At 50.6% G+C, this 137,947-nt stretch overlaps 1 protein-coding gene across 17 annotated transcripts; it reads right to left on the minus strand.

The window, feature by feature from the left end:
- Window positions 1–229: 229 nt before the first annotated feature.
- Window positions 230–98,517, minus strand: Myo18a (myosin XVIIIA). 17 transcript variants are annotated; one of them, XM_041665851.1, is made up of 45 exons: window positions 98,406–98,517; window positions 85,390–86,469; window positions 47,832–47,867; window positions 46,021–46,108; window positions 45,722–45,828; window positions 45,448–45,624; window positions 44,939–45,152; window positions 44,572–44,714; window positions 43,652–43,752; window positions 42,912–42,975; window positions 42,591–42,735; window positions 42,242–42,262; window positions 41,092–41,103; window positions 40,332–40,508; window positions 40,034–40,124; window positions 39,628–39,820; window positions 38,641–38,727; window positions 36,153–36,294; window positions 35,874–36,033; window positions 34,735–34,921; window positions 34,211–34,454; window positions 31,658–31,767; window positions 28,472–28,537; window positions 24,209–24,337; window positions 23,449–23,592; window positions 23,065–23,154; window positions 22,822–22,941; window positions 22,530–22,641; window positions 21,883–22,010; window positions 21,476–21,630; window positions 19,751–19,874; window positions 19,465–19,665; window positions 18,794–18,904; window positions 18,235–18,339; window positions 17,794–17,940; window positions 17,251–17,364; window positions 15,870–15,986; window positions 15,514–15,597; window positions 14,905–15,042; window positions 12,892–13,077; window positions 12,430–12,569; window positions 11,709–11,753; window positions 8,201–8,323; window positions 5,563–6,873; window positions 1,399–1,496 (listed from the first exon to the last, which is right to left on the minus strand). In XM_041665851.1, the coding sequence occupies exons 2-44, from the start codon at window positions 86,386–86,388 to the stop codon at window positions 5,571–5,573; spliced, it is 7,380 nt and encodes a 2,459-aa protein (XP_041521785.1). In that variant the 5' UTR covers window positions 86,389–86,469; window positions 98,406–98,517; the 3' UTR covers window positions 1,399–1,496; window positions 5,563–5,570. The 17 variants fall into 17 exon arrangements, with proteins under 17 accessions (XP_041521790.1, XP_041521793.1, XP_041521791.1 ...); XM_041665847.1 differs by having other exon boundaries at window positions 5,567–6,873; window positions 47,724–47,867; XM_041665846.1 differs by having other exon boundaries at window positions 47,724–47,867.
- Between the last annotated feature and the right edge of the window lie 39,430 nt (window positions 98,518–137,947).

The following is a 137,947-nucleotide window of genomic DNA, read 5'->3' on the forward strand; positions in this document are numbered from 1 at the left end:
GCAAACCCCACTAGCCTCAATATAAAAGGGGGGCAGGGGCTCTATCTTCCTTATCTCCTCACCTAGCTCAACTGCCAAGGCTCCCCGAGTGGCACTGGTCTGGCTTAGGAGTAGGCCACCAGAGACCAAGGTGGCTCCATGTCACCACCAGAATCCCACCTCTGCCCCTGCCCTGGGGTCACCCTGGATTACTCCTGAGCCTGCAAGGAGAGGCAGTGACACGCGTGGCCAGGAGGGAAGGGGCCTTTTATTTCCTTAATCAAGTCCACAGGGCGAGCACAGCCCGATAAGTACAAACCAATTGCAGGAGGGAAGGGGGATGGCAGACAGGTCCAGCACCAGGCACTGCTCTTGGGCCCCTAAGTCTGGTAGAGTGGGTGCAATGACTTTTATGGGAAGCAGCTGGGATGCCCAGACCACCTGTTGTTGTGTCTGGGGTATGTGTCGGAACAGGGACACGGGCAGAAGAAAGATGATAAAGGGTTAGGACTCTGGTCTGGTAAACAGACCAAACATCTACCTCCCACTGTGCCCACCGCAAGTCCTCAGCACCAAATGAGCTGGCTACACTGTGGACAGAAGGAAGGCAGTGCTGGAAGCCATGGGCTGGTGCAGGTGGACGAGATCAGCTCTTAAATAATTGCTCATTGCACTTAATACTCAACAAGGTTTGCTAGGCCCAAGCTAGAAGCACCAGGCTGCCAAGCCTCCCTACACTTCCTCTTAAGAGCCAGGGCCCCAGCTCTGCTCACCAGTGCACCTGGCTGCAGGGTACATGAGAAAGGACCTCTGGGGGAGTGAGGATGGAGAGGAGATTCCCAAGACATCCCACAGGGCCCAGCTGCGGCAGCAGCCCCTCCCACTCTCAAGGATGCAGCTGCGTGGAGGTCTGGGTATTTAAATTAAACAGTAAAAAGACAGCAGGCACTGAGAAGAGAAAGCCCTCACCCCAGCAGAGGGGAGGCATTGCTGCTCCCTCCTGACTCTTTCCCGAGGGCCTAGCAACTTGGAGTGGCCCAGCAGGTAACCTAGCCACCATCCCTGAGCAGCAGGCTGACACGGAGGTCCACCGCTGGCTCCATGAAGTGCCAGGCCACCTGACATGGTCCACAGGGTCCAGGGTAGGAGCCAAGAGTGTGGCATTTCTGAGGCGGGAGTGGGAGTTCTCGCAGAGACTCCTCTTCCCCCATCTCTTCCACGTGGAGCTACCAGACACCCACAGCCTGGAAAGTCCCCCTTACAGAGCGCTGCGGTGTTTTTCATGCAGATCGGCAGTTGAGCGGGGGGCAGAGGTACCCCTCCATTTCCTGGGAGAGGCTGTGGGGTGGGAGGGCCGTGAGCCATTCCCGGGCTATGCATTGGTCTCTGTTGGCTTGGCCTCTGTGTCGCTGTCACTCAAACCGTTGTGGGAGAATCGGTGTCTGGAGGTGCTGTCCACAGGATCGTGCTCATCATCTGATGGGTCAGGGGCTAGGGACTTCCAGTGGCTGGTTGGGCTGCAGAGAGAGGAACAAGGTCAAGGCCAAATAATACTCCTACTCTGGGCCACCAAGGCTCTGTTTGAGTACTTCCAAACCTAAATGGCGCTGGGTCAACACCAACGGTGTGGGTCAAGGCCCCCGGGCTCACCCAGAAGATGCTTAACGCAGAGAAAGGAGCAGCGGGCTCACACTCAGAAAGCTTTGGAGAATATCAGGGCAGGGAGGCTGGTGGCAGCAGGGACCAGGGTTCCGTGAGCCTAAGAAAGAGCTGCATGTTCCTCGCTCCTTCCCCTGAGAAGCTGGGACTGAGTCATGGGGAGGAACCCAGGCATTCTGAGTTTCCAGCTCCCTTCCTCCAATGCAAGTAGACCACAGACCACACAGATGACGACTCGAGATTGATTGCAACTTGTCCAAGGAGGAAACACTCAAACAAGTTACTGTTACTCCTGACAGGATCCCCTGGGCCTGGAAGACTCTGTCCTTGATCATGGCATCCTCTACTGAAAAAAGGATGGAGATTCAGAGGCTGGCAAGACCTGTTTAGGACGGACCAATGGGAAAAGCCCTTAGCTCCTGGGCGTCTTCAGCAGGCCCCCAGCTCTGGAGGACGATGATATGAAGAAGCATTATCCCACAGAGAGAGGAGGATTGTGACATCTAACAGCCAACAAGACCTCACCTCAGAGCCCCCTCCTGTCCCCACTGCCCTGATCACAAACACTGCAGTCTAACACCCCTGCAGAAGGTACTGTCCAATACAGCTTCACCTCTGCTGGTGCTCTGTCCTCATCTGGGTCCCTGGAGCTGCTGCCATGGCCTGAGTTGAGTCACGAAGGGACGCGGCTCTGCCTCCAGGCCCTTGTAACTGTTCTACAGTTTCTACACTCGCTAGGCCTGCTATATTCCAAACTAGGAGCCCAAGGACGGCCCTCGATTTACTGCTCTTTTTAAAACAAACAGCATTTTAGGTTTCCCTGGAGGTAGCAGCAGGTGCAGAGGAAAAGGTTCCACAACTGAGTCCTCCTATAGGAAGCCGTGCCCCCTGGACCAGTGATTCTCAACTTACGGGTCACGACCCCTTTGGGGTTGCATATCAGATCTCCTGCATATCAGATATTTACATTGTGGTTCACAGCAGCAGCAAAGCTGCAGTTATGAAGTAGCAATGGAAATAATTTTATGGCTGGGGTCACCACAATGTGAGGAACTGTTAAGGCTCACGGCGCACTAGGAAGGTCAAGAACTGCTGATTGGGACTTACTATTTTGTCTTGTTCTCCCAGCAACCTACGAGGGGGGGGAGGGAGGGAGAGGCCAGCTGGTTCAAAGGGAAGAAGTCACAACCAAGATCTGAACCTGAACCTCAGCCTTGGGGCACTCTGCCACTAGAGCAGACAAGAAGAAAACAAGACCAAACCAGAAGTCTCCTGCCTGCTGGGGTGGGGATGGGGGCGGGAAGAGGATATGTAAAGACAGGTCTCTGGGTCCCTGGCGGAAAGGAAGAGCCTGGGAAAATATATGTTCAATTATGCAAAATGGCTCAGCAACAGGGCAGTCTGGTTAATAGTTATCGTATTTCTCATGAATGAATTACCATTTTTAAAGGAATAAGAATAGCACAAAACACACTTAATACAAACTAGACTGAACATAAATGAGTCTTATTCTGATGGGCCAGAAGCACTTAGGGCCTTGCAGCATCTCCAGGACAAAACTATAAAGCTCAACAATAACTATGCAGCACAGGAAAAATGGGGGTCAGTGTAGCCCTGGGGTTGTTTGAATCCTGAATTAGTGGGAGCCAGTTATTGTCTTCTTTAACACAGAATTTCCACACACCCTGTGCTAAAGGTTTGCTTTCCGGCTAAGGAATGCCTCACTGTGAAGAAAGACAGTGGTGTTATTCTGTGAGCAGAGGGCATGAGGCAGATGCCAGGGCTGGGGTCCAGATGTAAATGAGGCATAGCCCTGCGTGGCCTGTTCCTTCCATCCTTCATCTCTTTTCACAGGTGAGTCTCCAGCCTCTGCTCCCAAACCCCAGACACCAGGTACACACAGTCGCTCTAAAGACACTGAAGAGGCAGGGGCAGCCAAGGACAAGGCCACAAGATCCTTTGCCATCTTTCTTGAGCTCTCCTCTGGCCAGTCTCCCTCCATTGCTGCATCTGTTGCCACTACCACCAGTAAGCCAATGGCAGGCAGCTCCCTGTCCCCAGACCAAGAGTCAGGGCTGGCAATTGGAACGTTTTAACTAAATTGTTTAAAAAGCTTTCCTCCCCACAAGCCAGTGTCTCCTGCTCCATCCTGTCACAAACAATTTGGGGCACAAGCTAATTCCTGCTGGGAAAGCCCAGGGTGATGCTGAGCTAGGTTTTGGAATTCTTCACTGGTCCTTATCCCCAGGGGAGACTCCAGCCCCCACCTTCTGCCTTTGCAGGCATATCCAGTTCAAAGGCAGCAGGTAACAGCAAAGCCCTCCCAGCTCTCTGCCCCCCACTTCACGGAAGCTCTACCAACATTGACTGTAATTCGCATAGTGGCCCAGTGTAGGTTTTCAGGACCAGGTGACTCCCCCTGTAGACTGTGGGGGAGAGGAGGCTGTGGAAACAGGCTTTCTGTCTTATTCACTGTAGATGGTGACTGGGAGCTGGAGGGATTCAAGTATGACATCTGCTAGTGACCAATCAGTCTGGCATGGTCCAGAAAGACACTGGCTTCCTTCTGGAAGGCCTACAGAAAGGCCTGGCCTTTTTGTTTCTAGATCTCCCCTTCCACCCTCCAACTGACTCCTCACCCTGGGGTGCATGGTCCCTCGCAAGCCTGCTAAAAGGAGGTGGAAATTGTAGGCCAAATATTTTGACTCCTGTCTTTTCTCCAGATGGAGCTAACAAAGGCCACTCATGCTCCCTGCTCTCCCTTGAGCACTGTGAAACCAGCTGCCGTGGCAGAAGCCACAGAGCAGCGCTGAGACCAAGGCATGTTTTCATAGCTCAGGCCTGAGCTGCTCTAAAGCCTGGTCTGGAGTCAAGCTCCATTGCCTTACTCCCACTTCCCAATCACTGCCTCCCTTCCTTCCCCTCCCCATTTCCAAACGACCACAGGCAACTTCCTCTTGTTCTATTCCTCGAAGGGACCATAAACGGAGGGACCCCTTTCGGTAGAGCCCAATTCCCCAGATGCCCCTCGCACAAGCATGCTACAGGTGTGTTAGTTCATGCGTCTGGGAAACAACTGTCGTACCCCAGGGGGCTCCAGCCTAGGGTGGTGCCTCCTGGGAAGCAGCAAGCATGCCCCGTGAGGGTGCCAGGCTGAAAATGCTTCTTGCAACAGGGGTGATTCAAAATGTCACCACCCACCAGGGAAGCTGGCAACAATGGGATCCCAATGATTCAGGCTCTGCCTCTCTCGGCTCAAGGTGTGGGCACCAGGGAGAAGAGCTGGGGGAGGCAGGAGAGCAGAGCGGGGGTTGTCACTCAGCACCTGCTAATTTCTATTCATTAGAACTTCACTTGAAGAGCAGAGCTGAGGTGACGCCCATGTGTGGGCTAAGTGTGGGCAGGAGGGCTAGGGAGGCGGCAGGCATGTCCTGGGTCTACTGGAGGGTGTGGTGCAGTGTAGGCTGAGATCCGTGCTTGGGAGGAAGGCAGCAGAGCAGAGAGCCAGTGACTCTCAGAGCTCACAGCCAGTGTGTCATGTCAGCTAGGACCCTTTCCTGGGTCCCTCTTGTTGGAGGAGGGCTCTGAAATGGGTGCTGGTGACACCCATTGCTCTGCATATGGCCATATGGAGAAGCAGTTAAGGTTAAGGGTGTTAAACAGACCCCATCAGCTCCTGGTAACCTCATTTCCCAGTTGTGGAGCCTGGGCAGGTAACTTAACCTCTCTGGGCCCTACCTTTTATGAAAGAGCTGATCAAACCTTTGTTAGGAAGTCAAATTACAGATTAGTTTCCAAAACAGCTCCAGAGGCTCTCTGAGGCCCAAGAGGGGAGCCCAAGGTTGTGGTTGGAGGGGTAGGGAGGAGTTAGTTCACTAAGGGTGGGACACGCCATGCTGCACTCCACGCCAGGCTAGGTGTCACCTACTGCGCTAGTCACTCTCAGGCCGATACAGGTACCGCATCATCAGACTGTCCACCTCTTTCTTTCGCTGCTTCTCTTCCTTCTTTGACCTTCTTGGCGCTTGCCCTGTTTCCTCGATATCTGTGGTAGGGCCCCTTTTCACACTGGAGCGGCTATGGCCGGAGACCGTGGAGCCACTGGATGAGGACGAGGAGGATTCAGACTCAGACTCTGTCTTCTTTCTTCTTGATTTGGATTTCTTCTTGCTCTTCCGAGAGCGCCCTTTCCTCCGCCGCTTGTGCCCTGAGGAACCTTCCGAGCTGGAGGAGCTGGAGCTGGAGCTGGAGCGGGGGCTGCTCCGTCTGCTCCTCCGCTTGCTCCGGCTTTTGCGGCCACTGCGCGACCCAGAGACATCCACGGCCGAGGCAGAGCGGCGGATGCTGGTGCCCCTTTCTGGGCAATCCAGCTGTGCACTCCGGGCACTCTGGATGCTCTTCCGGTCATCCTCCTCAGAGTCAGGCTCCAGGCTGCTCCGGTGGAAAGGCACAGGTTTGTAGCTCAAGACCTCGTTAATGGCAGCCTCCAGGTCTGGATCCAGGTAGGAGTGGCGGCTGACTGGTCGGATGCTGGAGCCCTCAGTGACAGAGGCTGAGGATGGTGCAGAGCCCCGTGGCTGGGGTGGCACAGACAGACTCCGGGCCAGTGACGGGTGGCTGAACTGTGAGTGCGCCTCACTGAGGGCCACGCTGACTCCATCATCCCACTCATCCAGGCAGCTCTGGCCAAGGGACAGCCTGGAGTCAGGGCTCTCCCGGTCAATACCCGAGGCCCTGTTCCAGGAGGGGCTTAGGGTCCTCGACAGGCTGTCGAGCCTGGATGTGCTGCGGCGGGAGCTGGGTGAGCCTGACAGTGAGAAGCTCAACGAGGAGCGAGCCCTGTCCTCCCCAGAGCCACGCGTGGCTGAGGAGGCCCGGCTGACTGGCGCGGAGACGGTCGAGGCTCGGTCAAAGTCTGAGCCCCACCGCTTCTCCAGACCACGGCCAGTACGGCTCGTTGTCCCTGACAAGATGGAGCTACAGTCATCCTGCTCCTCACACCTCCTGCCCTGGGCCTGGTTGGGTTCCTCCCTGGGGCCCATACGGGCCTTCCTGGGGGGCCTTTCAGGGGAGGTGGCACGCTCACTCAGGGTGGTGAAGAGTGAGTCCTGGTCCCCAGTGCCCCCGATGGAATCCTTCAGGGTGAGCCTCTTGCGGTAGCTGAGGGAGCTGAGGGCAGAGGTGGGTCTCTCCTCTGGCCCCTTGCCCTCCTTAGGGAGGCTGTTGAGAGCCGTCCTGAGTGGGATGGAAGGCCCAAGAGGAGAGACCCAGAGTGGATGAATGAGAAAGAGAGAGAGGGAGAGAGAGAGAGGGAGGGGGGAGAGAGAGAGAGAGAGAGAGAGAGAGAGAGGCACATTAACAAAAATAAGGACACAGGGGGAGGGAGAAAGGAGGAGAAAACCGCACAGCCCCGGCAAAGCGGTGGCAAGAGCATCCGAGGAAATGAAGCAAAATAATTTGCGTCAGTGAAAATAGCTTCATGGAGAATGTCATGTAAATTAGACTATTGTTCTATTTCATCACTTTTCCCCCTCTAAAACGTTTAGTTCAATTTATTTCATTGTCAACTACCTGGAGCCTTGTGCCACACTGTGGTGAACGGCAGCGGGGCGGGGAAGGCGGCATTATCTGCAATAACAAAATGTTGTTTGGCCGAATAAATTAAACCAATTACAGGGGGCCGCTGGGTGCTAGTGGTGAGGGGCTGGACTTGGGGAAGGAGCTTGGGGGAGTTGGAAAAGAAGGAGAGAGATTACTTTTTCTATTCAGTCTGCCTACTGTCTCTGGAGAGGTGGGAAGGGAGCAGGAAACTCTGTGTGGGAAGGGGTGCAGGGAGCAGGCCGTATCTGGTCAGGGATGGATGGGAGGTTGGAGCTCTGGCCTCTAGAAGTGGCTGGCTGTCTGATCAGAAGATTATGATTGGCTAGGAAGTAGGATGAACGAGCCCCCCTCCAAGACTGGCAGGCAAGCCTGGAGGGGTGGGCAATGAAAAGCATAGGGGAGGGGCCTAGAGAGATGGATCAGCGGGTAAGAGCACAGGCTGCTCTATCCAGAGGTCCTGGGTTCAATTCACCCACATGACAGCTCACCACTGCCTGTAACTCCAGGTCCTCACACCAGTGCACATATAATAAATAATAAAAAAGAAAAGAAAAGCCCAGAGGAAGCGGAGAGGAGAGGAGGAGGGCAGAAGCGCGCGGCACGGCTCGGGGACCTGGTGCTTTTGCATTGCTGCTCTGCAAAGGACAGAGTCCAGAGCCACTGGGGCTGCCCTGAGCAGGGCTTAGGATCCAGAGTCCCCAGTGCCCCACCCAAGTCTTGATTTCAAAGGCACCAACAATTAGATGCTTGCTGCCCGGGTAGGTGTAATGAAACTAAACCTATACAAACACACCCAAACAGGGAAGCATTACCTGGCTAAGCAGCTGGCCTTCTGTGTTCTTTCCACAGACCAGAACAGTGTACAGGTAGCCTGAGGGTGGCACCTTTGGCGCCAAGATACTGCCCACCCATGACTGGTGGCTGAGATGGCTTCTCCTCCCTGCTTGGGGCCAAGGCTCACCTGGAACTCTTCAAGCTGCCATCGTCAGAAGCTGCCTTTGAAGGTCCCTTGTTCTTTGACAACCAAGACTTGACCCCGTCGACCCGGTCCTCCAGCTCTGAGTCCACATCGGAGTCTCCCTCACTGTGGGGGCGAGGAGCAAAAAGGTAGGCAAGGCCAGGCAGCTGAGGGTTGCTTGCTGGCCAGGACAGAAAGCAAGAAGGGAAGAGGGTGCACCTTGGGTGGGGCTGGAATGCAGGTGGCATGCGCATCAGAGAGTCAGGGAGAACAGAAAGGTTAGAGAGAGAGCACAGCACCCTGCGAGGTGCCCACCCCTTCCCTCAGCAGACCACACTGTGTGACAGCCACTAACAGGACCCTGGGAAGCATGGAGGCACCACCTGTTCCTCCAGGCATGAGTGACAGGCTATTCAGCTGGCCAACCAGATGAGAATGGGCCACCCACTTAGCAATTCTAGCCTAATGGCGCTTGGTTAAAGGAAAGTCTTCAGGCTGAGAAGATGATTCAGTGAGTAATAGCACTTGCCACCAAGCCTGAGTTCAATCCCTGGAAGCCATCTGGGGTTCTCTAACTTCCACACCTATGCTGTAGCACACCCATATCCTTGTACATATGTATTGCTAGGTAGTGGTGGTGCGTACCTTTAATCCCAGCACTTAGAGGCAGAGGCAGGGGGATCTCTGTGAGTTCAAGACTAACCTGGTCTACAGAGTGAGTTCCAGGACAGCCAGAGTTACATGGAGAAATAAAATAAACAAATAGATGTGTGTGTGTGTGTGTGTGTGTGTGTGTGTGTGTGTGTGTGTGTTCCTGGGCACATCAGCTCCCCCTTGAGGCCTATGTTGACATGTCTCAGGCTGTAGTGGCTACCACTGTTTTCTATGTCTTCATTATAAAAGCATGGGGCAGAAGACCAGACCTTCACATGACTTCAGGTTAACTTGAACCTGAAGGTCTCTTTAGCTGGTAGCAACACACACCTAAGCTAATGAAACACCAGCCAAATCCTAGACCCTGGCTTTTAGTAACAGGAAACAAAAGATGAGGGGAGCAACAGCCGCTTTTCCTGAGCGCCTGGCAGTGCCTTCAGGATCCAGATAGCCCCAGGAAGTCCAGTGGACACAGAAAGCAGGGTTCTAACTCTGCAGCCCCCCCCCCCCCCCCAAACACACACCAGGTAGCCCTCCAGCCCCTGCTCTCCACTGCTACTGCTGGACAGGCCGACCCCAGAACCTGCAAGCAAGCCTCAGGGAGTCTAATTCTGGGGCTGGAGTCATGGTGACCCCCTCATGAAGCAGTAGGGGCATAGAGATGGTTTCTGAGTGCAAATGCTTTGCAAATTCTGCAAGATGTCTGCTCCCTAAGTTCCTCTGCTATTGACGGACGGAGATTTCTCCTTGATATAAATTCCCTTTCATCTGTGTCAACAGGAGTAGCCTGGTCCTGAATTATGTTCTTGAATAAATAGCCACACAGGCACATACATATATACCCAGGCATGTACATGCAGCTACACACACACACACACACACACAAACACACACACACACACACCAGAGGAAACCACAGTAGTTCTAGGGACCATGAGAGAGCCCTGTACATGGGAAGGGGAACAAAGAGGCATATTTTATGGGCTTCCATCAAATACAGAATTATAACAGAGACAAGGCCTGCCAATGCCCCGGGTAAACAGGAGTTTAGCAGGCAGCCCCCAAACCACTAATGCAAGCTCTGTGCCCGTCCGAGCCTGGCAGATTTACTGTGGTGCACAGGTCCCATGGAACGCCAATACCACCTGATTTATACACCCGTGCAAAAAACCTCCCTCTATAGCTTCAGAGCCTGTAATTTATCACCGCCGTTCATAACCATATTGATTGCCTTTAGAAAGGAGGTGCTGTGTGCATCGCAAAATCTATGTCTACATGTTAAAAGTGTTTCTGTATAAATCTCCCTTAATACTGCACTGTTTACTGCTTTCATTAAGGTTATGGCAATAACAACTGTATCTCTAAGTAAATCGAAACATTATTTTTCTGCCCGCCTTAGCATGTTCGTTCGATAACGTGGAGCTGCTGAGGAAGGAGCCCCTCTGCCATCAGTGGAGTCTGCTTAGAATTGCACGTTTTCCTGCACCTGCTTTGAGTGCACGCTGGTGTGTATGTGTGTGTGTGTGCTGAGTCTCTGTGTGCCCAACTGTGGTTTAGAATATGATCTTCAATGCACATTTTATCAGCCCTCAGAGCTCCTTCTGCCCAAGGAGGGTAAGGTGGAACACACCGGGGACAGACTGAGGCCCAGAATATGAATTTCCTTCCCCACATTCAGAGCAGTCCGTGGGCTGAGAAGCTGGCTTGCCTACCCTCACCTGCTTTTTAGTTGCAAGAATCCAGACCATGTTCGGGTTCTCTTCCTTAAATAATCAGGCCCGTAAACAAACTCCAGGGGCAGGCAGGCTCAGGGGGCAGTTGAAATTTTAAATGGTCGGAATTAAACCTCGCGTCAAATACAATTTATGTCCAGGCTCATGTGCTATTAGTTAACTGGGAGCTGAATCACGGGGGAACAAACAAACGGAGACAGAACGGCAGGGGATATTAATTGTGTGTGACAACCGGGCTCCAGCGGCCCTCTATCACTGTTACACACTATTACATTTATCATTAGCTCTCCCGGACTCCTGTGCACGGCCACCAGCCCATCCTGGCCAGGGGAGGAGGTCTGCCAGGCAGGAATGCAGTCCTATGCTGAGAAAACAACCTCCAAAGCAAGCCTGTCGAACTTGACAGAGGATCAGCAAATCTGCCTGGAGGCCTTGCACATCCGCACCACTTTCCAGCTCCTGCACCCCCACCCCGGCAGAAAGAGGGAACAGAGAAGGACAGATGTCCTAGGCCTCCTGCCTCCTGACAGACATACCACCACAGATATATTCCTCCTACCACCACCAAGACCACCACCACTGCCTGAGATGCCCCCTGGGAGCAAAGCAAACACAACCGGCTGTTTCCTTTCCCTGCCACAGCAGAGCTGCCCAAGGTCAGCTGCCTGGATGCTTTCTCCAAACCGGCAGCTGTGAGATGCCCCTCACCCTCAACCCTCATCCGCCTAAGGAAGGTGGCAGACCTTAAACACAAAACAGACCCTTTCCTTGCGGGCAGCTTGGGTTCCAAGAGCCCAAGAATGCAGACAGATTTACCCTGGAACACTAGACCTCCATACAGTGCCAGGGTGGTGGCCACACTTGGTTCCTAGAGAGGGGAGGCTGGGACTTTTAGCTAGACAGGAGGGTCAGTCTCGCCTTTTAGGAAGACACTTCACAGCCAGACAATTCTTCCATTCCAGCCTAAGGACAGTCAGTGGTGTTAGCATTAGAGACCAGCCAGAGAGAGTGTGAGGCTGTGTCTGCGTGCAGCATGCAGCAGGGGCCCCTAGCAGGAAGCCCTGTGTTAGGGGGGGTTAGACACCCAAGGGAAGAGGCAAAGAGCACATGGCTCTGGTCCTCACAGTTTATTCTTTCTTTTCTGATATTTTGTCACCATGTCCTGTAAACTGGAAACAGAAAGAAAATGGTGGGCAAAGGGACCAGAGGCGGGGGAGTCGATGGACAAACAGGAGGACCCTCATCCACACCTCGTTCTTCACCAAATGACAGCTCTGGCTGGTTGCGATCAGGCAGAAGTGAGTAATAGTATCCTCAGAACTAGGCTTGATCCACTGCCAGTGCTCACCCCAAGGGAGCAAGCTTCCTGGGCCACCCTGCCCTGCCGATACAGTGGGACCTGACCCTGAGGCAAGAAGTGGGGAGCTCTGGGATCTACCCAGGGCCCAGCCCCACCCCCACACTGCTGATCCTCTGGATCTGACTTTCTCCTCGCCTAGGACTACAAATCTCTCTCATTCTCCAAAACCATTCCCTGGGTGGGTTTTATGCGAGAAAATCTCAAGCACGGTAACAAGACGCCACAGCCCCTAAATCTCTGCTCTCCCTAGAGTGGAGCAGGCGCCATCGGAAATGCAGCTAAACGGGGGAATAACTCATGGGGAGCAGGCAGCACCAGAGCCCGGATTTTGGAAGGCCTGGGAAGGAGAGCACGGGAGGAGAGGAGAGCGCCTAACCCCCAGCACCCTCAGCCGCTTCCATCTGGGTCCAGTTCTGGGAGGGTGATGACTGGTAGCTTAGCTACAGATGTCACCTCTGCCCCACCGGAAACGCTCCATCTCTTACCTGTTGATAAGGTCCTCATTCTCATCGCTCTCCATCTCATCCTCAATGGCGGCTTGCAAGTCCCCAATGCGCTTGAATGCCAGCTTGAGGTCAGCCTGCAGGCTTTGGTTAGCAGCTTCCAGACTCTCCAGGTCCATCTCCTAGGAGGGGGGTCTAGTGTACAGGAGGGCCACACTGTCCCCTAGCATCTCTGCAGGAGCCTGCAGCAAGTTACTCGTTGCCAGGCAGGAGCTACCCTGGTTGCTACTCAAGGTCTCCAAAGGCTTCTCTATTCAAGGGCTACGAGGCTGGCTGGGTAGTGGGCCTCACCTGATGGAGACTTCTGAGGCCGCCCTTGACCCTCTTGCCTATCCTCAGGACTGAACTCTCCCTCACCAAAACCCAGGGTGAGGTGGGCATGTACTTAGCAGCACCTGGGGAAGGGGGTCTCCAGCTTGGGACCCACGAGGAGCAGGACATTACCAGCTCATGCTTCTTGCGGCTGGCCTCTGCTTCCTTCCTGGCAAGTTCACCCATCTCCTCCTTTGTGTCCCGGAGCTGCCGCTGGAGCCTCTTGTTCTGCTCCTTCTCGCGGTTCTCAGCTGCAGCGCGCTGGTCCCGTTCCTCGGTCAGCTTCTCCATGTTCTCCTTGAGCCGATTGGCCAGGCCCTGGGTGAGCAGGTTGAGAAGAAACAGCAGGTATGCTATCAGCCAGGCAGAGAGTATTGGCAGGAAGCCTGGCCGAGCTCTTGTCCCACTACTCAGCCATGGCTGAGAGATACGCATGTGAGTTTACTTTTAACTTCTTCCCACCTTTACCCCATCCCTTTTGTCTTCCTGTGTGTGGGAGCACACGTGTATAGGCCGGAAGTCAGCCTGGACTATTCCTTAGGTAATCCATCTTGTCCTTTGAGATGTGGTCCCTTATTGTGACCTAGAGTTCACCAATTAGGCTGCCTGGCCAGCAAACCCTGGTGAGCCTCCTGTGTTTGCTCCCCAGTGCGAGGATTACAGCATCAGGGATTTTTCGAAGATGCTGAGCTCGGGGGCGACAGCCAGTGTTCAGAGGTGACTGGTTCCATTGTGAGTGCCTGAATAGGAGATGCAGGCAGAGTGATTGATCTCTCTCGGCCTCGTGAATCTGTCTCCCTCAGAAACATGGACAAGGACATGTTTCCCCTGCCAGGTAGGAGTATCCTACCAGGAAATGATTGGAGTGGAGGCCAGGGATGAGGGAGGACTGAGCCAGTGTCCAGGATGAGGGAAGACTGAGCCAGTGTCCAGTGTTGTCCTCCCATTGACTACCCCAGCCTGGTGTGCAAAGTGACAGGCCCAGGCTACAGGGTCACTCAGGGTGAGCCTAAACCACAACATTGCCCTTCTGAGTCGAAAGGAGTCTGAGACAAGAGTGAGGTGACAAGCGCAGGAGGCAGAGCCTTCATCCACCACCAGGGGCTTCTCCGGCCCCAGCAGCCACACGAACCCTTTCCCGTGTGTGATAGCGGGGCTGAAATGTCACCCACTGCCCTGGAGTCCTGGGGGCAGAACATAAGCTGTCAAGCTCTGTCTGGCTCTCCATGCTGGGAGTTTTATCCATACACTTTTCCTGTGTCCAGGCTAGTAATGCCCTTGGCTGCTCACCCGCTTCTACCTCTCTCCTACAGCCTGCTCTGCTGACAGAGGGACTGATGGGGAAGGGGCGACAGAGAAGTTCCCCATGCGCCACAATGAGCATGTTCCCAGGCAGGCCTGAGGATGTTTGGACAGATGTCCATACACTCAGGAGAACAAGAGTCAAGACAAGGCTACAAGGGAACACTCCAACACCTCTCACACAGGGAGGCTGAAGCGCACGGGCTACAGGAGACCAGAGGTGGAGTATGGAGAGACCATTGTGGAGAAGGGGGAAACAAAGCAAGAAGAGACGAGACTAACCGATAGGGGGAAGGGGAAAAAAAAGGAAAAAGGGGGTGAGGAAAGAAAGAAATGAAGACATAGGAAGAGAGTAAGAAAGGGGCAGGACGGTGTTGGGGGGGAGAAGGAGGGAGGGCAGAGCTGGAAAGGGTGGCAAGCCGTGGGGGGAGGGGTGTAAAAAGCAAGGGAGAAGAAGAAAGAGCCACGAGACGAGAACAGACTTCAGCCTTAGAGCAGTGGTGCCATCCGCTGCATATTTATGACCCTACCAGAGAGTGAGTGAGGGGGACAGGAGGGGGAGCTCGTGGCAGAGGAAAATATGAAGACGAAAAGCTAAGCTGCTCTGGTCCCTTGGCAGAAAGCAGGCACGGATACAGAATGTAAAATAGGCAGGCTCTGCGGGGCCCAGAGAGCAGGCCAGGCAGGCGGGAGGGGAGCTCCCACCCTGTCAGCTGGCCTGGCAGCTTGGCAGAGGACTCTGAGGAGTGTCCCTGGCTTGCACAGCCCTTCAGAGCATGCGTGGCTACAGCCACCAGGGCAGCTTTGCTTGGCTTGCAGCGACGTACACGTAGCTGAACCCACCTCCAGACGCTTCGCTTGGGTCTTTTCGAACTCCAGGCGTGTTTCCAGCTCCCTGATCTTCGCTTCCTGCCTGCTGACGAGAGACTTGTCCACCATGGACTGCTCCAGGAACTCCACCTGGCTCTGCAGGGCTTGTAGCTAGGGGTGGAGGGAGCAAGGGAAGAATGAACTGAATCCAAAACGGGGAGGGCGGTGGCAAGTCTGGGATAGGCAACATCACCACGGTGACTAGGAGGCCAAGGGAGGGAGCAAGGCACAGAGGAGCCACCCCCAGCCAAGGTCTCCCCCACTTGCCCCTGCACTTGGCACTGATATTGCCCTGCTGAGAGGCAGGACCGTGGTAAGGACCAGAGAGGGAAGAGAAATGTGAGGTGAGGCAGCTGGAGCCAAAACATCTACCATGGTGATGAGGCCCCAAGCCTAGCTCTTCCTGCTTGTTCACACTGCTCCCAGTTCACATGCTCTGTGGCTAATGAATGGCTGAGAGAAACACCCTCTGTACTAGATGAAGGCTTCATCCCCAAGGACCTGAACGCTTACTCCCAGGGGAGCCCATGGTGCCCACATGGTACCCACATGGTACCCACATGGTACCCACATGGTGCCCACCTTCTCTTGTAGCTCTTGCTTCTCCTTGTTGGATTCTTCCAGCTGAGCTTGAAGATCATTCATCTGTGCCATGTCCCGAGAGGACTGGGAAGGGAGAAGAACAATGGGGAAAGGGTCCCCCAAACAGAAATTCAGCCCCTATCCATTGAGGGCCAGGGGAGCCAGGTGTGGTGGCGTACACCTTTAGCCCAGCACTTGGGAGGCAGAGGCAGGCGGATCTCTGTGAGTTCAAAGGCAGCCTGGTCTACAGAGTGAGTTCCAGGACAGCCGGGGTACACATCTCAGGGGGACAAAAAGTGTCTATCTGGAGATCTACGAGGGGGCGGAGGATGGTAACGATGACGTCATCGGGGTACCTGGGCCACAGCTGCCTTGTGCTTCTTCATCAGCTCATTCATGTCCTCCTGATCCTCTTCCAGCCGGTTCTGGATCTCATTTTTCTCACGCTGAAGGCGACTCAGTTGCTCCTCCAACTGGACAAAGGCAGAGGCAGATCGGAGGGGATCAGGCCTGTGTCTTCAGGCCCTGGGGTGGCAAGTCCAAACCTGGCCCACCCCATGCCACCTCTCCTAGGTGGGGGTGACAGTAGGGTAGGGACACGATGAAATGTCGGAGGGATCCGATGGCTTCTGGGCAGGGAGATGGGGGACAGGCAGACCCTGGGTTTTAGATGCTAAATGGCAGCTGCTTTCTGGCAGCTCTCAAGGCTAATAAGAAAGTAGAAATTCTGCCCTTAACAAACGACCCATCGTCCTGGTACATCAGCCTGACTGGCATGCACTCTGACCACAGCAGGCCTCAGGGAAGAACCTTTCAGGCTGGTGACATCCCCTGGCTTGGATTTTGTTTGCCCTGGGGATGGCCCACTCTTGGGGCACCCAGCTCTCCCAGCCTTGGGGGAGGGGAAGAGACAGGTACCGGCAGCTTCAGGAAATGAATGAATCTATTAGCCTGTAATTCTGAACCAAAATGACTGCGCTGGTGCCTTCTCTGCCCCATCCATCTTGTTACTGGGCTGTGGGGAGCTGGGGGAAGCCTCCGCCAAGAAATTTATTAACTCAGATTTAAATAAAACGGTAATTTTATAACAGCCTTTTTTAACACAATTAAGGAATTGGAATTACTCACCTGGAACCTGCTGAAGAGCACAAATGTCACAAGATAAATCAAGCCTGTGAGACTGGCGTCTCTCAGCAGCAGGGTGACCAACTAGGGGCCATGAAGCCAACAGCCAAACCCAGCCTCCTCCCCCTGCCCCACTCCTGGCTTGAGGAGGTACGGGTGCTGGCCACATCCCAGGAGTGAATACTGAGCCAGTGGCTGGGCCGTGGGAGAGGTGGGGAATTAAAAGGGAGGCATTAAATAAAAGCTCTAATTAGCTGCCGCTTGGGTTCGTCAGTGGGCTGGGCAGGGGAGGGAAAGGAAGCCCGGTGTCCTATCCTCTTATCGGTGCTTCTGCTAATCTCGAGGCACCTGTTTACATCCCTCAGCCACATTAGCTGCCTTTATTTATGGTTCCAGGGCCTGCGGCCAAGCTCCCAGAGGCAGGTGGTTAAACAGGGAAATGTGCACCCGAGCTGCCAGCCCTCCCTCCTCTCAAAACTACTCTGAGTGGGGGGGGGAAGCAGAGGACGTGGGTAGGGGGTACTGTGTCCTGCAGGCGTGAGAGGACCTGTGTGGGTCACGGTTCAGCTCTCCCTCAGTCCCCAGCCCTGCCCTGTGCGCCCTGCCCCTCACCGCTGTCTTGGCTTTGGTGATGTCATCAATCTGCAGGTGCAGATCCTCCATCTCCACCTCCATCGCCTTCCGTGCTTTTACAGCTGCTGCACAGGTGAACTCCGACTCTTCCAGCTGGACAGAGAGACACCCCCAGCCAGGAGATAAACATCAGCCACGCTCTGGGGCACAAGGACCTTGCAAGGCGCTGGCTTACAGAGGAGAAGGGGTCCAGACACTCTCCCTGTCCTCCTCTGCCACCTCCTCCCCCTTCTTGCTCCTCCTCTTTCTTCATGAATGGCATTCTTAGAGCCATAGCTGTGCTGCGGTGCACACATTGTTCTCTCCTCCAGGATGCACAGCCTATCCACATCACCCTCGGGCCTGGCAGTCACAGACCCTGGGGAATCTGACTGCTAGGGGCGGCTTCCTCCCCACATTCCAGCCATCTTCCTTCTCAAGGACTTAAGAGCCAGCAAGACGAACAAGCCGCAGAGAAGAAAAAGGAACAAATGAGCTTCTTGGCCGCCCCTGGAGCCAGTGGATTCATCAGAGCACGGGTACCTGGTTCTTTAGCTGGGCAATCTCCCTCTTGCTGGGGGCGTTGTTCTTTAAATGGTCCAGCATGATCTGAGCATCTGCCAGCAGCGCCTTGGTACGCTTCAGGTCTTTCCGCAACCGCTTCTCTGATTCAAAGTCCCGCTGGTTCACCTGGGAGGACACCATCCGGGAAGGCACTGAGCTCCACCATGGGGCTTCCTTGAGTCCTTCCCAAGCTGACTGCTAATCTTGCCTATCTTCACATTCTCCAAAATGAGCAAGGATGCTCTCCTGGGCATGCCAGGATCATGATGGCTAGTGAGAAAGGCCTGGGTGATGGATGATACCCTCATCAACCCCTGTGATGTGGTACCTGCTGCAGAGTACCACGGCATGCCCAGTTTTCTGTCCAAGATCCCCAGTCTTAGGCTGGTGGAGCAGATGGCTGTGGGGGTCCCCACGCACCTGGTCACTGAGTGTGGACAGCTTGCCCTCCAGCTCCCGCTTCTCCCGCAGTGCCTTCTGCTTGTCTTCGTACTCCTCCTCAAGCTGCACTTCCATCTGCTTTAGCTGCGGGGTCGTGGGGACAGAGGCTGTTGTCCTTTTGTCCGTCGTGGGCAGGGACAATAGTCCCTTCCCATGCTGAGTGTCCCCTCCCAGAACAATGGAGCAGGACTGAGTGTGGATGACCCAAGGAGGTACAAGTGCAGGAGGGGGACAGCAGGCCACAAGCAGCTACTACAGCCACAGTAGACTTCGCACAGTGTGTGTGTGGGGGCGGAGATCATCCAGCTAGGCTGGCTGACCACAGGCGGCCCCAGGGAAGCACAGGACCAAGCTTTCCCACAGACTGAAATGCTCATCCCAGGCCAGGCCTGAGTCCTAAGAGGGGAAATCCTGGTCCAGAATAGCAGTAGAATACAGGGGGATAGTGTGGAAAAAGAAAAGCCCCTACTTTAAAGCAGTGATAAAGAACATATCCTTACACCAGCATAGAAGAGCCCAGACGGCCCAGATGCCATACCTTCTTCTGACATGACTGCCGGGCCTCCTCCACCTCCTCATCCCGACTCTCCATCTCCTTGGAATGGGTCTGTCGCATCCGCTCCATCTCCATCTCCAGACGCAGCTTGGCCTGTGGGTTGGAAGTCAGGATTGGGTTCCTTTCCCGGAAGTGCAGCTCTCCCATGTTCAGGAGCGCAGGCTCTCTTTCCACCACGGTTCTCTTTGCCCGCTCAGTCTTTGCCCTGGCAGCCAGCTTCTGCAGGGAAGCTGTAGCGTGCCTCCCTACTAGACACTTGGCCAAGGCTCAGGAAGAGGCTGGTTGCTGGAGATGGTCTTGCAGCTTTCCGTCCCTGGGTAGGACCCCTGAACTGACCTGGCTGTTTAGTGGCATGCTTGGTTGGCTTCTGGCCCTCTGTCTGCATTATCTTCCCATTCTTTCCTCACTAGATCCAACCCAGATCTGCTTTCGGGAAAGGCTGTATGGCAACTTAACTATCTGTACATTGTGGCTGGCACCGGGCAAGTACTCTCATGACACTTTATGAGTAGATGAATGAGTGATTGAGAGAATGAATGAATGAATGGATGGATGTAGACCTTGACCTTTCCTCCCCGGTGCCCTGTGTTAATGGTGAGGGTGGCAATATTTCCTGTTGCACCTTGGCCCTCTCTTGGCCAATTCTGTGGTACCTGCTCCAGCATCTGTATGCTTCCCGCCTGTTCATCCAGTTCCTCTTCCTGATCCTTGACCTTGGCCTCCAAGTCCCGGAGCTGCTTCTTGACCTTGGCCAGAGAAGCCTCATCCTTGGACTCTTGAGAAGAAATGTCCTGGAGCTCAGCCTCCAAGGAGACGACCTTCTGGGTAAACCCAGCGATGTCCATGTCTTTTTCCTAGAGGGCAAAGGAAGGTGAGGTTGGCACAGGGCTTCCCCAAGTGGTAGGGGAGCTGGAGCTGGAAGAGGGTCAGCCCCAGTACCTCCAGCTGCTGCTTCAGGCTGAAAGCCTCAGCCAGGAGCATGTCCTTCTCCCGTTGGAGCTTCTCCCTCTGCAGCTTCTCCCGCTGGGCCTCCTCCTGTGCCTGGGAAAGCTCACTGTCAAACCTGTGGGGAGCACAACGGCCTCATTAGGAAAGGACAAAGTCTAGCTCTCTAGCACACAGCAAGCGGGGTACCACAGACAGAGCAAGACACCAACAGGGCTGGGGTAGGGGGTGGGAGGGACTCATAAGTCATGACTTGGGACCCTGGTGACACTGGAATTCAGGAAATAGAGGTCAGACTACTGAGGCACCTGAGGAACAATGAATGCTTCATCAAGTGGGCCTAAGAAGGTCCCACACACCGCTTCTGGGAAAGGGGCAGGCAAGTCTCCACATTCTCCAACGGATGAAAGAAGAAGGTGTCAGGGTGACAACAGAGGGGCATCAGGGTGAGTAGAAATGATGTTCTCTTTGGACAATTCACCCTATGCTCAACTCAGCAACTACAGGCACAGCTGCTGGCTTCTAACCCCCGCTGGCATCTGCCTCCGGTATCAGTACCACCCACCCCAGAGTTACCAGCAGGGCACCCCATGCTGGGCCAGGCAGCAATGTGCTCTAAGAGGCACTCGCGGGAGCCACCTCCTTTACTCCTCTACTTCCCAGCCTTCCATTTCCCGCCCGGTGACTCTAAATCGGGGAACAAATTGCTGAAATCCCTCTTAGCCCTTCCCTGCATAGGTAATCAGGTTCCTGTGGAAACTCCATGGCACCCCTCCCTAGCCCACAGCAGAGAAAGAGGAGGAAAACCCCGAAGGCAGCCGAAACCTAATAAGTCGCCCAGCGGGGAGCACAGAGACATGGTAACTAGGCCAAGCTGGCATGATTATGGGGTGCTCATGAAGGAGGGGTTCCTGTTAACAGTGCCATCTTTAGGTTTAGACAGAGTGGGGTTAAAGGGTGGGAGAAGTGAACTGCCTGATTCTTCCCAGAGATACAAAAAAGAATCCTCTAAACCACCTTGCTCTCCTCAGAGTAACAGGAAGCAGTTAGCAAGGAAGGTGACAAGGTGATGGGGGAGCTGGGGACACGTAAGGTAATGCATACTGGGAAGAGCGGGAGCTCTGTTCCGCCCGTCTCCCTCCCAGGGTCTAGGGGTGAGGTTACCCTTCACAAAGGTAATTGGTACCTGTACTGGAAGCTGGCAGAGGGGAATCAGGCATTGTTCCTGCTCCCTGGGGCACCCCACTGTTCCCAGGGCGTGTGGGCTCCTCGCGCTGTTAATGAAGGCGTCCCATTCCCATTCCCAGCCAGGGAAATTAATTTAGATTGGATTTTCTCCTGTGAGGGCTGCCCCCCTCCTTTGCGTCATTACCATAATGAGATGGAAGTGGCACGGTAGTTTAGCGACATTAGTCAGGAGAGTGTGTTTGTGGGGTGAAAGCTACTCAGGCAGAGCCGGGGTGAGGGGGGTGAGGGACACAAGGGGCAGGGCAGGGACCTGGTGGTTCTGGACTTGGCTGAAGCCTGTCCTTTCTGGTTTGGGACAGATGACAGGTACCCTTTGAGAGGAACACATGTGAACAGAGGCTGGGATGGACTTCCCGGTAGCCGTGGCCCGAGTCCTCCTGGGAGACCAGAAGTGAGTCTGTTTCACGTGCCAGCAGGAATGGCTGGTCCTGCGGCTCAAAGGTTCTGAGGGCACAAGGCAGGGCCACCCACCTCCTCTGCTTCTTCTCCAGCTCATGGTTTCGGACCTGCTGGCCCTCCAGGTGCAGCTTGGTGTCCTGCAGCTCAGCTGTGAGTCGCTGGCACTTCTTCTTGAGCTGCTGCAGGGCCCGCTGGCTCTCGTCACTGTCTGCTTGCAGGTCCCCAAGCTAGAGGTGGAGAGACGGGTGCACGGTCAGCAGCCACCAAGGGTTTAGAAGTGGAGGACAGGATCAGTGACATCTTCAGAACCTAAGGGGTGATTCCCTGAGGGGGGGTCCCAGCTGTCCCTTCAGGACTGGCTGACACACCACTTCCCCTGTCCCTCTCCGGCTCTGCCTGCCTTTGGCTGCTTTGCCAGTAGACATGGCACTGAGCCCCAGCCCTTCGAAGACAGGCCTCAGTTCCCTGGCCAGCCTCACCCGTCTCTCTAGCTGCCTCCTGCTTTGCTGCTCCACCTCCATCTTGTCTTCCAACTCCTGCTGGAGCCGCTTCTTGGTGAAGTCCACCTCCCGAACAGCGCGCTCATACTTCAGCCGCCACTCTCCCCCTGCAGGGTAGGGGGAGACCGCTTCATTCAGAGCTGCTGAGGGTCCCCAGGAAGGGGCAGGGGACAGAAGGAGAGGGGTAGGAAGGAGGATCGGGTGGAGTCCACTACCAGGGGAGAGTCTAGAGAGGGTGACAAGGGGAACCTGGGCTAACTACTCCCTAGAGGCCGCCAGATCCATGGCCCTTGTCACTACCATAGCGGTTCAACCTGGTTATTTTCAGCACCTTGACATTGTAGTTTTTGAGGTTTTTGTTTGTTTGTTTTTTGAGACAAGATCTCAGGCTGTCCTTAAGTTTATTATGTAGTTGGTGACCTTGGGCTTCGGTCACCCGGGATTATAAGCATGAATCACCATGCCTGGTTTTAGCAACTCTACTTTCTCATCCATTCACTGTGTTTTAGTATGAAAACGGCTCACAGAAGGGAGACAAGTCCGGACAGGGTGTGTGATTACCCAGAGAAGGAAGGGCATCAGGCCTTGCCATTCAGGCCCGCCTGCCTCCTCCACTTGGGACCCACCTGCATCGTCGTCATCCACTTCCCCGTTGATCTCTGCTGCCCGAATGAGCCTGGCCTCCATCACCTCCATTTCCATGACTTCCATCTGCTTCTTTAGTGCATCATACTGGGTCTGAAGGAAACGGCTTGTTAGCCTTGCAGGTCTTTCCCTTGCCTGTCCTACCCAGTGTCCTGAACCACACAGGCCACACGCTTACCCCAAGCAGACAGAGATGTCGAGCTACTAGAGGCTTTGGGGAAGCCGAGTGTGGCGGTCACTAGCCTGCTGTCTTCACCCTGGCCCTGCTCTCACCTGTAGCTCTTTCATTTCCTTCTCGGCTCGGAGCCTCTCGGCTGTCTCTGCATCCAGCAGCTGGGAGGCGGACTCTCCTGTGTTCCGCTCATCAGTCAGCTCCGATGTCAGCTCTGAGATCTGGGGTTGGGGGGGAGGGTCACCAGTTGAAGTGACTGCCTCACTCAGCCAGAACACCAGGGCTCATGGGTCAGGGCACTTTGGGACAGTGGGCCAGTCTGTCTGGTGACTGGAGTCACCCACCCGGGACTCCAGCCGGTCACTGTTGAGCCGAAGCTCATTCCGTTCTTTCTCCACCTTCTCAAGCTTGCTGCGCAGCTGCTGGATCTCCTCCTGCGGGACACAAGGAGACAAAGTGAGGCTGAGGTGCTAAGAGGGGTGAGGACCCCCCCATCAGGACTCCTAACCCCCAGACTCCTCTCCACAAACAGCAGATGCCTACGGTTTTATCCTAAGAAGCTATGGAGGGTCCATCCTGCACTCCACAGGGATATGTGCTTGATGGGCATAGTTCAAAGACACCAGTCCTTCCAACTAATCCTAAAGCACCTTAATCCAAGACAAGCCAGCAAGACCCTTGTGTACATGAGTCCCTCCCAGGACCCAGCCTGCCGGGAAGTCACGCACGTCTTTGTTGCGAATCTGTTCTTCTGACAGCTGGACTTGGATGAGGGGCCGCACAGTGGTGAAGAGCTTCCACCAGGGCCAGTCCTTCACCCCTTTGTTCTTCTTGATGTTCTTCTGCACACAGCGGATGGCCAGGTCCTGGATCTGCAGTTGGGGTTGTCACATGATGGACCTCCCGCTCCCTTGGCCAAGTCAGTGCCCACCAGCAGCACAACCGCACCAGCTCCCCAGACCCTGCTCATGCCCACTGCCCCACCCTTGGAAGGTGGGCAGTCCCGGGAGGGAGCAGTGCAGGGGGCACTCGTGTCCCACTGTCATTAGGAATAATTTCATCTGCTTTATTTGCTGCCTGATTATTTCCAGCACCCTGGCCTAGCTGTGCTATAAAACCTAATCTTGCTGAAACACAAGAGGCGGCAGTGCTGGCTGTTTTATGGACTTGCTAATAAGAAAAGGAGTCGCTGACACAGCTCCTTAATCTTCATAGAGCAGCCCATGAACCAGAGCCCACCTTTGCCTGGGCCCTGCTTCCCGCCCCCACTCCCGCAACACAGCCCCCTGGCCAGGGCACATGCCCACGCTGCTGGGCACTCAAGCATGCTCCCCACTCTGGCCCAGGCATGGTGCTCTTGGGAGGTTCCCACCTCCTTCCCAGATGATGATAACTGCTTGGTTTCCCCGGCATGCACCCTGCATGCCCCCCCCCCCCCGCACTGGCACTCTGTGTGCCATCTAGGCTGGGGTGTCCCCAGAGCAGCACCTTTCTCTTCTTGAAATGCTGGCGGGCAAGATAGCCTCTGCATGCCGCTTGGAACAGGGTCAGGTGCCTGCTGGTTTGCTCATCTCGCTGCTCTTCCAACCGTGCCAACGTGCCTGCCCGGAAGAACACCTGTCGGAGAAGCAGCCGGGTAAAAGTCGGAGATTGAACTGGGGCGGCAAAGAGAGAGGAACAGGCAGCTGGCACAGGGAGCCAGCAGGTGAGGAAATATGGATCCTGGTTCAGGAAGAGCCTGAAAATCCACTTGCCCAAGGGTGGCGGGGAGGAGCCCTAGCATGGCCCCTGGGGATGGGCCAGGCCCAGGTAGAAGGCTTTGGGTCTAGAGGAGTGAGGTGGGAAGTCTGACTTCAAAGGAGAAATGACAGCAGCACAGTGGACAAGGAGATACCTGGGGCCAAGAGGAACAGGAAGCACTCACTGGCCAAACAAGGAGGGGAGGTCCTTCAGCTAAAGCTGTGATACTGTCACTGTGCCCGGTGCCATGGCCCACTGCAGGGCCCGAGCACAGCTCCAGCCATCTGGGCTCAGGGGGAGAGTGAGATGGTGTGTCTGGATGGGAGAGAACCTAAGAAGCTGTCTGTGGGGGAAGACTAGAGTGGGGGGCGAGGCTTCTGCCCTTCTGCCCTCCTGCTCAGCTTCATTCCAGCTACCTCCTCTTTCATGCCAGGGCCCCACCCCTACCCCCACGTTTCACACTCTCATGAAGAAGCTGGTGAGGTGGGCGTGAATCAGTCCCAGCAAGAGACCTGTCATACAGGTTTGGGGGCTGGAAGACAGATGTGTGGGAAACCTGCTGAGCACCCTACACCCAGCTGTTCCTCTCATTCTTTGCTGCCCTGTGTTGGCCTTGTAAGAGACATGGAGCAGGGTGATGATGGCTCTGGTGTCCTTGAGAAGCAGAGGAGCACAAGGTTTATAACCAACCTCACCTGATACAGGTGACACACACACACACACACACACACACACAACACACACACACACACACACATACACATGCCTCCTTCTTAGGGCCACTGAGATGGCTCAGCCGCCAAGCCTGCCACCCTGAGTTTGATCCCCAAGATGCACATGGTAGAAGGAGAGAACTCACTGCTTCAAGTTATCCTGGCCACCACACGTGTGCTGTGGCATGCACACATCCATAAAACAAGAAACAAACAGGTAAGTAAATAAATGTGATTTATCCTTGAAAAGAAAGACAGTTTGGAGAGATGGCTCTGCAGTTAAGAGAACTACCGCTCTTCAGGAAGACCTGAGCTTGGTTCGGAGCGCCCACATCATCAGCACAACTGCTGTAACTCCAGTGCCAGGGGATCTGACGCCCTCTTCTGGCCTCTGAGAGCACCTTCATACACATGGCAGACACACACAGGCATATCCACACGTAAGCAAGCAATATATCTTAAGAAAGAAAGAAAACAAAATTCCCTTTGTGGGACAGAGATGGGAAATCAAGAAGAACACAGGTAATATATATAGTCCTGATAGGGGAAGGATCCCAGAGTTCCCTTCAGGGAAGAAGTAGGGAGAGAGCCCAAACCCGATGAGAATGCTGCATCTGCTCACGGCACAGAAGCCTCATCCTCTGTGACTAGTTTTGGGAAAAAAATCCAGCTCAGTCCTTGTGATACTGCCCCAAATTCTACAAACTGGCAAAGTGGGGGTTCCCATGTATCTGAAGTCTGACTCACACCTCAGTTTCCAGTAATATATATGTGAGGCCCTAAGGGACAACCAGTTTGTTCCTAGGTCAAGCAAATATGCTTGGTTAGCAAATAGGGAAGCAGGGGAATACTGGTACAGAGAGACAGAATGGCTCGGAAGCACAATGAGAGAGAATGATCTAGGCCAGGAGGTGGGGGTGGCACACACCTTTAATTCAGCACTCAGGAGGCAGAGGCAAGAGGACCTCTGAGTTCGAGGCCAGCCTAGTCTACACAGTGAGTTCCAAGACAGCCAGAGCTACATAACAATACCCTGTCTCAAAAAAACCACACACACACACATACACACACACATACACAAGAATGGTCTACAGACACAAGCCTCAAACCTCTTGAACATATGCAGAATTGAGTCCTTTTAAGGAGACCTTAGGAGATGGCTCACCCTGCTAAATGATTGTTACACAGGCAAAAGGACCTGAGTTCAGATCTCCAGCAACCACATAAAAGCCAGGTGTGGCCATAGTTATCTGTAATCCTAGTACTGGGGACTGGTAGGGGGCAGAGAGGAGGTCCTATAGCTTGCATGCTAGCCAGTCTAGTCAGTGAGTGAGTGCCCAACTCAGTAAGAGATCCTGTCTCAAAAATAAGGTGGAGGGGTCTGATGAGGTGGCTCGGTGAGTTGGGTCACTTGCCACTAAACCTGAGGACCTGAGTTTGAGCCACAACACCCACGTGATAGAAGGGAGTAACAAACCTCTGACACAGGGTGCTCATAATACCCCACCCCACACCCCCTCTAAGTAAATAAATGTAACAAAAACAATAATAATAAATAAGGCAGAGAACAATGCAGGAAGATGCTAGATTCAATCCCTGGCCTCTATTCGACAGAGTTCACTACAAGTACATATGTGTGAATACACATTTACACACATACAGAAAAAAAATTTAGGATCCTTTTGAGTAGAGCTGAAAGACCACGGACATCTCCTTCTCAAGTTCCCATGAATACAAACTTGACAGCGTCAGGAAGCTCTCAGACCCCAGGCTCTTCGCCTGGCCCTCCAGGGCCCAGTGGCCTCCAGTGAGGCCCCTCCACTGAAGCATTATGAACACCCAGTCCTTGCCTACCAGCCAGTGCTAAGTGCAGCCTGCAAAGCTAAAGCAAGCATCCAACCTTGCCCCTTTTCCCCCTGTGTACCAGGAGGCCCTGTGGCTCACCTGCCTCAGCTTGGCACCAGGGAGGAATCAGGACAGCTGAGGGTCTAAGATGTGGCCAGAAGAAGGCCAACCTGTACAGGCCTGTTCCTGCCTGAGATGTGTCTGGGAACCTGGGAACTGGCTTAGAGCGCCACTCCCAGTACCAGCCAGCAGTGGCCCAGCCTGCTAGAGGGGTAGGAGCTCATGGAAAGGCCTGGGTGTGAACTAGCCACTGAGCAGCTGAAGGAATGGTTTTGGCTGCAGGCAGCCCAGCTGGCTGCCTCTGAGTCTCAGAAAAAGGGCATGCGCGTGCATGCGTGTGTGCATGTGCGTGTGTGTGTGTGTGTGTGTGTGTGTGTATGTGTGTGTGCTGGAGGGTGACCAGAGAGAAAGGAGAGGAGCCAGATGTCATAGACAAAGACCAGAGCAGAAAAATGACACCAAAGGGGTGGGAACAAACACAAAATAAGGAGAGAAACAGGACCAGAAACCAAAAAGGGCAGAAGGGACTTTGAGGACCCAAGGGAAAAAGAGAAAGCCAAGGACATTAGACACAGGGAGCGAGGGTCAGGAAAAATCAGGACCTGCAGACTAAGGGACAAGTAAAATGTATGTCTCTCCCTCCACCTCACACTGTGCAAGAGGCTTTGTGATCAGGGTCCCTGTCTTCTCTGCTGACAGAGGAACACATCTGTGACTCTTTGTCTGGCCGCCCGCTGCCCTTCCTCCATGCCAATTCCCAGCACACTTTTGAACACAGCCTATTCAAGCTTTTTAGCTAGGGGAGAGGTGGGCAAGGCTCCCTGCCTATGGGAAGACTGTTCCTGGACCCTTTGGTATGGACCAGGGCCTTTTCTGCTACATATTCCATTTAGATGAGGAATTTGGCCTGTGGGCAGGTTGTGGTGGCTCAGCTCATCAGTCTTCACTTGCTCTTCTGCACCCTGGGAGCACTCTGGAGTACTCTTCCTACTACCCCTGGCTTTCCTCAGCCCCTGCCTCCAAGCCCAGCCCCCTCCCTCCAAGCTCAGCCCCCTTCTCCAAGCCCAGCCCCCTCCCTCCAAACCCAGCCCCCTCCTTCCAAGCCCAGCCCTCTTCCTCCAAGCCCAGCAGCCCTTGGTTTCCTTAATTCCCTCTGTGGTTTCCTCAGTTCCCTCTGCGTCAAACTCAAGGCCATGTTTCAGCCCACTCCCTCCTGACACCACAGAGGTTTCAGAGTCCTGAACCAGTCAGCTATCCTGGCAAGAAAGTAAAGTTTGCTGACACTAGGATATCTACACCCTAGCTTCTGTCTGAGAACACGGAGGGAGAGCCAGCCACCTGACTAGGGCCTCCAGGAAGCGAACACCTGGCTGCCCACCTGTGCATAACTTACCCGACTCAGGCCCATGCAGCAGCTGCTCTTCTCCAGGTCCAGGGACTCTAGCAGCTCCTCCACAGCCTGAGGAGAGAAAGGCTGCCATCAGGTCCGATAGGCTCTCCCCATCTCCACTTCCTGGGCCCTCCCTGGCTCCCTCCTAGAAACCCCATCATTTCTTCCACGAGCCTCTCAGGTAGGTTTCCATGATGCCAGCCACTATGTCCACTCTGGGGACCAGAGGTGACCAGAAGAAGAACAGATGGTGTTGTTGGAGAGTAAGATAAGTGGGGGGCAAGACAGGTGCAGTACATAAAAAAGGCATGGGGTTCAGTCGGGGGTGGGGACCCCAGAGGAGGACTGCCTTACCCGAGAATGTAACTACCAGTTACGCCTCCAACTTGAGCAAAGGACTGGGATCACAGGCGGAGGGTACATGTTGCAAGAGTGAGGGGGTGGGGATTAGAGTGCAACCAAGGTGTGAGGAGCCTGGTGTGCCTGGGAACTCTGCACAGTCCTCTCAGGAAGGGCCAGAGACATCTCAAAAGGTCAGTCACAAAAGCAGGGAATACGTGAGAAAGAACAGGCTTGAGGGCAAGAGAATGAACGGACCGCATGAGCTCAGTCTGGGGTAAGACACAGGAAAACCCAGAAGGCAGTGAGAGGAGCATGCACTCGGAGTGTAGGAGGGAGATCTGGGTCAGTCAGTGTCTGTGTGGTAATCGAAGTGATGGGTGCGAATGAGGTTGCCCAGGAAGACAGAGAATAAAAAAAAAAAAACAGAGTCACAGAGTATTGAGGAATGAAATCTTTACTGAAGCAGGGAGCGGAGAGGAACAGCATGGTGGCAGATGAGGCAAGCAGGAAACACTTCAAAATACCAGTAAAGTCGTATGTCAAGAACTCAAGGAACAGCCAAGCAGGTGGCACACACCTTTAACTCCAGCACTTAGGAGGTAGAGGCAGATGGATCTCTGTGAGTTCTAGGCTAACCTGGTCTACAGAGTAAATTCCAGAAGACTCAGGACTATATAGTGAGACCCTGACTTTAAAAAAAATGCAACTGAAGAGATGGCTCAGTGGTTAAGAGCACTGACTGCTCTTCCAGAGGACCTGGGTTCCATTCCCAGCACCTACATGGCAGCTCACAACTGTCTGTAACTCTAGTTCCAGGGTATCTTATGCCTTCTTCTGTCCTCCATGGACATCTGGCACGCAGATTGTGCACATGCATACATGCAGGCAAAACGAACACATAAAAATAAATAAATAAATAGTTTTTAAAAAAAATTCAAGGAACAGGGCTGGAGAGATGGCTCAGAGGTTAAGGGCACTGGCTGCAGTTCCAGAGGTCATGAGTTCAATTCCCAGCAACCACATGGTGGCTCACAATCATTGGTAATGAGATCTGGCGCCCTCTTCTGGCCTGCAGGCATATGTGCAGACAGAACACTATACATAAAGGTAACAGGGAGACCAGCCCCAGAGTACCAGGGTGGAGAACAGGATGCTGAAGTGGAAGAACAAAGGGCAATAGAGCAGGAGCTGGGGGCAGGCAGATGTGGGTGGTCTCAGGCTGGAGAGCATGCGCTGGACAAAGAGCCTCTTTCAGGTGGAGGCTGCTCTCTATGGAACTGTTCTAACAGAGAAAAGAAGCAGGAGGGAATGGATTCTAAACCATGAAGGAAGGAACTGCCCCAAAATGGTTCACTTCCATCCTGTTCCCACCAAGGCAGGATGGGGGATGGGAAGAAGGAAGAAGATGAAGATGGTAGAAGAAGCTAGACCCTTGGTTTCAGTAGTTTAAAGTCAAGGTCAGCTACTGGGAAGATGACCTGGGAAGGCAGGGGAGGGGAGGGGAGGGTAAGGTAGGGTAGGAGACTGGAGGAGAAAGGTGGTGAATGGGATAGCAGGCCAGGAGCTTGGTGCTGTGGCCATACAAGGAAGGACATGCAGAAGACTTACTACGCCATACCAAGGGCCCACCTAAGGTTGAAGACCACAAACCTGTAGGAACTCAAGTCTAGAGTTGTACAGCTTCTTTCCATAGCCCTTGGGAGTCTAATATGAACAGCGCAGCCACCCAAGGGCTGGCCCTTCAGGGCAGGGGTAAGACAGGGCTGTGGGAGGTTCAGGAGAATGGAGGGATGAAGGCTAAGTGCTGAGTAGGTTGGGCCATGGTGTCAAGGCTATGAAGTAAATGATGAAACAGAGAACAGATTGGGTCTCGACTTGCAGGGTCTCACTGAGTCCAGCTGCAAACTCCCTGAGCAGGGGACACTACAGGTAGGATGTTGTGATCAGAGAGATTCACGCAGAAATGACAGTCTGGGAAGGACAGCATTTCCAGGGAGACAAGCACAGCCTGTCACTGTGAGAAGGAAGCTGGGATGGAAGTCAAGGCCAAGGAGGAGTGGGAAGGTGGGATGCTAACAGGCCCGAGACCACAGAAATCTTTGCGGCTTCCATGAAATGTATGTCTGTGAGTCAGAGAAGTAGGGGCAGACTAGGCAATGTTGTGGGCTTTCCTTCCCCAGGCCACAGAGTGCCCTCCCTCCAGGGCAGCCTCCTAAGGACTGAGGTGCTCTCAGAGTCAAGCTGAAAGCCGGAGCCAGTGCACAGCAGAGGGGGTCTCCTCTATTCAAGGAGCCTTTGGCTGCCTGGGGGTTGAGGTGGCAGTGTAAAGTGATAAAGACACTTCTACAGTCATGGGTTCATCATTCTTGATTGTAAGAGGCCCACAGACATATGCTCCGGCACCAAAGTAGACTTGCCATCTCAGCCTCCTCCTAGGAAGGAAGCTTGCCCAGCCCTAGAGAGCTTCCTGCTTCAGGAACCAGATCCCGCCATGGAAGCTGAGGCTGAAGGACCCAGATGCCATCAGCAGAATACCCAAAACATAAATCCTAGTCATCCACTTGGAAGGCTCTGCCATGTTTACTCAGTGTGACTGTCTGGCTTCCTAAAAGCACAGACACCCCAATCTTTGACCTCCAATAGGAGTGGCTCCTCCCTAGTCCCTGCAGCTCATGAGCTCATGTGGCAGCCATTGTCACACTGCCACGGTGTTGTGTCTCTGCCCTAGCCCTGGTTGGCTGGAACTCTGTGACCTTGAGCAAGAGCCAGGCTGCAAAGTCTAGGAAAGAGAGGCAGAGGGAGTGAGTGAGTGAGGGGTCTGCAGAGATCCTGGAGCCCCACACCTACCCGCTTCTCATCCACCACTATGTAGTTGCGCCCATGCTTCTTGGTCAGGTGTGGAGCAAGGACATCAAAGCGACGGCGGAACTCAGAAAACACCATGTGGTCTGGGTAACCTGGAGAGAGAACCAGAGAGATCCATCAACACCTAGCTTGATTGGGTGGGGGTGAAGGGGTGGACAGGGAGGCCCAGAAAGGACAGGCCATCAGAGCTGTTCTACAATAGGATATGAAGGCTTTAGCTCAGGATAGAGTGTGGGTATGGCCTCAGGTTCCATTCTCCACATCACACACACAAAAAATAATTTATACATAGATGATAGATTAGATAGATAGATAGATAGATAGATAGATAGATAGATAGATAATATAGGTAGATAGAAATAATATGGCTTAGAAGTGGCGTGGCCAAGCCCACATAGCTATGAAAAGTTGGGTCTGGATTCTAGGCCAGCCCCCAGCTATCAACTGACATCCTATTGTTTTTCCTTATTGAGTCTCCAAGGTTTCAGTCTCTGCATCATCACACAGTCATGACGTGGGAGGGTAGAAAGCAGAAACAGAAGTCACCCAGACTTCCCAGCTGTCCCCATATCAGCTGTCCTCCCTGATCTTCATTTGGAGACCTTACTGAGTGGGGGCTCCCTTCTCTATCATGAGCTAAAACACACCCCAGGCCCACTTCACCTTTAAACAGGGACCCTGGACCTCATGGAGACCAAGCCAGGAAATATATAGTAAGTAGAGCTTGGCTCACTTGGCAAATGCTCAGAGAAATGGGATTTACCTGTCTCCTGTCAGAGCAGGGTCAGAGAAAGGACTCCCTCCTTGCCCTATCTTGACCTTAACCTGAAGAACCCTGAAATTCTCCTTTCCTAAAGTGTGTCTGGACTTGATGCGAGACGGCTTCTGGCTCGGAACACGGTCAGAATAGTGGATAGCAGGAAGTGACCCCAATGGTACTGATCTCACCAGGGTCCACAGTGGAGGGCCAAAAGGGCCACTCCTCCAGATCACAGCACTTCCAGACAGATAGGGATCTCAAATACACCCGCTTCAGCTTCCAGCCAAGGAAACTGAGGCCTGAGGTTAGAGCCATTGGGTTGCGGTCAGAGGCAGAAGTGGAGTTCACACCTAGGCCACTGACAGCCAGCTCTGGGAAACCCTCCAGCTGGGAGATGAGGCTGATGTATGTGCCTGATAATTGCAACAGGAGGCGGGGGCTGCTGAGGGGCCAAGACAAAGTGAGCTATTGATTGTATCTGAATTGCAATTAAATTGATGGGCCAGGATAGCAGTCTGGACGCCTGGCATCTTAATTAATCATCAGCGCTATCGATGGTGGCTGGGGGCCGGGGGAGGGGGAAGCTGCTGCCGTTGGCCTCATCGATCTGCTTGTTTGAGTAAAGCACATTGATTTTGGTTCAGAGCGGTAACAATCTGGTTTTGAAATAATAAACACCAACTCCATATCAAGACGTGGGGACAGATCGATGATTTATTTAGGACTGTGTAGGGAGCCTGCTTCCTGGCTTTCGCTGCTGAGGAAAAGTGAGGGTATCCATGGGGATACCTCAAGGGGACCCTTCTGCAGGTAGGTAGGACCCGGCCTGCACTTCTCGCTGGGGGGGGGGGGGGGAGAACAGAAACCTGGTACTTTCTTACTTCAGCTCGAGAGGCCTGAGGAGCCAGCCTGCCTGGCTGGCATCCAGCTCTGCTGCTGGGTGACCCTGGGCATGCTCCTTCACTTCTACGAACCTCGCCTCCTTATTTAGGGTTGATAATAGTTACCACCTCGTGAGGCGGCTGTGAATTAATGAGTAAAAAAGCTGGGAACAGGGGCTGGAGAGATGGCTCAGTGGTTAAGAGCACTGACTGCTCTTCCAAAGGTCCTGAGTTCAATTCCCAGCAACCACATGGTGGCTCACAACCATCTGTAAAGAGGTCTGGCGCCCTCTTCTGGCCTTCAGGCATACAGACAGAATATTGTATACATAATAAATGAATAAATAAATATTAAAAAAAAAAAAAAAGCTGGGAACAGCACCTGGCGAGCCATGAATTCTGAATGGATGACAACTGCTACTACTGTCATCCTTTCCCCTCCAGGAGGATTAAAGGATCCTGCTGACATTTCTTGGGAATTTTAAGTACTTCTAAGAGATTTAGCACCTGTTTTCCCCTTGGGTAGATGGCGCTGAAAGGGCACTGAGTTAGAAGGTCTGCGGCTACTGGCAGAGCTGACCCGCCCACACTAGGGATGATGGGCAAGAAGAGCTATGGGAACAAATGATAGGGCGTTTGAGACGGAGTGTGTGCGTCCGTCTGAGTGTCTATGCACACGCGCACACACACACAAACATGCAGGAGTAGGACTTGAATGAGAAAGGGAAAAGAGGAAGAGAGGAGTCCCAAAGTAGACAGGACTAAAAGCAAAGGTTGGGCTGGGACTAGGGCGGAGAAAGATCTCCAGCCAGTCCCTAGAGAGGACGGTAGCAGGGTGGCATCTGCCAGCTCAGGAAAGGGCACCAGAGCCTGGTGAAGGGGAAGGTGCCTCACCTTGGCGGTACATGCGCATTGCGTCAAGCAGGCGGGATCCCCGAAGCTGGGCACGAAGTAGGGACACATCCAGTTGCAGCAGCCCAGCCTCACAGGGGTCTCCTGGGGGCAGGTCCAGCTCACTGCTGCTGCTAACTCGGCGGGAAGAGGCAGCTCGGGGTTCCCCGGGCAAGCCCTCAGCCACAGGCAGGAAGCAATGTACAAAGTGCATCTTGGACCTCTTGATGGTGTCAATGAGGGCATCCTGCCAAAGGGAAAGGACCACCTCAGTGCCCCCATGTCTAGGGTCCAGAAAGCTAGCATCTCTGCTCCTCACAGGGTAGTAGTTGGTCTGCCCCTGCTAGGACATTGCTAAGCCCGGACAGTGCTGCCTTCCTCAGGCATGGCTGGCCAGTCTCAGTAGCTGCACTAAAAGGGCAATCGCACCAGCAGGGATCAAAGCAGGTGGATCTGGGTGGGCACGGATGCCATGAGTGTGCCGACCTGCCAGCAGAAGGAGACCTGGGACCTTGTTGGACACTCACCACTTGCAGCTTAATCTGTATGCACAGTGACTTCTTCTTGACAGCTGCCATGCCGGTGGTAAAGGTTTTCCTCATGCTAGTCGCCCGGCGCAAGGCCAGCTGGGAGCCACCCTCCAGGCCCGCGATGGAGCCTGAGAGCACCGTGGCGCTGCCTGCCCGGCCTAGAAACAAGTTGCTGATCATCTTTCTGCAGGGAGAGGAAGACCAGAGAAGGAGTTAGAACACTGGGCAATAGAAACTGCACTCACCCAACCCCACCCACAATATGGCTGTGGCCGGGTGTCTGGGCCATCTTTGCTGGAGCAGTATGTCCTAAACCTACAACAAAACTAGAAGAGAAAACTCAAGATAGACAGAGGCCATGCAGGCAAGGATTGGGCAGTGGCGGCAATCCACTCCTCTTCCTCACCAGCGAGGGTAGAGAGGGATTCTGATATTCAGTTCAGCGTACTACATAATTAGACTATGTGTTTCATCTCTTGTTCATTACCTCTCCCACTGGAACGTAAACTCCACAGGGCAGGGGTGTCTGCTCTCTTCATGGCTAACCGCCTAGCACCTACAAGTCCCTGTCTACAGAGGGCGTAGCTCCTAATCTCTGACATAAAGGAATGGGTGCCAGGGCTTATGTGATTTCTGAGATTTAAAGTTATTCTTGGCTTTTAAAATTTTGTTGAGGGGTCTGAAGAGAGAGCTGACTCAGTTCCCAGCACCTATGTTAGAAGGCTCACAACTGTCTGTAACTCCAGCTCTGGGGGGATCTGGTGCCCTTTTCTGGCCCCCACAAGTACCTGCACTCAGGTGCCCCTCTCCTCCCCCTCATATATATAAAACTAAAAAACAAAATCTTTTAAAAATGTAGCCAAGGACGACCTGAACTTCTGACTCCCCTGCTTCTAGTTTCTGAGTGCCACCAAATTTGCCGACTGTGGTGTTTCCACTTTCTCTGAAGAGAGTGAGGAGGGAGCTGTTCCAACTGAAGACTGCAGGTCCCTCTAAGTGTGTGCCTCCCATCCCTATCTCTGCAGGTGATTCCTGTGTCTTCAAGGCCACGTGGCCTTGACTGTTGTCTCCCTCACGTCACCAGAGGAAGGGAGCCCAGACAACAGTTGTGGGGACAGGATATGAGATGGTCTTACTTCTGGGAATCCTGCAGGAGCCGGGATGCATTCTGGGTAGCTGGGTTCTGCTTGGTATAGTTCAACCAGCCAGTCGCATTGTACTCCACCCAGTTGGTACCGTGGCTGTGACCCAGGAGAAAGTGCCGTGGTTTGCTGCTGCGCAGTAGAGGACTCTGGCCTGAGGGTGCATGAAGCCAAGTTCAGGGCATCAGGGCACAGACACAGACTACAGCTACAGAGTGCCGTGCCACCCGGCTCTCCCAAAGCAGGAAGGCGGTCACTCTAGGCATCACCTACCTTTTTTGTCACCTTCCTGGGGGCCATAATAGGAGAAAAGACGGTCGAGGAGAGCATCCTCGGTGGCACCCGGCACCAGCGCCTCCTCTTCCAGCAGCCATAGTAGTCCCCTTGCCTCATCAGCATGGGCTAGTGAGCGGACCTAGGACAGGAGTAAAGATAGAGCTTTGCCATGTGGGGTTGTGCAAAGGAAACGTTCCCTCCCAACAAAACACCATGGATAGCTATAGTCAGTCACACTTGCTTGAATTTGAACAGTGTGGCGCTAGCTGCTCACCACTGACACCTTGTGGAATAGATGGGCATAGAAACCAGCTGAGAAAGAACTCTTAAGAACTCACTACAAAAGAAGATTGCTGGGGCTTGGGGTCCAAAGGTACCCAGAACTAGTTTCTTCTGATTTGTACTCATATTTAGAGCTTCCCCTCAATCGTTACCCCCTCAGAGATCGCAGGAGCGAGGCCAGCCCCAGGCCTCACTTCCCAGCAGCTTCAGCGGGACAAAATCTATGTACAGCAAAATCTCAAAGGAGGCCTTCTCTGTTTAGTTTGAAATAGGGTCTACTGTGTGGAGTAGACTGGCCTTGAACTCACAGAGATCCACCTGCCTCTGCCAGAGTGCTGGGATTAAAGGCGTGTGCCAAGATAGGCTAGCTCAAAGAAGGCTCTTAACAATGGCTGTGGAGCTAGCACTGGTCCCCATGGGGAGAACCCAGAGAGTGCCCAGATTGCTGCTGGCTATAAACTCAAGGACCAAAGCCCCGAGGCAGGTGACTCTTCATGGAGTTTGTGGACAACAGAAGCAGAATGGGGGAAAGCAAGGTGTGTCCCCATCTGAAGGGAATGACTGACTGCCACTCAAGCAAGACTACCGTCCTGGAAAAACACAACTAGTGAGTGTTAGTAAGTATTCTGTGTGTGTGTCTCTCTCTCGTGTGTGAGCACATGTGAGCATGCATGTGGAGTCCAGAGGTTAATGACGGTGTCTTCTTCAACTCGTCTCTACCTTACTTATCGAGACAGGTCTCTTGTTTCAATTTACCAATTTGGCTAGTCTGGCTAGCCAGCTTGCTCTAGGCATCTCCTGTCTTTGCCTCCTGGGTGAATTCCAATCCTCATGCTTACACTTCAAAGAACCTTACCCATGCCTCTGAGTCTTTGGTTTTTCAAGAGAAGGTGGAATTCTGCATCCTAAAACCCCATAAAGACCTAGTAAACTAGCCCTGTGGCCACATCTGGCCTGAAGGTAGGTGCGTGCGTGCGTGCGTGTGTGTGTGTGTGTGTGTGTGTGTGTATGTGTGTGTGTGTGTGTGTGTGTGTGTATCTCCCTTATCTTCTTTAGACAAGAAGAACTGCCCACACCCCATGCTTACCTGGCTTTTACGGCCTGGCAGACAAGAAAAATAAGTGCTATTTTTCCCTCTCTTTGATCTACTGCCTATATCTTTTCCCCACAGGGAGGCCAGTGGGTGGGGACAGTACTCTAATATCTAGAGATGAGTGGCTGGAAGGAGTGACTTGGTATGTGGCACTGGAGACCCCCTCTTCCCCAGAACCATCAAATAGCAGAAACCTAAGAGCGAGCGAATAGGATGACTGATTTGCAGCCTAACACAGTCTGCCCCCTGGTGCTCATGAGACACAAGGACAACTTCCTTCCATCTGAAGATGGCAAAGGCTCCGCAGGAGGACCACCCCAGGAGCTGGTGATGGGGACAGGAAATGCATCTTCCCCGGAGAGCCTCTTGGCGCTTTAAGCATTTGTGCCCATCTTGTGCTAGTCCAGCAGGACCTCACTGCAAGGCAACAAGGACCACCTAGAGGGAGCCTCAGCCAAACCAGAGCTCTGCTGCCCAGCATAAATGTCTTTCCCAAAATGCACAGGCCACAAATCCTCAAACTGAAGACAATCACCAAATGCCAAATGCTCATTGGGCCAGGCAGTGTCTCAGGCAAAAGATGCCCACGATACCAGTATAAAAGGTGACAGCGTGTTCCCAGGGGTGATGGGTGAGGGCCGACATCCTTGTCAGCCTGCCTTGGGACATTTTAAATTTGACAATGTTTCCCTGTTTAAGGGAGCTGCTGCCTCCTCTCCCGGGCTCTGGTGGACTATGGGAGGCAATGATTTTATCCTCTGGGTTTGGATTCTCGCCCCACATCCACTCCATAGCAGCAGACATCAGGGCTTGGGCAGATACACGGCTCAGTCAGGCTCAGGACAGGATCTGAGCCTCAGGTTGCAAGAGAGGAAGAACATTTTCTTGCTTGGTTGGGACTCTGGGTTATGGTCCCCACTCACTAGGCAGGAGAGTGTGCCACCTTCCCAGACAGACTGAGTGCCCACGAGTAGAGCCCTGTAGTTGTGCAGTGCATGATATGTGGGTGTGACCCTTCCTCAGCCCACAGTGGCAACTCCAGCAAGCAGCTCAGTTGCCAGATGAGTGGGAAAGAGTAGAGGCTAGCCCAGGCTTCCCTGGCATTCCTACCAGGGACTGGTGGGAAGTTTGGTCCACAGCAGCCACTGAGTCATCTGCGGCTGGCTCCAAGTCATCAAACGCCAGTTCGATGTTCTCCTAGGAAGGAAGGTGCAATAATAATAATACTCAAGGGGATACAAAGGGTATACGGCCACAGGAGCAGGCTGAGCAGGGCCTCTGGGGCAAATCCAATGCCTCATCTCCATGCAGGAGCCCCCTAAACTATCCCAAAGAACAAATTACTCACTGCCTCCCAAGGTAGTGCTCAGTATTTTTTTACAGCTAAAATTCTCATAGTCTCCTCTTATGCTAAACCGCAGTCACACGCTGATGCTGTTCGCAGCGGTTGATTTGGCAGTGCAGAATAAGCCTTCTCTCCATTTCACACAATCATCCTTAGAACTCATGGAGACAGTCACAGCCTTCCTCTGGGGGCTTCTTTCATTCAAGACAAATACCCTCCTCTACAGGAGGAAGAAATCCCAGAGACCTCTTCGGGAGGGGCTCAACAGCTAGCCACCATCTAAGCCTTGGATTCTAAGAGAGCTGGACAGGGATCTGGGAGAAGTACCCAGGAACACCTTGAGGCAGAAACTGCACTGTGGCAATTCACAGACTGAAAGGGGGGCTATAAAGAGGAAAATGAGACCTCCAAGGGACTTTGAATATGCCTTCAGCTTCCTGGAGCACAGACTGTCCACAAAATTTTTACTCTAGGGGGCTGGAGAGAAGCCTTAGAGGCTAAGCGCACTGTCTGTTCTTCCAGAGGTCCTGAGTTCAATTCCCAGCATCCACATGGTGGCTCACTACCATCTGTAGTGGGATCTGATGCCCTCTTCTAGCATAAAGTTGTACATCATACATAAATAAATAAAACAAGGGAGGCTAGAGAGCGAGGAATTAGTGTTATATGTGTCCAGATGCCCAGCCCAGGATGCCCTGGCCAGAGGTGAGCCAGCAGAAGGCTTGGGCAGGGCCCTGATGGCAGCCACCTACCTCCTTGTATCTTTCCAACTCCTGAAGGAAGGTGCGCTCATGGAATAGCCTCTGCAGCCTGTCCTGGGCATAGTTGTGGCACAGCTCCTCGAAGGAGGCTCCACGGGCTGACCCTCCCCTCTCAGGGTTCTGGAAGCCCGGCGTATCCACAATCATCATGGAACAGAGCGAGTGCTGGCTGGACTTGAGAGCCCTTAGCAGGAAGAGCCTTAGTCAGGGCTGGACGGGGCATTCCTATACAGTGGGCCCCACTTCCCTGCCCCTGCCATGTGACCAACCCCTTTCCCTACCCAGGGTTCCCTCACCTCTGTGGTGGAAGGCAGCGCTGCCTAAGCCACCATGCAAGCATCAACCCCACTTTTATTAAAGTAGAAAGTGGGGTGCCTCTGGGTTCCGTTTGACTTACCTGTTTACCAGAGAGATGAGGAGGGTAAAGAGCTCACTGTAGAGGCCAGATGCCATGCCCTCTAAGCACTCCATGGCACTCAGTTTGGGGCCTGTGGGGCAAGAGGAGCAGCCATAGCTTCAGGCCTTGGGTCCACCCACCTGCCCAGGGATGCTCTCTACCCACAGAGGTAGCTGACCTGGGGCTCTCCCCCTGGAAGCATCTATTCACTCCCCGTAGTCCTTCCCACCTCTGGGAGGGCAACAAGTCCCAGACAAGGCCTTCCAGTCCTACTCATTAGTCAAGGGGCCCCAGGTACCTGGGCCCTCTCCCAGGCCGCTCTCCTCGGGGCCCTGGCGGAAGGAGGTGGAACGTTGCAGGGTACCACCTTTAAGTTGGTGCTTAAAAATAGCCGAGGATAGCTCTTCCAGGCTGCAGCCCAGCAGGTATGCAGCTTTCTGGGCCCACTCATGGCGGGCAAACTGCTTGCGTCCAGCTGTGGGGCAACAGGGAGAAGAGATCTAGCATCTTAGGTACACCTTAGGACAACCCAAAACCACCGTGACTTCTGGCAGCCTCACCCCAAAGGATGGGGGAGCTGGCATCGTCCTGACAACACTACTTGAGCTCGACATGAGAACAGAACACCCAGCGGCTGCCAGTTTTTTCAGAGTCCCTTAGGGGAGGAAAGAAGAGAGGTCCTAAAAGAGGCACTGACTCCACAGGCTGCCACTAGAGGGCGCACAATCAGTTGCAATTTAATCCAGGGGTGTATAGCTTGAGTTGGGTGAGGACAGGGTTAGAGGAAGAGGAGGCCCACCCAGCAGGAGCACTAGAGCCATGTGTGCCTGTAGGGTTTTAGAAGCAAGAAAGAGCAACAGCACCTGTCCCTTCCCCAGATACATTAAGACACGCCCCCCCTTGCCCTAAGGGAGACCACAGACACCTTAATGGCTCAATAGTGGGGAGGCAACTGAGCCGCAGGGAAAAGGGAACAGCCCACACAGACATATGCGCCTGAGCCAACATGTGCCTAATCACAGCAATTAGGGAAAGCTAACAAGAAACAAGGTTTTTACCTTCAGCAGCTTCTGTAAGGCAAAGGACCAGCATGCAGCATGCAAAGAAAAACAGTGTGTTAGCAAACAGTCATCAACTGAGCCTGCCAGGCCCTCAGGAAGAGACTGTGGGAGGTAGGGGTTTATGAAGATGAGCAGGCAAGAAAGCACGATCGCATTTGGCCTTGAGATACAAAAGTACACAGTCTCAGAGGAATGTGTTTGTGGATGTCCTCACACTGACAGAGAAAAAGACATACAAAAGATTTCCTACAGTACATGTGGACACACACGCACACGACATGCATGCACACTTGTGCATACACCGCGCAACCCGCGCGCGCACACATACACACACACACCGGGAAACACTGGAAACTTAGGCGAGAACGAGGCTAGTCAACACTCAGCATATTCCACCTGCAGTCACAACTGAGAAGCAGAGGAAACTGGGGTCTGATTCCTCAGAACACGAGAACTTCTCTCAAGACACAATCACACGCCTTTGCTCTCTCTTGCCCTGGAGACTTAACCCAGCGTTGGTGCTTCTCGATGAGGTGTCATCTACCGGTATCATAAACCAGACACCCTGACACTTGTTCCTGCATGCGCCCACAGCCACCAATGCGTGCCAATGCCTGCTAAGCAGCACTCTCTTTCTCACATCTCCAAGAAGACAGCAAAAGCCAGAAGTGTCGTGCAGAGCCAGCACCCCCTTTCCCACAGCTGGAGAAAAAGGGGGTAAAGAGCCGCTACCATCGTGGCCCTTCAGCACAGTATCCGAGGAAGAGAACGGTTCTTCCAAGTCAGATTGTACAAGCATGGATCCCGAGTGCAAAAGCTAAAGTCCATCCATCACCGGGTGCCTGCTGCCCCCTAGTGACCTCCACCTTGACATGCAGGAGAAAGAGCAGCAACTACCAAACCAGTGAATTGGAAGATGGGGAAACTGGTCTCAGGAAGCCCCAGGTTCCAGATGTAAAATGGGAAGGAAAAACTGATATTCTGGGGGCTCAGTTCCATAGCTAGCAGGCTCTTCTTCTACCCTCAACACAGGGCTTCTCTTTAGACCAGTCCCCCCATGAGAATGAGCCCAGTGCCCAGAAGCCCAGGGAAGCACCAAGACGGTCAAGCAGGTCCCTACACCCGGAGGTCCACCAAAGTCAGTTACCAGTTTGCTCCTCAAGGGGCTCTATCAGGGAGGGAATGAGAAGGACAGTCACTCCAGGCACTGCTCTGAGGCAGGACCTTCCATCCCTCAACACCACACCCTAGCTGCCCACCCCGCTGCTCACTGTGGTCTGTCTTGACAGCTAAGGCCAAGCTCAGGCAATCATGGGCAGAGATTTTCCTCTAGCCTTCAGCTCCGATGTGGAGAACTGAGACAGGGTACAAGCCCAAGTGTGCACGGGGCAGAAGGTTGTCTGGTAACAGCTAAGTGTGCGGGACAAAAAAACGAACCACACACATGGGCAGGGACCTCAGAGGCATTCTGGATAACAGGACAGGCTGTCTGTTACCTTTGGTAGCTCCAGCCGCCCCCAGGTGGTAGATGGAAGCCAGTATGAGCCAACAGGCCTTCTGTTCCTCGGGAGAGATGGCTAGCACCTTCATGGCCGCCTGTAGCTTACTGAACTGCTGAGCAGCTTTCTGCTTCTCCTCGGGCTGAGGGAAGACAGGGATGCTGCCTCTGAACCTCTGATGCTTCCCTTCCAGCATCCCCCATACCGCTGGACCCTCTGGGATTGCAGGGCCATTCTGGAACCACCATGGGGAACCACCTGCCAATGGAAACTTCTAGCCCAGAGCCACCGACTTGGTCCCCACAGCCCAGCTCTCACCTTGGCCAGTGGCACAATTCCAAACACATTGTTCTCGGCCAAGTGGTTCAGGTGAAGCTCTGTCCTAGGGGTACAAATGAGGCATCAGCATGAGGCTTGATCCCCAGGCCAACGCCTTGTCCCTCTCAGGGGCGACAACTAACCACAGCCTCCATCACCCCAGTCACCCAGCCAGATCTGCCACCTTTCCTAACTGGACTGGATACCTCAGCAGACACCAGCCTCCCTAGGAGAAAGGGTGCAGTCAGAACCCTGGAAAGGGGCGGGGAGTCTGCCTGAAGGCACATCTAGCCAGGCCGGCCCATGCCTCTGCTGTGAAAGGAGCCAGAGGGTGCCTGGAGCCACCTGCTTGCCCTTAAGCAGGGAGCCAGTCTGAAGGCATATAGGGAAGAACATGGTAGGGCATCCGACAGGGAGCCAAGGGCCAGCTGGAGGGTACGGGAGGAGGCTTGGCTTCCAGACCAGTTCAGATTACAGCAGCTGCGAAACTGCAGGGAGCCATGCCACCTTCGTCCAGGTAAATTTCTTCCCCAGACCAGAGATCACTGAACATTGATGATCCAGCATGATCCCAAGATTTAGGGCCAAGTGAGTCCTAAATGGCAAGGCTCGAGTCTCTATCATCTCACCATCCCGAGGGCCCAGCTCGGAGCCAGCACACAGCTGGCAATGTGCACAGGGCACAGTGGGCCAGTGAGCTGGAGTCCAGAGTCCCATTGGAGCACACCTTCCCATCTCACCTGAGCGTGCTATCACCACAGGCCAGCAAGTAGTAGAAGACGTTGAAAGTGGCCTCGCTGGCCGGGCGTCGGGCCACACGCAGCTTCTCCAGGAGCATCGTCTGTGGCACAGCGAAGAGGAGGAAAATGGTCCCAGCCCTCCTACCCCTCAGCAGGAGGAACCAGGCCCTGGTCCTCCACGCCCACAGAAACATCAGAGCATCCTCTTCCTAGGTGCTCAACCACCTACCACCTCACTCCAAGATCAGAAAAAGGTAGAAACCAGAGCCCGGAAAAGAAGAAGGTCCCCAGCTCCCGGAATGGTGTAGGGTGTGCACTACTATGGCCAGCACCCAGGAACCAGCCTTCCTTGGGCGATAGATGCTTAAGGCAAAAAATTTCATTTAGGGGAAAGCAAGATGGCTTAGCAGACAAAACTGTTTGCCACCAAGTCTAACAACCTGGATTCAATCCCTAGGACCCACATGGCGGAAAAAAACAACTGACTCCAGAAAGTTGCCCTCTGACCTCCTTATATGTGGCACAGCATGCGGGTGTATGTGCATATACACACATATACACCAATAAGTGAATAATTTTTTTAAAGAAATTTTATTCAACAAAGCAATAGATTGGTGCACCTGGGCCTTTCTTTATTGCCAAGTGTATAGCACTAGCCTGAGAGAAGTCCTAAGTCCCTGGGTCTTGGAAAGTCGGCAGAGAGGGATGGGGATTCCAGCAGTAGGGTGTGGGCGGAGGAGAAGGGCAAGAGGTCTGGAGGGCAGAATGAGGGCAGAATGGAGACCAGCCCTGCCTCTGCTGTCACAAGCCTCCATTTCGCCAGAGTGGAGTCCAGTTAATGAGGCACTGGGGAGCCTGACTCCTAGGGCATGAAACCAGGGGTCCGTCTTTGCTTCCTAGGCCTGGGCAATGCCCCTTACCTGAATGGATGCTGAGGCCACCTGGCCAGCTTGGTCAAAGTCCAGGGAGAGAATCTGGGAGAAGCGGGTGGCACTGCCATTCATGATGGTAGGGCTGTTCCCGAAGGCTTCCAGGATGGTGTACAGGGCCTGCCACTTCTCCACTGCAAAGCACAGGCCCAGGGGACATCAGAACAACCAGGGGCAGCTTCCCCACAAAAAAAACAGGGCAGCTCCAGGATGCCCCGGACAACAACTGCCCGGGGATTGGGATATGTGAGTTCAGGGGTTAGGAGCCAAGGCTAAAAGAGGCAGCATTGAGGAGAGTCACCCTCCTTTCCCCACGCCCCTCCCCCACACATCTGTTTTCCCTGTTGCCCTGCCTTACCAGAAAACACCTTGCTCCCGCTGGTGCCAGCAATGGTGGCTAGATACTGCACCAGATGCTGAAAGCTGGTAGTCTTGCCACTGCCACTGCTACCCAGAAGGACAATGGACTGGTCCTGGCGGCTCATCAGCATTGCCCGATATGCAGTTTGGGCCACAGCGTAGATATGGGGTGCCATGTCCTCCCGCCGACACCCCTTGAACATGTGCATCACCTTCAGCAGGACAGGCACAGAGTGAGGGGGGCTTTTAGAGCTGGGCCCACCTCATCTCACCTCTAGGATTTGCACATTGCTGTGCCACCACTCCACAGATGCCCAGGTATTTAAGGCAAGGTCATGCATGGAAATGCAGACACCCGCCAACTCTATTAAAGATGGCAGGATAGCCTTCTGTCCCTACCCTCTTCCCAAGGTCAACTATGAGAGTGGGTGGGAACCCAGTGGACACTGGAAGAGAGAAAACCAGAAAAAGTGGGATGCAGGTGGGTGGGTCCCTAGGAAGGCACACCTTCTCTGAATACACAGCAGGGGCACCTCGGGGGCTGAGGACAAGCAAGCTAGGGCCAGCGTAGGTGTGTAGCAGGCTAGCCCCATAGCGCTGGCGCAGTGTGTGCAGGACGCTAGACTCGTTGAGATACACCAGTGAGGCTAGATCTTCTAGGCGGTCACACGAGGGAGCATTAGCCTGGGAAGAAAGACAGGGAAGATGCAGATCCCATCTCCATCACAGGGGATGGGCTTGCCCTGTCTGTGTCCTCCCTTGCCAGCAGCTTCCTTCCAACCTTCTCTATGTCGTCTTCATCCACATCCAGGATGGCTCCATCGTGGTCCAGCTTCACGCGCACCTTCCCCTCAGGTAGGCTGAGCTCCTCCGACTTGAGCTGGCTGGCTGCAGAGCAGGGATAGTTGGACTTGGGCCTGGGAAATTCGACTATTCTCCTTAGGCCTTCTTGGTCCTGCCTTCTTCCCTGCTGGTTCACCAGACCCTCCTTGCTCACTCCAGCCCTTACCAGAGGTAGAGGCATTTTCCATGCCAGCCCTAAGCCAAGCCCTGCATCCATCCCAACTGGCAGAGACTCACCCAAGGAGAAGCCATCCCTATGGACCAGCCACACCTTCTCCGTCTCATACCAGGCCTCTTCGGCTGCAATCTGCTCTTCCGTCTTGGCCTGTCAGAGGGAAGGGAGGAATACACAGACATTGTATTGAAATGTAGAGAGACAAGGACAGTGGGAATAAAGAGACAAGGGAGGAGCTATGGGCAAGTGGGAAAGTTGGTGGGAGACACAGGACAAGGGGGAGAGGGGAGAGAGATCAGGAAAGGAGGGAAGAAAGCCAGGGATGTGGAGGACAGACAGTGAGATTGGGATTTATACCAACTTTGAAGGCCCAGGGACACAGGAGCACTGTGGCCAAGAGAACTGGTTCCAGGAAAGTAAGTCACCAGGCTCCACCTCCAGCTGCTCTATCTCCTCCCTGGGAGACTGTGAGATCTGCACCCTGACTCCTGCCCCGAACTCTGGGGCCACAGTCATGGGTTCTTTCGAACCAAAAGAAAGGCCTCTTCCCCTAGGCTGGGAAGAGCCATTTTCTGCATCCTAGGATTCTGTCTTGTGGAATGACAAGAAGCCCTGGGCTCTAGCCTGAAGATGCTCTATGTGGGCAAGGCGATATTGCCCTTCTCCTCTACTTGGACAGTGCTGACTTGTCAAACACAGGGAGCATAGGAAGGGTGTGAAAGGGCTTGGACACCCCCGAGGTCCCCGGTTCTAAGCATTGTCAGTGTGGGGCTAGCAGATCTGATACCCTCAAATAAGAACACTTGAGCTTGGAAGCTGTGGCACCAGAGGAACCGGGACGAGAGACCTAGCTACCATGGTTATTATGCCCCATGGCAGCATGTGGGAAAATGTCAGCAATGTGATGACATCTTGAGGGAGGCTGGCCACCCCCAGAAGACCAGTTCTCAGGCTTGCACTGGCTGCAACTCTCCCCAGACGGCAACCCCCGCTCCAGATTCTTACCCTAGGTGTGTCCCTTTCTCATGAGACCCAGAACTGAGGCAGAGACACTGCTCTGTGATACTGAACCCTGGGTGAGGGCTCAGAAAATGGCAAGAACATATAAGCAGAGTATTCATTTTTAGATTTGAAAGGGTGAGAGATCAATAGGCTAATCATAACAAAGTGGTCAATGTTTTCATCTGTCAAAGTGAAAAAATTTTTAAATACTTGGTTTTTATCTTTTAATATTTGAAGGACTGATTTGGTAGTATTGGCACATGCCCTTGATCCCAGTACTCAGGAGGCAGAGGCAGGCCGATCTCTGAGTTCAAGGCCAGCTTGGTCGACATAGGTAGCTCTAGAACAGCCAGGAATACATAGAGAGACTCTCTGTCTCAAAAAAAAAAATCGCCAGGGTCTTGCTTTTTACAGATTACATGAACCAGCTAAAACTTTTGTCTCCAGTGACATGTTCTATGGCTAAGTGTTAGAGTGACATCAAAGGGTCACGGCCTGTCACTAGCCTCTTTAGGGATCATCTGAGAACATGTTTCTCACAATGACCATGAGGTGGAGACAGAGACCAGCTATCTCATCTTCAGGCAGGGGCTGAGGGTCTTTTGGGTTTTTTTTCTACCCAGAGCGATCTGGGCTTCAGTGGCTGAGAATCACACGTGGCAAAGCTGGGGCCATGATGCTCCCCAACGGCCACAGCTGCACCATCTCAGCTCCCCTGGGTCCCCTACTACAGAGTGGGAACCTGGAGGGAAAGAGGCCTTACACTCCAGCAGGAGGCCCGAGCACAGACGCCAGCCCAGGTGTAAGGTGGGGGTGGTGGGTTGTCACCGGAGAAAGCAGAGGGCTCCTGGGTGGGGCAGGAGCACCCTACCTGGCTGTGGGCAGGAGAGGCGGCCTCAGGGTCCAGCTACCAGCAGCAAGCAAAGAGAGAAAGAGAGAGAAAGGTGAAGACAGGTAGAGACCACTGCAGGTCCCCATCCGAGAGACACCCCTGGACCAGTGAGCCAGCACCCTGTTCAAGATACAGCATGGAGGTCAAGAGCTCTTGCCTGGGATTAGGGTGCTGGCCATTGCAGAGAAGCCAGACCAGAGGTGGTGGTTGGGGGTTTTTGTTATCATCAGACCTTTCAGAGACAAGGCTTTTGGGGGGTCACTCCTTGTGGTATCTGTCACTCAGCCTCTAGCTAGTCTCTCCTGGACTGGCTGTGCAGTCCATCCGGAGTTAATCTCCCTCTTCCATGCTCCTGGCAGACCAGGCCACCTCACAACACCCAAAGCCTGGGCCCCCTGGAATCCTCCTGCTTTTATCCCAGGACATCAGCCTCCCTGCGGCTATCGAACACCAAGAGAATGCGGTTCCTCCTCTCTAAACACATGCCCAGCGAGTACCACTCCCCATGCTAAGGGCTAGCACAAGGGCACCTACAGCCAAAATCTAAGATGCCTTCTTCATGCCCCGTGGCAAACAGAGGCATCATTCCACCAGCTCCAACCATAGGGCTGCCTGTCAACTGCCCAGTCCCTGAGCCAGCCTTCACCTCTACATTACAGCCTAGTTACTTAAAACCCTCAACAGCCTTTCTGGAAGAAATGGGAGCCAGGTGAGCTTTGAATGTTGCCAGTTAGAAATGAGAAGGGTTAATATCTCCACATGGGTCTAGACACTGGACACCAAAATGGGAAATACTGACTCCTGCCTTGCCACACACCAGGCCCTAATACCGATGAGCATCCTCAAGGCAGGAGACCAGGGCTAGAGAAGGGGACTAGATCTCCAGCTATGAAGGGCCCCTCCGTGGTCATGGCCCTGGGCTGTCTGGAGTATTAATACTCCACAGAGCTCAGCTTTCCAGAGCCATCGTGAGGGTTTGTGGACAGCCACAGAGTTCCCCTCTATCCTCTCTCTCTCTTTGTGTCTCCCTTCACACACACACACACACACACACACACACACACAGTCCAGGGACTAGGAACCCCCACACAAGAGAGGTGGCATTACAGAAGCTGTGAAGATCCTCTCAAGTCGCTGGTGTGCCTCCTCTGCGGGACTCAGCCGGACCTCATGGTCAGCTCCTGTCTAAAGGTTAAACCACTATTAGTTCTGGCTCAGGAGACAGCAGGAGGCACCACACACCAAGCTCTCAGCCCGCGGAGCCACTGAGACCCAATGCAGAAGTGGAGCAGCGTCCGGGAGACAAGCCAAATGCTAACTTGTGTTTTAAAACTCTATGAAACAGAAAAGGAAGAGGCAAATGCCTGTGAAGGCTGGGGTTACTTCTTTCTACTTCCCTAACCACTGTGAGCTCTAAATGGCCCTGTTACCCCTCCCCCCTATTCACTCTTGTCCCAGGATGTGCAAGAGATGAACTCCAGGCCAGGATAGCCTCAGCTTCCAACTCCACCCTCATGCATACAGAAGATGTAGAGAGCCAGAGGGAGCAGGCGACAGCCCCAGACAGGCACATGACAGTCCTTGGCTACTTAGAGGTTCCCTGAGAGACTGGAGTTCAGCTCCTACCCCAACCATCAGAGCAGAAAGTCCCTGCCAACTGTTTCCTAGGGGCCAGGAACACTCTGCCCCAATAGAGCAGGCCAGGAGGATGGGGAGGTGTGGCAGCTTGGCTTTCCTCTACATTTGGCAATACCCAGAAGGAAAGGGGGCAAGGCCACTTCCAGGAAAGATGGCTCCCAGGGGAAACAGTCAGTGAGTGCCTCAAGGTCCCCGAGGCTGTGCCCTGGCATCAACTTCATCCCTCTCCTTCGAGCTACTAGAAACCCGAGAAAGCTCATGTCTTTCTCTCAACATGTCCCGTAAGACCTCAGCAGGACCCGCAAGGCCAAGGAGCTTGAAAAGAACGGTGTCTAGTGCAAGCCCAGCTAAGGCTGGAGACGATGGGGTAGTGCAGACACAAAGGGGTTCACCCTGCCTACCTGCCACCTAGGCACGGGGCTTCCCAAGAGTCCCGTGGCCAGATCTGAAGAAGGCAGTGATGGCATTAAGAAGCATCATCAGTCTCAGTCTCACCGTCAGCCCTACCATTTGTGGGTAACCTGGTGCCAGGGAGCAGGTCTGGCATATAACCTATAACATATTTAATCAGACAGCCACCCTCCAAAGCAAGTATCACACTTGTTTGTAATTCAAAAATCCAAAGAGGCCAACAAACAAAAGGTTTTTCTCTTAATTATTTTGGTGGCAAAACCTGTTGATCTTTTATCCTCCTACCGCAAGAATACTCATGGGTTTGCTTTGGAAAATATGTATACCATAAGACATTCCAAAATATAAAAGTAACTAATTCCCAGTACTTAAGGCTTCACAGAAGGACTAAGGGCCCACATTATAACTCCCCACTTGACAGAGAGGCTCCTAGCGGTGGACCTGGCTGAAGTCTCCCACGAGTGTGGCTGCGGGTGTGAGCCTGGGCCACCTGACTTAAGAACACTGCTTCCACCCTGCACTCATCTGCCCAAGTTCTCATCTTTAGCTTTAGATGTGGTACCTCAAGCTGGCCTTGTATAGTTAGAGACCAGGTCTCCAGTCTCACGGGGAGGCCTGCAGCATGCTGGTTAGTGGTTCTCGTCAGCACCAGGCCAGAGCCCAGGCCAGAGCCCATTCTAGCACAGGGTTAATGAAAATCATGCAACCCTTGGGTCAGCACACAACCCTGGGCCGGCCTGGATCACATGAGGCTCCTTCAAGCTGGAGGAAGCCACCATGAGGATGCTTAGCCTTCAAGCAAGGGTGGTGAGGGACATGGGAGGTTAGTGGCACACTCGGGTACCTCCTGCCGCACACCGGAGTCTGGCAAGTTGGCCTGCTGCTCTCCAGAGTGGTTCGACTTCAGGTCAGCAGAATTTAGGTCAGACAGCCCTTGTGCTAGGGCTGGGGAGGACTGCTTATTTGGGGTTTCAGGCTTGGCTGGGGATCCTGCTTTCTTTGGAGCATCCACCACATCTGGGGAGCCTGGCTTTCCAGAGGAGCCTGGCTCCTGGCTGGGGGCCTTCTCTCCTCTCCCAGGAGGCTGCTTGCTGCGGGACTTATGGTCCTTGCCTCGGCCCCGAGACATCAGACTGCGCAGGCCGACGGACAGCTCGTCCTTGACAGCCTCCTTCTTTGTTTCAGGCTTTGGTGGAGCAGGAGGAGGAGGCGGTGGTGGCGGGGGCTTGGGGCTAGAGGCTGCCTTTTCTCCCTTCTTGCCTCGTGGTGGGTGCTCAGGGGACTTGGCTCCTCGGCCTGGAGGCTCCTTGGCATTGCCAGGCTCCTCACCAGGCAGCACCTTGCCCACCACCTTCCTCACCGCATTGGCCACCCGGTTCCGGGACAGACCTTGGGCCTCTTCATTTGGGCCTTCGGCTGAGGCAGCCCCCAGGCCATTCATAGTGAGCGTGGCTTCCGGGCTCTTTGCTCTCTGGGAAGTCTCTGAGGGTGGCGGGCTGGTGGCAGGCTGGGGACTTCTAGGTGGACCACTGCTGTCCTTAGTGCTGTTCTCTAGCTAGAGTCACATAAACACAAGTAGACATGAATAGCAACCCGCATCCCTACCCAGCTCATGCATACAGGACACAAGGGGTGCAGCCTCAGGCCCCAAGACAGAGCTTCCATTCATGCACGGAACAACACACAGATCCAAAAGCTCCCCTCCCCCATCTCTCCACCTTCTAGAGTCTAGACATGCAGACAGAACGAGTACATCGAAAATCATCCCACTGCCCACCCCCAGAAGGTGTGGAGGGAACTGGAAACACCAACACAAAGGGCCCCAGAGCCCAGCAGCACCCTAGAATTAAGTCTTTATGTCAGGGTCACAGCTGACACTCAGCAGGGCTGGAAGGTGAGGAGGTCAAAGTCTCAGGCCTGTCTCCACCAGTTTCCTGGCATCCCTATTTCTTCATCACTCAGTTCTCTAGACAGTCAGAACACAGCCTGACCAGCCTGAGGAAAGAAACTGACAAGATACTCCTCTCGAGCCAAGCTTCTCCCTCAACCCAGGTCCTCTGCTCCGTGGCCACAGTCACGGTCACCTTTACCCGCTGCAGAGACCCCAGTGCTGGTGTTGTTCCCTCCTGCAAACTTCCCACGGGTTTAGTCCTACTTCCCAGAGGGCATATGTGGAAATGATGGGGGGAAGGGGAGGCAACTCCGGCCCACAAAGGGTTAAGTACCCCAGTAGCCACAGCTGTACTCCCTGGAGAGCAGGGTCCTGGCTCTGCTAGGTAGCTGAGTAGCTGGGCGCTACCCAGACTCTGGGCACCCAGGAGTTGCCTGGTATACGTTGGCACTCTCCATGTGGGGTTTCCACCCCCTCCCTGACACTCTGCCAGGAACTGGCTGAGGTGGCCACTGGGAAGGCCATGATGGCTAATGGCAGGGCAGAGTTTCTTGCAAAGCTAGCCACACTGCCTGGGGGAGGATTCAGGTCACTTCAGGGCCAACCAGTGACGTGCTACTCACCAAGCCGGAGCTCAGGTCTCAGTCTCCCAGCGGCTATGATTTTAGATCACACCACTGTGACGATCTAGCTGCCATGCCTGGCTACAGGCTCACAGATGACAGACCGACCACATGCCGCCCACATGCCGAGGGCATCTCACCAGCTAGCACAGCTGAGTCAGAGGCCTTAGCTCAGGCCTCTGCTCTAGGGAGGTTCTGCTGCAGCGGTGAAGAAGGGGGGCTGGACTGTGGCTCTTCTAAAGCTTTGTAGGCCAAGAGTATTCAGGGGCATGTCAGGGTACTGTGGAGCTAGCCATGGCACCAACTGCCAGGTCTTTTCTCCCTTCTGACTCTTGGCTTCCCTCCTCTCCCCTCAGTGAAGATGACGTCATGACCGTAATTGCTAACACACACATAGTATTTTGCCTGCTAGACGCTCCCCTAAGTACTTTACATGCTATTTTTGAAAAAGAAAAGAACCTTCCTCACATATCTCAAACCACAGGTTAGCCTTGGCCCTCCAGGACAGTTTACAGGGCCAAAGGAAGCCACACGCCTGGCTAATCAAATCATCCCAGGAAGTGGGGCAGCCAGAACAGCTATCATTTGGGGCGAGGAAGCATTCGTGCCCCAGTTTGCCCACCCTGGCAACGACTGCATCCTCTCTTGGACAAATCTGGACTACTGCTCAGAAGATGTGTTCCCCTCACCCTGTACGGGTCCAGCTTTCTTCAAGGCCTCTGTCTCAAGGTGGTAGGGGGATGGAGACATTGGGCAGCTGTGGGCAGCCTCCGGGATGTGCTCGAGAGAGCTGAGGGGTGGGGTGGAGTGGAAGCGGCAGCGGCAGTGGCAGCTGCAGAGAATCCCTCCATGCCCTTGTCTCGGGCCACCCCGTGCAGGTTGAGAGTCCCAACAGCTGAGCTCTCATTTTGTCAGTGCTCACTGACCTGAGAGTTTACCCACCTAACCCTGACTGCCCAGAGGGTGGGCCCCGAAGCACTGTGGCTTACCCTCCACTCCATACACCCGGAGTAGAGTCACACAACACACACAGTGCACTTTGCACCCCATTACTGATAATTCCCTCTACCCACACCAGCAACACTGGAAGGGATGAAGCCAACCCATCAGAGACATGTGCACACATACCCATACTCATGTATACGTGCACACACATGCACACACATACACATCTCAGGGAAGCACTTACGGCCCCTTCCTCTTTGCCAGGAGGGCCAGGTTTTGCCAGAGATTTGTCCTCCTCCTTAACCTAAGGGAGCAGACAGAGAAGTCACTGGCAGGTCCAAGTTGGGAGACCTGCTACTCAAGTCTAGGATGAAAAGATGGAGGGGTCTTTCTCTCCCTGAGAAGCAGAGCAGTGCCGGGGCTGGGGGGTCTGAGGAAGGCATAGCTTTTACTTATGACTGAAACCGCACAGAGACAGTGTTTTAAGAACTAAGAGTCTTCATGGAAGTAAAAGCTAAGGATGCTGGGGGCTCAGTGGCCAGCCCACTGGGGCTGTCAGAAGTCCATATCATGGCTTGGGGTCACAAAATTGCCAGCCATGCAGATGGAGGAAGGAACCCCAAGATCAGGTGAGGTATGGAGGAAAGAGATATGCCTGCCTAGGGTCAGGGTTTGTGCTACAGCAGGAGCGGGTAGCCTGAGTCAGACAGGAGGTGCAGTCAGAGGAAACAGCAGAGCTGCCTGGGGAAAGACTGAGGATGTCGCTATGTAGATGCTTTGAAGGTTCCTCCTGTTCAGAGACTGGCTGAGAATGGACTCCAAGGTGCAGGCCCCACTGTCAGAAGAGCCTGCCCTTCTAGATCCTCTCAGCATCTCTCCCTCCTAACGCCCAGGCAGGCCCAGGAAATTTAGTGGTCCTTCTTTCCCCAGGCAGCTCTGTCCCTAAGCCCACAGCACCCCCAGCCTGCCTTGCTTTCCCTGCACAGTAGGGGAGACAGGCGACCTTAGCAACATCCAGAATCAATTATCCAATAGCAAAGTGAGGCTGTCCATTTTCAACCAGGGTCCATGGTCAATTTTGAGCTCCAATTAGCAGTGCCTGGACACTGTCCAGCATGATGGTCACTGCGGTACTGAAGCTGCGTCTTGTCCATGAAGCATATTCAATGGGTCCAGAGTTCAGTTAGCTCTCCCTGACATGGACGGTGGGAGGCTGGCGAAAACCTTTCTGCTTCAGAAACTGGGGTGTGTGCAGAGAAGGGGAAGGGAAGGGCTGGGTAAAGAGGATATTTGCAGGGTGGCTAGGTCTGCACCTGTTGCCCTCCTCACCCCTCCCCACAGAAATCACACCATGCATTAGCCCCCAGGCACACAGGTTAGAGGATAGCAAGTATTCCCAAACCACACAGACACTTCCATTAGTGCGCACAGAGCTGTTAGCTTGGTTTCAGATATGACCCAGATTCTAAGTTCACTCTGAAACCCTCACCAGCTCCAAACCTGTCCTTTCTCCAGTAGCTTGTGTTTGGGGTCCCAAACGGTTATCCAAGGGGAGGGATTGGGAACCTTGGTTGCCCACCAAAGTGTCTGGGACACTGGGCTCAGGTCTGAGCTCAGCTCTAGATTTAGCCTCAGGCTGACTCACGCCCCCCCTCCCCCAAGGTTCTGGCTGCTGTAGGTTATTGTCCAGCCAGGGACTGTGCATATGCACAAAGGCATGCCCAAGGCTGCCACAGCTTGAATTACTCTCTGGACCCAGATGCCAATTGGCCTGGTGCCCCCACTCTCAGCTCCTTTCTTCTTCTGCCCACCTCAGCCCCCAGACTCAGGGAATCTGAGTTCCCAAGGCATCAAGGCCGAGCCTTTCCCAGAACCCCACAGTCCCAGGGCTGAGTCTGAGCCACAGGCTGTAGTAGGGTGTGGAGCGGTGGCACAAAAGGCAGCTCAGCTTACAGAGGTGGAGCTCAGGGAGGAAAGTGACTCAGCACAGGGGCTCATCCAGACAGAAAAGGGTTCCCAAAAGCCGCTGTGCCTCCAAATGCACACACATGCTCCAATCCATTGCTAGCTTCACCATGCCAAGCACATTAGAGAACCAAGATTTTGAAATTCAACTTCCCTTTTGCTCCCAAAAGGCAAATCGCGATGAAAAGGCCATAGTGCTGAAGGCAGCCTGCACCCTGAGTCAGAGAAGAAATAGGGGCAGGGTCTCTCAGGGACTCCGAGTCTTCCTAAGGGTCAGGACCCGCTGGGACAAATGCTGTAGGTGACAAGAGAAAAGGAAGATGGAAGGAAGGGAGATCACAAACCCAGGTCACACGCTTCAACGTGAGGAATGAATTGCTAGAAAAAAAGAAAAGCAAGGTGGGTACAGAGCGAGAACGTCTAGACGGGGTACAGGGCAGAGAACGTCTAGACTGGGGAGCTATGCATCCTCAGATAAAGCTGCTTCACCTCGCTGGGCCTGCTGGAGAAGCAGGGGCCAGACTGGTCTAGACAGCGGATAAAGTCATTTCCAGATCCAGCACTGTAGGGGTTGGCGGGTGGAGAGCCACCCAAGCCCTTGATTCTCCAGGAGGCAGAAACCTTCCAGGAACGAGGTGTATAGGGTGGCAAAACTCTCCCATTTGCTGGTCCTCCTGACCCTCGACGCCAGAGTGTGCCCTTGCCCAGGAGATGTGTCACCAAAGAATCACTTCGAGTCAATGGAAATAGACATCTTGCGTGTTCCTATAATTGACTGTGATGAATAAATAGTTAGAAATTGGTTTTGTTTGGAAATGCTAAGGATGAAAGCTAGGGCCTCACACGTACTAAGCAAGGGCTCCACCTAGGAGCTATGCCCTAGTCCTTAAATTTTTTGTTTTGTTTTTTAAGAGAGGGTTTCTCTGTGTAGCCAGGGCTGTCCTGAAACTCACTATATAGATCAGGCTAGCCTGGAACTCACAGATCTGCCCGCCTCTTCTCTCCGAGGCTAGGACTAAAGGTGTGCACCACCACCGCTCAGCCCTCTCCACCATTTTTAACTGGTTCTGGTGACTTCTGTCTTACTGTCCCCCTAATATGCTGCCATTTAAATTTATTTAATTAACTCATTTGCTCTTTGAACTCACGTCCAAGTTTTCCTATTGTTTAGGGAGGTCCCATCTGACCCAGAAAGACATCTGGCTCCTCCCTCTGCTCCAGCTGCTCCAGGGAGCCTCACGCTGACAGCAGGTGGGGATCCCCAAAGGACATTGTGGCTTCCATGCCTTGGGAAAGAACCATCCAAATCTCTCCTCTTTTCCTTACCACGGCTTGGACCCAGGAGCGTGCTATCTTCACCCAATAGCAAACAGAGCTGGTGGCATTGCCTCTGTAACAGTCACCCCAGATACAAAAACGTATTTCTCCTAGAACTAGGGACTTGCTGTGGAGAAAGGGGTTCCTAGAGCGAAGGACTCTTGCTCAGAAACATTTCTGCTCCAGGAATTTCAGCCATTTCTCACACCGATTACTGAATGTGGAATGCCCACACCGAGATGGGCCCTATACGAGGTATTTACCACCAGCTCCCTCATTTACCCATCCACTCATCATTCTCTTCATCCATCCATCTATTCACGTGTGTGCACTCACCCACACAGAAAAGAATGGAGGCCAGGGGTTGATATCAGAATATCTTTCTCAGTCATGTCTCCACCTTGTTTCTTTTAACTTTATTACCTTTATTTGTGTATGTGTGTATGTGAGAGTGTGTGCACACGCATGGCGCCATACTGCCCGTGCGATCAGAGGACGGCTGGCAGAGTCAGTTCCTGCCTCCTTCAACCACGTGGGCCCTGCAAACCGAGTTTCTGAACTTGTAAAAGGGAGACTCCAGTATGTCCCCATCGCCTTCTGAGGCCCTGGCTACCTCTCTCTCTGTGTCATTTCTGACCTCTTCCCTTGGAAGAAAGGAAAGGAAACCACCACTGCTGAGCATTCTTCTGAGCCAGCCCAGGATAGGCACTTCATCCCTCTCTCTCCTGGCAGCAGCCCACTTTATGGGGATGGGGGGCAGAGTTGCTGAGAGGTCCCCACCAGGAGGGGTCTTGGTAACTATGTCATTCTCTGACTAGGATTCTCTCCTAGGCAGGACTCTCTCTTACCCTTCACACCATTAGACACAAGTGTTTGTCACATGACAATACTAGAGAAAGGTGGGGGCAGGGTTTTGACCCAAAGCTATTTCCCGCATAGAGACCACAGAGAATAAGGCTTGTCCATGCTGATTCTCAGAGGTGTGCCACAAACAGGAGAGGTGAATTCCCAACGTAGCAACCATGAATAGAGAGCAAACTCCATGCCTGGGACCCAGCTGAGAAAGGCAGGGCCTGGCTGAAAATGCACCATCTTCTGGTCCAGCCAGCCCATCTGCAGGAATGTATGTCCAACGAGCTGACTTCAAGAGACAAAGAGACCCCACAAGCTCATGCAAGCATTTTTTCATAGATGCGCTCCACAAAACAACTTCAAACTGCAAACAACCCACGGGACTAGAATCAGAGACAGTTAGGAAAACGATGGCTTCAGCCCAACACATGGCTGTGTTGCCATTTAAACCGACAAAGATGTGGACAATGAAACCATATGGAAAATTCCACACAAAATGACATCAATCAAAAGGAACCAGAACATAAATAGCATGCAAATAGTGATCATGATAATCTTGGGAATGGCGTGAATTAGACACAATGGACGCACTTGCTGTTTATTTTGCTGTGCATTTGTTACTTACTGCTTGTTTTTATTGTAAGGATGGCTAAATAGTCAATAAAAAAAGAAAAAGAAAAAGAGATAAAAGCTAGAGGCATTTGTTTTCAAAGGGGAGAAATCTGCTGAGAGTCTCTCTACCCTCAGCCCCAAAGGCGCCTGTCATTCAGGGAGTCGAGGCTGGATTTTACTCTCCCCAGTGCCAGCACCTACCACTCTCCCATAGTACCACAATTCCCAGCACCCACATGGCAGCTCACAACTGTCTATGACTCCAGTTCCAGGGGATCTGACACCTTTACACAGACATACGTGTGGGCAGAACACACACATAAAAATAAATAAATCTTTAAAAAGAAAGAAAGAAATTAAGAAGGAAATAAAAGGGGAGCTCAAAGACCCTAAGAATAATCCTATCCACTGGGTAGCCCCTCAGGCCAGGAATGCCCAGTCCGGGCAGATATGTTAAGGCCTATGTGTCTAAGCCAGGCATCCAAGCCCCAAGAGCATCAAGTAACTCCCAGAGAGAGACTGTGTCTAGAAGGAACCAAAACATCAGTAGCCAAGATAAGTCCCCCAGCCTGTCCCCCTGTGCCAACACTGGCAATGTTCTTCCTTCTCAAGAAAGCCCAGAACCATCTCCTCTCTCTTCATCCCATTCTGAAGCACAAAAGGCAGCCCTCAGGAGACTCTCCTGGACAATCTCAAGTTAGCACCACCTAACTAAGCAATAGGGGTGGAGAAAGGAAAGAAATAATAACAGCAGCAGGAACTTCCTGTTTGCGGTGCTGGGGAATCAGCCCCAGGCCTCACACAGGCTGGACAACCAGTCTGCCACTGAGCAACGCACCCAGCCCCGACAGCACATCTTTACTGAGCATCTTCAGAGCTAGGCACTGTGTTGCCCCAACAAACATTGACCCATTTGATGCTCACAACATCCCTTTAAAGCAGACATGAGTTTTGTTTTACAAATAAGCAAAAGAAGCCCCAGAGGATCATGTGACTTTCCCAGGGCCTCACACTCAGATCTGTCCTTTACCAAGCCTTTAGGGCTTACTTTAAGGGAAAGTGGCCAGCCTTCCTCCATACCTCCCCATCATGCATCAGCAGCAACAGCTTGGGTAGGAAGCAGTGGTTTCCATTGAAGACCTGGCTCTCCACTCATGACCTGAGCACTCTCTTCAAAGAGCTTCTTTAGTGGAGGGGAACTCTGCAGGGGAGGACCTGAAGGCCACACTGTCAGTCAGCCAGAGGAAGAAAGGAAGAGGAGCTAGCTCTCAGGGTCAGCCTCTAGCCAGAGCCCTCCCCCACTGCAGGGCGGAACAGAAAGCAGCAGAGAACCCTGGGCCGCTGTCCACCAGCCCGGAGGAAGCAGGTGCGCTGGGATGGCTTCCTGCAGTTGCAGAAGGGCCAGGGCTTCCTCTGACAGACAGACAGGCCTGCTGGAGGCCTCCCCTCCCTGCGGACACTCAAGGCTTCTCTGCAGGGCACTCTGCCATCTGCTAGCACCATTTCCCATGGCCCTGAATCTGTGACAGTCAAGGTACTGGTGACCTGGGTATCAGGAGGGGGTGGGGAGTAGGCCACAGCAGAGCAGGAAGCAGCCCGCTCACAGAGTGAAGAGCTCTCTCAGGCACCACCCTGCTCTGCCCACACACACCTCCACAACGGTGCTGGTTTGGGAGCTGGGACAGGGCAATTCCTTGGGCATGGAGAGATGCAAACGCTATGGGCACATCTCAGACTCCTGCTACACCTCCGCACTAGGCCAGCCCACACTCTGCCAACTGCTGACTCAATTGAAAACCTTACCCTTAGTGACTGGGGGAATAGAGGGGAGGGCAGGGTGGCCTGGGAGGCAGCTATGTCTCTCCTCACTTGCTTTTTTAAGGAACTTACTTCTCTGGAATAATCTCTGCTAAAAGAGAGCCATGTGCGGGGAGAATGGCTCAGTAGGTAGAGACGCTTGATGCCAAGCCTGAGGATCTGAGTTTGGTCCACAGAATTCATATGGTGGAGGCACAGAACTAACTTGCACGAGTTGTCCTCTGACCTCTGAACACACGCCGGGCACGCATGCGCACGTGCACACAGACACATACATACACACACACACACACACAAAACTGAAAATAAAAAGGTTTCTTTAAATTAAAATAAAAAGAGGCTCACACACAAGACATCCCTGAGATGCCACATGTGTCCCTTCTACGTATCCTGGGTACGGGAATAGAAGAGGCCATGCTGGGTTCTTCCTGAAGATAGTAAGAAGACTCCAGCCGACTTCAAGGACCATCCCCTGTCAACCCCCTTTTTCTGTCTAGAGTAAGAGAGGAGAAGGGGGTCACAATACCAGCCCAAAGCAGGACCAAAGTCTCCAAAGAGATGCTTGGGCTCGGGCTTTAGAAGAATAAAAGCCTCGGGGGCTGGAGAGATGGCTCAGCGGTTAAGAGCATTGCCTGCTCTTCCAAAGGTCCTGAGTTCAATTCCTGGCAACCACATGGTGGCTCACAACCATCTGTAATGAGGTCTGGTGCATACAGGCAGACAGAACACTGTATAAATAACAAGTAAATAAATAAATATTTAAAAAAAAAAAAAAGAATAAAAGCCTCCATAGCAATCATTGCTGTGGGCAAGGCGTGCCTCGTCTGCGGGGTGGCGGATCAGCCCCAGGAAACTGAGGTTTAGAAGATGAATCCCCATCAACACTCCCCAGATCGTGAGTCAGGCGAGATATGTGGCTTGCCTCTTAGAGGTTTTGAGGCAGCTGGAGCTGTGTACTACCCTTTCAACCAAGTAACTGAGAGAGGAGCCCCAGGGCGGCACCACCCCTTCCTCGCCATCTACTGCCACATCTGGGGAAATAACAAGACATCTTCCTTTTCTAAATGAGGAAACATTATGGGGATCCCAGGACATTTCCGGGGTTGGGGGTCAGAAGGACACTCACCCGCATGGCCTGGCCTGGAGCAGCCCAGAGCAAGGAGTCTCCTTCTCTGCTGCTCCCGTTAGCTGCTCAAAATAGCACAGGCTGCAGCCCCGCCCCTGGTCCCCTCCCTCTCCCAGGCCCCTCCCGCTGCAGCTGCCCAACCCTGCCAGGGCTGGGGAGACAGCAGAGGCTGGAGGACTGCAGGTACCAGGTATGCCCACAGCCAAAGAGCAATGGGGTCTAGGTGGAGGAGAAAGGGGGCTATTCAAATAAGGGTATGGGATGAGACAGTCAGTGTCCTGGGGTTAGGGACCGAAGACAGAAAGGGTGGCACTTTCCTTCTGACACACACTCAGGCTCCTGGACAGCTGGGCTGATACGGCCCCTAAAAATAGCAGAGGAATTTGAGACCTGCAGCCCCCGGCCCCACAGGCCAAGACTGAGACTAGCACGCGCAGGCTCTCTCAAATCACACATACTAGCAGGCATGAAGGCCATCACAGCGCAGTGGACTTGAGAACACTTCAGTCACGGGTGTTGATACACATACATACATGTACACAAAACATTCATACGCATAAAAGAAAAATTAATAATCTAGGTGTCAGGGCACATGCCTTTGATCACAGCACTCTAGAGGCAGAGGAAGATGGAGCTCTGTGAATTCAAGGGAAGCCTAGTAGTCTACATAGTGAGTTCCAGGAGCTACACAGTGAAACCCTGTCTAAAGTAAGTACATAATAAATAAATCTAAAACAAACTTTTATTATTTTTATTATTATTATTTTGGAACTGTCTATAGAGCTAGTTCCAGAACAACCAGGACTGTTACACAGAGAAAAGTTATCAAGCACAATCGCACATGCCTATACTCCCATTGCTGGAAGGAGCGAGACAGGAGGATCCCCAGGACTTGCAGGCCAGCAAATCTAGCTGGACTGGTTAGCTCCAGGTCCAGTGGGAGACTGAAGATGTAACTGAGCAGAAGAGCACTTGCCGGGCACCTGCCAGGCCCCAAGTTGAATGCCTGGCACTGGGGGAAAATGGGCAATGTTGTCTAGTATATTAGCCTTTCAGTAAACTATCCTTATAGACTGAGACTACTAGGAAGCTAAAAGGGGGTACAGGTGCCATAGAGGTGGCTCGGTGGTTAGGACCACCTGCTGCTCTTCCTGAGACTCAGGCTCAATTTCCAGAACCCACGTGGTAGCTCACAACTGCCTGTAACTCCAGTTCCAGGGGATCTACGCCCTCTTCCTTCACATATTCAATTCATTTCCACACCCTCTTATACCGAAGGTACACTGTCCCCACTATGATGGCTCTGGGCCTTGCTGCTTGACGACACAGCCTGGTCCTGCCTCACCAACACCACAGGCTCTCTTAGAGGGTATCGGCCCCATCGGGGACCGCCACCAAGCTCAAGCCTAGGCATACATGCATGAGGAAGGCCAGGCACCCTTTGCAGCTGTGTGTTTGCTTTTTGGATCTTCTGTTTGGAACTATGCCAGGCTGTCCCTCACCTGACAGCATGCCTGCGTCCAGTAGCCTCACTTCCTTCCAATAAAGACTTCTGCAAAGACCCGTGAAGCACACAGCCAGCCTGGGAGAGGAGTGCCCAGGGCAGAACAAGAGAAGGTCCTCTGCTAAGCGCAAACTCTGGGCTTTCAAACAGGGTCTTAGTGTCTTGGAATGTGGCTGCTGCCTGCTTCAGCAGTGCCCCAAATGACATCTGGGTGACCGGGATGCAGTCTTGCTCTGAGTTACCAGCAGCGGTACTCCCACCTGTGGGAATGACTGAGTTTGCTTACACAGGGAAATCATCCCAAAGTAGTCTCACTTCCCCCAGGAAAAAGGCAGACTCTTAGGTGAGAGAGAGCAGCCGGAGACCCACTGGGTCTCCGGGTCTACCACAATCAGGCCTGCTGTGCAGGTGCTGCCCACACGTTCCCCATCTTAGTGAGACCAAGAACAACATTGCAGCCATGCATCCTTCCACAGCCAGGTCAGACCAGGCCTGGGCAGCTCCCCCTGCCTCCAAGCATGGTCATCATGTGGTACCTGCCCGTTCCACTTATCCTCGGCCTTTACCCCGTCCTGCCCAGCTCTCCCCATTCCTAGAGACCCACCCATAGCTCTGCCTTCTTTAGGAGACATTTCTTGCATGTAAGGAAAAGCAAGAAACAAAAGGCTGGCTAAGGTAGTGGCAGCATAGGCCTTTAATCCCAGCACTTGGGAGGCAGAGGTAGGTGGATCTCTGTGAGTTCGAGGTCAGCCTGGTCTACAGAGCAAGTTCCAGGACAGCCAGGGCTACACAGAGAAACCCTGTCTCAAAACAAAACAAACAAACAAACAAATAAATGGCCCGCCCCGAAGTACAGTGCAAAAAGGGATGCTGCAACAGCACCCCCGAGGCTGAGTCCTGGCTCAGCCTTTCTTGCTGTCTGATCTAAGACAGAATTATCCCACTCCTTAAAGTAGTATAATATAGTTCCTGCTGTGTGTGGTTGTTGTGAGGATAGAAGACGGCACATATTTTAGCCTATGCTTGACAAATTAAATTGTAGGTGGTAACGCCATAATTAACATCACAAAATTATCATTTGAAACCACAGCCCTCACTGTGTCTGTATCTACACACCGCACACAGGGGCTCCTGGTTACACTTGGGTTGGTATTCTACCGCATACGGAGAGTCACACATTATGTAGGATTCCGACTCTACAGTCATCATGTAGTAAAAAAGTAGGATCCAGTCAAAACTCCCCAGGAGATGGTTCACTAGTGAAGACCACTAGCTGCTGCTCTTGCAGAGAACCTGGATTCAAGTCTCAGCACCACAAGGTGGCTCACAACCATCTAAAACTCCAGTCTCGATCCTAAGCCCTCTTCTGGCCTCCACAGGCACCAGGCACAAACATGGTGCAAAACATGTCCCCCACACAAGAATAAATAAATACATCTCCTAAAATCCCTAAAATGGCTCAGCAAATAGAGCGCTTGTGATTTTGTGTATACAGCCCCTCTCTATGCAGCTTCCTGGTCCAGACTTCAAGGTGTCTGAGATTAACCACGGTTTGAAAATATTAGATGATGCCAAAAAAACAACCAGTTCTTATAAGTTTTATTGCATATTGTTCTGAGGAAAACAATGAAATTTCCCATCATCCTACTCTGTCCTAACCAAGACATGAGTCCATGACACAAATGCCATCTGTCCAAGAGTCACTGAGTAGCCATCCTTGCTGTGAGGCTAGCTGTTACAGGATCCTGGGGCTGTGTTTGATAAGTCTAATAATATCAAGAACAATTATTCTACTTAATAATGATCCCACAGATGGGAAGGCAGTTCAGTGGCAGAGTACTTGCTTGCCATGCTCAAAGCCCTGGGTTCAATCATCAGAACTGTTAAATAAAAATACTGTCCTAGCTGGGTCATGGTGGCGCACGCCTTTAATCCCAGCACTCGGGAGGCAGAGGCAGGCAGATCTCTGTGAGTACGAGGCCAGCCTGGGCTACAAGAGCTAGTTCCAGGACAGGCTCCAAAGCTACAGAGAAACATTGCCTCAAAAAAAAAAAAATACTGCCCCTAAAGTGGGGAGCAATGGAGTCAGCAACCCAGATGTGCCAAAGAGAAGCTGCAAACTGCTTCCTATAGGTGATAACATGGTAAGGCTTTCTGAGAGAGTTGACATTAAGTAACCTTTAATTACAGCATACTGTTGTTATTGCTGCTATTTTATTACTTACTGTTAATCTCACTTTACCATAGGTATGCATACAGGAGAAAAGTTAGCTCTAGGATTTGGTATTAGCCAAGATTTTGGGCATTTACTATGGGTCTTGGAACACATCTGTGGATGATGGGGACCACTGTACCCATTCTATACAATATATCGCCACGGAAGCACAATGTACAGTGTGTACAACACATAATAAAAATACACAAAGTACTATTTTCATAATTTTAGGCCAATATAATTTCTTGCACAAACATATAGTTGAACTCATTGAAGTTTATTGTGTGTATGCGATGACTATGGAGCCTAAATTAATGTTCTGAATGGTTATCAACTGATAACCACTATGTTTAAGGCTGCTCTCCCATAAGGACCACTTTCTGCCTCCTTTATATGCTGTCTGAGTTGACTCCACCCTTGCAGCAAGCCTACACGCCATACAACAAAAACCAGACATCTTTCCCACGGCTGGACGGTGCTGGCCGAAATCACTGGAAGCCCTGCTAAGAACAAGCACGGAGTACATACATGTGCTGTGGGATATTTGGTCAATCTGTGTGAAGATGTGTCTCTGTCCTTACTCACCTGCCTAAGGCACCTTCTGATTGGCTTAATAAAGAGCTAAACAGCCAATAGCTAGGCAGGACTTCCGGACAGAGATAAGAACTCTGGGAAGAAACTGAGGTGGCGATTTGCCAGCCAGTTGGGGAGGAAGTCGGATGTACAGTACTGAGGAGAGGAAGCGAGCCACGTGGCAGAACACAGATTATAGAAACGGGTTGGTTTAAGCTAAGAGAGCTAGTTGGGAACAAGTCTAAGCAAGGCCAAGTTTTCATAATTAGTAAAAAGTCTCATGTCATCATCTGGGAGCTGGCAGTCCAAAGAGAGACCTGTCACACCTACTCCAGACTCTGCTCTGCCGTTCTGTCGTCCAGCCCTGGAGTTACAGTGGGTGGCACACACAGCCCGGGTTTATAACAATTCTGTTGCAGGCTAGAGGCAGATAAACGTGGACCTTGGTGCCGGGACAGATTGGTGACTTCAGTAAGACACAACTGTCCAGTGTCCATCACTCTGTAAGTAACCCCTAATAAACTTGTTTTTACTCAGCAAAATGAATTTTTTTAAATATTTATTTATTTATTATGTATACAATATTCTGTCTGTGTGTATGTCTGCAGGCCAGAAGAGGGCACCAGACCTCATTACAGATGGTTGTGAGCCACCATGTGGTTGCTGGGAATTGAACTCAGAACCTTTGGAAGAGCAAGCAATGCTCTTAACCACTGAGCCATCTCTCCAGCCCCAAAATGAATTTTTTGAAGGGCTGTCATTCAGTGCTTGCCTAGTGTGCCCGAAGCTCTGTGTTCAAGAACAAGTACAGCTCCCCCCACCCACGGGACAAACTTGAATGAGTCATTCTTCTGGCTGTTGGTGTTGGGGGCATATTTAATTTTATATTTTCCTGAAAGACTTGCTCAACACCACCCTACTCTCCAGCACTAAGCACACAGTAGGTGTTCAACACTGGATTGACCCAACTCATCCAGAAGGTGCAATAATAAGCTGGATGGATGCGGCTGAGTAAAGAGGATCCACATGGAGCCAGAGCTTTAGTACTCTGCCCTGCCATGATGAGGGGAGCGGTCCTTGGCCCCCTTGGTGGCTAAGCAGAGCCGTGGGAAGCCTGGTGGGAAGTTGTGAGAGGCCGAGGAATCTGGCCAACCAGCTAGCCTCGCAAAGAACACTACAGGGAACCACAAGGTCTGGGTCTTTTCCAGCTCCAGAGCACTGACTGCCCTTGGAGCAGGCAGAGGTGGGATGCTTGCTGTTGTAACCCCATCACTCATCCACCCTGGACTGATGCAAGGATGGGTGAATGGCACAAAACGGTGACTTAGCTTCTAAGTCTCTCCCCACAAAAAAACGACCAGCAGAGGAAGGAAGAAACGCACTCCTGATGGAGGAAGGTCATTGGCTAATAAAGGAACTGCCTTGGCCCATTTTATTGGTTAGAACATAGGTAGGTGGAGTAAACAGAACAGAATGCTGGGAGGAAGAGGAAGTGAGCTCAGACTCCACAGCTCTCCTCTCGGGAGCAGACGCCTCAGAGAGACGCCATGCTCCCCGCTCCCGGGAAGAAGCACGCGATGAAGCTCCGACCCAGGATGGACGTAGGCTAGAATCTTCCCGGTAAGACCGGTGCTCACAGATGATAAGAAATGGGCTAGTCCAGGTGCGAGAGTTAGCCTAGAAGAGGCTAGATAGAAATGGGCCAAGCAGTGTTTAAATGAATACAGTTTGTGTGTTGTTATTTTGGGCATAAGCTAGCCAAGCAGGCGCCGGGGTGCTGGGAACGCAGCCCCGACGCTCTTATTTCAACACACTCCGATAGTTATTATAGCTGAATTGAGAACGTGCTCCTCCAGCAAGGGACACCAACCACATTCTGGCTCCCCATTCTCTGGCTGAGAATGTCTCTAAGTGAGGAGAGGGAGAATTAGACAAATGTTACAGACAGCTTGGAGCAAGGCCATGAAAGGGAGTTTTTTGTTTGTTTTTTTATTTATTTAAAAAAATTGTTTTGGTTGTTTGAGAAAGGGCTGTATATCTCTGGCTGTCCTGGAACCATTCTGTAGACCAAGCTGGCCTCAAATTCAGAGATCTACCTGCCTCTGCCTCCCAAGTGTTGGGATTAAAGGCGTAAGCCATTACTTTCTGGCCCAGGAGTTTTGTTATTTACTTGTTTGTTTTTAAAAACAGGATTTCACTAGGATGAGTACTCCAGGCTGGCTTCCAGCTCACAGAGACCTCACTCAGCTACACAAGTGATGGTATCACAGATGACTGGTTTATCAGAAAAGATGCAGTGTGCAAAACACGAAAACCATGGTTCTCTTTAAAGATTCATTTGTTTTTACTTCATGTGCATGTGTATCTGTATGAAGATGCCAGATACTCTGGAATGGGAGCTATAGACAGTTGTGAGCTGTCACGTGGGTGCTGGGAATTGAACTCGGGTCCTCTGGCAGGGCAGTCAGTACCCTTAACCTCTGAGTCATCTCTCTGGCCCCCTGATGATCTCTTTAAAACAATAAAGAAAGCATGTTTCCCAACCTCACTTGTCTCTGTTTCCTCCTAAATCAAAACTCCGTAAACATATATATACATATGTATGTGTGTGCTCATATATAAATATATATGTCAGGTTGGGCATGATGGCCCACAACTTTAATCCCAGAGGCAGGTAGATCTCTGTGAGTTCCAGGCCAGGCAGAGATACCAGTGAGATCCTGTCTCTAAATATGTAAATAAGGACATCAGACTGAGAAGGCTCTGAGGGTAAAGGCACTTGCCAGCAAGCTGAACAACTTGAGTTTGATCGAATCCACATGATGGAAAGAAGTGAGTCCACAAGTTCTTAGCTTCCATCCATGTGTGCTGTAGCGTGCTCATGCTTTCACACACACATAGATAGGTAGATAGACAGACAGACAGACAGACAGACGGACAGACGGGCGATGGATAGATAGATAGATGGATAGACGGATAGACAGATAGATAGATATGAAAGAATCTATATGGCTGGAGAGATGGCTCAGCAGTTAAAAGCACTGACTGCTCTTCCAGAGCACCTGGGTCCAATTTCCAGCAACCACATGGCACCTCACTACTGCCTGTGACTCCAGTTCCAGAGGATCCAACACCCTCACACAGACACACACAGGCAGGCAAGACACCAACAAACACAAAATAAAAATAAATCATTAAAAATAAAAGAATATAGCAGGGTAGTGGTGACGCAGGCTTTTAATCCTAGCACTCGGGAGGCAGAGGCAGGCAGGTGGATCTCTGAGTTTGAGGCCAGCCTCATCTACAAAGTGAGTTCCAGGACAGTCAGTTACACAAAACCCTGGTCTCGAAAAACAAACAAACAAAACAAAAAGAATATATAAACACTGTTTCCATAAATGATCACCAGTTACATAATGCTTGTATTACTAATTTGCAGTATGCAATAACATAAAGCGAACGGAACACGTTGTTTAGGGAAGTTGTGGAGAGCCCTGTTTCAAGCACTCAGCTCTACGGACTAGGGAGAGACCACAGAACTCGTGCTTCCTGGGTAGGAGGTTACCAGCTACCACTGGTGACAGGTGCACCCCATCAGAGGACTACCCAGGTTCCTAGACACCAGCCTTAAAGACGATATTTACAGAAAACACCAAAGCAGGGGTGTCTCCGTATTTAATGCACTAAAGTGATCAGGGAATCCTGAAAGGGAAGAGGCCAAACTCCTTTTTTTTTTTTTTTTTTGGTTTTTTTCGAGACAGGGTTTCTCTGTGACTTTGGAGCCTGTCCTGGAACTAGCTCTGTAGACCAGGCTGGTCTCGAACTCACAGAGATCCGCCTGCCTCTGCCTCCCGAGTGCTGGGATTAAAGGTGTGCGCCACCACCGCCCGGCCCAAACTCCTTTTAAGAAGGCTAAAGATGACCTCAAAGAGGGTAGGGGCAGGTAAAAGGAAACCTGGATTGGCTCAAAGTCCATACACTAGGAGCTCTCAAAAGCGGTACACTCAGCCTCAGCCCTGAAATACCTTCGCACTTCCTGTTCCGCCCAGCCGCCAGCGCAAGGGTGGAGCCAAGCTTAGCACATGCGCTTGGAGCGCCACAGCCACTCCACCCTGCATCTCCACCGCAACCCGGCAGAGGGCAGCCTTCCCCTTCTCATGGATCTGCAGGCACCGCCAAGGCTACGGAACTTCGCCTCTGCTGGGCCCCCGCCTCCAACAAGCGTCCCGGGGAGCAGAGGCTTCAGGGGGACTGCAGCCTGCAAGATGGCCTCTCGCTTTACCCATGAGAGAAACGGCAAAGAAGGTACAAAAATGGGCTGGCGCCTACATTTATTTTTTTCACTACTGACTTATCCTCGGTACCCGAAATAGTTCCAACACATAGAAGACATTTAATAAGTGCTTACTGATGGAAGACACTGAATGAATGAATACCCGAGTTTACAGTTGGAAGGTTCAAGGGACACCTTGGGTTTTATAGTGGAGAGAGGGCTGAGACAAGCAGTCAGTAGAGTCGGTGGGCAAAGAGAGGGCAGCCACAGATCACTGACCAGCCGGAGTCAGGGATCAGTCATTCCCCATACCCTCCATCCCACCAGACTCCATCCTAACACATCCGAAGGTCTGCCCAGAGCCCTATATACACCATTTTGCCTGCTCTGCCAAGAACTCTGTCCCAAAACCAAGCAGTCAGATCCACGGGAGAGTCCAGGGGACGCTAGGCTGCTGGGGATTTCCTCAGCTCCTGGGGATTTCCAAATTGCCTCTGCTTTCCCAATGTTCCACAAGGCCCAAAGCCCAGGGCCAGTCTTGCTGACAGTCTTCCCAAGCCTTCCACGCTCTGCCTCAATCTCGGGGAGACTCGGGGCTACTAAACAACACATTCACTAATCCACATCCCAGCCAGTCTGGCCGACATTGGAGAATGAGCATAGTGAAGTATTGTGCTCTCTTCCTATAAATGACTACTTTTCTCTATTCTCACAGAAGAATCAGGGGAAACCAGCGTAAGGGTCAGCCACACTGATGAATAAAGCCTGAGGGAGGCCTTTCAGTGTGTTCTCAAAGTTCAGAGAGGCCCCTCCAGTCACCCTCAGGTTTCCCGAGTTGGGGGTGGGGGTGTGAACAAAGCCAGAGCTTGAAGATCTGTGTGTTCACTTCTGGGCCTGTTTCTGGAACCCTTTGAAGTAACAAGGAAGAGAAGAAGGCTTCTGCTTTGCCTACCTGGTCTCCACCCCTCCGCCCCCACGTGCACAGCCAGCCAGACCCACTGGGCATGTGAGCACCTGTGCTGTTACCAAGCCGGGCAGAAGTCATGCTTGGCAAGGAAGCACTGCCCCAGTTGTGGTGGCACATTGCCAGGGACCTGTTGTCCCTAGGGCATTGGGATTCCAGAGCTGGTGAAGTGGAGAAATTGCCCGAGAGAACAAACCTTCCTTCCTTCCTTCCGGAAGGGCAGGGGAAATGCCACCAGGCCCAGCCTTGGTGGTGGTGGGGCACTCTGCAGAAGGAGATAAGACTTCAAAACCTCCCTGCCCCCACCCCACACTTCTGGGAGCCCCGTGGAGCTGCACTGTTCAATACAGTAGCCACCATTTAAATTTAAATTAGATAAAAACATCGGGACTATTTCTCATTAAATTAAAATCAAAATATAAAGTTCCGTTTCTCTGCTGCACTAGCCACATTCTAGAACGCTTCTGTTTTCACAGTGTTTTCTGTCTGACCGGTCTGGTCCAGGAGATCCCCTCCACAGGGCTTAAGGTCGGTCTTGTCCAAGCCTCTTTCAGAAGGTGTCCTGACCTGCTGCTGTTCTCTCCCACCCCTGCCCACAGTCTGCTTACACCCTGGTCCCATGCCTGTGTCACACTTGTTCCCTGGGCCTCAGAAAGAAATGGGGAAGAAGAGGGTGCAGTCACAATTAGCATCCAGTCAATGAGCAGAGGCCAGATGCCACAGGGCTGAAAGGACAGACTGAATGGAGGCCTGCCTCCACCCCAAGGCATCGTGGCTCGGAGAAAGCCCCTCAGTCCAGCACAATCCGCCCTTGTTTCAAAACTCTGGGCCAGGCAGGGGTAAGGCGTCTGGAATGCAGTAGCCTGAGGGTTTCCCCACCACAGTCCGGGCTGCAGGACTCACGATGGTTGGTAGTGCCCCAGAAGAGCCCTGAATGAAACTTTCAATGTTTAAGTGCAAATAAAGTCAACGAAGTCACCTTGTCCCAGGTCAGGACTTCTGTCACAGGGCAGTGGAGGCCATAACTGACCTCTCCTTCTAGTCAGCCAAGTGAAGCAAATGAGGAAGAGGCGACCTCTGGGCACCTGCTAGCGTGGCTCAGACAAGGCCTGGGTGCATGGGAGAACAAGGCAACAGAGCAGATCTGACGGCCTGCACACTCCACCACAGGGCCTGAGTCTGAGGGGCTTGCTATGTTAGTTAGAAAATCCACGCAAGAGTTTGGGGAGTGTGTAATGAGGATGAAGCCAGGAAAGAATAGGCTAGGGTTGCCTCCAGCTCTGTGCCTATGCTTGCTAAGCCCTCCTGGAGATGGGCTGCTAGGAGAAAGACAGACAAGAAGACAGACAACAACAAAAAGCGGGGTAGGTTTGCCAACCAGAAAACAAACAGGAAGAAGCCTGATACGCTAAGGGCATTGGCACCAGACGGAATCTGACTGGGAAGGCAGGAGAAACCCAGCACAATTAGAAAAACTGGCGTGTAACTATAAGGAGCCGGTTGGAACTCAGGGCAGGCCATCCAGGCTGAGGTTCCAGAGCGGCCCTGAGGAAGCTGGGGCTGCTGCCCTAACTCCACTGGAAGACACTGTGGGCAGAGGCGCTAGCCTGAGGACATGTGCAAAGGACATCAGCTGAGTCATTAGAGGAACGGAGCCTGCAGCACTCCGTGGGCAGAAGGTCTCCATGCAGGACACCAAGCGCTCCATGCTCCCTGAGGTTCGGAGGGGGACTAATGACAGTGGCGCTCACTGCTGAGCCGCACAGGAGCCCCTGAGTCATGGGTCCCACAGTTTCAGTTAGCCATAGTCAATTGCAGTCCAAAACATCTTAATAGCAAATTCTAGCAACAAATAATTCATCAGGTTTTCTATTGGCTTGTTGCTTTTGCTTTTTGTTTGCTTGTTTTTTGTTTTTGACAGGGTCTCATGTAGCCCAGGCTGGCATCAAACTCACTATGTAGTCCAGAGTGATCCTGAATTCCTGATCCTCCTGCCTCCAGCTCCTAAATGCTGGGACTGCAGGTGTCAAACACTGCACATGGTAATTTATAAGTTTTATTACAATGTGTTTGTTAGGATTGTGATGTGGGATTCCCCTCTGCATGCTGTGAATACCATTGGTTAATAAAAGACTGTCTTGGGTCTGCGCAGGGCAGAATGGAGATGGGGGGAAACTAAACTGAATGCTGGGAAAAAGAAGGCGGAGTCAGTGAAATGCCAAGTAGCCATGGTCGGGTACAGACAAGCCTGAACCTTGCCGGTAAACCACAGCCACATGGCAATACACAGATTAATAGAAATGGGTTAAATTAAGATGTAAGAGCTAGCCCATAAGAAGCTAGAGCTAATAGGCCAAGCAGTAATCTAATTAATATAGTTTCTGTGTGGTTATTTCAAATCCTACTGCAGGACTGTTTTGTCTTACTGTTAATCTCTTACTGTACCTAATTTAGAAATTAAACTTTACTATAAATATGCATGCAGAAGAAATAGTACGTGCAGGGTTTGGGGCGTCCACTGAGGGTTTACACCCTCTGAGGATGAGGGAAACTACCTTAACAGCTTTGAGGAGGCACCATTTAAACTGATTACAAACGCCCAATATCCATCAGTCCTCAGAAAGAAGGCCCAAAGAAATGAAGGAATTTGTCCAAGGTCATTCAGCCACAGGCCAGATTAGGACTGGGCAATCCAGTTGGATCCCATACATAGCCCAAAATGTTACAACATGTTTAAATGGACACACAACCACACGACAGTCCTGATTCCTGGGCCCTTCTCTCTGTGCCGCTATCCTCGCTTTCTTGTCCCAGATGAGCCGGAGCAGCCCCTACAGACAAAGCCAGCCCTCCAGCCAGGGTTGTCCTACGTGTCTCACAAGGTTCTACAGCGACAGGATGAGCCGCAGACAAAGGACTTTGCGAATGGGTGCCTCTTACAGATTATGTTACCCCACCTTTATTCCTTATTATTTTTTAATAAGTCAAGCATTTTTAGGCTTATTTCTCTTTATTTTATGTATAAGAATATTTTGTCTGCATGCATGGATGTGGATGCCTGGTGCCTAGAGGCCAGAGAGGGTGTTAGCTCCCTGGGACTGGAGTTATGGGTGTCATGAGGCATCTGGGTACTGGTAACTGAAAGCTGATCCTCTGCAAGGCGAGAGTTCTTTTTTTTTTTTTTTAAGATTTATTTATTATGTATACAACATTCTGCCTCCATGTATGCCCGCACGCCAGAGGCGGGCGCCAGATCTCATTACAGATGGTTGTGAGCCACCATGTGGTTGCTGGGTATTGAACTCAGGACCTCTGGAAGAGCAGCCAGTGCTCTTCACCACTGAGCCATCTCTCCAGCCCAAGGTGAGAGTTCTTAACACCGAGTCTTCTCTCCTCTCCAGGCCCTCTTTTGGTCATTTGTTTGCTGAGGCAGGGTCTTATGTAGCCCAGGCTGGCCTCAAACTGGCTATGTAGCTGATGCTAAATTTGAACTCTTGACCTTTTTGCCTCCAACTCCCAAGTGATATGACAGATTACAGATGTCCACCACACCCAAAAAGGTCCCTCTTCCAATGGCAAAGAAGAGACACCTGAGCATCAATAGTTGAAGAAAAGATGAAAGGGCTATGTAAAGTAGAAACATTGGACCTCGCCTTCCCAGAACCCGCTCCTCTGCTCTGGGGTTTCATATGGACAGAGAAGGTAAGACTGAGAAAGGACCAGAGGTTAAGAGCAAAAAATGTTTTGGAGGAGTCTGGGAAAAAGAACAGCCCAGTCCAGACTCTGCACGGGGTATACGGGCAGCACCTAGGCCATTCTCACACTAAGGGTAAAGCTACTGAGTCCAGTGGAGCCAGAACCAGACACAGTGCCTAAGCGAACAAAAGGGCCTCGGGTTGCCTGTGCAGGGTGATCCGCTCCCATCAGCGAGAAAAAGGGCATCTCAGGTGGTCAGGCTGGTACCCCTCACTTTTCCCAGTCCCCACAACCTACACAAGAAACTCCTGTCATCCAGAAGTCCCGAGGTCAGACTCTGAGGCTAGGGTACAGTGGAGGCACTGTCAGGCATAGCTCAGTGCTGTGGGGAACAGGGTTGTTTGTTATCACTGGATTCCAAGAAGGCAGACCACAGCGAGCTCCCCCAACACACACACCACACACACACACACTCTGCCTCAAAGGCCACGGGTACAGTTTCTCTCTTGCCCCTATTGGTATCCTCTCTCTCTCTCTCTCTCTCTCTCTCTCTCTCTCTCTCTCTCTCTCTGTGTGTGTGTGTGTGTGTGTGTGTGTGTGTAGGCAAGAAGCTGATGTCAGGCATCCTCTATCTTTCTACCTTTTCTTTCTTCTTTTTTTTTTTAAAGATTTATTTATTTATTTTGTGTACATCATTCCTTCCATGTGTGTCTGCATGCCAGAAGGGGGTGCCAGGTCTCATTATAGATGGCTATGAGCCACCATGTGGTTGCTGGGACTTGAACTCAGAACCTCTGGAAGAGCAGTCAGTGCTCTTAACCACTGAACCATCTCTCCAGCCCCCTCTTATTTTTTTTTCTTTTAAAGATTTATTTTTTTTATTTTATGGTTATTAGTGTTTTGCCTGCATGTATGTATGTACACCATATGCATGCCCGGTGCCCAGAGGCCAGAAGGGCCTTGGATGTCCTGGAACTGGAGTTACAGATGGTTGTGAGCCTGCATGAGATGCTAGCAGCCAAGCCCAGGTCCTCCGCAAGAGCAATAACGTCTTAACTGTTAAGAAATCTCTCCTGTTCCATTGCTTGTTTTTACAAAGACAGGGTTTCTCCTGAACCTGGTGCTCTGTGACAGTCTGGCCGGCCAGTGGTAGGCCTCCAAGATCTCCTATCCGTGCCTCCCAGAGCGAGAATCACAGGCATTTCCATACACTTAGCTGTTTGTATGAGCACTGTGATGCAAACTCAAGCCCCCTCTCTGCCCTACCCACTGAGCCATCTTTCCAGTCGCCACTTTTTCTTTTAATCTTGATGTGTGCCCAGATGGGTGCAGACTTGATCCCACCCTCTGCCTGATCCTTCAGGTAACCCGGGCATCTACTCAGGAAGATACAGGGCTATGTCAGGCTCAGCACAAGCCTGGTCCCCCCAGTGCCTGGAGCATCAGGAACTCAGGCTGTTATAGCCTGGACTGCTCAGGGGCCAGTGCAGTGGAAGATGCCAGCCCAGCCAGGGCTTCTGTAGTCAGTTCCCCAATCAAATCAGTTCATTACGGAGAGAGATGGGAGGCAGAGCCCATCAGCCAGAACTCACAGGAGACAACATCAAATCTCTGCCCCTTGCCATGCATCTGAAAGGTTCTATTGAAAGCTCCAAATATCGCCCCTTCAGTGCGATGGGTCTGGGCATGAAACTGGGTGTCACAGAGGGCCATGACGTTCTCAGGCTGCCTGACAGTGCTGTCACCACTTGGCCTCTGGCCCATGCCACCCAGGGCTGAGGTCTAGCTTTCTATAGGAGCCTATAGTTCTTGTGAGAGCATGGGTTCCTTCATGGCAGGGCTGGGACTGTCAGCCTCCTCCCCAGACAAGCCCACAGTGTGAATGAGCAGGTGTTCTGCCGTTCTACCCAGACTGCACCATGGCTGCCGGGGGATGGGGGATCCCTATGGCCTGGAACCGTCGCTCTGCATGACCTCACACTCAGCGCTTTCCTGCTCCAGAGCCAAGGATGGCCTACAAGTCCCAGTGAAATGCCCCTGGTGAGGGCTCTTTCCTTGGGTACACCCTCTTTGCCACAGGGCCTGGCAGTGAGAAGTTAGGGAGGAGGGAGGAAGTGAGTCAGCTCCTTCCAGAAATGGGAACGGGAGGGAAAAGAAATGAGATCAGGGGACAAAGGGCACAGGTGCTGCAAAGGTCATCAAGAAAGGAACCAGGTCCCACAAAGGTGGAGAAGACAGATAAGGCTGACAAATTCAGGGGAGTCTGGATGGTCCCCCTGGCCAGAGAACCTGGTGCTGGCAGGCAGGCCCCACCTGAGGATGGAATCTGAGGCAGCTCCCCTTCCTGTTTCATGTCAGGGCTGGACAAGGCAAGGCCTTGTGGGAAAGGACCAGTCTCCTCTACCCACAGGCCTCCCAGGCCTTCCCTTTCCACTACTGAGCCCTGCCGCTCCTGTGCTCCTGCAACCGAGGCTCCTTAGAGAGCGAGAGGTTTACATCTGCCAGTGGGGGGACTGAAAGCCCACCACTCTGAGATCCAGGAATACAGCAGTTCCCACTGGCCTAGCCCTCCTGCAGCCATCTCTGGTGGCCTCTATACCCACGTGGGAGCTGTCCTCAGGCTCCAGCTGGAATTTGTTGCTGAGACTGGAAGAGATCCTTACCATGAACCTTCCCAGCCTGCCGACATTCCAGCACAGAGAGAGGCAGCCTAGGGAAAAACAGCAGGGGGAAGAGGAAACTGGGAACCCAAGCCACATTCCAACCCCTTGGAGACCCGGAGACCCGCAGATAGGCACATTCCACTAGGGTCTCTTGGACCGGACATTGGAGGCTCCCTTGGGACCCTGAATCTCCAGCAGCTCATGTGGATTTCCCTGCAGGCATAGGAACAGGCTGCACCTGGGTTTCTCTCGCTACCCAGGATCCTGCTCACAGATACCTGTAGAACCTCATTCTCCCTCTACTCCTGTGAGAGATGCCAAGTTCTAAACACACAAGAGATAGTGAATCAAGGGAAGGTAACGTACTGCAGACAGGTCACCAGGGCCTAGCAAAGAGAAGAGTTCTAGTAACCAAACTTCAGCTGCAGCAAGAATACCAAGCAAGAGAATGGGAAACCAGTTTCTGGCTAAAGAACCATCTTATCATCCACGAATGCCCGCACAGGCCCCGCCACGCCCTCAATGCTGACCTCCACCTGCTGCACCAAGTCGCAACGGGTGCCATGAAGGAGAAGGCTGGGTGCTGCCAAGGTGGACCCAGACATGGTGTGAGGGGACCAGGGAAGGCTCCCCTGAGGAAATGACATCCAAACTTTGGGAAATGCACACGGGAAAGTACTGCGGACAAGGGGACTGCCTCAGAATTCCAGTCTAGGAACCAATGAGAACCTCAGGGGTGGACGCCCGCCTGATGGACCCTCCACTGGCCTTACTACCTCAATGCCCACAAAACACACAGACCAATGACAGTGCCCAGCCCTGTGCAATGCAGGGGAGCCTGCCATTGCCAGAGGTGACACTCCAGTGACCCTGCCATCCTCAGTTCTGAGGGGAATATGAGAGAATGGGCCAAAAAGGAGAGAAAGACACTACCCATGCCTCCAAGATCTAGGGTCTGCAAGGGAAGCTATGTAAGGGGCAACACGGTGTATTCCTCCTCCGGCCGGGGGGACCACATCCTAACCTGCCAAAGGAGCTGTCCTAGCCCTGCGGGAGGCTTCCTCAGCCACCATCCTTCAAGCTTCAGTCACACTGGATACCACCTGGTGCCATCTGCTGCTACTCCAGCTGACTTTCAGGACACACTGAGAGCAACGACACACCCTTCTTCAGAACAAGATGGGCACCTCTAGCTTCCTCTTCCTTTCTCAGGGTTCCTGTTCCTCAAGGCTTTTCTGTTCCAGTCATCACCACGAGGGTGCACATCTGCCCCCACATCCACACTGGCCGGGGCACCACAGAAGCCCATACTCTGTGGCCAGAGTCCATGCCAAGTGGAGGCTGAGCCAGCCAGGGCAGAAGGCCGGGCCCTGATGCCGAGGGGCATATGGCAGGAGATTAAGGAACTCAGAGTGGTGACCCAGGTCTAAGGAAAGAGTCTCCCAACCAAACTGCAGCCGACTGAAAAACAAGTTGTGCTGACACTGTCCTCCGTTTAACAGATCAGGCTGTTGCCAACCACTGGTCGCCCCGCCCCGCCGGGAGCTGGAATTGGCTGTCCCCCTGAAACTGCCCAACAGGGGACAGGAAAACCATGAAAATGCCTCTCCTTCACAGTGTCTGTCTGACACAGTAGGTGCCCACAGACTTGCCTGACGCCTGGGGCGCTTCCTACAGAGGACTGACAGTGGAGGCGCCAGCCGTCCTGTCCTGGCAGCAGGGGAGCCCCTGCCTCAACTGGGTCCTGGATCTCTATCACTCCCCCACCATGCTGACTTTCACTCCAGGCTTCACGAGGAGAATCTAGCTGCTTGGTGCAGTGGGGTGGCGGGAACCCTGCTGGCAGGCGGAGTACATGCTTGTGGTTTCTGGGAAACACTGTAGAGATCTGCAGCATGTTTAAAATACTTGTGTTCCCACCCGCCACACACACCCCCCTTTCACCCCACTCCCCAGCCACCCCCAGTCAGGGTGCTTGCCTATCTGGTATTTTCCAGAACCATTTCAATGTAAATATGAGATTAGAAGGAAGCAGAGGGCAGAGGGCAGTGTCCTGGGTGGCTCAGGGCAAGCTACTTTAAAAGACCCTGCCCCCATGCCAAGCTGCGCCTACAAAAACAACCATTGACCGGGACATGTACCCACACCCCGTTCATGTGGCCTAGGCACTGTGCCCACCACCCACGGGCTGGGTGGCCAAAGCACTCTGGGACTGCCCTTCATCACAAGGAAGTGGGAGAATGGAGCCTCTAAGGACAGAGATAGGAGACCTGGCAGAAGAGAATTAGCCTCATTGCTGGGCTCTGGACAGTGAAGTCCTGAGGACTCCTAGGACAGGGAAGGCCCAGCACCCCCAGGACAGTGAAGGCCCAGCACCCCCAGGACAGTGAAGCCCTAGCACTCCCAGGACAGTGAAGGCCCAGCACCCCCAGGACAGTGAAGCCCTAGCACCCCCAGGACAGTGAAGGCCCAGCACCCCCAGGACAGTGAAGCCCTAGCACTCCCAGGACAGTGAAGGCCCAGCACCCCCAGGACAGTGAAGCCCTAGCACCCCCAGGACAGTGAAGGCCCAGCACCCCAGGACAGTGAAGGCCCAGCACCCCCAGGACAGTGAAGCCCTAGCACTCCCAGGACAGTGAAGGCCCAGCACCCCCAGGACAGTGAAGCCCTAGCACCCCCAGGACAGTGAAGGCCCAGCACCCCCAGGACAGTGAAGGCCCAGCACCCCCAGGACAGTGAAGGCCCAGCACCCCAGGACAGTGAAGGCCCAGCACCCCCAGGACAGTGAAGCCCTAGCACTCCCAGGACAGTGAAGGCCCAGCACCCCCAGGACAGTGAAGCCCTAGCACCCCCAGGACAGTGAAGGCCCAGCACCCCCAGGACAGTGAAGTCCTAGCACCCCCAGGACAGTGAAGGCCCAGCACCCCCAGGACAGTGAAGGCCTAGCACCCCCAGGACAGTGAAGCCCTAACACCCCAGGACAGTGAAGCCCTAGCATGCCCAGGACAGTGAAGGCCCAGCACCCCCAGGACAGTGAAGCCCTAGCATGCCCACGACCTCCCACTCACCACTCCTTGCACTTCTGACACCTGTCCACTGGCCCTTCATTACCAAAAGAATTTAGCTTGTGCTCTCATGTACTAAGATTCTGATGTCAGAGGTGCCCGAAGCTTTGGCATAAAATGAAATAAAAATTTCCTGTTTAAAACAAACAAAAAACTCCTCTAAAGATCATTTGGGAAAAAAATTAAGAACAGAAGCGCTATCAGACCCCATACCCCAACAGCACCCACAGCTCCACCCCCCACCGCCCAGCAAGACCAGCGCTCAGCAGCTGGCCTGAAGACCCTGGAAGCTGTACAGTTTCCACGCTGTCCATGAACCCTGCAGGTCCCATTCCTGATGGCACCTGGAACCTCGCTGACAAGGTTAATGTGGTTTATTCCATTTCCACCCAGGAGTCTTGAAATTCCACAACAGTCAAAGGGACTCTGGTGCCCTCTGCCAGACATAGGCAACCAGGACCAGCCAGTCTCTCACTGGTCTCCCTACAGAATCCTGGGTAAGGATTCGGAGCACCCAGAATGCCTTTTCTTCCATCAGCTGACTTGTTTATTTGGTTTTTCATTTATTTATTTCATTGCTGGAATAACACCCAGGATTTCCCACATGCTAAGCAATGCTCTACAGTAGCCCGGCTGCTGCTGGCCATCCTAAAGAGAAAGTTTAGGTAAAAGCCTGGGAATCTCTTAAATAGAAAACTGTACCAGGAGGAAGCGCTGGAGGCTGTGAAAGAGGAAGCTGCATCCTTGGATGGCTTAGCAGACTGGGCAGGGTGGTGGTGGAGGAGGTGGTGGTGGAGGAGGTGGTGGAGGAGGTGGTGGTGGTGGAGGAGGAGGAGGTGGTGGAGGAAGTGGTGGCGGTGGAGGAGGAGGTGGTGGAGGAGGTGGTGGTGGTGGAGGAGGAGGTGGTGGAGGAGGTGGTGGTGGTGGAGGAGGTGGTGGTGGTGGAGGAGGAGGTGGTGGAGGAGGTGGTGGTAGTGGTGGTGGAGGAGGAGGTGGTGGAGGAGGTGGTGGAGGAGGTGGTGGAGGAGGTGGTGGTGGTGGAGGAGGAGGTGGTAGTGGTGGTGGAGGAGGAGGTGGTGGAGGAGGTGGTGGTGGTGGAGGAGGTGGTGGTGGAAGAGGAGGTGGTGGAGGAGGAGGTGGTAGTGGTGGTGGAGGAGGAGGTGGTGGTGGAAGAGGAGGTGGTGGAGGAGGTGGTAGTGGAGAAGGAGGTGGTAGTGGAGGAGGAGGTGGTGGTGGAGGTGGTGGAGGAGGTGGTGGTGGTGGAGGAGGAGGTGGTGGTGGTGGAGGAGGAGGTGGTAGTGGAGGAGGAGGTGGTGGTGGTGGAGGAGGAGGTGGTGGTGGAGGAGGTGAAGGTATTAGTGGCAGAGAGATGGTGGGATAGGGGTAGGGGTGAGGTGGTGGGGGTAGTGTGGGTGAGCGAGGTGGTGGGGGTGAGGGTGGAGGTGAGGTGGTGGGAGGGGATTGGTGGTGGTGGTGTGAGCAGGGAGGTGGGGGTAGGGGTGCGGGTGAGGTGGTAGGGTTGTAGGGTGGTAGGTGGTGGTAGTAGGGATGGTGATGGGGACAGGGTGATGGGGTGGGGGTAGGAGTGGGGGTGAGGTGGTAGAGTAATGGTAGTGATATGGTAATGGGGGCAGGGTGGTGGGGGTGGTGGGGTGGTGATAGTGGTAGGGGCAGGGTGGGGGTGAGGTGGGGGGGTAGTGGTGATGATCACAGGAGCCAGCTCGCCTTCTACATAAACCCCTTCATCTTCTATAAAGACCCACAGAGGGCAGTGCCCCTGGGTAAGTTGCTGTCTCCAGCTCTGCCTTCCCAGAGATCCCCAGAAGAAAGTTGCTGAGTGTTGCTGTTTATCCAGTCTAACCCTGTCCTCTGGGAGGAGAGAACATGCACTTTTAGGGAATCATGGGTCACTTCCACTAAGGTGGCCTTTGCTGAAGGCCATCTTTCCTGGGGTCAGACTTGGCCACTTCCTCCTTTCCACCTTCCCAGCATTCTCAGCCTTATGCAAAAGCAGCCACACCTCTCAGCTGCAGTTCTGCACCAGGGGCTGTGCTTCCTCAAGGTCATAGTTTACTTAGTTAATCCCCCTCGCGCCCAGCACTGGGCCTGGCCCTTAATCAGACTTCTCTGTTTATTGGGGAATGAGTAAATGGCTCAGGGAAGTTTGGAAACTCGCAGAGCCCAAGCCTGGCTCTTCAAACAGATGTGCACTTAATGGATAGTTTACAGGACAGGTGGCAGTGGCATGGGAACCAGGCGCTTCTTGCAGGCCTGCTGAATGATTTCTGTCATCAGACCCCAAGTTTCTTCACCACCCTGGTTCAGTCCTCACCCCCTTCAATGACACTCATGTAGTAGCTACAGGACAGATGAAAAGGATTCACAAATTCTGCCTACACCTTGTGCAAGGGAATCCCAAAGGTTGCCTCACCCTTGTGGCCTTCAAAACAGACCACAAAGAATACAGGCCTTGGCCTCCATCTGTATAGAGGAGAGAACAGATGGCTAGTCAACTCCCTCGGAGGCCCTTGGAGACAGGCAGCGTGTGGACAGTTGATGGATGACCTGATGGACAGGGTGGCTGCCAGTAGCTGTCCCTACGGAGCTACTGTCATCAGGGTACCCCACCCAGAGGCTTGAGGATGCGGGAAGACTCTTGGCATGGAAGTGAGGTTGCAACTAATGCTAAGACGATGAGCAGAAGTTGGAGCGGGAAGAAGAGAAGATAAACTGAGGGCCCCAAGAGAGTTGGCGAGCCTGCGCACTCAGCTCCTGGGGTCTGTCTCCAGAAGCTGGGAATGCTGGGCTCGCCCTGCTCCTCTGCTAGTGCATGAGTCCTCACCACAACCCAACTGGGTAACAGTACAGAGATCTTTCCAGCCCCATGTGTCTTACGGTGCTGTTACATCGCTTCAGAAGTCGCATAGGCATGGGGTTCTCTATGGTGTCCTCTGTCAGATCTGTTAAGCTAACGGCTGGTGAAGATGGGCACCAGCTGGGCTTGTCCCATGGGGGCCAGAGCAAGCCAGACTTCAGGGATACCAGCTGTAAGGTGGATGCTACCAGCACCTTCCACGCTAAAGCATCCTCTTCCCTGGGGAGGGGGTAGCAGCAGCTAGCTGGGAAGGGAAAGTGACTGGGAAACCTGAGATACCGGCATGGTCCCTGAGCTATGACGACGAGTAAATGTAGTGGCATCTGGGATGCCAGGCTCAGGGTCCCAGAGGCATGGCGGTGGTTCGACAGGGAGCTGGCAACAGTACTCTGGGGGATTCATGCTTGAACAAGAAAATTCCATCTGTTGAAAGCAGTATTGGCAGAGGAGAAGCTAGCCGAGCATGGTAGTATATTATGACCCTGGCTCTGCGATAACGTGCTTCCTTCTCACTGTCCCCTTTAGAGCAACGTGCCTGGAGCTCAGCGTAGCTAGGCGGCAACACGGAGAAGATGCTGTACAAGCATTTTGTCTGCATGTATATATATGCACCTCAGCATGCCTGGAGTCCCAGGAAACTAGAAGAGGGCTTCAGATCCCCTGGAACAGGAGTTATGTTTGATTGTAAGATACCGTGTGCATGCTGGGAACCAGACCTGTGTCTTCTGCATGAGCAACACATGCTTTTAACTGGCCAGTCATCTCTCTAGCCTCTTCTTTTCCTTAATTATTATTTCTAGAGTGTGTGTGTGTGTATGAGTCAGGTATGCATGTGGAGGTCGGAAGACATTTTTTAGAAGTTCTCTCCTGCTCTGGGACCTGAGAACCAAACTGAAGACTGTTAGGTTTGTATGTTAAGTACATCTACCTGCTGAGCCACCCGACCCTCAATGTGTATCTCTAGAATGAATAAGTCCAGGTTCCTCTCTGGATTCCACATAAGCATCTTCCTATCCACTAACCTCCTTTCTACAAAGCTGATTAAACCCAACCAGTTCCAGTATAAAGGAAGGCCTGGAACCCAAGTCCAATGCATCTGCCTGGGTCTGACATGCTACTGTCAGCCTCCTCTGGGCCTAGCATGCTGCAAGCCTGAGCCAACATGCTCAGCATCCTACTCCCCCTCCCTGGGAGCCAGGCTCTGCTGCTTCCTCCCCACTTCCTCCCCTTCTGACTTTGGCACATCTGGCTAGTCACTTAGTGCTGGAAGGTCCCAGGTAGGTCATGCATCGCTCAGACTGCAGGGCATAGATCTGGACGGTCCTAAAACACACAGCTGGACGGAAAACAGTGACTAAAGGTCACCTTGTCCTTCATATTCCATGTCCACACAGGACGTTCAAAATTCTTTCACTCTTCCTGCACCAAAAGACCCCAGAGAACAGAAGTCTTGATGGTCCACGGAGAGCTGCCCATGTCTGCTATGAATCTCATGCCCTCCACTGGGTTTTGTCTCGGGAACAGTCAGGATGCAAACTGTCTCTGCAGTGTAGGTAACTCTAAACTACAGTCTTGGTTTACAGGTTCTTTCCGACCCAGCTCCTGCTAGCTCTTCTGCTGTTCTACGCCTCCCTCACTTGGGGTAAAAGGAAAGCCCTAGCAGACAGAAGTCATCTCCCCCAGAACTGTAACCACGACAACGCCCCAGATAGCCATGATTTTAAGTCACTTATCATATTGTTTTCACCTGAGATCTAAATAACATGGACTTATACTCTTTCTTTTCTTTTCTTTTCTTTCTTCCTTCCTTCCTTCCTTTCTTTCTTCTTTCTTTTTTCTGAGGCAGGTTTCTCTGTGTAGCCTTGGCTGTCCTGGAACTTGCTCTGTAGACCAGGCTGGCCTCGAACTCACAGAGATCTGTCTCTGCCCCGAGTGCTGGGATTAAAGGTGTGCGCCGCCCATTGCTTTGCTGGACTTCCTATACTTCAATGCTCACACACTCTCAGATCTGGAAGTGGCACCTGTTAGCCTCCAATTTAGGGCTCAGGAAATATGGTATCCAGGCCCCTAAGCTACCTCTATATGATGAAGCTGAACACTTCCTTACCAACCACCCACGGCATCTCCCTCCTCCTGATTGTGCCAGGGAAGCAGTACAAGCTCAGGCAAAAGCTGACCTTTACGCAATGACCTTGAAAAGTCACAGGCTTAATTCAATGCTGTCACTCCAAAAGGGTACTGGAGGGAAACAGCAGACCAGGGGGCCCGGCTGAATTGCTGAAGGCTTTGTCCCAGTGAACTTTTGGGGGACTGCCTTCAGTGTCTTGACAAGGCACAGGGAAGCAAAGCTCCCTCTCCTGGGGTGGCACCTCCCTCCTGGTCCAGCTTTCCATTTCATCACTTGCCAAGCTCTGCTCACAGTTCCAGGGTACCCTCAATCACCCACTTAAGTACACCAACGGGAGATGTGCCCACTCCCTGCTCACCCCTGATACCCAGGGAAGCACTCACATCAGCCGGCTCCCTGCGGTGTCCTTCCCCAGTCCGCAGCCAGCTCCTGCTCAGCTCACTGAGCTCTGGGATGGGCTGTACCTTGAGCCGTACACTGTCCCCAGACTGCCGGATCATCTCCACAATTTCATCCCTGGACTTATTCTCCACATTCTGTCCGTTAATCTCCACCAGTCGATCTCCTGGCACTAGCCCCAAGGCCAGGTCCTTGGTGCCTGCACCTGGCTCAGCAAAGTGAACCACCCGTCGATAGGCCTGACCCTCAGGGGCCCGGTCCAGCATGGTTGTGCGCCGAAGTGAGAAGCCAAAGTCTCCTGTGGGTCTTCGTTGCAACTCCAGCTCCCGGAGAGCAGGAGGTGGCGGCGGCACCACAGCGGGGAGACGTAGGTCAGCTGGGAATCTTTTAGTCACCAGCTCAGGGACTCGAGACCGTGGTCCCGGTCGAGGGACGCCTAGGCCAGGATGTTGCATTAGCTGTCCCTCAAGCGTCCTCACCTCTACCTGAGGTGATGGGGCTGCAGAGTGCTCTGAGGGGGTGGAGGTCTCTGAAGCACTCTCATCCCGGCTCCGTTGGGAGAAAGAAAAACGTTTGACAATCATCTGAGAGTTCTGCTTGGCCAGTGAGCCGAACTTGGCTGCCCGCTGCAGCACAGAGCCCCGGAAGCTGCCTTCCTCACCCTTGAGGTCATCACTGGAGCTGGCTGTACTTAGGTGGCCTGAGTCCAGGATGATGCTGCCCCGATTGCTGTCAGAGTCAATGTCAGTCAGGTGCAGGTCAGAGCCGCTGGCCACCTTGATAGGGATGGGGTTGGAGATTTCCAGGCGCGTCTTGGATTCACGCTTGGAGGACCGGTTCAGGTTGAAGAAGCCACGGCGCATGCTCATCTCTTCGAGGCTCCGCAGTTCTGCGGCTGACATCCGCTCTTTTTTCTCCTTTTTCTCCTTCTTCTCCTTCCGCCCGCCATCTTTGTCCTTATCTTTCTTCATGAGGTTAAACATGGTGGGTGTGCTGTTTTTAGGGGGTGTACCCCCAGCGGATTACGGGTGGTTAACGCAGCGTCTTTGGACCCCACCTTGCAGCTGCAAGTAGAAATAGAGAAAAGCTATTCAGTCTTTTCCAGCTCAGACAGAAGCAGCTGATACTGATAAACCAATCACCCCTCATCGAGTGCTAATGATGTACCAGGCACTCTGATTTACATAATTTGATCAAACTTCACTCTTTAGACCAAAGTGAGGTGTTCCTGGAGAGACTTGACCTACGGAAAGTACAATGGCAACCTGGAACCCAAATGAAGAACGGAACAGAAAAGGAAGCAGGAGGAACTCTGCAGCATCCCCTCCCCACAAGCAGGGGAACAATGGACTGAAGCAATGGACACCCCGTGTAACAAGGCTCCTTCCCATGCCTGGTATCCCCAGAGCAGCAGCCTTAGCCCCTGCCTCAAAGGCCTTGAAGGGTCCAACTTTTTAAAACAATATGCATTTGTATGAGTGTTCTGCCTGCCTGCACCACATATGTCATAGAAGACTAGAAGGGTTTGGATCCCTGATTCTAGAGTTACAGACAGTGAACAGGCCATGTGGATGCTGGGAACCGAATCCAGGCCCTCTGCAAAAACACTGAGCCATCTCTCCAGCACCTGGGACCAGGCATTATTTGATGTTCTCTTATCGGGAACTACACACACACACACACACACACACACACACACACACTCCTTCCTATTCAACCCCCACAGCATTCCTGCAAACATCTTCATGTCTGCTTCACAAATGAGAAAAACGCACTTGGGAAGTTAAGGTTCTACTCATGAAATAAGTGTCTCTTCTAAGGCCCTGGATACCCAAAGTAAAGCAAGGAGGGAAGGAAAGGGAAATCCCAGACTGTACACAGGCAGAGAGTTGTGTGGTGGGGGTGGGGTGGGATCGGCTAGATAAACAGGATCCTGAAAAACTCACATCCTTCCCTGCCTCCTCCACCAACACCTAAATATAGCCTAGGGAAGAAAGTTGTGTTGGCCCCAGAGAAAGGCCCAGCTCCAAGATGTGTGCACCTATGGTGCCAACCTACCCCCACTCTCATGCATACCCAATTGGGGGCAGGACTAAGAAAAACCTGGTGGGGGTGGAGCTCAGAGAGCGGTTCTTGTTCTAACCAGCAGGGAACACAAAATAGAAGTAGGCCATACCATCTAATTAGAAATCAACTGTAATTTTTCTCTCTCCATGCAAGCCTCCCCTCTGAATTCCAGACAGAGGATCTATGAACTTACCCCTCCAGTAATGGCCTATTGCCAGCCCCTGAACAGGCATTTCCTCTCTCTGCCCCACCCCCACAGCCAGGCAAAGACCTGCAGAAGCCCCATTCCATTGAGAGGGACCAACTCCCACCAACCAAGGTTCAATGCCTAGGAAGGCATCAAGACTAGGAACTCCCAAGGGCTATGTGCACTGCCTAATTGCTTCCCCTCTGCAAATCACCCTGATCCTTGTGGTTCCTGGCAGGTCTTCCTTCTAAAGCAGTACTATCTATAAGAAATAAAAAAATTAATACATATATTATGTACATACATTTTTTTTTCAATGTTTAAAAAGAAACAAGTGACGAGGATGGAGAAATGGCTCAGCAGTTAAGAGCACTGACTGCTTTTCCAGAGGACCTGGGTTTGATCCCAGTACACAAATGGCAGTCCAGCCGGGCGGTGGTGGCGCACGCCTGTAATCCCAGCACTCGGGAGGCAGAGGCAGGTGGATCTCTGTGAGTTCGAGGCCAGCCTGGTCTACAAAGGGAGTTCCAGGACAGGCTCCAAAGCTACAGAGAAACCCTGTCTCGAAAAAAAAAAAAAAAAAACAAAAAACAAAAAACAAATGGCAGTCCACAACCAACTCCAGTTCCAGGAGACCCAATGGCCATTTCTGGTCTCCACGGGCGCCAGGCACATATGTGGTGTGCACACATACATACAAACAAAACACCCACACACATAACATAAATAACAACAAGAAAGAAATAGGTGAATTTAGGCAGGGTGACACATACCTATAATTCTAACTACAAGGAATTTTAAATTTGAGGCAAATTTGGACAGGAAATAGAAACCTTGTTTCAAAAACAAACTAAATAAACTTAAGTTTGATAATATATTTTACTTGATATAATATATCCAAATTATTGTCATCTCAACATCTAATCTTCATAAAACATTGAGATATTTAATATTCAATTTCCCATATTTAGTTCTGTTCTGGTCTTAAATAAGTAAGTAAACCAGGCAATGGTGGGGCACGCCTTTAATCCCAGCACTCAGGAGGCAGAGACAAGTGGATCTCCGTGTGTTCGAGGCTAGCCTGGTCTACAGAGCTAGTTCCAGGCCAGCCAAGGCAACACAGAGAAACCCTGTCTCGAAAAAACAAAAATAAATATATAAATAAATAGATAAATTCCTATATGGGATTTACATTTAGAGCACAATTCAATTCAGACAGACTACACTTCAGATATTGAGTCCAGGGCTGCTGGAGGGACCAGTACAACTCTAGAGAACTCTAGCGATAGAATGTATCCTGGCTATAAGGTATAAGCACGCTTAGCAAACTATGAGGAAAAAGCCAGTAAGCAGCACCCCTCCATGGCCTCTGCCTTGAGTTCCTGCCCTGACTTCCCTTCAGGATGAACTGTGAAAACCCTTTCCTCCCCAAACTGCTTCCGGTCATGGTGTTTATCGTGTCAAAAGCAGGCAAACTAGGACAGAATGTATTCACAGGGTAAGAAATCTGGTCTGGTCCCTAACTCCTTACAGCTATTGTAGCAAGAACCCATTTCCCTCTCTGATTGCAGTTTCTGTGTGTGTGCACTGGTGCACAGACGTGTGGTTGTGTGGTTGGTTATCCATGTGCATATGGAAACCAGAGGTCAACAAACTCAGGCAGGGTCTTTCACTAGCCTGGAGCTCTGAGCAGGCTACTGAATCCCAGGGACCCACCTGTCTCTGCTCCCAGCACTGGGTTCCAGCCTGTACCACATTCATGCCCCACTCACTTGCTTTTTGTTTGTTTTGTTTTTGTTTGTTTGTTTGGTTGGTGGTTTTGGTTTTTCAAGACAGGGTTTCCATGTGTAACAGTCCTAGCTGTCCTGGAACTAGCTCTTATAGACCAGGCTGGCCTTGAACTCACCAGTGATTCACCTGCCTCTGCCCCCAATGCCAGGATTAAAGGTGTGCGCCTCCACTGCCCAGCTTGTTTGTTTGTTTGTTTTTTTAGCCTAAGTCCTGGGGAAGGAACTCAGGACTTTGTGTGTATAAGGCAAGTCCTTTACCCACTAAGCTATTGCTCCAGCTCTTCTGGCCTCAGTTTCTCCTTGGTAAACTAAAATTTTTGCTCCTAAGTGTTCCAGTGAACAGTACCAATTAGGAGCAGTTGTGGTCAGCTGGCTCTGGACTCAGGGCAGTGGGAGTGAGGGACAGCTGGCCCTGTCTGGGGGAATATCTCCTCCCAGTGCTGATGGAACAAGGCACAGATCCGTCCTGTGCCAGGCTATGGGGTCTCTGGCTGGTCACCACCCACACTACCCTAGAGGACTAAAGACGGCTCCAGGATACCTGGAGAAGAAAATGAAAACGAATGGAAAACTCTTGGAGACTTAAGAGGGGACAAAGAAGGGGGTCTTAGCCACTGCCCAACCCATAGAAAACCCAACTGTCAACCATGCTGTCCTTACCCAATCCTGGCTTTGCTAAAGGTTAGATAGCTGAGTACCATCAACGGAAAGCAGTCCCAAGATTCTAGAATCTTTGAGCTAGAAAAGTCCCTTCGAAGTTATCTCATGCAAACCCCTCTCTCATGGCTAGTTTGTCCCTCACTGTCACTGCAACAGCAAGACCAGACAGCACCACAGGGACAGCTCTGACTAAAACTGCTAAGGATCTTGTATCTAGGCCTGGATTTGCCACAGATCTCCAGGGGACCTTGAGCCTGTCACTTCACTCAAGGTTGAACTAAATGATCTATCCCTCTTCCAGTTTTAAAATTCCAAGAGTACAAGTCTCTTGTGGACACAAGTTAGCTATTAACTTTCAGTCAAAGACACTCCTCTCATTACAAGCCCAGGGCCTTGGAGGCTACACCGTGAGTCACTTACTGCTCCTGTCCTGCTGCTACTACCTGCACAGCTCACAAGGCGCCCCATGTGGTTGGGTCTGGCTGTGGGGCAAGTCTCCCCTGAGCCACGAGTGTGTCTACCACTAGTGGCCTGCCTCCACAGAGCCTCTCTCCAGAACCAAATCTGCAATGCAGTTGCAGAGGCCGCTGTATGCCTCAGCCTTGCTCACCCTTCTCAGAGTCCATGGACTTGCCAGCGGCCCCTGTCCTCAGAGGAAAACCTCCAGCAGCTCTGAAACCACCACCTCCCAGATCCTCATCCTTGTGGCAGGTCTCCTGCCCCGCCCCTTCCTCTCTTGCCCTCTCCCTTCCTTCGGTGACTTTAGCCTTGTAATCATCCTGACTTCTGTCTCTAACTCCCCTGACCAGGAAGCTTTCCCTAATTTTGACTGGAGGAAAGGTAAGTATGTCCCTAAGTTATCTTGACCCTCCTGTCTCGAAGAATAATCTTTTGATTCAGCTGCTTTATCATTTTAGGACAGTGAGCCTCTTTTTTGCTTTGTTTGTTTCTGGTTCCCTCCCCCTGTCTCGTGCCCCCCCCCCCCTGCCACACACACACAGGTTTTCTCTGTCCCTAGCTGGCCTTGAACTCCCAGAGATCCACCTGCCTCTGCCTCCAGATTGCTGAGATTAAAGACAAGCCTAAACAACCCAGTTTAGGACAATGAGCCTCTTGAAGGCAAGGACACCCAACTCAAAGATGCCCCTATCAGCCCAAAGCACACGAATAAATAGTTTACATGTCCACAAAATACACTACTACTCCTGCAGCAAGAATGACTCTCAGAACCATAGAAACAAGAGCGAAAGGAACTATTGACAAAAGCATACATGTTAATACAATTCTGTTTGGGTTCTGTTTGGATGGGGTTTCTCTGAGTAACAGCCCTGGCTATCCTGGAACTCACACTATAGACCAAACAGGCCTCGAACTCAGAAATCTGCCTGCCTGCCTCTGCCTCCCAAGTGCTGGGATTAAAGGTGTAAACTACCAAAGCCTGGCTTTAGATCTTTGTATAAAGACGGTAAAGCCCAAAGGTGTGAGGGTGGGCCAGTGAGCACATGGCCAGATGAGGCTGCTGGAGTCCACAGCCCCCATAACTACTGCTAAGAACAGACAGGGAATTCACGGATGCAGACACACAAAAGGCCAGCTTCCGTAACAGACACAGACTTGTGATACGAACACGTAGTATTTTTCACTTAGTAGTTTAATAAAAAACTTCAAGAGCAATATCACCTAGGGCATGGGAAACACTCTCATATATGCTGATCAAAGTACACACTGATGTGATTTCTTTAAAAAAGAAGACTTTTAATTGCATTGATTTATTCTAAGGGAGGAGGCAGATATGCACAGGTGGAAGTCAAAGGACAACTTGTAGAAGTCAGTTCTCTCTTCCAGGCTCAGGGGATCAAACTCAGAACTCAGGTTAAAAGTCTCGGTGGCAATGCCTTTACCTGCTGAGTCACCTTACCGGCCCCATAAGTTCTTTCTTTTGAGTATCAAAAAGGCCTGGTCACTTTTATTATAAAAATAGGAACTGCTATGCTAGCCTAGCAGTGGTGATGAAAGCCTTTAATCCCAGCACTTGGAGGCAGGGGCAGGCAGATTTCTGAGTTTGAGGACAGTTTGGTCTATAGAGCGAGTTCCAGGTCAACCAGGGCAACACAGAGAAATCCTGTCTGGGGGTGGGGGGATGGGGGAATAGGAACTGCTTCACGAACTTGTATGTGATCCTTGCTAATCCCTGGATTATTCAATTTTAGTATACACACTGTGGGAGTGAGCCCTGGCATAATTCTCTAGTAGAGCAAGCAGGTGGTTCTTATGAAATTATCTATATACATTCCTTTAGACCAGTTCAATTATCTTAAAATTTTATGTGTATATGTGTGTGTGTCTACTTGAGTAACATCATGTGTGTGTAGGTACACGAAAAAGCCAGAAAAGGGTGTCCAGTCCCTTGGAGTTGTTGTTACAAGTGGTTGTAAATCCAGGCCCTGGTAGCAAATGTCTTTGAAGGTGAATCTTTGTGAGTTCAAGGTCAGTATGGTCTACTAGAGAGTTCCAGGAGTGCCAAGGTTACACAGAGAAACCCTGTCTTGAAAAACCAAAAAAGAAAACAACAACAACAAAGTTGTTATGAGCTGTACAGAACTGAATTTGGGTCCTCTGGAGGAGAAGCAAGTGCTCTTAACCACAGTGCATCTCCCTAGGCCCTGCCTGATCAATTCTACTTGTGGGTCGTCTATAGGTGGTCCACACAATAAACATAACTAATCTTTTGTGGCTTTATTTATAATGGCAAATCTATAAACATGAATGTGCAGAACTAGAGGAACTGCTAAATTATAAAATAACCAGGAAGTTATTAAAAGAATGAGGTAGAGGCTGTGGGTATGATTCAGCGTTAGGGAGTTTGTCTTGCATGTACAAGGCTAGAGGTTCAATTCTCCAGACTGAAAAAAAAAAGGAGGGGGTATATTTGTGTATACTGACTGGAAAATTCCATAGATACGAAGAGCAAGTTATTGAACAGTATATACTGATTTCTTTTTTTAATGTGCACAAGTGTTCTGTTTGTATGTACTTATAGGGGCTGCTTGCAAGTCTGGTGCTTTCGGGAGCTGCAAGAGGGCACTGGCTACCTTAGAACTGATTACAGAAGGTGTGAGCCACCATGTGAGTTCTCTGGAAGAGCTGAGGTGTCTCCCTAGGCCCATGTTGCTAAATTTTTTCCTTGTTTTGTTTTTGGAGACAGGGTTCCTCTGTCTAACAGCCCTGACTGTCCTGGAACTCACTCTGTAGACCAGGTTGGCCTTGAACTCACAGAGATCCACCTGCCTCTGCCTCCAGAGTTCTCGGATTAAAGGTGTGCGCCACAACCACTCAGCTGCTAATTTTTTTAATGTATGTATGTGTGTATTTGTGAATGTACACGTGTATAGTACATATTTTATTTGCATGTTCAAGGGGGGAAATGTATGCTTTGAAGAGATACAGATTTTAGAACAGCTAAAAAAACAGATTTGTGAGTTCGAGACCAGCCTGGTCTACAGAGCTAGTTCCAGGACAGGCTCCAAAGCCACAGAGAAACCCTGTCTCGAAAAACAAAAAAAAACAAAAACAAAAAAAAAACAAAACCAGATTTGTGGTATATGTGTGCGTGTATGCGTACACACTTTTAATTTTTATTACATTTTATTCATTTATCTGTGTATATGCGCTTATGTACCACAGCACCACTGCAGACATAAAAGGTCAACTTGTGAGAGGTCTCTCCTTCTATCTACCTTGAAGTTCCCAGGAATTGAACTCAGATCGTCAGGCTTGGCAGCAAGTACCTTTACCAGCTGAGGCATTTTTTTGGCCCATGGTATAATTTTTTACAATGTGAATATTCAACTGGTAGGTGCATGTGTGTCCGAGTGAGGGCGGGGGAACTGAGTGGAATAGGATTTTTTTTTAATGTTTTCTTTATTATTATGTATATAGTATTCTGCCTGCAAGCATGCCTTCAGGCCAGAAGAGGGCGCCAGACCTCATTACAGATGGTTGTGAGCCACCATGTGATTGCTGGGAATTGAACTCAGGACCTTTTTAGAAGAGGAGGTAATGCTCTTAACCACTGAGCCATCTCTCCAGCCCCCGTGGAATAGGATTTTGAGCAATGTTTCTGCATGCTTTATTTTCTACAGAAAACATAAAAATACGTATGTTAACTTATATTTTGATGTAACATTTAACTTTCTCTCTACCCATCCACATAACAAGCCTTTAAAAGTTCTGCAGAGCTGGCCAAACAGCTCAGCGGTAAAGGGTTGGACTGACACTTGTGACAGGCCTGGGTTTGAATGGCCAGCACTGCACCAAAAACAAAACAAGGTCTGACTCTAGAGTCGGAGATGGGGAGGGTGACCATTTCACAAAATGAAAAAGGGATTCTTGTAATCTAGTGAGTGAGCAATCTCCTGGCATCAAAGCTGTAAACAGCATTTGCCATGGTCAGTATAAGGCTTGCCTTCTTGTCTTCAAAACTTTCAAGTGGTGTTCTGTGGCTTTAGGACAGAATTAAATGGACCATCCTGCAGCGGGCAAAACAGAAACCCCAGGAAATGGAAACTCCTATACTATAGCATTAGTGTCCCCAAACGGAGGCCCTAACTAGGCTGCTGTGGATGGATCCTTAGGTCAGTTCCCCGACCCCACCCCACCCCACACTCATAAATACAAAGAAAATGCCTTTCCCGAGGAGGCCGGCCTCTCTCCCTTGGCCTCTTGACCTCGGGAGCCATGGTTCCCTCCAGCTGAGGTCCCTCTTCCCCAGGCCGGCCTGCGACAGTGCAGCGCCACGCAGGGTCGCACAGGTTGACCTGGCCCGCGCCCGCCGCTTCTGTTGAGCTCCGCAGTGCCGCGTGACTCACTGCCAGGTCACACGGAGCTTATCTGGCTCCAGGTGTGCACGCTTCTCACATGACATCAGCCGGCCCGCCCAGAGCAGCCCAGTAGCCCCGTGGCCCTCGGCGTTTCCTCGCCAGCCAGCCCGCAGAGCAAGCGACCGCATCTGCAGTCCGGCACCTCCTGCTGCTGCGGAACCCACTCCCACAAGCAGCAAGCTGCGGAGGCCCGGGAGGACCTGGGCGGGAGAATGCCCGAGGCCCAGCCTCCCCCTCCAAGTGTCACCTCAGCCTCCAGTGCCTCCAGTCCGCAGCCCAATCCTGCCACCCCTCTGCAGGTCACCCACCCCTTCTGCGTGACCTTGAGCAAGTGGCATCTCCTCTTCAGCCTCGGGTCTTCCAACTGTAAAATCTTTAAAGGTCTGACTGCACAGACTTGCCCCAAATCTCTGCTTGAGAGAAATTCTGCTGTACTACAAGACACAGGTTCGAATCCTTCTCTGTCTCAGACTTGCCATGTGACCTTGAACCCGACACTATCTCTCTGAACAGAGAATTTATAAATATATAAATTTGACTATATATGTATATATGTGTGTATATGACATACACACACACACACACACACACACACACACACACACATAGCCAAAGATGATAAAGTACCTGGCAAAAAGTGAAACCCATCGTTGAGCCCTGTAAAAGCCTCTGTCTACAACACAAAACCCCTGTTTGTCTAAACAGAAATGTCAAGGGAATGCGGATCATTTACAAGGCACAATTCCTACCTCCACAAAGGGGAGGAAGATGAAGAAGTGGGGGGGACTAGAGAGTCACCACTCACTCCTGCCATTCTAGCTCCAAACTCTACTGCTCTGCAGCCTCTAATTCTGGCTACCCCAGAAAATAGTTTAAAAAAAAAAATAGACCTCAGAAGAGCTGGGGTGGGGAAAGCAGACGATGACTGGGGTAGGATGAGGCATAAAGATCTTAAAGTAGCCAGGACCTAACCCAAAGCACAACTTTAAACTTCATTCCTGAGTGCTGGGAGGACCTGTCAGTCAGAACACACAGTGGCTCCCCAGCCCTTCAGTTTTACCCTCCAGACCAGGACTCATGTAAAAGATCTGCTTCCAGTCTGCGGTGCCCACTCCGGGGGCTAGAGGCAGATCTGTGGTTTCACCCAGCAAGAACAGCCCTGCTGCCCCGAAATCCTTTGACACACTTAGACTAGGTGAAGACTTCCGGAGTCCCAACTCCCTGCTCCACCCCAGCAGGGTGGATTCCCTTTTCACAGAAAGCCCAGTCCTGCTCCACCCAGTGCACCTACAGATACCTGCTTCGGGGGAGTCTTAGACTTTTCGGGTCCCATTTTTGAAGACACGTGCCCCCTTCAGGGAGTGGCCTCCAGCAAAGTCACTGAAAGGGATCTATCTGGGTAATAAGCCCAGACAGCACTGGAGTTAGGAAAGGCACCGTCCCTGTGATGACGGCTTCTGAGGAAGAAGCCTTCAGACACACAACCTGGGACCTGAGCCAAGCCAGGAGAGAGCAAACAAACAAGATACTCAGATACCAAGTATCCAGCAGTCAACTATCCAAAGTCCAAGCTCTCAAAGGAAGTATCCATAGCCTGTGACCTTCCTACTCAGTCCCTCCTCCCCGGGCTACAACCCTTCCTCAGTGCCCTCAGCCTGCAACACAACAGCTCACCCCACTGTTTTCCTGGAATTGAGGCTCCACTCCCAGTATCCTTAATACCCAATAGCCAAGCACACCTCCACCCAAGGCTATATATAACCAACCAAGTCTCGTCCAGCAACCAGGAAGATGCTTCCTGGAAAACCTCCTTACAAAAGGACGGAGGGGAAGCTGAGGAGGTTGCAGGCCTTTGGAAAAGACCCAACAAGGCCTGTCAGGAAGCCGGAGACATCAGGAGGGCAACTTTCAATATTCCCAAATAGAAAGTAGCCCCAGAACCAGAAAGGGTGGGTGCACAGTTTAGCCAAGCCTATTGCCATGGCAACAGGACACCAACCTGCTCAAGAAAAAAGCTCCAGATTTGGTGAGCATAAGCCAAGGCAGCCAGAATTCATCATCCTGCTAGAGGGGCCCCACGCTTCGCTCTGCAGCGAACTTCACCTTCTTTCCAATATGACCCCACTGCATTCGCTCAACTACCGCGGGGCATTTTCAGGGGCGCCTCAGCCACAGATAAGTCCGGGACACAGAGAGGCACAGTAGACCTCTGCAAACAAGCCCAGTGCATTAGTGAGATGAAGGGAGACAGATCCTAATTCTATTAACTGGAGGACTACCTGAGGGCAGGAAAGCCCCACAGGGCAGCCCCCTCCAGGAAATGCTTCCTTGGCCTCTCCACCACACACCAGGAGGCTGACAAACACACGCCTTACTGGATAAAAGACCAGGCAAAATGAGTACAGAAACAAGTTGGCTGTCCTCCCCTTCCCACCTCCAGCCACCCCGAGCTCCTTCTGGCGGCAGTCTTTCCAACTAATCAGTAGGACACATGTGCCTTGCCACAGGGCGACACCCCCACAACAATGCCTCAACCTGTGGTGTGTGCCGGCAGGCCTTATCTCTTCTAGGAGTGTGACCCCCACTCCTTGGGTCATGCTGGGTACCAACGAGTGCGCCTCCAGCACAGGGAAGGGCGGGGGCACCTGCCCTTCCATTGGCGAAACAACTGGCAAGGCAGGTTCGCAGGGCGGGGCATCGGTGCTCTCTCCCAAAGGCCTGGGGCAGGCTGCCCTACCTTCCCACACACACCCCACCCCTTGCAGGGAAAGGTGAAGTGGGCAACCAGTTAAGCGGGACAGCCAACACTGCTGATCCCCCTAGCCTGACATTGGCCCACCCGCCCCCATCATCTGTCCCAAGAGGAGGGGGCCCGGGAAGCGGGGTCTCCATTGTTTTGCCAGCTGTCTAGCAGCTGCTCTTTTGAGAGGAGCCCGCTGTCGGCCTGGCAGTGAAAGGGTGAAGGCCGCGGGCAGGGATAAAGGACTCGGCGGAGGTGCTCGCCTTCCTCGCTGTCTTCCTCAGTGCCTCACCCGCTCGGTTCATTTGGGGGTCTTGGGCCTAGCCCAGAGATGCCCCCCGACCCAGTTCCGAGGCTGCAGCCCCCACCCCACAGCTCAGGGCCACCTGGGTCCTCTAAACCTCCAGTCCCTCCCCAGCCAAAGGCCACCCTATTCTGCCTCCGGCGCCCAGCCTGCCAGCCCGGGCCCCGCGCTTTCCCTGCCCGCCGCTCCCGATCGGCCCCCACCCGGGCTGTCCAGCCCCGCGGCGCCGCCAGGGACAGAGCCTAGAGTCCGGGCCGCCGCTTCCAAGGGACAGGGGAGGAGCAGGAGCCCGAGGGCCCCGCCGGCCGGCCCGAGCCCACCGCGGTACCCTCCCGGGCCCGGCTCACCCCCGCGGGACTGCCCCGTACTCACCGGCCGCCGGAGCCCGCCCGGCAGGCAGCAGGAGCGGAGACGCGGCATCCAGCGGCCCCGGCCGGGTCCGGGCTGGAGCGCAGCACGGCGCAGCGCAGCGCCGCCCCCCGCGCCCGCGCGAGTCCAGCGGACCGAAGGGCGCCCCCTGCTGGAGGCTGACCGGATAGACACCCACCGGCCTAAAGCCGGGGCGAGCCGCCAGACTCGGGCCAAGGGGACGCCCGGCGCAGCCCAGAGGTGATCCTCGCTGGACTCCGAAACCCTAGAGGCCGTGTCCGAGAGATCTTGCCTGGAGATTTTGTCCGCTCTAACTGCTGGAGACTGCGGGCATATCTGAAGATGCTGAGCTACACTGTCCAGGGAAGACACCAGAGGGACGTGCTAAATGTTTGGAAGTTCTACTCAAGGCAGGCACTGGACATTCATGGACTTGGTCAGGATAGAACTGTTCAAAGGTTGTAATTGAGTCTTGGTCCCTGCTGGATGGTGCCAACTGGCTAAATCCAAGGGGCACTTCCAAAGCTCCACCCCACAACAGGCTCTCAATAGCTCAGTCTGAGAACACCCTTGAGGCTCTAAGAGGTCTAATACCCGCGAGGCCCCAAATCCAGAGCCAGCATGGGAAAGGAGAGGAACGACAAGCTCAAACACCAAATGGTGGCACGGTGACGCAACTACTGTGAAAGACGGTTTATTTAGTTTAACTAATTTATTCATTTTGTTTTTTCGATACAGGTTTCTTTGCGTAGCCCTGGCTCTCCTGGAACTCTCTCTGTAGACCAGGCTGGCCTTGAACTCGGAGATCCACCTGCCTCTGCCTCCAGAATGCTGGGATGAAAGGTGAGAGCCACCACACCTGTCTCTCAAAGACAGTTTCTCACAAAATTTAACCTCTTCTTGATATTTACCCAAATTAATTGAAATTATGTACACACAAAAACCTGCATGACTTTCTAACAGCGTCCTTCATAATCGCCAAGACACAGAAGTGAGCAATATCTCTTCGGGTGGTGGCTAAGTCGATAAGGGTATAGAATATCTAGACAATGAAACTCAGAAACGGAAATGAGCAACCAAGCCACGGAACGATGCAGAGGAGCCCTTATTACACATGTCTAGGTGAAAGAAGCCACCTGGAAAAGGCTCCGTACTCTGTGATCCCAATTCTGTGTTGTCCTGGAAAAGGCAGAGCTAGTGAGGTTCCTCTAGAGGTGATGGAAGGTTGGCGGTGTCAGGAGCTAGGGTGGAGAGATGGACAGAAGGGCAGAGCCCCGGGATTTTTAAAGGGTGGCAATACTATTCTGTACGATATTACACTGGTGAACACATGTCACGATACGGTTTTGGATGTCACCTCTGATGAACTTCAGCTGGTGTGCGGGATAGTTTTATGTCAACTTGGCAAAGGCTAAAGGCATCTGAGAGGAGGGAACCTCAATTGAGACAATGTCTCCATAAGATCCAAGATCCGCTACAGGCAAGCCAGTAGGGCTTTTCTTCATTAGTGGTTGATGGGTAGGGCCCAGCCCATTGTGGATGGGGCGATCCCTGGGCTGGTGGTCCTGGATGCCATAAAAAAGCTGGCTGAGCAAGTCATGGGCAGCAAGCCAGTAAGCAGCTCCCCTCTGTGGCCTCAGCATCGGTTCCTGCCTCCTGTTTGAGTTCCTATCCTGACTTCTTTGGATGATGAACAGTGGAAGTGCAAGCAAAAATAACCCTTTCCTCCCCAATTTGCTTTTGGTTATGGTGTTTCATCACAGCAGTACAAACCCTAAGATATCTGGGAATCTGCCATAAATGTCAAACTGAGTGTTGTTTGTTTGGATTTGTGTTTGATTGAATTTTTGGTTTTGGTTTGAGACAGGGTCTCAGTATGCAGTTCTGGCTGATCTGGAACTCTCTATGGAGACCAGCTTGACCTCGAACTCACAGAGACCTGCTGTTTCTGCCTCCTGAGTTCTGGGTTAAAGGTGTGCACCATCACTTTGTCTTTGTTATAAATGGAAGTAAAAGTAAAACCTTCCCCCCCCCCCCGCCCTCATGGGGCATGGCCCCATAAAATAATGCAAGGGCCAGTTCTTTAATAATTGTTCTTGACACACCGATTTGTGTAACTCGGGCTGGCCTTGAACTTCTGATCTTCCTGCCTTTGCCTCCCAAATGCTGGATTGCTCAATGGGTCACCATGTCATTTTATGGGAGACTAGGATGAGATCACACCCAGGATTTTGTGCATGCTAAGAACTGGGCTATACTCCAACTTTGTTCTTTTGTTTTGTTTGTTTTTGTGACAGGGTCCTGTTCTATAACTCTGACTGATCTGCAGCTCACTATGTAGCCCAGGCTCCTCCCTAAGCCTCTAAAGTACTGAGATTACAGATGTAGCCCGTACTCATCTTGTTTTGTTTTTGTTTTTTTAAGATTTATTTATTGGTGGTGCATACCTTTAATCCCAGCACTTCAGAGGCAGGAGTATCTCTGTGGGTTCGAAGCCAACCTAGTCTACAGAGTGAGTTCCAGGACAACCAGGACTACACAAAAACCCTGTCTCAAAAAACAAAACAAAAATTTTTTATTTATTTATTTATTTATTATGCATATAGTATTCTGACTGCGTGAATGCCTACATGCCAGAAAGGGCACCAGATCTCATTATAGATGGTTGGGAGCCATCATATGGTTGCTGGGAATTGAACTCAGGACCTCTGGAAGAGTAGACAATGCTCTTAAATAACCTCTGAACCATCTCTTCAGTCCCCCCCCCCCCATCTTGTTTTTTAGAGACTTTCTCTAAACTCGTAAGGTTATCTGACTTTGGTAGGCCAACTGAGAAACAAGGACGGTTATTAAAACCCGTTCCCTCAGTTGATCCCTCAGTATGGGTTAGACCACGCTGACTCCTCCATAGAACTGTCTCATTTAATCTCCACCATTGCCCTGTTAGCAAGATGTTATTATCATTTCTGTCTTCCGGATTAGAAACCAGGCTTTAGAAAGCCAAGCCACACACACACACACACACACACACACACACACACAAGGCGCTTGCTCAGAACTGCTTAGATAAACTGTATCCTGGAAGTTTTCAGTGACTAGCAGCTGGGCGGCTTTGGGGCCACATGGAGAGGATCCTGAACTCCACCAGCTGCCAGCAAGGTCCTCGCCCTCTCTAAACCTCAATTTCCCCATCTATAAAATGGGGATAATAATAGTGCTTAGCTCAGCTCTGAAGGCTGGGAGAAGATTAAATGAATAAATTCACTTACAGCAATTAGCCCAGGACTTGAAATGTGGTGCGTGGTTAGCTAATGTTAGCTATTATTCATCTCTCTGGACCTCTATTTCCTCATCTGTAAAATGGGAGGCTAATAAAATGTATGTCATAGAGTTAGTGTGAGGCTTAGGAGACGGCAGGTGTAAAACTCACAAAATGACTAGCTACCGTGCTACCCTCCTCCAGTATGAACTAGTCAGGGGTCAGTAGTCCTGGATACTGGGGGATGAGGTGCTGAATGAGAGCAGCTTAGGCAAGCAATGATAATGGACTTAAAACAAACACCAACAACAAACCCTTGCAAATCAAGAAATTTGATTTTTTTTAAGATTTATTTATTTATTTTCTTTTTATAATTTATTTTTTTTATTTGCATTGGTATTTTGCTACATACATGTATGTACTTGTGAAGATGTCAGATTTTGGAGTTACAGACAGTTGTGAGCTGCCATGTGTGTGCTAGGATTTGAACCCAGGTCTTCTGGAAGAGCAGTCAGCGCTCTTAACCACTGAGTCATCTCTCCAGCCCCATGTTTATTTATTTATTATGTATGCATTATTCTACCTGCTTGTACACCTATAGGCCAGAAGAGGGTGTCAGATCTCATTACAGATGGCTGTGAGTCATTTAGGTGCTGGGAATTGAACTCAGAACCTCTGGAAGAGCAGCCAGTGTTCTCAACCCCTGAGCCATCTCTCCAGACCCAAGATTTATTATTGCTATTATTGATTATAATTTATCAGGTATTTATTATTAATTTATTATTATTTTATTATTTTATTATTATTTTTGGTTTTTCGAGACAGGATTTCTCTGTGGTTTTGGAACCTGTCCTGGAACTAGCTCTGTAGACCAGGCTGGTCTCGAACTCACAGAGATCCGCCTGCCTCTGCCTCCCGAGTGCTGGGATTAAAGGCGTGTGCCACCATCACCCGGTTTCTTATTATTTTATTATAATTTTCCTTTTTTCATAAATTTCTCTTATGTCTACAAGTGTTTTGATCCCATGTTTGCCTGTGTATGTGCATGCCCGGTGCCTGTGGCAGTCAGATGAGAGCTTTGGATCCCCTGGAACTGGAATTATGGACGTTTGTGCGCCACCATGTGGGTGCTGGAAATGGAACACAGCCCTTTGCAAGAGAAGCCAGTGCTCTTTACCACTTTGGCATCTCCCCAGTCCCTTTTTTTGTTGCTGCTATTGTTTGTTTTATTACACTTATAATTTTTGTTTTGTGTAGAGAGGGGGCATGCATGTCCCAGCGCACACGAGGAGGTCAAAGAACAACTTTCAGGAGGTGGATCATCCCTCTACTGCGTGGGTCCCAAGACTTAAACTCAGGTTGTCGAAATTGGTGGCAAATGCCCTAAAATACTTTTGTTCTAAACCGAATGTACCAACTTCTCCATCAACCTCACTTCGTTTCATTTTCTGTGTTGCTGAACTGGAGGGAGGGTCTGGTGCATGTTGGATAAATACTTTACCACTGAGCTTCATCCTTATCATTAAAATAAAATCTTTTCATCCAGGCATAATTTGTACACCTTTACTCTCAGCACCTGAGAGGCCGAGGCACGTGGAAATCTGTGAGTTCAAGACCAGCCTGATCTACACAGAGAGTTCCAGGACAGCCCGAACAGTTACAGGGCTACATGGAGAGACTACTTCAATTTTTTTTTATTTATTTGTTTTTTAGACAAGGTGTTGATAAATTGCCTAAACTGGTCTTGAACTTTAGATTTTCCTGCCTCAGCCTCCCAAGTAGCTGGGATTCCAGGCCTGGGCCCTTATCAACTTCTGCCTTTAAGACTGACCGTAACAAAAAAAAAAAAAAAAAAAAAACTGACCTTAACTCTCAGTTATTCACAGGTCTGCACTCCTGCCCCCCCCTTCAGTCCCCACCCACCCAGATGTCCTAATGATGCTCCTCCATGCTTCTCTTTGTCCTGCTCACCTGCCATGTCATCTTTCATACTTCATATTGTCTGTCTAGACAACCGCAACAGCCACAGTTGCCTGCCTCCTCTGCATCCTCGCTCTCTGTGACTGTCAATCATATATAGACCAATTGCTTCCTGGTCTCAGTTCCCTGACTCCCATGAAAGGTTCATGGCCTGGTACATGGATCATCAAAATTCTCCATAAATAGCCTGAGAGTAAATAGTTTCAGCTTTGCTAAACAGATGGTCTCTGTCCCAGCTTTTCAAAACTAACTCCAAAGCAGGCAAAGAGAATACATGAACGAATAGGCATGGGTGTGTTCCAATAAAACTTTATTTACAAAAGCAGGTGTGCGTCAGATTTGGTCTCAGAGCTACAGTTTACTGACTCCTGGGCTAAGACATGGAATTGGACTTCCTAGCATGACAAAAGGCCCCTACTTACACAGCAGCAACAGGGAAGCTTCATGGTTCCCTAAAGGGTCACCAGGCCCGAGAGGACGCTGTCCTTCATTTAAGCCTTCTGCCCATTCCCCTCAGTAATGAGTCTTCCCTGACTCTTTAGGTCCCTTCCAGATGTTGGCTTCCCTGGGAGATACTCACAATTCCATTAGGAAGGGCTGATTCTCTCTCCTGGACTCCAATACTTCCTATCTATTTCTTACAGTGTGTGTGTGTGTGTGTGTGTGTAGGTTCGGGGGATCAAACTCAGGTTGCTGGTCTTGGCAGCAAGCCATCTTTCCCACAGTGCTATCTCACTGTCACCACTTCCTGCTTCTGTAGAGTTTACCCTTTGGGGAGGATGTGCAGCTTTTGTGCTTCTTCTTTTTTTCTATTTGGTTTTTCGAGACAGTGTTTCTATGTGTAATAGCCCTAGTTGTCCCAGAACTAGTTCTGTAGACCAGGCTGGCCTCGAACTCACAGAGATACAACTGCCTCTGCCTCCTGAGGGCTGGGATTAAAGGTGTGAGTACCACCACCTGGCCTTTTTTATTTTTATTCTTTTTTTTTTTTTTAAGAAAAGTTTGTGGGGCTGGAGAGACTTCCAGAGTTCCTGAATTTAACTCCCAGCGACCACATGGTGATCCACAACCATCTGTAGTGAAATCTGATGCCCTCCTGCAGACAAAACATTGTATATATAATAAATAAATTAAAGTGGGTTTTTTTTTTTTTTTTTTTTTGGTTTTTCGAGACAGGGTTTCTCTGTGACTTTGGAGCCTGTCCTGGAACTTGCTCTTGTAGACCAGGCTGGTCTCGAACTCACAGAGATCTGCCTGCCTCTGCCTCCCGAGTGCTGGGATTAAAGGCGTGTGCCACCATCGCCCGGCTAAACTTGTTTTTAAAAGGAAAGTTTGCTTGTTTGTTTAGAGTCAGTCAGGTGGTTTTTTGTTTAAGATTTATTTTACTTACTTGTATGTGTGTGTATCTGTGCAAGTGTGTGCCACATGTGTGTGGGTATCAGGTCCTTTGAGCTTGAGTTACAGGCCATTGAAAGCTGCCCAACATGGATGCTAAACTTAACTCAGGTCCTCTGGCAGTACACTGAGCCATCTCCTCAGCCCCTATACACTTATTTATTTTTGAGACAGGATTACTTACGGTTCAGGCCAATCTCAAATTCACTGTAGTTGAGGATGACCTTGACCTTCTAATCCTCCAGCGGCCACCTCCCCAGGTCGGGATTACAGGTGTGTGCCACCCTGGTGTTTCAACTGAGCTAGCATAATGATCTGAGCCCCTAATCCATGTATCCCCTGCAAGACACACACACATACCGCACCCCATCACACCCCCTGGCCCTGCCCCTCCTTGAGACTGAGACGCTTGCCCAGAGAGCATGCAAAGCCACCCAGCAGGATAGACTGAAATGACTCAAAGCAATCCAGCAGGCTAGACCGACATGTTCAAGACCACGACAGGAGTCAGTCATAGTGCTAGTTATGAAATGGAATGTGTGACTAATTGTTTAGTGGAATGGGCTTGGGGCCTCAGATGGGTAGGACAGGAGCTTCCCAGAAAGAGAGGTGATCGGGCACCTAAGGACCTCACATGGCTAATCAGGCACTCCCGTGGGGCTCCATCCAGCCTCTCTGCCTGTTGAGGAGTGTGTGCAGCTGGCATTTGCATTTTTTAATTTAATTTTGCAATCAGTAGCATTTATGAGATTCCTTCTCATATGTGGGGAAAGCATCATCACAGTAGCAGATAGCCTACCCAAGGCGACACAGCCCGTCAGTGTTGGGAGGGTGTGCAGAGGTGGGCATTGAGCATCTTTCTCAGTCACTAACCACTTTATTCTTTGAGATAAGGACCTCACTGAACCTGGAGACGAGACTGGAGTAGGCTGGCTGTGGTTGCAAAGCTTCAGGGGTCTTCCTGGGTCTGCCTCTCTAACACTGGACTTACAAGCACATGCCGCTGTACCCAGTGTTCCCTGGGTGCTGGGAATTAGGCTCCAGTCCTCATGTTTGTGCAGCAAACACTTCACTGACTGGGCCATCGCCCCAGGACCACAGACCTCTTAGATCACTATCTCAGTCGAGGTCACACCCTTGGAAAGAAGATTTGTTACTGGAGGTTTCTCTCCCGCCCTCCAATTCCCGAAAAACAACTCTGAGGCTTAATATTAATTACAAAGTGTTTGGCCGATGGCTCAGGCTTCTTACAGGCTAGCTGTCTATATAAATTAACCCATTTCTATTAATCTATGTATTACTACATGCTCTGTGGCTTACTTACTCCTCTGGTGGTTGCTGGTGCCTCCCCAGCACTGCTCTTTCTCTCTCTCTCTCTCTCTCTCTCTCTCTCTCTCTCTCTCTCTCTCTCTGTGTGTGTGTGTGTGTGTGTGTGTGTGTGTGTGTGTGTGTGTGTGTGTGCTTGAATTTTCTGCCTTTCTATAGTCTGCCTTGCCAAAGGCCAAAGCAACTTCATTATTAACCAATGGTAATAAAACATATTCACAGCATACAGAAAGAAGGGGGATTTACTGCACACACTCCACAGTCCCCGCTTACAAAGATAAACAAGATGCCAGGATTTCTCCCTGAATGACTGTCCTGGATAGTTTTATATCAGCTTGACCCAAGCTAGAGTTACCTAAAAGGAGGGAACCTCAATTGAGAATTTGCCTGCATAGGGTCTGCCCAGGTTCCTGCCCTGGTTGAGCTCCTATCCTGGCTTCTTTCAATGATGGTCTACAATACGGATGTGTAAGCCAAATAAACCCTTTCCTCCCCAGCTTTATGTTCAGTCACAATATCTCATCACAGCAGTAGGAACCCTTTCTAAAACGACGATGATGATGATGCCCGATCAGAGGCTGGGTCCCTCCTGCTACCCTGTGTTGTAGCCTGGGGACCCACACCCTTGGGCTTGACTTGCCCAGGCACTGACCAGAACGGGAACAAATGAAGCCCAGTCCTTCCTCAGAGTGGAGCAGCATCTGGTAAACGGCACAGGCTGTGGAGAATGTAAAGATAGCCTGGCAGTGCAGCCCTGTGTTAGTCAGGGCTCTCCAGAGGAACAGGAATGATAGAAAGAAAGAGTACACACACACACACACACGCATACCACACACACACACATATCACACACAAACAGACATACAATATTGGCTTACAGACTGTGGTCCTACTAGCCCAACAATGGCTGACTACCAATGGAAGATCCAAAAATCCAGCAGTTGTTCAGCCCATGAGGCTGGTCTTCAGAATATTCCAGAATTCTGAAGAAGTAGGCTTTAATGCCAGTGAAGGAATGGATTTGCCAGAGATAGCAAGCAGAAAAAGAGAACCAGCTTTTTTCTTCCATGTACTTTTTGTTTTGTTTTACAAAACAGGGTTTCTCTCTGTAACCACCCTAGTCACCCTGAAACTAGCTGTGTAAACCAGGCTGGCCTCAAACTCGCAGAGATCTGCCTGTCTCTGCCTCCCAAGAGCTGGGATTAAAGGCGTGTGCCACCACCACCTGGCTTTCTATGTCCTTGGCTGTCAGAAGAAGTGAGTCCAGATGAAAGATGGATCTTCCCCACCTCAAAAGATATGGATTAAAAGTGGGTTGTCCCACTTCAAATGATTTAATTAAGGAAAAAAGTCCCTTACAAGTATACCCAGTCCCTTGGGTTTTAGTTAATTCCAGATGCAGTCAAGCTGACATCACAAGCCCCACCAGGTATGGAAGGGAGCAGCCAGCCACCTACCACACATGGACGGCAGGACACACTGGACAGAATGTGATTGACATTTCTGAGACAGCAGAAGGCTGACAGTGGAATAAGCCCAGAACACCACACCCAGAGAACATTGCCCCAGCAAGTCCAGCTCCATAGTGTTCCACAGCACCCTGGGAAGATGGGCACTGCGAGACCCTGTGTGACTGAGGCAGGCTACTAGGCTGCAGATCCAAAAATGCAAGGGGAACCTCCTCCTTTGCTGTGTTCCTCTAGGAAGGACCAAGACCCCGAGTCTCAGATTGGCAGTTTCTGTAAAGCCCCTCCTCTCCATGCCCATCCAACCTCACATCTCCCACAAACTGGTACAGAACATAGAAGCTGGAGGGGATGGCTGCAGCGGTTTCTAGAAACCCTGCAAGTAGACACAGGAGTGAGCAGTGGTTTGGTGTGGTCTGACTGTAACATGTGACCTGGGAACCTGCATGGCTTGTCCTCACAGCTTCTCCTGCTGGGGTGACCAGCGAGACACTGAGTTATACTGACAGTCACTGCGGAGTGTCTGAGCACTTTGGTCGGGAGCTGAGCACAGAAAGGACCAGTCACCGTCTGTGGACACAGAGATCACAAGCCTGAGAGAAGGTGAAAGGCCAGGCAGGGGTAGTGGTGTGCAAAGGTCATCTCAGCACTTAGGAGGCCAAACCAGGAAGACGGTCAGTTCTAGGACGGTCTTGGATACATGGAGAGCTTAACACTGTCCTGGGAGACATAAGGAAACCTGTGTCCAAATTAACTAAAGAGAAAGAGGAGGGGCCAGATAGAGTGAAAATGCCTGTAATCATATCACTTGGAAGGCTGAGACAGGAGGATCCAGAGTTCCAAGCCAAATATGAGCTATGTAGCAAAACCCTGTCTCAAAATTAACTAAATCAATTAGCCAGATATCTTAATTTGAGGTAGGGGAGAGGTGGAAGAGGACGAAGAGGAGGAGCAGGGGGAGAGGGGGGAGACTGAAAGGATGGTGCTCAGGAGAGACAGGAATGAAAAAGAAAACATCTGGGTTCACTGGAAGCCCTGAAGGCCGTACTGCACTGGAGACATTTCTCCAGGAGACTGCTGGGCCCTCGGCTTGCAGTCCAGTGAAGTCATTTTGGGTTAGGCTGAAGCTGCATCTGAGAGTGTCTGTTCTGTCCTTTCTGCACCCATGTCCTTTTGTCCTCTAGTTTGTTCCTCCTGTCCTTGTTCAAGCTAACGGTGTGCCTGGTCATCAGAAACAAACGACAGGAGCTCTCGCTGTGGGCCTGAAATAGCTTTACCTACATCTGGACCGAGAGGGACAGATGACACTATATGTCTCCTCCCAGTGCTGGTGGAAGACTCGTGTTGCTGGGACAAAAAAGAGATGGAGACTTTGGGGGACAAGAGAGGGGAGAGAGAAGAGCCCCACACTCAGGGATCCAGTTGAAACTGGCCAGCAAGGCAGCAGAAAGGCCAGCGTAGTCAACCTCTTAAGGCCTCCCTCCCTTCCCAGCTGTGAACCTACAATTTTCTAAGAATCTCACCAGAAACCCCATTTACAAGGAAAAGACCTGGACTAGCCTTCTTATGTAACCCTAGTGGTTTCTGGTTTTATCTTATCAGATTACAATTCCAAACAAGGCCTCTCTGGAGCTGCCACACTTATTTCACTTTTCAGAAGAGCACACAGTGAGGCGAGCTGGCCGGGCGAGTAAGCATTAGTGAAGGCCCTCATGCCGCAACACACACACAGGGAGCACAGGGCAGCCTGTGGGAATCAGTCCTCTCCCCTACTGTGTGGGTCACTGGGTTTGCCGCCAAGCACCTCTACCCATTGGCCTCCTGTCTTAGCATGTTTAATAAAATCTCCACCCTTCTTCACCACACCATCTATTCTTGAGATTCTTTTCAGTATTCAAGCCCTGAACCATGACTTGGACTGTATCAAGGTCCCTAAAAGATTAGGGGAATTCCTCAGGTTACCAAGGGTGACAGTAGGGAATTGTGTCCCTGTCCCATCATGGTTGACGTTTCTTTACATCTTCGTAGCTCTGACCCTGAGGCATCTGGAAAATTTAGCCAGTGGTAGTTCAGGGAGGACAGTGAGACCCCATGATCAGAATGAACACCCTCCTTCAGCCTCCCAGACAAACAGAGCAAGGGTGCATCCGCAGCAGGTGAGTCTTCACGGACTGCAACCCCTGCCGGCCTCAGAAACTGCACGTGGGCCTCTTCCTTAGCTCTCAGGAAATGGCTGCTCCATTGTGATCGAAATGCCGCTCCCTTCCTGCTGAAAACATCCATGTCTCCTAAGATGTCTCAGCCTCTGCCTGGTCCCAGTGAAAGCAATCTGCTATGATTCTGCAAGCATCTGCAACGAACTCAGCATGTCCCAGGTCACTTTCTCCTGGGGAAGAGAGGCAGCCAGTCTACGATGAGCTAGGTGCTATGTTAAAACGGTAACACGAGGGAACGATTAGATATGGAGAAGAAGCAAAAGACAATAATTTTGGGTGGGATTTAGGTTTAGACAATGGTGCCGTGCCATTCACGTGAAGACAGACACGTTCAGAGGAGTGACAGAAGCATCTATTATTAATGAAGCACGTCGCTCCATGTGTGCCCAGCTCTTTCCTCTGTGCGTTATGTGGATTCATTCAAGAGAGCAGCACAACTTGAAGAGACCAAAGCCAGCGCGCTCCCTAGTACACCGATGAAGGAGCACAGGCGCAGGAAGGTAAAGCACTTGCCCGAGACAGCTGTAGTAGCTCCTTTGCTCTGCTGTGGCAGAAGACCCGACAAAAACAACATCAGGCAGGAAGGGCTGACTCTGGCTCCCAGGCTAAGGGTGTAGCCCACATGGTGGGGAAGGCACGGAGGCCGCTGCTCACATCTCACTGCGGTCAGGAAGCAGAAAGTAGAGAGACCAATGCTGAGGCTCACTTCACTATCTCCTTTGGAGACAGGCCTCTCTACGTAATCCTGGCTGTTCTCAAACTCACTCTGTAGACCAGACAGACCTCGAACTCACAGAGATACCCTGCCTCTGTGTGCGACACCACTCTTTTTTATTCAGCCCAGGAACCTGGCCCAAGGATGATAAGAAGGGATGGGGCCACCCACATTCAGTTCCCAGCACCTACATGGGGGCTCACAACTGTCTGTAACTCCAGTTCCAGGAGATCTGATGGCTTCTTCTGACGTCCATTGGCATCAGGCATGCACACTGCCAACTTACATACATGCAGGCAAAACACTCAGACACATAAAATAAAATAAAAATAAACAAATCTTTAACAGTTTTAGTAAGTTTAACACTATTCAACCTTATAAGTGCAGAAGCTGGGCACACCTTTAATCCCAGTATTTTGGAAGCAGAGGCAGGCAGATCTCTGTGAGTTCAAGGCCAGCCCGGCCTACATAGTGAGTTTCAGGACAAGTAGGTCTATGCAGTGAGACCCTCTCTCAAAAACAAAAGCAAAAGTGTAAGTAAGTACAGAGGCTCTTCTGAGACTCAGACACCTAACACTTTTTTAAAAATGTATTTAAGGCACACACTATATGTATGTGGAGGTCATAGAACCACTCAGAGAGTTGCTTCTCTGCTTCCACCATGTGGGTCCTGGGGATTAAACAAACCTAAGTTGTCGGGTTTGGCAGAAAGTGCCTTAAACAGCTGAGCCCTTGCCAGCTCTTGGACAAATTCTGAACTGTCAGCCTCTATAAAAGACAAAAGTCAGGGGCTGGAGAGATGGCTCAGCCATTAAGAATTCCTACTGCGTTTGTAAAGCTTGGTTCCAAGCACCATGTCATGTGGCTCACAAGCACCTGCAATTCTACATCCAGATGATCTGGTGCCCTCTTCTGGCCTCTGAGGACATTGCACTCACATGTGCATAGTTACACAGAAACACACACAAATAAAAATAATACAGGGGGTGGAGAGATGGCTCAACAATTAAGAAAACTGAATGTTCTTCAAAAGGACCTGGGACTCAATTCCAAGTACCCACATGGCAGCTTACAACTGTCTGTAACTCCAGTTCCAGGGGATCCTGTGCCTTCTTCTGGACTCTGAGGGTATCAGGCACTCAAGTGGGCACGGACATACACACAGGCAAAGCACCTGTACATATAAAATAATAAAAACATTTTCTAAAAATGATGGTAGAGAAATAAACCAATAAGACCCAGGGATTGGGAAGGAAAACCCCAGGTTGCCCAAGGAGAAGATGGGACGAAGAAATTGTCTGTGTTTGGGCTAGTGGTAAGAGAAGGCCACAGGAACAGCACTAGATGTGAACAGGGTAGATGGCTCTGCAGCCCCGGGCTCCAAGGCGAAGGAAGAATACAGACTCCCAGGAGGACCTTGAAAATGGGACAGAGCTCCAGCTCTGCAGCCAGTTTCTCAACTTCAGCTGCAACCTCAGCACAGTGGCACTGGGGACGCGGTTTGGGGTCTCTCGAGGTCACTGTGAGAGCTATGGCAACATCTTGGCCTGGTCTACCCTATATGTTGGCAACATCCCCATCCTCAGTCAGGGCAATCAAAATCATCTATTGCCACATGTTCCCTGGAAGACAAAATCCCCCCGACAATCTGAGATTCACTGATCCAGATCAGGCAGTGTTTTCTGAATGGAGGCAGGAGAGCTACATCTTTTTATTTTCTTTGGTAACGCTGGTGATAGAACCCAAGGCCTCTCACATGCTATTCAAGGACCCCACTAAGTTGCATCCCTACCCTTATTTTTTTTTAGATTTATTTTGCAGGGCACAGTGGCACACTCCTTTGATCCCAGCACTCAGGAGGCAGAAGCTGGCAGAACTCTATGAGTTCAAGACCAAGCTGTACTACACAGTGAGTCCCAGGGTATTCGGAATGACACAGTGAGACTCTGGCCTCCAAAGTTATGTGGGCTCCCCTCTGTATGCTGTGAATACCATTGGTTAATAAAGAAACTGTCTTGGATCTGCATAAGGAATAGAGGTAGGCGGGTGGGGGGGGAACTAAACAGAATGCTGGGAGAAAGGAGGAGTTAGAGAGAAGCCATGTAGCCCCGCTGGAGACAGCTGCCAGAACTTCAGCTGGTAAGCCACAGCCACGTGGCAATACACAGATTAATAGAAATGGGTTAAATTTAGATGCAAGAGGTAGCCAATAAGAAGTCAGAGCTAATGGGCCAAGCAGTGATTTATTTATTTATTTATTTATTTATTTATTTTTTGGTTTTTCGAGACTGGGTTTCTCTGTAGCTTTGGAGCCTGTCCTGGAACTCCCTTTGTAGACCAGGCTGGCCTCGAACTTACAGAGATCCATCTGCCTCTGCCTCCCGAGTGCTGGGATTAAAGGCGTGCGCCACCACCGCCCGGCTGCCAAGCAGTGATTGAATTAATACAGTTTCTGTGTGGTTATTTCAGATCTGAGCTGCCTTAATACAGCACAAAAGAATATTTATTTTATGTTTTAAGTATATGCATATGGGTGTCTGTGTGTATGTGCACATATGAGTGCGGGTACCTGAGTAGTCCAGAGAAGGGGTCAGATCCCCTGGAGCTCCAACTTGGACATCTTACCTGCTTCTCTGGCTCCCTATTCTTTGCAAAGTGATCCTGCTCTCCATCACTTTCTTGGGAGGCTTTGATCAACACAACAATCTTTCTCTCTGGTCCTCATCTATATAATAAACCAGCTATACCTGATGGCTTCCCAGGGCTAAACACATGAATGCTTAACATCCCGGCCTCATCATCACACTGATAAAAGAATCTCGGCTGGGGGCTGGAGATATGAGTCACTGTCAGAGAGTACTCACAGAGCATCCACATGGTGGCTCACAGCCTGCGGTTCCAGGGAGTCTGACGCCCTCTTCTGGTCTCCTTAGGCACCAGGCCTACATGGGGTACACAGATAACAAGCCAATGCTCTAGCTTCATGTCATCAATCACACAGTACTTGACCCAAGCGGACAGGAATGACTGTCCTTAATTGCAGGCCACTTTCGTGTACCCAGGCAGCATTCAGTTCTTCTCCCAGTCACATCAGCATTTTGTCCAAATATCCTTAAACAGGTGTGACCATTCAGCCACTAAGCACCCTGTTCCTGGTTGGTCTCTCCAGGCCACCTACCATCATCCATTTAAAGCCATGGTGCCAGGCATACTGGTGTGTGTCTTAAATTCCAGCACTTAGGAGGCAGAGGCAGGCAGCTCTCTGTGAATTTAAGGCCAACCTGCTCTAGAGAGGGAGTTCTTTATTTTTCCCCCAAGACCAGGTCTCACGCCGAGGCTGGCATCAAACTTGACACTCAACTATGACCTTGAACTCCTGATCCACCCCCCCCACCTCCATCTCCCATGTGCTGGGATTACAGGTGTGTGGCGCCATGCTCTGTAAATGTGGGGCTGGGCACTAAGACCAGGGGTTTATGAAATCTAGGAGGGCACCCTGCCACCCGAGTTCCAGCTAAATCTCCAGCCTGAGACGCTTCCTACTGTCCCCATTTTACATAGACGGGCACTGATAGTCAGAGAACAAGCTGACACACACTTCCTGGAGCCACATCCTCCAGAAGTATCAAAAGCCCTCCCGTGTCAGTGGGGCTGCCCTGCCAGCACCAAGAGCTATCAAGCTCACTCTGGTCAGAAGGGTACCTCCCCAGATGCTGATGTAATGGAACACTGGTGTGAACTGGTTTCACCATGCAGAACCACAAGCAGGACAGGAGGGAGGTCACTCCCAAGGACCCCAAATCCATATCATGTGTCCTTTATCCAGGTGAGTCCACCTGGCCAGGGGCTCTCTAGGTGTTCCCAGAACCCAGGCTGGAAACCCTGTCTGTCCTTCCTCTGCTGGAAAAACACTGTCCTGATCTCATCCACAAGGAAGCGAGCTGCTGAGTGGGGCAGTACAACTCGAGAAGTGAGGGATCAGGTCTGGGACCAGAAGCAGTAGCACAAGTCTAACCACTCCCTAGGTGCACACACACAAACACTGCATCACATGCACACACAATCACATACACACACACATACTGCATCACATGCACACACAATCACATGCACACACACATACTGCATCACATGCACACACATCATACATGTACAACACATCATGCACACACCACACACGCACACAAATATAGACACACACAATCACACACATACCTCATATACACAAACACACATACTACATCACATGCACAAACATCGTAAATGCACAGCACATCATACACACATAGACACAACTCATACTCACATACACACACCCTACATACATACACAGCTCACACTACACACATGCATGTTACATCACATACACACATCACACACCACACCACATATACATCACACACATATACTACATGCACACACACACATCTCCCATGCATACATATACATATCATATCACAAATACACACATAGACACATCACACATGTACACACAGTACCTTTCTCTCTCTCTCTCTCTCTCTCTCTCTCTCTCTCTCTCTCACACACACACACACACACACACACACAGAGTGGCAAAGACTGCTTATCTTTTCCTGATGATAAACTGCTTTTCTTCTATAGTAATAGGACAACCTTTATTTACAGCTAGGCATTGTTCACTCAGATAAAGACCCATTTCTCAGCTTGCTTTTTAGCTGGCTGTGGTCATGTGACCTACACTCTGTTGAATGCTGGTATACATGATCATGATTCAGCATTTCCAGGCAGGCTCAGCTGGATGATTTATTTGCTCCTTGTGCCATTGCCTGAGGTCACTCAGTGGCATTTGTCTAGGGCTGTAAAGCAGCTCCATTCATGTGTCTTGCATCCCTGCAGGAACAGCAGACAGAGTGGATCGGCCTTGTCAGCTGGAATACCGCAGGTACCTACCTCTCCAGCATGACAACCAAGGAAACACAGCCTTCTTACCCAGATGCTCAGGACTCTGAAAGGAATCACTCCAGTGACAAAGAGAGGCCCCTGAGCCCATTTGCCTCTGAGCTAGGTACCACTTCTGCCTATTCTGTTTGACATACTCTACTGGTCAAGGTTGTCCCAAACACCCCATCAACTCAAAAAGAGCACTGGCAAATAATTTGCAATCCATTGTAGCACAAATTCTAATTGGTCTTAATAAATAAAACCCAGGGTTTGTTAAAACACAAACAAAATATCACTACAGTCCATTTTTCAAGATCTTGTGTTTCTCTCTCTTCTCCCTCCATGCCTCTCCGGAGTTGTGTATTATTTGTGTGTATATACACACTCGTGGGGGGGGGGGTACATGAGTATCACAGTCCGGGCACAATCCACCTGTAGAGGTGTTGGTCCCCACCATCACCTTGCTCGAGCCAGGGTCTCTTTGTTCTCAGTCACACACACCAGTCTGGCTGGACCTCGAGTTTCTGGAGGAATATTCTGTCTCTCTCTCTGATCTTGCTGTACTGGAACCCTGATGTCACAGCTGCATCACCTCCAGCTTCTATGTGGGTCCCAGGGATTCAAGCCCAGGTCCTCACACCTGGGCAGCAAGTGATTTACCCACTGAGCCACCTCTTTAATCCATGACTTTGTTTTGGTTCTAAATTTATTTATTTTAATTTTATGTGTATGGGTCTTTTGGGCTGGAGAGGTGGCTCAATGGTTAATAGCACTTGCTGCTCCTGCAGAAGTCTCAGGTTCACTTCCTAGCACCCACATGGATGCTCACAACCATTTGTAAATCAAGTTCCAAGGGATCCAACATCCTTTTATAACTGGGGCGGGTACCAGGCACACACATATACACATGTAGGCAAAACACTCATACACATAAAATAAAAATGAAGGTAAAGGGCTGGAGAGATGGCTCAGAGGTTAAGAGCACTGGCTGCTCTTCCAGAGGACCCAGGTTCAACTCCCAACACCCACAGGGCAGCTCACAACTGTCTGTAGCTTCAGTTCAGGGGATCTGACACCCTCTCTCACACAGACACGCAGGTAAAACATCGATGCACTAAATGGTTAAAAACTGTTTGCCGGCCGGGCGTTGGTGGCGCACGCCTTTAATCCCAGCACTCGGGAGGCAGAGGCAGGCGGATCTCTGTGAGTTCGAGACCAGCCTGGTCTACAGAGCTAGTTCCAGGACGGGCTCCAAAGCCGCAGAGAAACCCTGTCTCGAAAAACCAAAAAAAAAAAAAAAAACAAAAAAAAAAACTGTTTGCCGGCATGTATATGAAGGCTCTGTAGCTTTGAACCTGTCCTGGAACTAGCTGTTTTAGACCAACCAGACTGTACTCAAACTCACAGAGATCCATCTGCCTCCCAAGTGCTGGGATTAAAAGTGTGCACCACCACTGCCCGGCCTCAAGCTGGTTTTTTGTGACTAAAGCTCTATAGTCGAGCTTGAAGTCAGGGGCGATGATACCTCCAACAGTTCCTTTATTGTAGAGGACTACATTGGCTATCCTGGGTTTTTTTGTTTTTCCATATGAAGTCGAGTATTGTTCTTTTGAGGTCTGTGAAGAATTGTGTTAGGATTTTGGCAAGGATTGCATTGAATATGTAAATTGCTTTTGGTAAGATTGCCATTTTTTTTTAAATAACATTTCTATTCTTTTTTTTTTAATTTATTTATTTATTAAGGATTTCTGCCTCGTCCCCACAACCGCTTCCCATTTCCCTCCCCCTCCCCCGATCAAGTCCCCCTCCCTCATCTGCTCGAAGAGCAATCAGGGTTCCCTGACCTGTGGGAAGCCCAAGGACTGCCCACCTCTATCCAGGTCTCGTAAGGTGAGCATTCAAACTGCCTAGGCTCCCACAAAGCCAGTACGTGCAGTAGGATCAAAAACCCACTGCAGGGGGCTGGAGAGATGGCTCAGTGGTTAAGAGCATTGCCTGCTCTTCCAAAGGTCCTGAGTTCAATTCCCGGCAACCACATGGTGGCTCACAACCATCTGTAATGAGGTCTGGTGCCCTCTTCTGGCCTGCAGACATACACACAGACAGAATATTGTATACATAATAAATAAATAAATATTTAAAAAAAAAAAAAAAAAAAAAAAAAAAAAACAAAAACCCACTGCAATTGTTCTTGAATTCTCAGTATTCCTCATTGTCTGCTATGTTCAGCTAGTCCGGATTTATCCCATGCTTTTTCAGACCTAGGCCAGCTGGCCTTGGTGAGATCCCAATTGAACATCCCCATTGTCTTAGTGTGTGGGTGCACCCCTCGTGGTCCTGAGTTCCTTGCTCGTGCTCCGTCTCCTTCTGCTCCTGATTTGGACCTTGAGATTTCTGTCCGGTGCTCCCATGTGGGTCTCTGTCTCTGTCTCCTTTCATCGCCTGATGAAGGTTAATATTCCTGAGGATGCCTATGTGTTTGTCTTTGGATTCACCTTATTTAGCTTCTCTAGGAACATGAATTATAAGCTCAATGTCCTTTATTTATGGCTAGAAACCAAATATGAGTGAGTACATCCCATGTTCCTCTTTTTGGGTCTGGCTTACCTCAGGATAGTGTTTTCTATTTCCATCCATTTGTATGCAAAATTCAAGAAGTCCTTGTTTTTTACTGCTGAGTAATACTCTAATATGTATATATTCCATACTTTCTTCATCCATTCTTCCGTTGAAGGGCATCTAGGTTGTTTCCAGGTTCTGGCTATTACAAACAATGCTGCCATGAACATAGTTGAGCATATACTTTTGTTGTATGATAGGGCCTCTCTTGGGTATATTCCCAAGAGTGGTATTGCTGGATCCAGGGGTAGGTTGATCCCGAATTTCCTGAGAAACCGAAACACTGCGTTCCAGAGTGGTTGCACAAGTTTGCATTCCCACCAGCAATGGGTGAGTGTACCCCTTTCTCCACAACCTCTCCAGCAAAGGCTATCATTGGTGTTTTTTATTTTAGCCATTCTGACAGGTGTAAGGTGGTATCTTAAAGTTGTCTTGATTTGCATTTCCCTGATCGCTAAGGAAGTTGAGCATGACCTTAAGTGTCTTTTGGCCATTTGAACTTCTTCTGTTGAGAATTCTCTGTTCAGATCAGTGCCCCATTTTATAATTGGGTTGATTAGCCTTTTACGGTCTAGTTTCTTGAGTTCTTTATATATTTTGGAGATCAAACCTTTGTCAGTTGCAGGGTTGGTGAAGATCTTCTCCCAGTCAATGGGTTGTCTTTTTGTCTTAGTGACAGTGTCCTTTGCTTTACAGAAGCTTCTCAGCCTCAGGAAGTCCCATTTATTCAATGATGCCCTTAGTGTCTGTGCTGCTGGGGTTATACATAGGAAGTGGTCTCCTGTGCCCATGTGCTGTAGAGTACTTCCCACTTTCTCTTCTATCAGGTTCAGTGTGTTCAATGGAATCGAATAGAAGACCCTGACATTAACCCACAAACCTATGAACACCTGATCTTCGATAAAGGAGCTAAAAGTATACAATGGAAAAAAGAGAGCATCTTCAACAAATGGTGCTGGCAAAACTGGATGTCAATCTGTAGAAGAATGAAAATAGATCCATATCTATCACCATGCACAAGATTGCCATTTTTATTAGGCTGATCCTACCTATCCAAGAGCATGGAAGATATTTCCATTTTCTGATATCTTTTTCAACTTCTTTCTTCAAAGACTTAAAGCTCTTATCATACAAGTCTTTCACTTGTTTGGTTAGAGTTACCCCAAGCTACTTTACATTATTTGTGACTATTGTTAAGGGTGTTGTTTCTCAACTGGTTTATCATTTGTTTAGGAGGGCTACTGATGTTTTTGAGTTAACCCCGTATCCTGCGACTTACCAAGGTGTTTACCAGCTGTAGGAGTTCCCTGGTAGAACTTCTGGGGTCACTTATGTATACTATCATATCATTGGCAAATAGCGAAAATTTGACTTCTTCCTTTCCAATTTGTATCCTCTTGATCTCCCTTTGTTATCTTATTGCTCTAACTAGAACTTCAGTTTACTTCAAAAAGGATGATGGGCATTGAAGAACCTCCATATAAAGTTCCCATTAATCAAGAATTAAACTTAACAGGTGGCATCTGGGGAATGGCACTTAAGGTTGACTGCTGACCTTCATATAATAAGTGTGCACACATACAACATAAATGTAAAAGGGAAAATGACCTTTTTAGACTGACAAAAAGGTCAGAAAGGACAGGAAACACACAGGGAGGTGATAATGGGAAAACCTAGTGATGGAAGAGGCAAAATGATGTGGGATGTTGCTCTGTATGCTGTGAATATGTTTTTGCTACCTTTGGTTAATAAAGAAGCTGCTTTGGCCTCTGGCAGGCAGAATATATAACTAGACAGGAAATTCAAGCAGAGAGACATAGAGAAAGAAGGCAGAGGACAAGATGCCAGGAGCCTCTGGGGAAGCAAGATGTGAGATAACAAGCCATGAGCCTCGTGGTAAAATACAGAAAAACAGAGATGGGTTAATTTAAATTCTAAGAGCTAGTTAATAATAAGCCTGACCTAATAGACCAAACAGTTTATAATTAATATAAACCTCTGGATGATTATTTTATAAGCAGCTGAGGGGACCAATAGGTCCAGTGGGACCAGGCAAATGTAGAAAATGAGATAAAGCTACAGCCATATGGCAATACATAGAATAATAATAGAAATGGGTTAAGTTTTAAGAGCTAGTTAGTAATAATAAGCCTGAGACAAACAGTTTGTAGTTAATATGAAGCCTCTGATGATCATTTTATACGTAGCTGTGGGGACTGTCAATCAGGATAGAAACTGGGCCAGAGGGACTGGGTAAGACGCAGAAAAGCTTCTGGCTACAGCAAAAGGAGGGACAAGGTCCTGTGACAGTGTCAGATAAAGGAAGAATGTTGAGGACTCATTAAAAGGAAGGAGCAGAATTGAATTCCCCATCAAAACTGATGGCTGAATGCCTAGTCTCTCATAACTCAGAATATTTCAGTATATGGTTACTACAGGTATAAAAGTGAGATCCTTTTGGGGGTATTTTAACCTTGATCCTGCTTGACTGGTGTGGTTAAAGAGAGACATATCCTCAGCTCCCATGCCCATCAATGCCCGAGATGGGAGAGCAGGCCTAGAGGTTATAAGGGCAGGAGAACTTCTCCTTATCTGCGGTAGCACTTGGGAGAGAGGCCCCTGTATCACCCCTGGGCAACACAATAGAGCTGGCCCTGAAGGTGTAGGTGTGGGAGATCTGACCCTGAGGATGTGAAAGCCTCACCCCTGCTCTTGCTGCAAATGGTGAACTCACCAAGGCAACGCAGCAGAGCTCACCCCAGCTGACCAACCCTACAACTACCCAGGCCCAGAACCAGGGTTATGGGTTAGCCCACCCCAATACACACGACATCTGTGATCTGCTGGAGCATATGAAGGGCCTGGTCCTACAGATCCAAAGTTGCAGGATTTCTACAACACAGGGCAACAGCAGGATAACCAAGAGAAGTTCCAGTGAGGGACCAGCATCAATAGTGTAGCAGAAACCAGAGATGTTGCACCAGGCCTGCGATGATGAACACTTCCAAGTGAAGATGTATGGAGAGAAGGGTTTACAGTGTGACTCACTGCATCACACTGCAGCTTCCACGAGACGCCTTCTCTTCATTTTTTCTCTTAAATTTTATTGGGGGTGGGGGAAGGTTGCTGCATAATGTAAAAGGCAAAGAATAAATAAAAAGAAAATAGCTCTGTAAAGGTAGATTGCAAAGCATTTAATTTTATTAACTGTTCAAAAGTGCAAGTTATTCAAAAGTTAAGCTGCATACAGCTGAATCTCTTCTTTGGGAAATACATAGAAAAATTTTAATTTCCTGGGTCTGGTGCACAGTTTTAGCAGATTTGTGATGTAATTTTTTTTCATTCAGCCTGGTGGATTTGCTCAATTGTTACTCTGACTTCAAATGTCCGTATGCTATCTTGCCAGTGTGTATATCTGATCTGATGATTGCTTTGCTTCTTCAAAGGTGAAAATATGCTGTTGGACCCAAAGTTAAGCCCCAACTACCCAAGGACCAGCAACTTCCTGGAATTCTGGAAATCGGAGTTCTTGAAAGATAACACCTGCCTAAGGACCAGGTAACACCTAAGGACCAGGTAACGCCTAAGAACTCTGGGAATTGTAGTTCTTGCAAGATAACACCTGTCCAAGGACCAGTAACTTCCTGGAATTCTGGGAATTGTAGTTCTTGAAAGATAATAATTGCCCAAGAACCAACCAGGTAACTTCCTGGAATTCTGGGAAAGGTAATTTTTGAAAGATAATGCCTTCCCAAGGACCAGGTAACTCCCGAGAATTCTGGGAACTGTAGTTCTTGAAAGAGAACAACTGCCCAAGGACCAGGTAACTTGCTGGGGTTCTGGTACTTGGAATCCTTAGAAACTAACAACAAAGTCTCATGATAAAGTAAGGTGACCTCTTGTGTTGTTGGTGGTGTTGTTGTTGTTTTTCCCCAAATAAGCTCCACCAACATATGTCTCAAGGCCACTTACCTGGAAAGTTTCCAGGTGATGGTCCTGACCAAATTCCATCTTGGTTAGTATTTAAAATGTTAACAAAAGCTCGCTTAAATTCAGGGGTGGTGGTGGGGAGAGTAGGCAGGGATACAGTATAAGATACGCAAAAAGGAAAGGTGGCCACGTGAAGACAGAAGGAGAGACTGTGGCCATGCTTCCATAAATCAACATACTTGAAAATATTAGTAGAGAGAGAAAAAAAAAAAGACCCCTCAGAGCTTCTGGAGAGCTAGAGCGACTTTGAGGTGAGATGTGTCTGGTCTGGCCTCCGGAGCTATGAGCTAGCTGATAGGCGTGAGCTATGGTAAGTTGCTTCTTCTGAGGACTTTGTTGGATGCGCCTAGAACACGTGTAGGCAAAACTACCGGTGGGGAGTCGGGCTGGTGTGCACAGTGCGTCAGGCCACACAGGGCCTGCAGGAGCTTCTTGGAGCTCGTTTTTCTAGAAGCAATGGCAGGACAAGTGGCCGTTTTCCTAGGAATGTGGCAGCTGTGGCTGTGTAGTCCCTCAGAAGGCCGGACTTGGTTTTCACTGCAGTCCCCTGGACAGAAAGGACGACAATGAGGGGTCACCTGCTGTGCTGTGTTGTCTTCAGCTGCTCGAGATCTCATACATCATTCCTTCTGTTTTTATCCATGCTGGATGCCCGAAGCGGCTTCTCCAACTCTGTGCCAAGGAGTCTGACTTCTCAGAAACACATCTTTAAAAAATTTCCATTATCGAAATAATTTGAAAGTTGCGGACTTCTCATTTATGAGACATTTCTTTTTCCTTAGGAAATCCCAATGCACATTAATATATTAAAAGCTCTGGGAAGGTCTACAATAAAAGAGCAACCTAACCCTAATTCTCAACTGTATTTGAGAATTCACTTTGGAAATGCAGAGGTTTTTTTATTTTTATTATTATTTTCTGCAGGCATGGCAAAATAGGGTCTGAGTCAGGTGACTTGTACCGAATCCTGGGATCCATTCCCAGGGTTACATGAAGCCAGGTGCTGTAGCATATTCCTGTAATCCCAGAACTCTGCTGGAGAGGTCTGGAGGCAGGAGGATCAGGAGTTCAAGGCCATCCTCCATTGTATTTGTTGGAGGAGAGCCTGAGGTGCATGAGATCTTACTCTGGTTAATTTTTTCATATCCCCACTGTCTTGGTCACTGTTCTATAGCTGGGGACAGACATGATGACCACAGCAACTCTTATAAAGGAAAACATTTAATTGAGGCTTGCTTGCAGTTTCAGAGGCTCAGTCCACTCTCATCACGGCGGGGAGCATGGCAGCACTCAGGCCAACATGTTGCTGGATAAGTAACTGAGCATTATACATCTGGATCAACAGGAAGCAAAGAAGGGAGAAAGCCACTAGGCTTGGCTTGGGGCTTTTAAATCTCAAACCCCACTCCCAGTGACACACTTCCTCTAACAAGGCCACGTCTCCTTATCCTTCTCAAGTAGGGCCACTCCCTGATGACTAAGCATTCAGATATATGAGCATAGGGGCATTCTTTTTTTTTTTAAGATTTCTTTATTTATTATATATACAACATTCTGCCTCAATGTATGCCTGCACACCAGAGGAGGGCGCCAGATCTCAGTACAGATGGTTGTGAGCCACCATATGGTTGCTGGGAATTGAACTCAGGACCTCTGGAAGAGCAGCCAGTGCTCTTAACTTCTGAGCCATCTCTCCAGCCCCCCATAGGGGCATTCTTATCAAAACACTATACCTGTCTAACTTTGGGACCAAGAAAATCTACCCAACGCTTACATTGTAGATCTTGCTGTTCTCTTTCCTGGATTTGCGGCTCAGGAGATGCCAGCTGCTTACTATCTGTGGAGGATTCTTTTTTTTTTTTTTTTTGTTTGTCGAGACAGGGTTTCTCTGTGGCTTTGGAGCCTGTCCTGGAACTAGCTCTGTAGACCAGGCTGGTCTCGAACTCACAGAGATCCGCCTGCCTCTGCCTCCTGAGTGCTGGGATTAAAGGCGTGGGCCACCACCGCCCGGCTCTGTGGAGGATTCTTATTTTCGAGCTCAAGCATACTTTTGGTCTCCCATTTCCAATCTTATCCCCATTTGGGAGGCTTGACCAACAGCAATTTATAAATGCGATGTGGAAAAATACTTAAGAACTAGTTTTAAAACCATGACAATGTTCAAATGTGATTTCAAACCCATAACCCCAAGCTTTAAGATTTCTGTGACTGTCACTGATGCAGAAAATGTCAGACTGTGCAGAAAGGCATCCATAAACCACCTAGCAAAGCACGATGGTTTTGATCACAGGCAGACTAAGGTTCAGGTCATTGAGGAGATGGCATCATCACCATGATGGCATGGCACAAATCAGGCCGTGCAGCAGGTAGCCAAGATCTGCTTCCTTTAGGCATATCTTTCTTCCGAAACACATCTTCTAGGGCTTCCCAAAGGCTTTCCATAAAACTTCTCATAAAACTTAAACCCACGCATTTATAGTGGCTGTAAAGAAGATCATCAAAACTAAAACAGCAAACTCATATCTCAATCGAGTGCACCATCTTTATGAGCGAAAATAGTCCATTCAACTTAAAAAGCAGAGAGAGAGCCGGGCGATGGTGGCGCACGCCTTTAATCCCAGCACTCGGGAGGCAGAAGCAGCGGATCTCTGTGAGTTTGAGACCAGCCTGGTCTACAAAGCTAGCTCCAGGACAGGCTCCAAAGCCACAGAGAAACCCTGTCTCGAAAAACAAAAAAAATAAAATAAATAAATAAAAAGCAGAGAGAGATTAGTGCAGAGTAAAGGAATAAATAGCTGTAATTTGAGTTTTGTGTACTAGCTACACATCTACCACACAACCAATTTCCATTAAGTTAGCAACAACAACTAACATTGCTGTTAACAACTTTGTATGCTGATACTAAGTTCTCTAAGAAGACTTTTTCATATATTCTTTTCAACAACAAAAAGTTAAGAGAGTGACTTTGGGGCCGGGGTGGTGCTCAGTGGAGGAAGTGTTTGCTGTACAAGCCTGAGGACTTTGGATCCCCAGAGTCTGTGCTGGGCAGGTAGAAGCAAGCAGATCTCTGGGCTCCAAGTTCACTGAGAGATCTTATCTCAAAACAGAAGGTATTGAGGGGGACACCCAGTGCTGGCCTCTGGCTTCTACAGGCGTGCACACACACACATCACATGTGCATACACCTGCATTAACATGTTGACACATAAGAGCATGCACGCACGCACACACACACACACACACACACACACACACACACTCACTCTCTGCCACACACACATTTGGAAGCTACCACCATTGACTCTCTTCTCTTGTATCCTTTCTTTTTTTTTTTTTTTTTTTTTTTTTTTGGTTTTTCGAGACAGGGTTTCTCTGTGGCTTTGGAGCCTGTCCTGGAACTAGCTCTGTAGACCAGGCTGGTCTCGAACTCACAGAGATCCGCCTGCCTCTGCCTCCCGAGTGTTGGGATTAAAGGCGTGCGCCACCACCGCCCGGCTTCTTGTATTCTTTCTCTGTCCTTACGTCAAGCATCTCTGGCTACATGAGGAGCGATGCTCCCATCAGTACCACACTTAGAGGGGTAGAGTTGGGTTTTACTACATCTGCTCTCTATTCTCTGACTACTTAAATCTTTATGACTGACTTGTGGAAGGGGAATTTCAGCCTGTCCTGTCACAGTTGCTACACACACACACACACACATACACACACACACACACACACACACAGAATATTGAGATGCTCCTTGCCTTAGGGTTTCTATTGCTTTCAAGAGACACCAGGACCATGGCTACTCTTAAAAGGAAAACATTTGACTGGGGTGAATCATTTACAGTTTCAGAGGTTCAGTCAATTATCATCATGTTGGGGAGCATGGTAGCATGCAGACAGACGTGGTGCTGGAGCTACGTCTTGCAGGCAATAGCAAGTATCCTGAGCAAAGGAAGCCTTAAAACCCACCCCCACATTGACACACTACCTCCAAAAGGCCACACACACTCCAAGAAAGCCACGCCTCCTAACAGTGCCACTCTCTGTGAGATTAAGGGGGCCAATTACATTCAAACTACCACCATTCTTTTTTTTTGTTGTTGTTTTGTTTTGTTTTTGTTTTTTCGAGACAGGGTTTCTCTGTGGTTTTGGAGCCTGTCCTGGAACTAGCTCTTGTAGACCAGGCTGGTCTTGAACTCACAGAGATCCGCCTGCCTCTGCCTCCCAAGTGCTGGGATTAAAGGCGTGCGCCACCACCGCCCGGCTAAACTACCACCATTCTTATGGTCAATATATCATAAGGGCCACACCAACACTCACAGAAACATAATTGTACCAAAAAAAATGAATCCCACTATGTGTCATTTAAATCTCAATAAAAGTGAAAGAAACATGTCTCTGGGTTTACTGAGATTCTTTAAATGAATGCAGCCTACAGACACAGTTTAAATGGCAGAGGGCCCTTTCAAGGCAGCACCCTAATGAAAGGGGACCTTGTTGGTTTAGAGAGACTGATAGCTGGCTGAGGCATAATGGCTTTGGATCTGGAAGCACTGGAAGAAACAGCAGCACTCTTTCTGAGACACCAAGTGTCTTCACCTTCCATTTTAAACTCCTTCTGTGGGCCCTGCCTGGTGCCCTGGGATGTAATCATGGTTCCCCCAGCTTCCTCAGGCAAGTGACCACATTCAGATATTGCCCATATTTCTGAGCAATTTCTTTTTTGGGACTTACCTTTGTAGCAGGATAGATCAATGTTCCATAACTGTAGTAGGAGGTCACTTGTTTGTTCCCGGCTGCCCAGACTCAAAATAACCACCCAGAAACTGTATTAATTAAATCACTGTTTGGCCAATCATTTAAGCATATTGCTAGCTAGCTCTTACATCTAGAATTAACCCATTTCCATTATTTTATATTTTATCATGAGGATCATGGCCTACTGAGAAGGTTCCAGCTGGTTGCTCTATGGCTTCTCACTGACTCTGCCTTCTTTCTCCCCAGCATTCAGTTTAGTTTTTCTTGCCTAGCTCTACTCTGCCCTATCACAAGCCAATGCAGTTTCTTTACTTATTAACCAATAAAGGTAACACATATACAGGACTTCCCACACCATTTCTCCTTTTCTGTTTAAATAAAAAGAAAGGTTTTAACTTTAACATAGTAAAATTACATATAACAAGACAGATATTAAGCAATAATTAAAGTTACAAGATTTATATCGTATTATATTTATATTTATATCTAATTTATCTTTTTTTAATATTTATTTATTATGTATACAATATTCTGTCTGTGTATATGCCCGCAGGCTAGAAGAGGGCACAGATCTCATTACAGATGGTTGTGAGCCACCATGTGGTTGCTGGGAATTGAACTCAGGACCTTTGGAAGAGCAGGCAATGCTCCTAACCTCTGAGCCATCTCTCCAGCCCTCTAATTTATCTTTTATCATAACTAAGAAAAACTATTACTGTCTATCTATTATTCATCTCCATCAAAGACTCCAGAAGGATATAATATTACCTAAGTAAACAGGATTTGCATTGTAAGCAACTTCCAAAATTCTAGAATTGACAGAGACATCTCACTGCCTGGACAGTCACCCAAAGTTCTTCTGTACCGTTGGGGCATCCATCTTCAGTCTACAGCCCCATAATATCCAGCAGACTTTTCCACGAAGCAGGAAATTTCAAAGACAGTTCCACCTATATGGGCAGTTTGTCAGCCACTTTCTTCTGTGTCCTGTAGAATGTCTGGCAGACTCTTTCATGAAACAGAAACCCTGAAGTAGATGCTCTGTTGTGGAATATTATTGTAAGATGTGTTACATTTGTTTATGCTGTGAATGTTTGTTTAATGATGCCAGGATGTATTGCATTCTTTTTTAAAAAATATTTATTTATTATATATACAATATTCTTTCTGCCTGTATGCCTGAAGGCCAGAAGAAGGCACCAGACCTCATTACATATGGCTATGAGCCACCATGTGGTTGCTGGGAATTGAACTCAGGACCTTTGGAAGAGCAGGCAATGCTCTTAACTGCTGAGCCATCTCTCCAGCCCTGTCTTGCATTCTTTTATATTGCATTTGTTTAACTCTGTGAAGCTGTGTTACTTTGCCTGCCTAAAACATCTGATTGGTCTAATAAGGAGCTGAATGGCCAATAGTGAGGCAGGAGAAAAGATAGGCAGGGCTGGCAGGCAGAATAAATAGAAGGAGACATCTGTGAAGAGAGGATTGAGGAGCAAGAGAGGAAGAGAGGAGGACTCCAGGGGCCAGTTGCACAGTAAGTCACAGAGTAAGAAGTAAAGAAGGGTATATAGAATAGAGAAAGATCAAAGCCCAGATGCAAAAGGTAGACAGGATAATTTAAGTTAAGAAAAACTGGCTAGAAATCAGCTAAGCTAAGGCCAGGTATTCATAAAAAAGAATAAACCTCTGTGTGTGATTATTTGGGAGCTGGATGGAGCTCCCCCCCCCCCAAAAAAAAAGTAAGGAGAAAAAACAATCAAGCAAACAAAAACAACTACAAGTCTCTCTTTTTCTCCTTTTTCAAAGTATAGAAGGAATTAGCTGCCAGGGCGTCTGGGCTGGAAGGATCAGACCCAATCCTCAGCAGCCTCTTCCCGATGTGTGGTAACTCGAAGGCACTCCGTCTGGCCTCCCAGTTTTCTGTTTTGTTTCAAATGAGAAGAAGGACACCGCAGGCCCTCCTCTTCTCTTCTACCCCTTAGATTCAAACTATGATTATAATTTAAGAACTTTAAAAATATATCTATGAGTGTTTTTCCTGCATGCATGTCTGTATAACACTTGCATGCCCGGTGCCTGAGGAAGCAGAAGGCACCAATCTCCCTGGTGCTAGAGTTAGAGACGGTGTGAGTCACCGTGTGGTGCTGGGATCCACTCCTAGTCTTCCAGAGGAGCAGCCACTGCTCTTAACTGGATGGTGTGTGTGTGTGTGTTATGGAGATAGGTGCTTCCAGGTAATACTTTCCTACTTTTTATGCAAATTGATTCCTTTACTGTTCATAGCAGTTCTAAGAACTAGCTGTGTTTTTGTGTCAGCCTGGAAGATAATAGTGAATTCTAGATTAACTAAATACTGGAGATCACAGAGTTAACATGCCCAAAGTCAGTGTTGAGCCCAAGTCGTCTGAATACAGTCAGTCCTGCCCAGGGGAGGAGAGGTAGGAGGGAATGGCTATTGGCATTGCTTAACATGGAGTTCCCAGGCTCCATCCTCAAAGAGTCTGACTCTTTAGGCCTCAAATAACAAGCAGGCCTGCATTTTAATTGCATATCCTGTGGACCACACTTTGAAAAACTCCCATCTTTTCTTCTAGCCAAGTCTTTCTTGTGCCTCTGATCTCTTTTCCCCAAGAAACTTGCTTTCGGAATGGGCTGGCTTGTGCTCTCAAGTCAGACGTATGCCCTCTGGTGGTCAGAGACGAAAGATCAGGAAGGTAGAGAGCGGGATCCTTAGTCAACAGGACAAATTCCAATATTTTAGAATTCCATTCAGCAATGGTCCCCTGCCAGCGGTAAGCCAGTGTCACACACAATATACCTAACAGAAATAAGGCTTCATATGGCAGATCTTCGAGGTGACTGTCTACTTTTTAACCCATAGATATATTTATTCCAAGAGGCAGGTGGACAAATTGTATCTGATCCAGTTATTTGTAACTTACAACAGGTGGCTCTAGATTCTCGGACCTTCCCAGGCTGCAAAGAAATTTTCTTTTGTTTTGTTTTTGCGACAAGGTCTCAGGTAGCTGGGCTGTCCTCCACCTCTAGGCTGGGATTACAAGCCTGTACCACCTCCCCCCACATAGATTTTTGTTTCCCCTTTGAGACAGGCTAACCTGGAACTTAAGATCCTCCTGCCTCAGACTCCCAAAGTGCTGGAATTACAGATGTGTGCTGTCTCGCCTGCCTTCACATCAGTCTTAAATCATTCACCTTGAAAAGAAACAGCGACAAATATCAATGAAGTCGAGGAACAAGACACGGACTAGCTCTGAGTCCTCTGTGACCTGCGGACTTCCAAGCCACACCACACTGTGAGTGCAGATATAAGTCAGCAATGCAGAAAATCTGTCCACAGTGCCTGCTGAGACTCACCCAGTGATCCCGTTCCTGTGCTTCTCCCAAACAGCTATGGTTCCCTGTGAACCTGAAACTCAGATGAGACCGTTTCTACCAATGCTGTGAATGAAGACAGACGCAAAGTGGGGAGTGCCAAGTCAGTGGTTCTCACATGTGGGGGGTCGAGTGACCCTTTCACAGGGGTCACATGTCAACTGCCCTGCATGTCAGATGTGTGTACTACAATTCATAACAGTAGCAACATTACAGTTATAAAGTAGCAACGAAATAATTTTATGGTTGGGAGTACAACATAAGGAACTGTATTAAAAGGCAGAAGCATTAGGAAGGTGAGGAAGCACTGGCTGAAGTGAATAGCGGCACTAGAAGAGCACTTTTACAGAGAGCAGGGTACTGGCCAGCAAGGAGAGTAAACACAGCCCAGCTTCAGGCGACATGGCAAAGCTCGCGCACACAGCTGTGAGAGGAACGAGGCCAACGCTGAAGAGTCAATCTGTGTGTGACAGGCATGTAAAATACCAACGGCTAAAATGAATCTACAAGGCCAGAACTGACTAGGAGCTGGCTGTGAGTGGACAGACTGGATGTACCTCAGAGGGCTCAGCAGGGCATGCTGGGTAAGCTCCACGAACTGATCTCAGAATAGTTCATAAAGATCTCATCGGAGCCGGGTGGTGGTGGCGCATGCCTTTAATCCCAGCACTCGGGAGGCAGAGGCAGGTGGATCTCTGTGAGTTCCAGGCCAGCCTGGTCCATAAGAGCTAGTTCCAGGACAGGCTCCAAAGCCACAGAGAAACCCTGTCTCGAAAAACAGAAACAAAAACAAAAACAAAAAAACAAAAGAAAGAAAAAATGTCTTGGTGGGAGGTGGGTGTGGTGGTACACATCTGTAATCCCAACACTTAGGGTACGAAGGCAGGAGGATTGTGAGTTCGACTCACATCTGATCCTATCTCAAATATCCACCACCAAGTCAAGCAAACAAACAAAAACTCCTCTGTGTAGGGCAATGCTCAGGACCTACTTACATCAGTTGAAGTCCAGATTTCCTGCTCAAAGCCAACCACAAACGGGCTGTCCTGAAGATGATAGAAACACTACCGCACTGGGCTGTGAAACACAGCAGGAGAGAGAGGCATCTGCCCAGAGTCTGTGGGAAGAAAAGCCAGGGCGCTAACATCGCTCCAGTGTCAGAGGTGGGCACACTAGTCCTGCAGGGAATGCCTGGTCAAGGGGTTAGTTAATCAGAACTGTTCAGCTGTGATACAGAGCAATCAAAGCGAGAAGCCCAAAATAGGCACCACGCACTCAAGACCAACCTGCTACAAAACCAAGTCAGCAAAGAAGCAAATGCCATTTGGTCCTGGTAGTTCAAGCCTGAAACCTTACCACTCAGGATGCTGAAGCAGGGGGATTCCTGTGAGTCTGAAATCATCCTAAGCTACCTGGTGAGATCCTCCCTCACAAATGACACAAATGCCATGACAGGGAGAGAGACATGCAGTGAATGAGAAAGTTCATAGCCCAGCTGCGACAGTCATTAGGACAAGCGTAAAAGATGTTTCCAAATGGAGGTGAATTTAAAATAATGCTGAGGACCAGTGAGGACCAATGGGAAGATGTTCATTTGTAGACCCAGCATTTGATCCCAATGGAAAGATGACAGATTAATCCATGATAGACAGAGAGATCATTTAAAATGACCAGAATATGTGAAAGAAGGAATTGAATCTGAATAATAATGAGATGTTATGGAGGAATAGATGCATCTAGAAAAAAAAAAAAACCTAGGGCACTGGGGAGCTGCTCAGTCGAGGGAGTGCTTGCCTTGTGTACTTTGGGGCAATATTAGACAGGCCACATATTTCTGCACTGTATTGGTGGCCAGGAGTTCAAGCCACAGTCGCACCTGAGGTGGTCACAAAAACACTTACAGACTGGCTGCTGCCTGGGTCAGGATATGCTGATGTTGTTCTGCTCCCTTCTTTGTAAATATGGGGAACACCTGGAAAGAGGTGTTAATCCAAGCTAGTGACAGAGCTGCAGACGTGACTTTAGTCCAGCTACCCCGGAAACAGAACGCTAATGAACTTCCCCCTCAGTTTTCCTTTGGAGATAAAAGCTGTTTGGAGAATAAATGTGGGTGATCTTGGATTTGAATGAACCCTGAGACTCCCTTCTGATATTGCTGTGTGAACTGTGTCTCAATTATTCCCACAAAGGATAGTTTGTGTTGGGGTTGGACCCCAACAGTGTACATAAGGACTTAAGTTCAAATACCTACCACCTATGTTTAAAAAAACAAAACTGGGCATTTCAATGGGTGTCTGTAACCCCAGCACCTGTGTGTGCGGGAGATGGGAGATGGAGACGGGGGATCCCTAGAGCTCATTGGTCAACCAGCTACCCAAATTAAAGAGTTCCTCATTTAATGCAAGAGAGTGTCATAAAAAATGAGGTGCCAGTTGTAGCGATGCGCCTTCTCCAGAATTCAGGACATAGAGGCCAGCTTGGTCCACATAGCAAGCTCCAAGTCAGCCAGAGCTACATAGTGAGACTCTATCTCAAAAAGAAAAGAAAAAACAAATTTAGGAAACTGAAATGGGCTGGGTGGTAGTGGCGCACGCCTTTAATCTCAGCACTCAGGAGGCTGAGACAGGCAGATCTCTGAGTTCAAGGCCAGCCTGGTCTACAATGTGAGTTCTAGGACAGGCTCCAAAGCAACAGAGAAACCTGTCTCAAAAACAAAAACAAAAAACCAAGATAGCTCTGCAGGTAAAAGAGACTGCCGTGAAAACCTGGCAATCTGAGTCCGACCCACGGAACCCACTGTGGAAGAAGAGAACAACTGGAAGTCATCCTCTGGCCTCTATGTGTGACCATGAGATAATACACAACAACAATAAAATAAATGAGCCAGTGGTGGTGGCACATGCCTTTAATCCCAGCACTCAGGAGGCAGAGGCAGGCAGATCTCGAGTTCAAGGCCCGCCTGGTATACAAGAACTAGTTCCAGGACGGGCTCCAAAGCTACAGAGAAACCCTGCCTCGAAAAACAAAAAGAGTAGAAAAATAAACAAATGAGGAGGAACAAAATGGAGGGGGACAGTAGACATGGACATATGGCCTCAAGCGTATTTGCTTATACCGTGTACAGAAACACACAACACACACAATTCAGAGTGCAGGAATAGTGGCCAGGGTGTAACTCCAGAATAGAGTGCTTTTCTATCATGTTCCAGGCCCTGGGTCAATCACTCAGCACCACACACAAAAAGATGAGACTAGAGGACCAGAGACAGAGAATTACAAGTGAGAGAAACAAAGTAAGATTATACATTACAGCTAGGCAGTGGATTACAGCTGGGCGGTGGTGGTGCATGCCTGCAATTCCAGCCTTGGGAGGCAGAGGCAGGTGGGTCTCTGTGAGTTCGAGGTCAGCCTGGTCTACAAACCAAGCTTCAGGCCAGGCAGGATTACATTGTGAGACCCTGTCTCAAAACAATCAGAGAAAAGATATGAAGTCAATGCAGCCAAATGTCTATACCTTCGGCTGATCTTTTTTTTTTTTTAAATATTTATTTATTTATTATGTGTACAATATTCTGTCTGTGTGTACGTCTCCAGGCCAGAAGAGGGCACCAGACCTCATTACAGATGGTTGTGAGCCACCATGTGGTTGCTGGGAATTGAACTCAGGACCTTTGGAAGAGCAGGCGATGCTCTTAACCACTGAGCCATCTCTCCAGCCCCCCCTTCGGCTGATCTTATCCTGGAAGGCGTGGAATGGGGATTGCTGGGGCTCCTTGATCTCTAGAAAGTCAGAAAGTCACAGAAGCCTCTGTCTCTTCGTGTCTGTCTCTGAAACTCCTCTCCAGAATGTCCCCACAAGTGACTCTGTACAATGAAGCACACAACCCCAGCTGCTACTGGAAAAGACCCAACAATGAGAAATGAAGTTAACACTGACGTCAGTAGGGCAGGATGGAAACAGCCTCCATCTTAGAAACATCCCTGGAGGGCTCAAGCTCAAACTTACCCTTGTGGTATTAAAATAATTAGATAATTTTCTTCGTTTCTTAATGTCTAAGGCACTTTGCAGTAACTGATGAAATAGGGCTGGAGAAATTGGGGGGAAGGGCACAGAACTTTGGAGAAAGGAATTTGAAAGATTAAGCCAAAGACTGGATCCAATGGTGAGAAAGAGAGTGGTTCAGAATGGGTTCCCAAGGAGACAGGTTGTTTGTGCCTATCATCCCAGCCCTTGGGAAGCGGAGGTAGGAAGATCAGAAATTCATAGTTAGCCAGTGGTGGCTCATATCTTTAATCCCAGCACTCAGGAGGCAAAGGCAGACAGATCTCTGTGAGTTCAAGACCAGACTGGTCTATGGAGCGAGTTCCAGGACAGCCAGGACTACATGGAGAAACCTTGTCTTGAAAAAAACGAAAACGGGGGCTGGAGAGATGGCTCAGAGGTTAAGAGCACTGGCTGCTCTTCCAGAGGTCCTGAGTTCAATTCCCAGCAACCACATGGTGGCTCACAACTATCTGTAATGAGATCTGGCGCCCTCCTCTGGCATGAGAGCATACATGGAGGCAGAATGTTGTTTACATAATAAATAAATCTGAAAAAAAATAAAAATTAAATTAAAGAAAAAAACAAAAACATAGTAAGTTTGGGATCTCTTTATCCTGATGCATTTATTGTTAATCTGGAAACTGAAATTTAACTGGGTGTCCAATGTTCTCCTGCAGTCAGGCAGGCCTAAGGAAGAAGCGATCTGCCTCTGCTTGTCAGAAGTAGAGAGCGGATTGTGTCATCCTAGACACCCATTCCCTATATCAGCTTTAGGGATCCTAGCAGGAGGAATGGGCCAGCCTGCAGCACTGAAAATTCTGTGAGGTACCTCGGAACTGGACCGCTCCAAAGCCTGTCTCAAATGAAGGAAGCCAGCCTCGGAGTTCTCTGGCCAATGGGCATCTAGTTCTCTATGCCTGAAAGCAGAAGATGATCTCAGAAATTTGAGATGTCTCCCAAAATCTCCGCTACTGCCTGGGCCTCCTAGCCTTTTCAGAATCAGCCAGGTCCCCCGCTCTCCTTCCTGTTTAAAGAGGTAGAAAGGGACAGGGGAGAAAAGGTCCCCCAGAGCAGGCTCTTGTGGGGGAGGTGGGAGCTGACTGAGTGCTGACGGGCCCTTTGCTTTGTACCTTTCCTGCTGTGTCCAACAGAAGTGCGGCTCAGCTGCCGGGCTAGCCCCATTGTCCTCTCCACAATGTGCTGAGTCCAAGGGCTTCCCTGGCCCCATGGCCTCACTCCCCTACCCCTGGGCCCAGAGGCAAGGCCAGGGCGACAAACCACCCACAAAATTCAGTTGAACACCAACCATCCCTAGCATGTGGCCAAAGTGTCAAGAGGTCCAAGTTTTAAACTGTCCAGCTTACACTTTGGAGAGGGAGGATTGTCGTATTCACCCTATGTCAATCATCGTCCCTACATCTAATAGTTCATCTCACTGAACAGTTGTCTTACTTGCTTGTGCGATGAATGTGTGGGCTCAGAAGACATTTCAAAATCCATGTCTCGCCGGGCAGTGGTGGCGCACGCCTTTAATCCCAGCACTTGGGAGGCAGAGGCAGGCGGATCTCTGTGAGTTAGAGACCAGCCTGGTCTACAAGAGCTAGTTCCAGGACAGGCTCCACAACCACAGAGAAACCCTGTCTCAAAAACCCCCCCAAAAACAAACAAACAAACAAAAAACCATGTCCCTGATAGACAGGATTAGGGGTAGGGGTTAGGGTTAGTGTTAGAAAACCAGCCTAGCAAGTGCTGGGGATGGATCATGCTCAGGTCTCTTGGGTTCCATCCCCAATGCTCATGAACACATACATACACACACAGAGAGAAGGGTGTAGGGGGAAGCTGATCAAAGACCCTGGGGTGTGTGATAGAATTCACTACAGATAATAAAGAAAACTACTGGGAAATGAAAGCTGAATAAATGTGGTCTTTCCCAGCTCAAAGAAAGCATTTATCTGACTCGTTTTTTCCTAAAGTCTGTTGCCTGTTTCCACTTGTCTCTATGAGACCCTAGCATAGGGTGGAATCTTTTTTTTTTTTTTTTTTTTTTTTTTTTTGGTTTTTTGAGACACGGTTTCTCGGTAGCTTTGGAGCCTGTCCTGGAACTAGCTCTTGTAGACCAGGCTGGCCTCGAACTCACAGAGATCCGCCTGCCTCTGCCTCCCGAGTGCTGGGATTAAAGGCGTGCGCCACCACCACCCGGCAAGGTGGAATCTTATTTGACACAATTAATGAAACAGTTATGATTTGGTGAGTCTTGAGTACCTAACACTGCCTTGATCCCTTCACCTTCCTTATCTGACAGCTGTAGGTGGTCAGCAATGATCATTCAATGGCAGGCACCAGAGCAGAGAGGAAAAAGAGAGGTGACTTTGCTTACAATCTAGTCTTCTCGTTCCTCAGTCCACTCACCTGTGAAATAATTGCAGTGCTGACCTCTTCATGGGGCTGACTAAGGATCGAGAATGAACGGTCAGATTCACGGTCAACGTTATATATGCTATAGTCACTAAGGAGGAACGGGAAATTGTGATTCCCAGCCTGGGATGGTCAACGTTATATATACCATAGTCACTAAGGATGGACAGGAAATTGTGATGCCCGGTCTGGGACAAGATTGCAAGCTGGTTTCATATGTTTCTACTCCTTGGATAGCCTGTGCTCAAACTTCCTCAGAAAGAAAGGGGACTGGGACCTGGAGCTTTGATGTCCTGTTTGAAGCAGGACAGACAAGGCAGAGTCTCAGACAAGGAGGGAGAAGAAGGAATGTGCCACACCTCTGTGAAGTCACACTGGGAGGCTGGAGGTGTGGCTCAGGGTCAAGTGCTCATCTGACGCTTGGAGGCCCTGGGTTTGATTCCCAGCACTGTAAAAGAAACAATAGCATCTCAAAGCCCCATATTAGGTTATTTTGAAAGCTTGGTAATTATCACAAGAGACCTCAAAATCCTCAAGTTTCCGGGACATACGGTGATAGAAGAAAATGAGTGTGATCAGGTTGAGGGTGGCAGCTTAGGCTGCCTGTAACGCTAGGAACCACTTGGTGAACATGGCAATGGCCTGCTCGCTGACCCCACAATCTCTCATGCAATAGTTGTTCATGTGCTGAGCTTTTCCTTCCTTCCTTCCTTCCTTCCTCCCTTCCTTCCTTCCTTCCTCCCTTCCTTCCTCCCTTCCTTCCTTCCTTCCCTTCTTTTGAGATAGGCTTTCTATGTGTAACAGTCCTAACTAGCTCTTGTGAACCAGGCTGGCCTCAAACTCAGAGATCTGTCTGCCTCTGCCTCCCAAGTGCTGGGATTAAAGGCGTGTGCCACCACCACCACCGTCTGGCTTCGGTGTTTAGTTTTGTAAGAATACTTCCACTTTATTTATTTATTTTATCTTATTTATGCAGCCCTGGCTGTTCTGGAACTCCCCCTGTAAACCAGCCTAGCCTCGAAACTCAGAGATCCGCCTGCCTCTGCCTCCC

This window comes from Microtus oregoni, unplaced genomic scaffold (genome assembly GCF_018167655.1).
Source record: "Microtus oregoni isolate MIOR12 unplaced genomic scaffold, Mior012 000015F_ref0000493, whole genome shotgun sequence".
NCBI lineage: Eukaryota > Metazoa > Chordata > Mammalia > Rodentia > Cricetidae > Microtus > Microtus oregoni.

Excerpts from the sequence above, each read along its gene's own strand:
- Myo18a (XM_041665847.1), bottom strand. The coding sequence starts at position 86,388 with ATGTTTAACCTCATGAAGAAAGATAAGGACAAAGATGGCGGGCGGAAG. Across the intron at positions 42,736-42,911 it reads GAATTGTGCCACTGGCCAAG|CCCGAGGAGAAGCAGAAAGC; the intron begins GTGAGAGCTGGG and ends GTCTTCCCTCAG. Across the intron at positions 6,874-8,200 it reads GGCAGCTTGAAGAGTTCCAG|GACGGCTCTCAACAGCCTCC; the intron begins GTGAGCCTTGGC and ends CATCCCACTCAG.